General features: G+C 38.2%; 1 protein-coding gene across 2 annotated transcripts; it reads right to left on the bottom strand.

Annotated features, from left to right (window-relative positions):
- Positions 1 to 7,523: 7,523 nt before the first annotated feature.
- CDYL (chromodomain Y like) lies at positions 7,524 to 110,074 on the bottom strand. 2 transcript variants are annotated; one of them, XM_074899621.1, is made up of 8 exons: positions 109,530 to 110,074; positions 63,295 to 63,961; positions 28,625 to 28,669; positions 17,877 to 18,133; positions 17,097 to 17,269; positions 13,946 to 14,156; positions 9,109 to 9,252; positions 7,524 to 8,127 (listed from the first exon to the last, which is right to left on the bottom strand). In XM_074899621.1, the coding sequence occupies exons 1-8, from the start codon at positions 109,551 to 109,553 to the stop codon at positions 7,969 to 7,971; spliced, it is 1,680 nt and encodes a 559-aa protein (XP_074755722.1). In that variant the 5' UTR covers positions 109,554 to 110,074; the 3' UTR covers positions 7,524 to 7,968. The 2 variants fall into 2 exon arrangements, with proteins under 2 accessions (XP_074755722.1, XP_074755724.1); XM_074899623.1 differs by lacking the exon at positions 28,625 to 28,669.
- Positions 110,075 to 128,405: the final 18,331 nt, after the last annotated feature.

Genomic DNA, 128,405 nt, shown 5'->3' with positions numbered 1-128,405 from the left:
GGAATTGAAAAGGAGAGTTCTTAAGTGACATGCTGAGAATCAACAACAACTGATTCAGTGGCAAAATTGCAGTTTTAATGCTCTGTGTCAAGAACTGTCTAGAGGCAGATATGCCACTTCTCTTGTTCAGCAAGTTTTGCTCCCAAAGCATTAACTTGGTACATGAGCATTGGATGGGTCTATCCTACTATTAGGAAGTGTAGTGAGGAAACTGAATGGCATGTTAATACAGGTAACCAGAGATTTCCTGAAACTCCTCACATATTTTCAGGTTTCGAGGTATCTCATTAATATCATTCTTGTGTGCTTACCTTTTTTTTTTTTTTTCATTGAAAACTGTATTTTGAACCAATTTTGTTTAAACTGTTTAATGTCTGTGAAAAATCCATCTGCTGAACCACAATATCTGAATCTGTAGCAAAATGTAAAAGAACTGAGTGCATGTGAAAAACTACTGTTGCCCTCCTCTGAATGGTTGGTAGTGATGCTGGGGGTATCCACTGTAGGGGAACCTGAACTGTCGACCTTGAGGCTGCAGCTTATAAAGATTAAGTACGATAGTCTGTCTTCGTGTGCCAGGACCTTTCAGAAGTATTGGGGATCTGAATTATTTAAGTATTTATTCTACTTCAGAGCTGAGTTATGTAAGGTCTCTGAATTTCCTGCTTTACATCATTAGGACTAACAAATTGAAAAGATCTTCTATTGAAGGCATCAGAAATAATTCTGCTGCCCCACAGAGTAACAACAATAACTTCAGATGCTTATGATTCTAGGGGAAAATAAATCTGTTTTCATGAGCTGAAATAGATTGTCCAAAATGTCTAAAAGATTGTGGAGTTGTTGCCCCTGGTTCCTCCATCAGACTGGCTGTTGTGGTTTATTTTGCTTCAAGAAAATTGATGTCAAGACCTGACTTTTTTTTTCTTTCTCTTCCCTTGGATGCATGGACTTGTTTCATTTCTATCCAGAATACAAGTTTCTGTCAGCATGAATGAACAAGTAATTCCTTCAGAAACATTCAAAAAAGAAAGTGTGACTTCAGTTATTCCTAGACACAATGTAATGCTGACTTCAGAAATACTTCTGTGGATGTTACAGCCCAGCTCTTGAGATCACAAAGTTAAGTTTGCAGACTCCTATTCTGACGTGACTGGTCTCGAGAAGCCTACCAAGAAGCAAGCAGAAAAACTTCTAGTGGACAAGGTGGCTTCCCTTCGCTTTCTTATTTTGATCTTCTTGATCCAAGGGGTCATCCAGTTTAAAAATTCTCAGCTTTGCATTGGTTTAATTTTGTTAAATGTTATTTAGCATCCAAAATAATTCTTCCAGCACATAAGTTCAGAGTTTATCAGTTTCCAGCTTAAATACTCACCACTCCTTCTGAGCATAAAGCCTGTGAGGGGGGGGATGTGGTGGAGAGAAGAAAGGGAAGAAATATGGGGATGTGTCTGTCTTGACATTTGAACATGGAAAGAAAACAATGTTATTTTTGTCATTTTTACTGTGCATCACATAGTGTAAGCATGATTTCTGTAGAAGTGTGTATATCGATTATTCCTGGCTTAGCAGGTAGTTTTAGGTTTGTTTTGTTTTAATAATACTGTCTGATTAAAGATCCCTATCCAACTTGACAAGCTCAGTGAATTCCAAAAACATTGTATTTGTAAGGAGTAGCATCTGCGTTTCACAAAAGTTGCTACTGGCAGCAGCGAGTTTACCTAGCACATGATTGGGGTGACTTTGAGGGTGGCCTCAGTTAGTGCTTTTCCTACTGAGACAGATGGTACTGTGAATTTAGTGAAAATTAATAAGGGGGGAGGCAGGGGAGACAAGCAGGACTTTGAAGATTGTTTATATTCTAGGTTTTGCCTAGCAATCAGAATATTTTGCAGGAGATGGAAGTGTAAAGGGTTATAATGAATAAGTCTTGGAAAGCAGCAGCTAGGAAATACTGTGTTTCTACAGCATTATGAGTTGACTTCTCACCCTTCAGTTACGTAGTTGCTCTATGCTGTGTGTTATATTAAGTTGTATCTGGAGGACATAGTAAATTTGGACCTAATGGATCACACTATATGCTATATTCTTAAGCAGTCCATGTGTTACATTTCAATATGACTGCCAGATTACTGTTCAGATTGATTGATTGAGGCAGATCTTGGAAAAAAAATGCAAAATTTCAAGGAGCTGCTGAGGCCAAAGCAATGTTTCAGGTGCTGTAAAAGCCATGTATTTGTTTTGCTTTCAGTATTGCAGTCCTGTTTATCCTTGAAGAAACAAATGCATTTTTTTCTTTATGCTTTTTAACAGACAGGTAAAGGATGATCCTTTATCCTATCCCAAAACATGCAAGTTGGTTTGTATTTATCTTTGTTCTGGCTGATTTGGTATTATCCAGCACAAGATGTTGGGTTCTCAAAGACTAAAGCATGCAGTGTTGCTGAGCCTGCAGTTCTAGCCATAGAGGTTGTTTGGTGATGACTGGATAGTTGGAAAATGAATGCAAGTAGGGTTGTTTTGGTTTTTTTTTTCACAGAATGGTAGAGGTTGGAAGGGACCTCTGGAGGCTATCTGGTCCCTGCTTGAGCAGGGCCCCCCAGAACCGTGTGTGGACCCCTTGTGAGTATCTCCAAGGATGGAGACTTTAGTACCTCCCTGGGCAACCTGGGCCAACGCTCGGTTACCCACACAGTATGAAAGTGTTTCCTTTTGTTCAGAGGGAATCTCCTGTGTTCCAATTTGTGCCATGGCCTCTGACCCTGTCACTGGGCACCAATGGAAAGAGCCTGGTTCTGTCTTCTTTGCACCTCCCTCCAGGTATTGATGTGCATTGATGAGATCGCCCCCAGCCTGCTGTTCTCTCTGTTGTCCCTCCAGGAGATATCAGGGTGGTTGAAGTCCCCAACGAGGACCAGGGCCTGCGAACGTGAGGCCCGTAGCCAGCATGAGTTTAGGCATAGGTACTGGTCACGGGCTCTACACTTCTGTATGGAACAGGCATATTACCCCTGGTGTTCTTGTCAATTGTATCTCTTCCAGCATTGAGGGTGATGAGTACTTTAAGGGAGGAAAAACTGCCATTCCTTTATTTCTTCCTGCAGCTCCTTTGATTTCTTACCTGCTGTTTCCTGGTTGTTTCTAATTCCCTTTATTTGTTGTATTTTTCCCTGTGTAGGAGGGATGAGGAGGAAAAAAAGAACTCCATCACCATTTTCTTTTTGTATGGCACTTCAAAATCTTTGCGCAACAAACCATTCTTCATCCTGTGAGTACCTCACGAGGTAATTCTATGTGAGTTTCGTTTGTTAGTGAAGTCTGGTGCATGACTTAATCTGCCAGTCATGTCTCTCATGAGTAAGGAAAAAAAAAACCGCAGAGACCTGTGAGTGACGTATTTTCTAGAGAAGTCTCAGGGGCTGTATGAAACAGGACCCTGGTGATCTTGTTATACAGGGGCTCTCCTCTTGATACTTCCCTTGGAAAGGAAAATTCACCTGTGTACCATCTTCAGTATAACTGAGCTCCCATGCTGCATGACTTAAGGCTGCCAACTCTGCCTCTGCTACAGCTCTGTAAGACAGCTTGTGTGTTGACAGCTGCTGGCAGTTCCTTAGGATGGAAAAATCATACGGCAAACTAATTGAGTTGAGGTATCTCCTCCCTCCTGCTCTCTTCAGAAGCATACTTGTCATGTCCCAGATGCATGTGAAGTGCCTCAGCTTCCACCAGCAAATCTCAGTAGAGTATAGGCTCCATTTGTTGAAGGAAGTCTCTCTTGTCCATTTGGCCAGAAATGTTTTGTTTGCTGCCTCATTCCCTAGGTGTTTGCAGTCCTATTTTATCCACTGTTGAGGTAAAGTATGAAATTTATCAGTGTAAAGAAGTTAAGCAGTTTATAGCTCAGCATGATGTGTTTTCTTACTAAGTATGCCTAACTTTAAGAAATGAATCTCACCTAAAATGATGACTTAATTCCCCTGAACCTTGTTTTCAGAGGATAGTGGTGGTGTTCCTGAAGCAGAGAAGTGTCTTTCAGCAATGTCAGGACTCACTGAAGGAAACTGCTTTAAATGCAGGATTCATGCAAATTAGGAAGTTTGAACACGGAAAAGACCTATAGGTGAGTTTAGATCTTCAGATTACCCCAAAGCACCTTTTGTTGTAGGTTACAAAGAGCTAAAACCTTGCCCTGCTTTCTATTTTTACTCAAACTAGCCTATCAAGAAGGTGTGGTTAAGTGTACACAGGTGGCTTTCAGACAGTTCCAAGTACATTCAACCCATGGTGCTCTGGCACTGTTTCCTGACCCAGAGAAAAGTTCTCTTATTTTTGTCCAAAAATGAATGTGATGGAACTTCTGTGGGGAAATTATACCCTGTGGTCTGGCTGCAGTCCAGTTACCAATGCTTGTGATTTGTGGTTTGCTAGTTACCTATTTCCAGAGGAAAACTAGAACCTCAGAAAGACTCCTACACTGCATTATCAAGGCTCCTGCGCTACTTTTATGTGTTGGCACCAACACTGACAGTTGCCTTTCAGTGTGTCTCTGCTCCATAAGGAATTGCACAGATTGTGTAGTACAGTGATGTGATCAAGATAGCAGACAGATTTGACAGGAGACCTCAGGGCCAAGACTGAGCAAGGCTAAAGCTAGCCAAATTTTATATTCCAGTACCATTATTCCTAATTCTACTAGCCACTGACTAAACTTCTGACACACAATGACGTTACAATTTGCTTTCATGTGTGAAGGAAGAAAAAAACAAGCACAATTTCTTCCTTTTTTTAAAAAAAAAAAAAACAAAAGCCATCTGGAAGTTCTCTCAAGCTCAGAGAGATACTGTTTCTGTTATTACATTGCATCGGGGTCCAATAATTCCTGATGCTCCAAAATTGTCCAGGTGAAAGTTGTTCACACATTAGTATTAGAATGAATGTTGAAAAGCAATTTTAAAGTACCAACTGCTTCTGTGAGGCTGCCACTCCAAACAAGGTGCCTTAGAAGTAATGCTGCTCCTTGGGCCCAGCCAAACCTTTGTGGCTACAGTTGCATGCAATCAGCAGAGGTTTAAAGCTGGTGCTTCAGGTTAGTTTATCTATGCAGTACTGCACGTTTGTGTAGAACAATACAGGAATCAACAGTGAACCAGGATAGACAAAAACCTGTGTCTTCTGTGAAGAAAAGCCTTGAAAACACAATTTTAAAATGTCTTGTCAGTTTTTTATGATCTCTCAGACCTTCTTGCTTGCTATTAGAAGTCTGTAATTTTTCTGTCTTTGTTCTGTTATGGTTTTGCAAATACTAGACTAGACTTGACTGTAATTTTCACACACAGTAAATATCAGAGGATATTTACTGACCTATACAGAAAAGAACTGGACAGTATTTTCCTGAAGAATCCGTATCCCTGTAGTCCAGTATATTGACAAAATATTTACATTATTTATGAATGAGAGCATAGTTTGTGAAAAGCTTTTACTGTAAAGGTAGGGCAATGGCACAGTGACACTGACAGTGTATATGAATTGGTCTGAACTAAGGACTTTCCCATCAAGACAGAAATTTACATGGTCACCAACTTATTCGTATCTTAATATGCAAATTGTAGGCAACACAAAAAATTGAGTTATTTTTCCACTTGAAGTGCTTGCACCTTCAACTGATTTAATTCTTCTAAACACCTCTAGATCCAGTCCTGTCACAGTGAAGTTTTCATGTTTGACAAGCATAAATAATCCTCCAGCTGAAATAAATGTAATCTATAGCCAAATGCTTCTTACAGATGCCAGAAAAGGGACCTTCATATGAATTCAAGCTGAATTCCAAAAGGTTTAACATTACAGAACAGTAGGTAAGGTTATTTTTCCTTCTCCCTTTCAAGAAAATAAAATTCAGCTAAGGCATTCACACTTTACCACAGCACTGTAGGGAAAAATGACCTATTTTTAAGAGATTGCAATGAAACATTTACTTGAACGTTCTTTTAGAATTGTTAACAAAATAATTAAGAGTAGAATGACTTCCTATATGTCATTTTCCCAATCGACCTCCTCTAAGAGAAAACTTCTATACAGTTTACAATAAATTAATTTCAGCTTTTCACTTGAAAGAAATTAAGATCTTATATTTTGAAGAAAATAAAACATAAATGTTGGAGTCTTTAATTTGCAAGATTTGTTTAAGCAACCCTTCCTTTAAAATCAGACCTGAAATGTCTCTGAAAAAGACAACTACATGAGAGCCACATTTAAAATGTGTTAAGAAATATTAGTTTTATTTAACCAGTTTTCACAGCTGAATATTTATTCTATAAAAACTTTACAGATTGTACAGTTTATATATAGTTCAAACTACTAGAACAAAAAAGTAGGTCCCACAGATGCAAAAATACTGTACCAATCCAAGGTAAAGGCAGATTTACACACTGTACAGCTCTCCACTGGGAAGGGGAGGTGGGTCAGTTCCAAGTAAAAACTTCAAAACTGTACAAAAATAAGGTTTGATTTCTTTTTCATTCTTCATAATACATTCAATAAGATTGCAAGCACAGATACCCAAGTATTAATAGGGATCTGCAGTCAGGAATCAATAACCACTCCTGAAAGGAATGCAAAATAGGTCTATTTACACAGGGCACTCTTTTACACCATACTGTATATAGTGTATATTTAAAATAATAAAAAAGCATAGACAAAGAACATTAAACATCTAATATAAGGTAGTTTTTTTTTTTAAAGGAGTTTTTTTTACTTAAGTGTGCCAGAAGAATTTTAACTTATTAAATAATATATTCTAAGTGAACCTAAAATTTATGAACATAAAATGCATTTTTGGTGTAATACATCAATTAAACCAGCAAATAGGAAAAAAAAAAGAACCAAAACCCAAACTGTGTATAAAGTAGTATTCTCACCCAGCAACAGAAGCACTTATGTAGTTATTTAAAAAAAAAAAAAACAAAAAAAAAAACCCAAACCAACAAAAAAACCAAACCCAGAGAGACTATTTTAAAACCCACTAAAACTAACTTATAACTTAGGATACTCATACATAAGATATTCAGTGATTCACTAATACTGCAAAACAAGCTCTTTTTTTTCTCCTTTTTTTTACCTTCCGTTCTTTCCCCTTCCATTTCCCTCCCACTTTCCCTCATTCCCCTTCCCCAAGAGACAGTGGTTTCTTCATGGTATCTGGGTAAGAATTAAACATCTTCCTGCCCCCTTCTTCCCACCCCTCTATACCTCCCCCCAAAAAGGGACAGAGTGTTTTCTTAGCATTAAACCTGAGCACACTCTCTTTTGGGGGATGTGTGATTTAATCTCAGTAGGGTTTAGTTCCTCAAAATTCTAGAATGTTCCATTATACTTGAGGTATTTCAACCTTCTTCTGAGACAATGCCTTGTATCTTAGCTGACTCATTGGGCAGTGAAAGTAAGGGCTGGCTAATACCCGTTTCAATTCTGTATTCTAATGAAAAAGAAAAGCATTATTCCAGACTTCCCTGCCACACAGAAAATAATGCAACACCATTCACTTTTTAATCCATTCTCTATTTGATACAGTACTAGCCAAAGATAACAAAACCTAGAGCCTTTAAAGAGATGTTTGGTAGTGCACTCTATCATATTTTTTTTAGCTAGTGTGTGTGTGTGTGTCTACGTACACACTGACACACATATTACATTATATATATATATATATAAAAAAGACATATATATGCACACACACACACTTGCGTATGTGTATATATATCTATAAGTAACAATCAGGGAGAAAGGAGTTTTGTTCAAATTTAAGTGATACAGTACTTTCAAACCCCTTGTCAATAAAAGGGGAGGGGGAGGGTCCACTCCTGTTCCCAAGCTGAGCAAGGGGTGAGTTTCTATAGGTTTTTTTAAATGGGCGTATTTTTTTCGCCCTGATGTCCAAGAAATACAATTCCAGTGTCAATGGGCATCTCATCAGAACTCATCAATTTTCTTCTGCAGATATTTTAACATTGAGTCCATCCCTTGTGCTGAGCCCCAGATTTTCTTCAAAACTTCACACTCCTTTTCATTCGCTTGTTCCAAGTCCACCTTCATGATGTTACGTACTAAAGCTTTAGATTCTTCAAGTACCTAGGCCCAAAACCAAATGTGTTGGGTTAATATTACATGAGAAGGGAGCAGCACGTGCACTTGCCGGTTTATATGGATGCATCCCAAAGTTGATTATGAACTAAAGCTTATCAGTTCATGGACCTATTATGACCCTGAGAAACATTTCTCAGAGTCTCTCTTGTAGCATCACACAGAACTTCCTTTACCTTATACAGTGCAAGTGCACAAATATGTGGAAATAATGAAAAATCATAACTATGAATATATATCTCTATATATCTCTGTGGTTTTATACTGGTAACTAGAGAAAACTCCAACTCCATTTTGGTGAAGGCTAATCATAACACTGTTATCCAGATCTGCTCTCATAAGTAGGCAGACCTTGAATTTCTTGAGCATTTAAAATACTGAAAAATCTTGTTTGCTTTTCCATTTAGAAAACTATTAATCTGTTTCAAAATCCAAAATTTCTAATGCACAGAGCAGTTACTTTGTACTGCATCTCCTCTCATAAGAAAGCATCAAATACTGGTACTTTTAGCCATCTTGGGCAACTGCCAATAGTGCCCACAACCACAAATGCACTAGGTGTTACTCATAAAACTGTGAGTACAAAGGCAAAGACTGCACTTATTTCCTTGCTAATTTAAATTAGATTTCTGTGTTTCTGTGGATTTCTTAGGGCAGCTGTTTACACTGTTGCCTAGAAGTCAGACTTCTGCAACTATGTTAAAACAAAAAACTACTGTGGAGTCTAATGCTATCTTAATGTTCTTAACCACAACCTACTATGGCATATGATAAAGAAGAGTCAGATACAAACTTAAAAAAACATCCTCAAAACCCCAGAAAACAGAGATACACATGACTGTGTTAAAAGACATTGCAACCCTAGAATGTGGTATTTCTTTCATGAAAATGGTCTTTTTTAGAAGGGCATAATGATGTAGTCTAATCTAAATCATAAAAATGTATTGTAAGAAAATAAAGGAAACTTACAACTGAATTACATGTGACAAGTTCCTTAATTCGAACCATTACTTCTTGTGTGAATGTTCCCGGCCAAAACACTTGAGAGACGAGTCCTTTGGCACAAGCTTCCTGCGCAGTCAATTTCCTTCCACTGAACAACATTTCATTGGCCTGAAGGGATAAAAAGTTACTTCTGGTATGAAATGTAATGAGACAAAACTCATTAAAGGAAAAATGTTCAAAACAAATAAGGAAAATGCCTGCACTATTTGAAATAGTTTTACTATAGCTCTTTCTTTTATTAGTTAAAAGTTGGAAAAGACTTGTTTGCAGATAGCTGGTCAGTGTTGTAGACTATGTTATGTCAGCAGTTATAAAAAGAGGGAGGTCTATGAAGAAGGGTTAAACATGAAAATGTCTTTTGTCATTTCCCATTCATGAATGTTCATTAGCTCTCCCTTTCTTGCAGTATTGCTGACTTGATTAACTGTGTATGTGGTAATACGTAATAATGCCTGGCAGATCTGTAAGCCAGCAACAAATACATCAGTTTGCCCCTTTATAACAGTGTTAGCTGCAGCAATGAAGTCTTTGCTAAAAAGCTAAATTATCTGTAAATTATAAAGATAACCCAGTTTTGGCAGTAGATCTCCTGGGAACTGCCAGTCTTGGTAGAAAAGAACAGTTAAATATTTTCAATACTGAAAAACATTTTAGTTACAAAACATTTGAACCCTAAATCTATGGTTTATTTTCAGCACTTTTCAAAAGCCTTCAGCAGTATTTCATTTTTGATGCAACACTTAGAATAGCTGGATCATCTTAGAATTTGACCTCCAAAACCCACTGAAGCGAGCAGGATATATTGCAATTTCTGATCAAATTCACAGAAAAGAAACATTCCCATTTTATTGAGGAGTTCAGTATTGAACTGATAAATCCTTTCAAAAGCTGATTTAGCAATCTTTTAAAAAAAACCCAGTATCTAAAATATTTCATACATAGTTTAATGGTATTATCAATACTACATTCTATGCAATAAGGTGATCTCCGGTTCTGTAAATCTTTTTGATTTGTAGTTATCATATACTTCACTATTTATCAGCTTTCCCATTAAAGCTTCATCCTACAACCATTTACACTTATGCTTTAATTCTACCTTTAGTGATATTTCTTATATAGTTAAAACTTTTTGTCTGCAGTAACATCTGCATGGAAACAGCCAGTGAAGACAAAGAAATCAGAGTAATAGTCGACCTCAAAAAAACCCCAGCCCACAGCTTTACTGTTTCTTAATGGCTAACTTACATTAAAAATATGACAAAAGTGATAACTGGACTCTTGAACTATGGAAAATACAGCTGTTACAAAAACCCCAAACCTGACAGGTGTAGCATTTCTGAGGTTTTTAATGTTGTCTAATACTGAAAATTTTGGTAATTATTACAGCAACTTTCAGTCAAGAATCTGAAGTTATGTAATTACCGTAGACAATGTTCCTAGTGTTGCCATTTTACACATGAAGAAATTTGAAAACTCTGAGGTCTGTTATTTACTCCTTTGTAATGAAATACAAAGTCTGGGTTCTGCTGGCACTTGGTTGCTGACTCCCAGTCCATTAGGCATGTAAAAAGAGATGTTTCCTAGGATCTTTTACATAAAATTTATCACCAGCACATCTCTCAAATTACTATGGAAAGTTGTGATTCGCAAATATTAGATTTTAAAAAAAGCCTCAGACTGAAGGTACAGATTATATACCCCTACAGTTCTACCTTCTGTGAAAGCAAAATCAAATACACAAGGTTCATTAACCATCACAACTCCACCTTCTAATTTTCCAGATTATGTGTGAATAATACTAACCTGAAATGCTAGTCAAAACCAGTGATAATACACAACTTTGTCTAACACCAGGAATGATTTTCCTAAGGAGATATGGAAAAAAAATTCTTCCCAAATAATTGTAAAAGATACTTATTATTTATATCAAAGATCAAAACATGAAGTCAATCTAACTGGGAGTTAGGAAAATCAGCAATTTAAGTCAGCTGGTCAGGTCTACATATTCTTCACATGTATTTTTGGTAACAAGTATAAAAATGAGTGCTGGAAAGCCTTCTGTTTTTTTCTAAAACTCAGTAGACACTGCTGAGTTCTGAACAAGAAAAACCACAAATGCTAACAGTGCAGTTATCTTATTTCTGCCAGCTGTAACACAGCATTAGCAGAAAACCTCACGTGAAGCAAGCACTCCCATCAATGTTCTCAGCTGACAGGTTTTGAAGGGAAATGTTTCACTCTGACATCTTCACTTTAAGTCTATACACACTGTATACGCTGGAGACCCACTGCTAAACAAGTTTTAATCATATAACCATGCTTTGTATCTGCTGGGAAAAATCAAACACACTTGGTGGTTACTTTCCAAGAGCTATAATACAGCAATAGAAATGAAGAGGATAAAAGTATTTCCTTACTAGAAGAGTCTCATTAACAACTCATTTTCTACTCAGTCTTTCTCCTTCCACAGAGGAATGGCGCTGGGACATATCCTCTGCTCTCTCTTTCACAGGGAGTCCTTTGAGGCTCACGGGGGGCCTTTCTTGCCAGCCTCCAGGCATTAGCTGCCGTGGAGCCCTTCAGCTCTCTTGCACTGTGATCGGGGGGCAGCTGGTCTCTGTAACCCCCAAGACCCTGGCTGCGATGGGGACTGCAGGCACTAGGGAAATGGGAATCTATCGTGACTGACAGAACACTGCCCAGCATGCTGGAGCCTGTCAGGAAACCCTGTGTGTGGAGTTGATCACACAGCTCCTGTGCTTTATACCCAGGACCAGAAAAACCAGCCCAAGAACTCCACAGCAGACACACAGTAACAGATCTCCCCAAATAAATGTCACCTTAATCTTTATTACAGATTATTTTCAAAAGTCAAACACCAAGTTTAAGAATTCTTCTCAAATTCCTGACATTTCCAATACAGTATCAGTTTTGAATCCAAAGGTCTGGACTTCAGATTTCCGTCATTATTAACTGTTGAACACGTTCTGTGAAAACAGCCCCTCCGTGACAGACCTGCTCACCAGCCATGACTGACCCAGTAGGGAAGATATTTCCAACAATCTTACAATTGAAGATTTTTACATAACTGCTGATAATAAAAAGAATGCACTGAATCTGACTTACAGGAGTTAAGGGCAGGTCTAACATTGCTGAATTAATACATTTGTAGCAAATTTTACGATGCATACAGAGATCTTAATTCTTTCTTTTGTATGATATTGTAATGTTTTTCCCCTGAATGTTTCCCATCTCACTCATACCATCTTTTCTTTTTGCTGACTTCTCTCTCCCTTTTACAGATAGAAAGCATGCAAGCATGCTACTTTATCAAAATTTTCAATATAGATTCTGAATATATTTAATGTAATTTGCTGCTTAAAGTCCAACCTTGTCCCATACAGCACTAACACTGCTATACTGCAGAGTGTTGAAGATAGTATGAAAACAGTGGACTTCTCCACCCCCGCCTTACACTGAATATTATGGAATTGTTATCACCGAAAACTTTCATTTTAAATATTTATATTTAAAAATAACAGCATTCACAAACACACATGAAAAAGTATACTAGGGAAGAGCTGCTTGTGTTTTTTGTACAACTTCTAAAAAACCAAAAAGTAACAACCACAAGTCTCTAAAGGATGGGTATGGATGGAATGGATGGATGAATGGATGGATGGCCAAATAAAAAGGGAAAGGAACAATCAGTACTTTGGAACATGCTAAGATATTAAAGTTACTCTTATAACTGTTAATCTACATCAGTTACCTTTTCTTTTCTCTTCTAATAACTAAATCCAGACATCACACAATTAGACATTAGATCTATTCAAACTGATGCTTTAAATGTACAGAAATCTGTATTTTTAAAATCAATAAATACCTACAGGGAAAAATTTGCTTTTATAGTAAACAGTAATTTAGGAAAAACAGGTGTAGCTATAAGCCCTTGTTTCATACTGTTAATGTTCAAATTGGAGTGGGACGTAGGTCTAACAGTTTTCAAAGAACAGCATAAAAATAGTAAGCAACATGAAAATAATGTAGGTAAGAGATTTTTAAATAGCTTCTTGTTACCTTTCTTTCATCTAATTGGAAAGCAAGAAAAGGGATACTAAGTAACATGTGGCTTACGCTTTCACAACAATGCAAAGTGTTACCATTGTTTTTTTTCAATCCAGCAATACTGTAAATCAAGTGCAAGACTGAAAAAAAAAAATCCTTCACAAAGTTGATTTGCACAGTCTTTCTTGGATAACACACTAGCATTAAACATCAGAGATCTGCAGAGTAAGGAAGTTTGACACGACTTCTCAAGAACGAGTGCATGGAAGCTGAATTACTTATTTTGCACGCTAGGACAAGACTGCTCCTAGCTGGTGATCCAACACTCTTCGATGTAACGACACCGAGTGCAGACCAGCCCGTTCTCTGCTGCGCTCCGATGCTGTGTTGAGCGCAAGACACAGGTGGCTGGTCCTCACGAGGCATCAGCAGGAAAGGTGCGTCCTGGAACACAGGACATAACCCTTCTGCCACCGTCAGGGTTAAGGGTTCCCGTGATGTGGGATTAGGTCCCGTGCCTGCTTTCTGTTCTGTGCATGCAGGTGAAGACTAGGTTGTAACAGCACAGAGCAGAGAAGCTATAAATACTGATTTCTCATGAAAGGTTTTCATGAGATTAAGAATAAATAAAGAAGAGACAACACGGCAAAGGTAAGGAGTCTTGAAATCACTCTGGATAAGTTATCACAGCTGCATTGTGAAGCTGTCAGCCCCTACCCTGCAAGCTACTTACAGAAGCCAGGCCCATTATCCGGGGGAATGTAAGGGATGAACATCCATCTGGACTTTGTCCAAAAGTAGTGTATGGTGTCTGAAACCAAGCCTTCTCGTTAGCCCAAACCACGTCACACAGAGGCAATATAGATGCTCCAAGTCCAATGGCTGGGCCATTTACTGCTACAATGATAGGCTTCTTAAACTGAATAAAAGTATTCACAAAATTCCTGAAGAGAAACAGAAACATGCACTCACTACATATAGAGAAAAAGAGTAAAATTACCAGCCCTTGAAAACTCAGTAATAAATCATCACTTTTCAAAACCAACCTGATAACCTGCTACCATGAGGTGGTTAGCTTGGTGGGTGAGGGGAGAGCAGTGGATATTGTCTGCCTGGATTTCAGAGTGAGACTTTCAGCACTGTCTCCCATAAGACCCAGAGACAAGCTGTTGATGTATGAGCTGGATGAGCAGACAGTGAGGTGGACTGAAAAATGTCTGAATGGCTGGCCCAGAGGGTGGTGGCACGAAGTCTAGTTGGAGGCCAGTAATTGGCGTTGCACCCCAGGGGACAGCGCTGGATGGTTCAACAGCTTCATTCATGATCTGGGTGATGGGGCAGAGCATACCCTCAGCAAGTTTGCTGATGATACAAAACTGGGCTGATAGGCCAGAAGGTCGTGCTGCCATCCAAAGGGACCTCGACAGGCTGGAGAAATGGGCTTACAGGAACCTCATGAAGTTCAACAAGGGGAAGTGCGAAGTCCTGCACACAGGGAAGGCCAACCCCAGGCACCAGTGTATGGCCAGGCTCCTCTTAGTGGTGCCCAGAGGCAGGGGCATAAACTGAAACACAGGAGGTTCCCTCTGAACATCAGGAAACACTTTCTTACTGTCAGGGTGACTGAACAGGCAGCTGGCAAGGTGGTGGACTCTCCGTCCTTGGAGATATTGAAAAACCCTGCCTGGACATGGTCCCAGGCAACCTGCTCTAGGTGACCCTGCTTGAGCAGGGGCAGGTTGCACAAGATGAGCTCCGAAGGTCCCTTCCAACCTCAATCCTTCTCTGATTCTATGAAATCTGAGCATTTCTCCCAGCCTAACAAACCACAGTAGTTGGGCAGGTGCAAATTTAACATCCCACCTACAAGCACCAGTTGATACAGCGCTTGTGGTATATTCACATGCCTCACAGCCCCCTCAGATGAGGCTGTGGTCATACCTCACCTATGGGCAACAACGTGGTTACAGCCCTGCTTGGTCTTCACTGTGTTTACATGATACTGATATAAGGTATCTATCTATATTTTTAAGTGAAGGTATAAGATATATAAGTGAAGATGGGCAAAGGCATTAATGAGCTTCCTTAAGGAGTACTTCTGGATTTCTGGGAGACAGCTTTTCTTAATATATCAATCTGCCTTTTTAAATTACGAACAAAACATAAATAGTAGAGCTCTACTATCACATACCACACACCTGTAAACCTCCCCTCCTCATCTCCCTCTCCAGGTTGGGCATAATACTATGGGTGCTATGATATTAACTTAGAAATGCATATTGTCAGCCTCATTATCAACAGAAAATGACGATTCATTCCAGTACCCACAAAGCATGAATGCATGCTTCTCTGTTCTCAAACAATAAATGTCTTCAAGAGCTTCTTAGGAAGTAAACATGTGTATATGTGCATGTGTGTGTACGCACGCGTTAAACCAAGTAGAGACTTCTAAAACCTCAAAGTTGAGGTATGGACATTTCTCAGGTAATAGCTACACCTACAATGAAGAAGTTGTCTGTATTTACCTCAAGTACATGACAAATTCTGATAAGAACACAACGTACAACATACAGTTGTCAGCACGTGTAAAGCACTCCTTTCCTCTGAATGACAGACGATTTCTCATTTCAGTATTAGATGCTGAAATATGGGAATTTTTATAAAAATTTTTGAAAAGGGGGATTTAGGGAAAATTTTAAAGTTTGTTCTTTATCTGCGTTACATGTTTTTGTATTTGTGCAAAACAGGACATTTTTACTGTATTGCATCCATCACTAAAGGTTATCCTGCTGCTTCTTAACTTCTTCTAATGAACTGAAATAGATGAATACAAAAAAAATTCCTGGAACTATCTTATGCAAGTTGTCATACAAACATCCCATCCAGAGGCTTAAGATAATTTTAATCATGTCTGAATATTCCAGAGAGGACCATCTCTAGCATATATATGAAAAATACCACTATTATATTTGAAGGGGGTGCTCATAGGTGTTTTAAGTTACCTTCATCCATTTTATTAACCATGAATAATGGGGGGGAAAAAAAAAAATCAGGCTTCTGGAAGGGCCTGAATTAAACTCGTGACAGAAGTTCAGCATTAAGAGCCTTCGTTCCCTGGCCATGCCTAAAAAGCAATTCTTAAATGGAATGATTGAAAAATTGTCTTTGAAAAAAAACCTATTATCATCTCTACGAGCCAACTGTGCCTCTAATGAAACAGGCTTTACATGTTACAAGGCGTTTTTTTAGGGACATGAATATTGATGATGACAACAGAACCTAGGTCGCTGAAAGAATATAGATACTCTGGAAGCATACAAGAGGTGTAATCCAAGAGCCCAGGCCCTCAAAACAAGTGTTCAAATTATAAGATACTTGTTTGTATTGTTAAAACATGTCTTTTAAGTTCTATACTTTTTTCCATATATATTCTAGTTTGCAGTAGTTCAGCTCATTTTGTTTAAACGTTAGAGGTTTGGTACCTAGCATTGGGATGATGTTCACTAGTATCAATCTACTTCTCTAAAATATCCATCGTTCCACTGCTCTGAATGTAGTAAGTTACTTCTTCAATGCATATCTTGTATTTGTGTGTGTTAAATTTTGTTTCCTGAAACCCTACGGTTGTTCAAATTTTTTAAAGTTGGTTTTGACTGGAGGAGTATTAGCATACCACCAGTTTTCATGGTTAAATTTTAGCAGTAAAAATAGTGATGCATAGAAAAGGAGAGGAGTATAAAGAAGCGCTGCACACTATATCACATAACAGGTGAATGTCTGAGATCGTGCTGGATTAGAAGCTTTTGAAATAAAAAAAAGATAAAACAAGCCAGACTACATGATGAAGAATACCTACTCAGATGACTGAAGATAATCTTACATACCTAATAGCTTCTGCCATCTTAGTGCTTTCCTTTTTTCTATCATCTGTTAAACGTCGTATAAAATAAATAAAATCAAGACCACAGCAGAAAATGCTACCAACTGCACTGAACAGCACAAGTTTACTGTCATCTGCAGCTGCTGTGTTCAGTGCACTTTGGACTTCCTTCATTACCTGAAAAAATAAAAAATTCATTAGAATCTTTTTATTCCATCATTAAAAAGTAGCATACTGCTCTCTTCCCCTCCTCCCCACAGGAGATCTTTACCATCTTTAATTCTTCCTTAGGATCCACTCAACCATCACATTAGAAGAGGTACTTTTTTTCATTATGCAATGAAAATTCTAAAGTATTAAAGGCTTTGCATTTCAAAACTGTAACTAGACTAAGATAATTAAATCATTAAGAAAAGATCTATCAGATGTTATCTGCAACTAAAGCACTCCCTCAGCATTTCTGTAATTTGGACAGCAGATGGCACATGCAACCAGTTCAGAAAAAAAGAACCTTAATTCAGGCTAAAGCTTGTTTCAAGTTGCACTTCATAAATCGCCACATCTTATCTACATCTCCATGTTCAGATAACATAGTTCTTAAGCTCAACTGAACTACACTTGAAGTCAGCTGTATGTGTAACATCTTGCAAGCAACAACCTGAATCTTGTTTTGCATATGTTTGTGCCTGAATAACAGGCATAAATGAGGCAAGAACTTAGAATTCCTCCAGCAGCCTTCCCTGCCACCCACCCCCACCCCACCCCCAATCAGAAGGGTTCTGACCTCTGGATTTAGTGAATTATTTTCAGATGATTTTGTTGATAGCAAAATGTGTGTGAATCCATCTTGTTTCCTGACAACAATGTCTCTGTACCGGTATGCACTCTCCGTTTGTCTCACGCTGAAACGTAGCCTTTTATCAAAAGGCTGATCTCTCCTGTCATCAATAAACCTTCGTTTGCTGGCTGTCACTCCTGTTACAGATGTCTGTATGTTGGTTGTACCATTGGCTGCTAATGCTTCCATAAAGGTGGATGTACCTGGAAATATTTTAAACAATAACATTCTATTAATTACATTTTATTAGCTCAGCAGTTTCAAAAATCCCTATTAGCATGAAAACATGCTAGTCATATTAAGAACACACAGTAAACAGGAAATTCAGTCCCCTGGAAGTTACTGAAACGTTACACAAATAGACACTGTGCACAGAACAAAATTAAAGTGACAAAGGGATCCAAGAAATTCATTTTACAGTTGTGAGAAGATACATTTTAAACAAGCCAAACTGACCAATCATCATATAGTTTTAGGAGGGAAAGGTTTATTTAACTTTCCTAATGGCAATGCACTTCAGTAAGTTAATGCTCTTTCTCCCTTTCCAAGATCTTAAAGTTGTCTAACAGCATCAAGATTGCAAAGAGAAAGCAGAAGCCTTTTGTTTCAAACGCCACGAGAAATTAATATACTGAAGAAAACAACACTTAGAATAAGCCAAATAAAGAATTTGAATTGACAAGATCATATAAAGCATAACAGTCTTTAAGGGAAAATGGAAATGAAGAAATACAGACTATACTTCTGTGAGAGGGAAACAAGACCCATGCAGTGATGGATATTTTAATGAATTCATAGACAATGAGATATTTCTCAAGTCTAAACAATTTTTGCTATTAGAACTGGCAAATAGAGCATTATGTGTTTCTGGTCTTGTTCCCAGTCACTTAAATGGACAGAATTTGAAGGCATGCAAGTAAACAGCCATTCCTCATGACATGGAAGGGACAGGTTTTTCTGTACTCCACATTAGAAACACAATGCCAAATAACCAGAATTCATCAGAGGAGAATCAGAGAACATCTTTGATCTATAATCCATCTTTATGTTAAAGTCTGCATTTAAAATCTCCACAAAGTCTGTCAGATTAAAGTAATGGAGTATGTTTAAGGGAGGGGACAGTAGGGTTACACATTGGAATAATGTGTTACAGGCTGAGAGAGGAAAGTTTTGAAAGCCTTTTCCTGAAAACTGAGGTCTAAGACTTTGTTAAAATCTAATGGAAACCCACAGCCCTTATCTCACAAACTTCAGAACATCACGCATATGTCTTAAAAAGTACAGTTAAATAATGTACAAATTGTTAATTAAATGCCATCGATGGATCTTGCTTAATTTGTCATTATCTTTCTGAAGAAGCTAAATTTTTAAAGTTCTAATAATAGGTAATGCTATGCTTGTAAATTTATTTTATTTACAAGATACTTCAAACACACATGGGTCCAATGAAGACATTAAACAGTCTCACCTAAATAAGTGGAATATCCTATATCTCCACATTTTAACTTCATTCAGGTGTTGCTTACTATGAACCATATGAAGTATGAGAGAGATATTAGGACTAATGAAATTAAAATTTATAACATTATACATTTTCCTGTGTTTCAGAGACTGCCTTCAGATATAAATTAAGTCTTTATACCAAATATTTTAACATATTTGATTATAAATCTGTTATTATTAATTAGGCAAGTTGTCTGACAAGCCATAAACCAATAAGGTTTTATTTTACTTTTTAAAAGTCTTTCTTGATGTATTAGTGACTTAATCCTCTTACCGTATCACTTTTTGTGAAGTTAAAGACAACTCAAGATTTTTTAAACTGTTTAAAGTGAAGAGTAAGAAACTGAATTCAGTTTGTGATTACTCTCAGAGACAGAGGTGAACAAAAATGAAATGGAAAATTAATATTTTACATAGTCACAGAAGTTCTACATTTATTCCTAAATTTTTCACGGCAGAATAAATAAAAATTTGATGCATAACAAACATGAAATAGATGAGGGATGCTTTTGATACTTTTCCCTTGTAAACCACACTATGTTGATTCCTCTCCTTCAAAAGAATTCCCTGCAAAGGGAACTTGCAGGAACACCACTGCTGCCCCATATTTCATTAGCAATACAAGACGAAATGGTATCACTGGCCAGAATGGTTTGTTTTTCCATAGGTAAGGTAAATTAAAACAACGGAAGTCACCTCTGATTTCTAAACCCTGATGTAAGATTCTGTCCTAGCCAATAGTGACAAAAGTGGAGAACCAGGAGAGTACAATAGACTAGACTAAGCCAAAAGAGAGTCAGTAAACTTGTGTAAGAGCTTTGAGCAGATCTTTTCCCATGACCTGTACTTCCAAAGGCATACTCAAATACCAGAAAATTACTATTGAGATTGAAGAGGCAATGATTATATGCTTTGAGAGACAAAACATTTGGCAAGAGAGACCAAGATGTAAACACCACACGCTACTTTTCATGTTTATTGAATTGGCAAGAGACCTTCTGAGTTTTTATGTAAACTCTGTCTGCACTTGTCAATAGTTGCAATTTCAAACCACAAACAAGGGACAGCTGCAGTTCAGTGGAAGAAGTCTCCTACATCCAATCTTGTAAATATGCTTTTAGGATACTTAGACTGGAATCAAAAACCTGTTGGCTCTAGAAACTGTACCTCTGTGCAGGGAGATTCGGCCAGCTGGTACAGATTAGTAAACGGCACAAACAATTAAAATACATTCATTAGTAATGTTTATCATTGTCACTGTAAATTTGTGACCTTCTACACCTTAAAGCATAGGGGGCTCTTTCTTTTAGCATTTGGTCCACAAAAGTGAAGAGACAGTCTTGGCCATGTGTTGCAGCAAATGAGGATGAAAATAAAAAAATAAAGTGCCAGAGAGGATTAACTGTATAGCTATAGATTTCCTCACATGAAGATTTTGCACTGAGGTTACTTTTTTTCAGGTTAATTACAACTGTATTTTACAATTTTGAAATACAGATTTTCATAACAAACAAAAGCAGTTTAATACATTAATGGACACAGCATAGCAAAGACACAAAACACCACAGCCTTCTCCTTTCAAACTGAGCCTTCCAAAAACAATAAGGGCTTGGAAAAAAGACAATTTACCCTGGATATTGTCAACTAATGCAGAAATTGGTTTAAGAGGTAAACATCTCTTCTAGTCAAAAAAAACCCCAACTGTAAACTGTTAACGCAACGTGATCTTCTCAAAGGTGAAGACATACTACTGCTGCGCAAAGCTTCACCATACAGATGCAAAATAAAATTAAGAGAACTGCTTGGTTTTGCAGCTGCTGATCAAAACTTGGTAATAAGTCACCATTTTCATGCAGCTGCTCTTAGAGGAAAAAAAAAAAACAACCTACGGGCAACGAAAGGAGCTGGTCTTATTCAAAAGGAAAACAGATGCAAAATACATAAGTTGGAAAAGGGGCAGAACAGCAAAGGTATCATCATCCCCATTCCGCTGGCAAAAGACAGAAGAAAGCCACCTCTCCAAAATCTGAGGGGGATAACAGTTAAAACACACAATGCCAGACATCTAAATAAACAGAGTTAAAATCAAAACAAGTAACACACAACTTCACAACAATCAAAAAGTTAATATACCAAGCTCCTCTCCAAGCTATTCATGCCTCACTGTTACTGTCTCCAAAATTCTTGAGAAGTTCTGTTTAGCTTACATAGCGAGCCTTGAATACAAACACTCCCCTCCCTGCAACAATACTGGGGACACATCCAAAAAGGTGCTGTAGAAGCAGCCAAGCCTCTTTTTGCGTGCTTCTTTTTGAGTACACATGCACTAGCAGTGGTGGTCTGAATTCAAAGGTTTGTCTGACAGAGTATGCTGTTTCTGAAAGGCTTAGCACAGGTGTCTAAGGAACAAGCATAAGAAGATATGAGATGTGAAGGATGTTATCTGAGTATATTCCTCAACTCCAGGCACCAGAAATTTAGTGAATCCTAAAATTGGCATGCCCAGAACCATAGGCTGCACCCAAACCCATGTAATTAAAACTTTATCCCCCACAGGATTATTCCATTTACTTTTGAAACCACTATGGTCTTCCAAAGTATCTTTTGGCAGTAAATTCTGCAACATATATCTTTACTTTCTTCATCCTTTTCATCACATCCCTTCTCCAGATTGATTAGTCCCAATCTTCTTTACCCTTTCGTCTTCCAGAAGCCAGCCCAAGGCTGTCATTCTTCTCCATGCCTCTTCCTCTTCTACTAAATCTTGGAACAGGGTCCAAAATGGCACACAATGTTTAAAATGGGGATTTATAACGTGGCATATTCAAATCCTCTTTTGTCCTCTACTCCTTTTCCATAATATTTTCTAAAAATTTTTGTTGAATTTTTCTTTTTTCTTTTTTTTTGAAACTAGCACTGAGCAGGTGTTTGCAGAAAACTACCCAGAACAAACGCAATGCCCTTTTCCTGAGCAGTAACACGTAGTCAGGAACCAGTCATTGTCCAGGCATGGTTTTATGTTTTGCTATAGGCATAGTTTTGCATAAAAGTCCATTTTGTCCCTTCCTCATTGCTTGGCATTCATCTGTGCTGAAAGTAATCTCATTTTAATCACAAAATCACTCAGTATTTTCAGATAAGCCTGTGGTGCTCACAAGGAGCTTCAGAAACCCTCATGCCTTTCCTGTACACTCACGCACCAACCATGTCCTCTCCTACACCGGGAGAAGCATCCCACTTGAATAAGCAAATGAACAAACACCAGCAGCAACAATTTTTTAAAGTGTTAACTGCAACAATAACATTGTAACTGGTTACAACTCAAGTACTGCAGAGGGGAAAAAAATCTGATCTGCAAAACTGATTGGGAAAAAATCTAAATATAAAATAAAATAAAAAAAATCAGTGCTAGAAGGAAGTTTTTCCAAAGTCCGTCCTATGCTTTTCCTGTTTTAGTCCCCTGTATATATATAATCCTCAAGACTTCACATCAGTTTTCCAGTGCAGTTGCCTCATGTTCCCTTTTTGCCTACAAACAGTGGTGTTTTGTTACATGTTCATATTACTAGCAAGCTTTAACTCTAAATACTGTTAAGCTTTTCCAGTCTTAACTCTGCACTACATCAAATATTCTACACAATGAGACACCAACCCCAGACAGTGATACCACAAAGCAAACACAATATATGTCTCCAATATTTTTTCCACCTCTGCCTCAGCAATTACACAGCAAATATTTCTTAGAATTGTAGTGTATTGGCACAGATTATAGAAATTCAAAATAAGGGTTCTAAAAAACCTACATATGTGCTCATTTTTTGTCTGAGTATATGTATTTATGGCACTTACATTCTGGAATCAAAATTTCCAGCTTCCTTTGAAATGTCACTATAAAGATTTGTAAGAAGAAAAATTCTTAAGTCATAAAGTGGAAATAAAAGAAAGTTTTCATACTTCAAAAAGATGGGAATAAAAAAAATAGTAGACCTAACAACTACTTGAAAGGAAGCTGCAGAGAGCTGGGTTTGAGCCTCTTTAGCCTAGTAGAAAGCGACAGGCCAAGAGGGAATGGCCTGAAGTTGCACCAGAGAAAGTTCAGACTAGATATTAGGAAGCATTTCTTTCCAGAAGGGGTTGTTAGGCATTGGAAGGGGCTGCCCAGGGAGGTGGTGGAGTCCCCATCCCTGGAGGTGTTCAAGAGTAGGGTCGATTTAGAGCTTAAGGATATGCTGTAGTTGGGAACTGTGCTAGGCGAACGGTTGGACTAGATGATCTCCAGGGTCCTTTCCAACCTAGATGATTCTGTGATTCTGTAACACTTGTTAAGACCATACCCATAAAACAGACAAGGACAACATTAATAACAGGTAATTTGGAAACAAATCTCTTAAAAGTCTGATTAAGTTTTACTACCTTCAAAAATGAACTGTGCATTTTTATGCATAAGGTTATCGAGTAAACTTTCCGCAGTCTTACCATGGAAAAAAAAACAACCCTCTCCTAACAATTGCAAAAGGCTTTCCAAATACATCTCTGTTCTTATTATTTCACCAGAAATATATAAAACAAACACTGCTCAGGTAAGCAAATTCTTTTTCTCCTTTATCATGGCATCAAGATAAAATAGGATTGATTGCTCTGTCTCCCCTTCCACTGTCATCTTAGACTCATTTTAGAGATTTTTCTTCCATTGAATCTATAGTTGGGATACTACTGACAAATAGAAAACAATGCACATGATAATTCTCACCATTTTAGCTGTTATTCAAGGTGGCAGTAAGGAAAAAATGTATGTAAAAATTCCTAAGTGCCTCTGATACTACTCCAGTCAAGAAATCCCAGCCATATTTCACAGTAGCATGTACCAAAGTATCTGACGGGGGAAGCAAAGAGTTAATTGTATTTCTTTTTCTCACAAATAAGAAAAACCTTCCCCAGGTTACAGACTCCTTTTTGAGTACTGGGAACATTTCATAAGGAAAAACCCTCATATACTGATATCCTCAGAGCTGCACGTTATGATACGCAGTGTTCATTTGAAATGCTCTGAAATTTGAGAGTTAAGTAAGGACATCTCTTGGGGCTCATCTATAGAGGAAAGCTATCGCAAAATAGGCTAAGGTTTAAACTTGAAGTATACCCAGCTATTTCACACTAACTCCTAAGGTGAACACATTCTATATTAAGAGCACTTCATTGCAATTTAGTCCAATCCCCAAAGTGATCTAAAAAATGTCTCTCTTCCTGTGGAATAAGAGTGCCCTAATGTAAGGCTAGCCTAGAACAGATACAGCCAACAGACATCCCAGGCAGTTTTCAGTATAGACACAAACATATACGTGCCACATACACATGACATAATTCTTGTAAGGACGTGAAAGCTTTCTAAAATATGTTAGCTAAAAATTATTAGTGAGATTTAGATAGATGGGCTCAGAATAGTTTAATTTACCTTTTTTTTTAAAATAAGATGTCAATAAGTATTCACATTTCATTTTTATCACATAGATGAGGCTTAATACCACAGTTTGCTAGAGCTCCATTCACAACTGCTCACAAAAATATTTGGCATTTCAATGCAGAAAAGTATTAGACGAAGAGGACTAGAGGACTTTCAGAAGTTCAGGACACTGACGTATATGTATTAAGCTTTACAGGAGACTCCAAGCTCTGAGTGGTACAAGTGTCTTTCCAGACACTGTCTAATGTCTGCTATTAATAGAAGATGTCTCAACCTCCAGGTTGTGTTCACCAACAGGCTCACTAAGAGATGGTCAAAGAATAAATTACCTGAAGCCCTACTAGCTTGCAGCAGAGAGGCCATCTTCCAGCACACAAGTACATGGCCAGCTATATACTCTGTACTTGGGTAACCTGCAATATTTAATGTAGCTGGCTGCTACTAACATGGGCAAGCTGTTCTGCCGCAGCACTCTCTTAACAAAAATTACTGACCTTGACAGAAATAACTGGCTGGGGTGCAAAGGAGAAGAACAAAGGAGTCTCCTCTTGAGTCTTCACTCAAGGCTTCTGGGTACCTCTTAGAAAAAAACCTGAATATTGCAGCGCTGGGTATTTAGTCCCGAGTGTTGCACCTAAGCAAGAGGGCTGGTTAGCTCCCTGGCCACTTCTGCTGCCTGAAGAGTTGCAGAGCAAAAATCAGCAGAGCTGGGCAGACACCAGAGGGAGAACGTATGAGTGAAAAGAAGTCTAGGGGTCTCAGAGAATCACAAACACAGCTCTAGAGTCCTCTGATGAATGGCACATTCAGAAATGCATGGTTCTTACTTTTGATTCAGAGGTACTCAAAGGAAAGTAGTCTCCACTGGAGAGTAAAGGATTTGAACCAAGAAGATTTCTGAAAGACCCTGCTTTTAGGCAAAGCACAGCACTGCTATGTACACCACATCTAAAGAAGCATTCACAAATTGTTCTACAGGCAATCTCTCCACCAGGTTTCCCAGTATTCTGGGAAAAGAAGCTCACATTAAAAGCAGGATGATGAAAGGTATCTTTGGGTATCCCATGCGACAGGTGCTGGATAGTTAGATGCTCTGAACTGGAAAAGTAATTCAGAACAGTATCACCTTGCCAAATTTGTCCTTTTATATTGTTGAAGAGGAATAAATCCCAAATATGATCTACTGACAACAGCTAAAATGAGGTATGATGGAAAGGAGTAAGTAAATACAATCTGTGCTCTGAAGCTGAATATGATCTCTCCTGTTTGTTTTTTGGCAATACTAACTAGGATCAGCAAGTATGCGAGGACATGCCTGAATTCAAGAACTCATGGAGAATACCCAGAATTATTTATTTTCCTATATTAAATAATAAACATTTAAAAAATCCAAACAACCAAATACCACCACCACACACCCCCACCCCACATCCTAAAGTCAACAGTAGGATACCACTTGGATCGGTTGCTTTCCATGAGGAAAGCTTACATGATATCCCCCATCAATCAGGCTTTGTCCTGTATCACTGCAGGCAACTACTAGAAAACACAGGAGTTGTTTGTCTTTGCATCATTTTGCCCCACAGCTTGACCCCAGTACAAATGGTATAGCTCTCCACCTTGGGGGATTTGCAGAGATAGCACAGATCTTGAAGATGGTTATGAGTCTTGGGAAAATGCCCAACATAAGAACACATTTTCATTAAATTTTAAAGTCAAGAATATAATGGTAAACAAGCAAAAACATGCCCAGGATAAATCACAAGAAAATAACCACAGCTGAAAGCAGTGAACAGAGAAGGCAATGCTCCAAATCTCAGCCAGCAGCTGGGAGGAACTGGAGTGAGCTGCCTTTACACAGCAGGATGGATCACACATGCATGGTAGTGTGTTTGGGTGCATGTTCTTCATACTGCTGAGGAAAGCAATCAACTTCTCTTTAAGACCTTAGGCTTAATACTTCATTGACTGTTGTCATATTTATGAACTGTCTATCAAAGGGAAAATCTCACAGACAAAAAGCCTAAACTGATAACTCCATAAAGCACTAATTAAGTAGTTAACACATGCTGCCATACATAGAAAATGGTGCAGAGCTGCAAAACTGGCTTCCCTCAGGCTACAGAATGAGTCAGTATAGAAGCCAGGATTATTAGTTACAGGTGGTCCCAATCCCCCAAAAGCTACTTTCCCCTGTAAAAATCTGCTTTTATGAAGTACTGGATTTTTTTCTTTACAGAAATTATATGTATCTAAATTAAAGTACAATTAGCAATATTGATAGTATTGCTGGACAGAAGAGACAGCTAATTAAGCAATGGAATAAGCACTATGATATTTAAGTGGGGCATTGTTTCAGTAGCACCAATATATTAATATGAAACCACAGCCTCTAAGAGATTATGAAGACTAGTAGTAGGAGGCTGAAATTTTGAAGGGAAAAAAAAATAATCAAGAAATTGGGAAGTTACAGATGTGACAGAGTAAAAAAAAAAACACCAACACAACAGAAAAACCAATGTGGTTTAAGGCAAATTTCAGAACAAGTTTAAGAAAGACAAACCCGTCAAGATCTAACTCAGAGTGTATGATTTCGCAACTTCTACCAACCGTACCAAAGCCAAGAGAGGCTTAGTTAGGTATCATAATGCCTACTGCTACTCAAAACCAAGAACAAAGTATATCACATCTGATGCTTTAAATCAAAGTGTGCAGTGGCCTCAGAATTTTATAGCTTGTGTAGCTGGCAATAGGAAAGTAAGATTTATTTGACTATTTGGAGGTGGACATAGGAGCATATCTTTTCACAGAAGTCATACTGGTATGATCATAGTTCCATAGTCAATTTGTATATTTTTTTAAAAATACTATCACTGCAGGTGCATGGAAGGACTTCAGTCCACGACCTGGTAATTTGAGAAAACATGGCGGGGGGGGGGGGGGGGGGGGAAATCTCCATTTGAATTTTGGGCTTGGGAATTGTTGCAACTCCAATTGCTGCAATTCCAAAGTCCTCCACTGGAGACTCGGATGTTCAGTGGTAAGCTCATAAAGCTGTGCTTGGACTTATATTTACTAAGACATGGTTCATGGGTGATGGGCTCTGAAAATCTTTAGATACAGCAGATGCCTAAAATGCTGAATCTTGCCTTAGGAAACAATCCATTAAGAATGCACAGAAAAACCAAAATTATCAGAGGATGTCACTACATGAAAGACAGAAGAATTACTATTAAGGAAAGCAAAGATTGTGTACACAAAAATAATGGGACTAGTACATAACTAGTCACAATTGTGAACTCAATTTTAATTAAGAAACCATTTAAAACATGTCATGGATGAGACAAAATGATTGATTAATTACTTGACTGGTTGTTTCCTGAAACCTGCCAGGGACCCACCTGTTCAAGTCAGATTCCAACCACTAAACAAAACGAATAAAGAAAATAGAAACAGGACAGTATCAGCAAATGGAATTGAAATTTAATTTCTACCAGGATGAATGCTGTGCAATTTTAGACAGATGTGTTATGTAAAAAGATATTGCATTAAATACTTTTTAGACAAATAGCAAGATACCCCAGTCGTAAGGAGAGGGTGTATAAATGGAATTAAACTTATACAGTAATTGAATTAATTTCTTCAGGAGTGAGATGTAGCTTCAATTAAGTCCACATGGTTAAACAGGTCAATAGGAACTGAGGGGAAAAATAGAATATGCTATACTTACAAGAAAATAGGAAGTAAAGAACACTGGGAAGAATACAGGGAGATGCTAAAACAGATAAAGAACGGGTATTAGAAATGCAAAGTAAAACTCTAAAGTTCTTACAGTTACAGATCCTAAACACAAATTATTTTTCCAGTGATAAAAAAAAATAAGAGGAGATTTAGACCAAAAATAAGAGTGAAATGTAGTGTAAGTTACAAAGTCAATTAAAATATTAGTGGGGAAGCCAGCATGCCATAAGAAACCAGAGATTTATAACGAGTATGAATATTTTGTACATATAGCAAATGGCAGACTAAAAGGCTTAAACATGGCAAGATTGCTGACTGACAGTAAAAAAAAAGAGAAACAGACAAATGTGATAGTCTATATGGGAAATGTATCACAATGTGAAATACCTCCAAGACTTGCTTGATCAAAGACTAACAAATTTGGAAGGTACCTTGAGTAGTAAAATTTGTATTGATGTAGTTTCAGATAGAGTTGGAAAAAAAGCTTTAAAAAACCCCTTAAACTTCGGTAGTTTATTTCTATTTATAAACAAGACTGCTCTCAGTCATGTTTCAAAAGTGTCCTTCCAATTAAAAGCTACCAAGGATCCAAAGCAATACTCAGAGCCATACTGGATACTGCAGAGAAATTTCATTTTCTTACAAGAGTTCACTCATTACTTGACATATATTTTACCAATATTTTGCAGTTTCATACCATCACAAAACATCCATCAGAAGCCTCACTATCATATATACTTACATCTAACAAAATCTAGGATTTTAAAATAATATCTCAACACAGGAGCAACCCTATTTTGCTCAGCAAAGGCGTATACATAGAATTATTCTTAGAGATATGAAGTTGGAAATACATTGAAAAGTAAAAGTTTTCTACATGAAATTAATGCCACTTTAAGATCCTAAAACATGGAAGTTTCTATTGATGCCAAAAAGTAGAAGTTAGTAACAATAAAGATTTCAGGGTTATTGTATGATAAGAATGGTAGCATTCTTCATCATTGGGAGTTTGATATACAGAGTTATAATAAACTCTGCATCTCCATTTGATCCCAGAATATGTTGCCATATCACTAGTACATTGCCATAAATTCAATAGTTAACTGAAACAAAGATATCACAATTTTCTATTGGTTTTATCTATATGTCAATATATTGGTGATTTACAAACCCAAACACCTTATCCATTTTTAATTACTACAGTAGATGACTTTTCCAATATAGCTACATCACAGAAGATACCACACCATCAGGTATTTCCCCTCCCCACTGAGTCACTCAGTTAAAATACTATCAATATCTCAAAGGAATTAATCTTCAAGCTATTTTTTTGAATCATTATAATTAACAAAAATACTGTAGTGGGATTATCTTACTTTTCATTAATTCTTAAACTAAATTATATGCTTACTGAAATTTCTAAAAAAATTAATGTGGTGTGGGTTGTGGGTTTTTTAAAAAAAGAGGATTACTTTTTCCTCACCCCACCCCCCCATTCCTTTCCTTTCTTTCAAACCAGGTAACAGACTATGAACAAGAAGCAGCACGATTATATGCTGGCTCAGATCAGACCAACTTGCAAACGTATTAACCAAGTTCACCCCTGCTACAAAGGAGAAGGAGATCTGTCACATGTCATTCCTTGGGCGTGACTGTTCTTGCTAGCAGACCGGCACTCCACTTAGCTGGCAAGTTCAGGAAAATCAGCCAAGGACCTTCCATGAGCCTTGCCATACCCCTGTGATCTGGGCAAGCAGCACATACTGAATTATTTCCCAATACTTAAGAACCAATCTAATTTACCTAACGTGAAAATTGATTTGTTTCCCTTCACTGCTGTTTCTTCCCTGTATATTCTGCCAGACCAGAAACAAGTCACTCATCGCAGGTGTTTCTGGGTTCAACAGCAATAAGGCAGCTGGGTTCCTTAATACCTTCCTTCCCTCCAATGATGCATCTGCCGAGCAATTTCATGAGACTTTCCAAAGTTAAATCAAATTCCAGTCTAAAACTATTTACCATCATCAGTGTTTTCACCCCCTTTGAGTTTCTTTTTCCTAGTTTTTTTGACAGACAACAGGAATCCTAAACCAACTTTACAAAAACCATTAAATATAGTTCAACTGCAGCAGAATATCCGGCAAACGTATTACTGTTTTCCTACTCCAGGCTCATTATTTGGACAGAAATATCAACTTATGACTAAGTAGCAAGAAATGAGTAATCAACTGACATAAACAAATGAAGACATGCCAAAAAACCCCACAAAAACTGACAAAAGTAATTGAACAGCAGGAACAAGCCAAACATTTTTCCAGGGTGCATCGGGTTAGCTTTCAGCTTGATCAGTTCTTGAGTGCTGCTGCTGACCAAGCAGGGAGCAAGAATGTGCAGGGAGGGGGTGGTACAAAGAGGACAAGGTAACTGAGTAACATGAAAAGCATGTCCAAAGAGAACAGCAACACATTTCTCTCCAGTTTAAATAATATACTGACTAGCAGATAACAATTATAGAAAAGAGTGGGTATTTCCTCATGCAAACCATTTAATTATGAGATTGAGTCCCAGTATTGCAAAATAAATGCCAACACCACTGATTTATCTGCACAGGAAAATAGCAGAAATGAAATCAGAGACCAGGTATCATTGTGGGGCTACATACCCCTTCATGCTCCACAAGCTAAAGCATTAAAAAAACCTCCCGCCTTTCATGAATCTATCTTCTAATATTTCAATTACATGGCTGCAATAAACAATGAGGTTATGAACTACTTTTGCAAGCATAAAGCAAATTGTAGTTTAGAACAGATCTGTGGACTAGTTTGTGTATACTGTAGAAAACAGCCTGTGATGTAAACTCTTTAAACTTTCCCAGACAGAAAAATCATTAATAAAACTGTTGCAGGTATCTGCAAGGAAAATACAGCACACTTGATTGCTGCCATCAATTTGTAGTTTATCAGTGCTCACCACCTAAAGAGCAAAAAAATGAGAAATGTTGTCACAGAAAAGGAAATGGCATCAGAATTGGATAGGATGCCCTACTGAAACGTGAGCTAGTAAGGTGGGAGTTAAAGCCATGCATACGCTGAGGCTGCCAGGGTCTGCATTGGGATGAAGCAGGAGCAGGGACAGTCAGAGAAGCATGACTATTCATCACCTCCTCTCTTCACAAGCAAGAATTCTCTGCCTGCTAGGTCTAGGACTGTCCTGGCAGCATGAGCTTTGACTATAACAAATTCTAGAGTAAACTGCATGGAATAGGAAAAGAAACAAACATTCAAGCTGAGGCTCCACAAATGAGCCTAACAAATGTTCCAGTAAGCCCCTGGAAAATGTTGTTAGAGAATGCCCTGACATGTCTGAGAATTATATTAGCGCAATATGTACTCAAAAAAGCCGATTTGGTATTGTTTAGTTGCTGACTTTGTCAGCCTTTTGAAGGACACTTAAAACAGTGCAACTGATACAGCCTGTAAATCTGTTGGGAAAGTTGTTTTTTCTAAACTGAAAGCTATGGTAAATAATAGATTTCATGTTAAAACACACCCCTTCTACATGCCATGCCATGTTGCCCATCATTTAAAAGACATGAAGATGTGGTGCTTAAGAACAAAGTTTAGTGGTGGATTTGGCAGTGTTGGGTTAAGAGTTGGACTCAATGACCTTAAAGGTCCTTTCCAACCTAAATGATTTAATGATTACAAGCCCATGAAACAGCTTTGTTTTCAGGGACACTCACACCATGCCACTCTGGGTGGTTCTCATCTGCTCCTTCCATAGACAAGTCTTTCAACGTGCACCACTCTGCATATACCAGCCAGCAAGCAAAGCCTTTCCTTTTCTTTTAGGCTGGTTAAGGTTTGAAGTTAAAATTTCCCCCCCTCCTTTTCATCTATCTTATATATATATTCCCTGTAACATATGAAAAACTAACATGATAATGACCACAAAATAGGAAGCAATCAAGAGCAGAAGTGGGCAAATCATGGAATTTGACTCAGTTGGTGAACTGGAGACACAAAACCAAAATCTTAAACATGTGATTCTTTTATTTTCAAATTTACTCCTTCTATGTAACACCTTTAAAACTGTTCTGAACCAAAATAAAAATGCTGCTTCAAAACAAGGTCAGGCATATATTTAATAAACTAGACTCATTTGTAAATAGATTCTACTCTTTCCTTTTCTAAGCTCTGTTTTTTTACAATTTCTATTGTTAAAAAAATGTTGACCATATCCATTCAGGAGTAATATAATTAGAGCATTTACTACTGGAGTTAATGCAGTATTTTTAATTCTTTTGCTAAACGAACCTGAGTATATATTATTCATGTTACTTGTAGCAAAGATAAATAAGAAATATAATAAGGTTTGCAAACACTAATACAGCATTTAATTCACTAGATTCTCCTTCAGGAAGGTTAAAGTTGAAGCAGAACAAACCCAGCAATATATCCTACAGGTCAAGCTGAAATTAATCGTAACTTTAGTCCCACGTGTGTTTAGCTAAAAGCCAGAAATTATATAATCTTAAATTCTAAGATTGAAAAGATGTTTCCCTTATGTGGTAAAGGGAAACCAGTGGCTTGAATTCAGGCCTGTGCTGTTTCAAGACCACTCACTGAAAGGGTCTGTCAGTGACTTCATTCTGCTTTGTTAACTTAAAAAACTACACGTGTCAGCGGTCACAAGGCAATTGGAAACAACAACTTCTCACAATTATTTTCCTTCCAAAAGTATTGGAGAACAACCCCTCTCCAGTCAGGATTCCTCTATAAAACCCAAAGCATTTGTCCCACACAGGCTCACTAGTGAGCTAGTGTTGATTGCTCTCAACAGTCACACTACACAATCAGACAAATAACTGGGACTCATAAGCAAAAAGGTGAAGTACGGTCCATTTAAAATAGCATACATCCACTGCCCTGTGTTACAATTCCACCTCAGCATATGCCCCAGAGGTGCCTTTTAATGTTCTTATGCAACTAAATACTTCAGTGACAAGTAAATTCCCTTTAGGAGGGATAGACAAGGAAGGAGAGGTGGTGGGGTGGCGCTGTATGTCACGGACTGTTATGATTGCTTTGAGTATAACTGTAGTGAAGACAGGGTGGAATGTCTTTGCATTGGAATCAGGGGGAAGGCCAACAGGGCAGATGTTGTAATAGGAGTCTACTATAGGCCACCCAATCAGGACAGACAGATGGACGAGATATTTTATAGGCACTTAGATGAAATCTCACAATCGCTTGCCCTTGTTCTTGTGGGCTACTTTAACTTCCCAGACATCTGCTGGAAATACAACACAGCAGAACGAGACCAGTCCCAGAGATTCCTAGAATGTGTGGGACATAACTTCCTGATGCAGCTGGAGTGAACTGACCAGAGAAGGTGCCCTGCTGGACATCCTCTTTGTAAACAGAGGACTGGTGGATGATGTGGTGGTTGAAGGCCAACTAGGGTACAGCAATCATGAAATAATAGAGTTCTCTATTCTTAGGCAGATCAGAAGAGGGGGCAGCACAACTGACATCCTGGCCTTTCAAAGAGCTGACTTGGTCTTGTTTGGGCACCTGCTTGACAGAATCCGTTGGGAGACGGTCCTGAAGGGTATAAAGGTACAGGAATGCTGGATACTCTTTAAGAAGGAAGTGTTGATGGCTCAGGAGCAGGCTGTCCCCAGGTGCTCTAAGAGAAGCCGACGCCAGAGAAGACCACCCTGGCTGAACAGAGAGCTTTGGCTGCAACTCAGGGAGAAAAGGAGAGCTTACAGCCTTTGGAAGAAGGGGCTAGCCACTCACAGTGATTACAAAGATGCTGTGAGGCTACAGAGGGCAGAAATCAGGAGGTCTAAAGCCCAGCTGGAAATTAATCTGGTTTCAGCAATCAAGGACAACAAGAAATGTTTCTATGTCAGTAGCAAAAGACAGAGCAGGGAGAGCCTCCATCCCCTCCTAGATGCAGGATGAAACATGGTAACAAGTGATGAGGAAAAGGCTGAGGTGCTTAATGCCTTCTTTGCTTCAGTCTTTAATAGCAAGACCAGTTGTACTGAGGGAATCCAGCCTCCTCAGCCAGAAGACAGAGACTGGGAGAACGAACTCCCCACATTCCAGGAGGAGACAGTCAGTGACCTACTGCATCACATACACCCACTCAAGTCTATATGGGACTGATGGGATACACCCGAGGGTGCTGAAGGAGCTGGCTGGGGTTCTCGCCAGGCCACTTTCCATCATTTACCAGCAGTCCTGGCTGACCAGGGAGGTCCTGACAGACTGGAAATTGGCCAGTGTGACACCCATCTATAAGAAGGGTCAGAAGGATGATCCAGGAAATTACAGGCCTGTCAGCTTGACTTCGGTGCCCGGGAAGCTGATGGGGCTGCTCATCCTCAGTGCCATCATACAACACATGAGGGACAACCAGATGCTCAGGCCCAGTCAGCACGGGTTTATGAAAGACAGGTCCTGCCTGACAAACCTGATCTTCTACGACAGGACGACCTGCTTATTGGATGAGGGAAAGGCTGTGGATGTAATTTACCTTGACTTCAGTAAGGCCTCTGATACCCTTTCCCACAGCATCCTCCTGGCAAAACTGGCTGCTCGTGGCTTGGATGGGCACATGCTTTGCTGGGTAAAAAACTGGCTGGATGGCCGGGCCCAAAGAGTTGTGGTGAACGGAGTTAAATCTGGTTGGCGGCCGGTCACGAGTGGTGTCCCCCAGGGCTCAGTTTTGGGGCCACTCCTGTTTAACATCTTTATTGATGATCGAGACGAGGGGATCGAGTGCACCCTCAGTCAGTTTGCAGATGACCCCAAGTTGGGTGGGAGCGTTGATCTGCTCAAGGGTAGGGAGGCTCTGCAGAGAGACCTGGACAGGCTGGAGCCATGGGCTGAGGCCAACTGCATGAGCTTCAGTAAGGCCAAATGCCGGGGGCTGCACTTGGGCCACAACAACCCCCAGCAGCGCTACAGGCTTGGGGAGGAGTGGCTGGAGAGCTGCCAGTCAGAGAGGGACCGGGGGGGGGGGGGGGTTGATTGGCAGCTGGCTGAACATAAGCCAGCAGTGTGCCCAGGTGGCCAAGAATGCCAATGGCATCCTGGCTTGTGTCAGCAATAGCGTGGCCAGCAGGGACAGGGAAGGGATCTGACCCCTGTACTCGGCACTGGTGAGGCCGCACCTCGATTCCTGTGTTCAGTTTTGGGCCCCTCACTACAAAAAGGACATTGAATGACTTGAGCGTGTCCAGAGAAGGGGAACAAAGCTGGTGCAGGGTCTGGAACACAGGTCGTAGGAGGAGCGGCTGAGGGAACTGGGGGTGTTTAGTCTGGAGAAGAGGAGGCTGAGGGGAGACCTCATCGCCCTCTACAGCTACCTGAAAGGAGGTTGCAGAGAGCTGGGGATGAGTCTCCTTAACCAAGTAGTAAGCAATAGGACAAGAGGGAATGGCCTCAAGTTGCGCCAGGGAAGGTTTAGACTGGATATTAGGAAGCATTTATTTCCAGAGTGGGTTGTTAGGCATTGGAATGGGCTGCCCAGGGAGGTGTTGGAATCCCCATCCCTGAAGGTGTTTAAGAGTCAGGTCGACATGGTGCTGAGGGGTATGGTGTAGTTGGGAACTGTCAGTGTTAGGTTAATGATTGGACTGGATGGACTTCGAGGTCTTTTCCAACCTAGACAATTCTGGGATTCTGTGACATCCAACCAGACTCTGAAAACAAAACAAGATTCCCCAATTTTGTAGTCCTCGAAGGAAAAATAGCTCAACAGAAAACCAAGCATCTCCAGAGACATGTGAATTATTTTCACCAAAATTTTCCCTCATTAAAACTCTTTTCCCCTGCATCCTTGACTAGCTAGACTTACCAATATTTCTCATGTCCCAAGGGCATCTACAAAAGCAGTTGGCATTCTGACTATTGCACTACCTAAAATACCTTCTGCTTCATCAATTAACCCTCAGAGAGAATTCACCTCCATTTTGCAGTTCCTTGGTTTTATTTCTGCAGTGACACAACAGCTACTAACCTTTCTACTAACTGACACATTCTTTAACCACAGAGCTAAGGGTGTTTCCCAGGGATCCTGATGGATTCCCCTACACATGAAAACCACTTGACTGAATCAACAACAGTATCTGCAGAGCAGTCTGGGGGGAGAAGGAGGATGGATGAGATGACAAAGGTCTCTTCCAGCCCTATTTCCTAGTATTCTATGATGCATATGCAATCACACCATGTAGCTTTTATGCCTTTTTGTCCTGACCTGAAGGCAGTTGCTTTTCAACAAGTTGGAATACAAAGACAGGTACCTAGAACAATGGTAGCAGGTGTAGATTAGCAAACTGTGGACAATGACAGTGGGATTCTTAGCTAACTGCTGCTTTCAGTCCTGATGGGGAGCTCTCTGCCTGTATCCTTGAATGAACCTTGGGGGGAAAAGTCTTCTCCTGTGGACATGCCTGAATATTTGTCTGGGAAGCCACAACCACAGCTCCAGTACCTTTGCCATAAAGCTTAGGGTCTCATGTTATGTAAGGTCTTTGTAAGAATGTTCCTATGGATTGCAGTCTCTACTCTGAACTGATCATCTCTGCAGTGACCTCACTAATGTGAAAACTACTCCTGTTTTATAAACGATTTGTAAAATACCTTCAAAGTAGGAGACTGGACTCTATGACTGGGTACAGAAATGATAGCCTTCTAACAGTTTCAAAATAACGATGAGAAAAATAGCCTGTGGTAAGAAGAAAGTTCTAAGTGATCAGATTGAAAATGACAATTCTTTTTCTCCAAGGGTAAGGAACATGAACAGTCATTCATTGGCGGAAATTGCTAAACTCCTTGGTTTCAGCAGAACCAAAATACTGTCTAAATTAAATACGGGTGCTATTATTGGATAAACTTTGTGCAATACCTTTTGGACTGCCCAAGAGAGTTTATGGCCCACTCCAGGAGTCATTCTCTGAGATGACCTTCTGCAATCCTTGGTGTTATGCTGGAGTTTGGCAGGGTTGCAGCAAGAGAAAAACCATTCTGATTCCTCTGATATTATTGGCATTTAAGGGCAGATCATAGTAAAACCCCCTGATGTGGGGGAGCCTGGAATATCTGATAAAACAAGACCACGAGTGGACATAAACAGTTCAGGACCACAGTGTTTCCCTGGCTTACTGTATTTATTGAGGGGGGATGACAAGTTACTTTTTGAATGTATTTTTTCTCTTTCTTGGACTTAGAGTGGTTTTGCAACTGCCTGTTTTGTCCAGCATTGCCTACTGTTACTATATTACTTCTGAATGCTGAGAATTACTTGATCATCCAAAGCATACTGGGGAAGGGAAGGGGAAAAAGTCTCAGCCAAAGCAGAGCCAGTTCCCCCTTGAGGGTCCTCCAGGTTCCTCCTTCCCCTTGTCGTCCCGTCCCCCCCCCCCTTCCTCCTTCCCCTGCCCCCCCCCCCCCCAATACTTTTGTCAGGGAAATATCACCATGAGCCAAAAGAGCATTCAGGAGCTGAACAAGAGTTGCAGGAGGGTCTTCCACCCTGGAGGTGCTTCTGGCCCTCTGCCAGTCTGCAGCTGCTGTCCCAGGCTGGCAGGCAGGAGGAGGAGCTGGGCTCTTGGCACAGAGTCACTCTTCTACAGTGAAGCACAGAATTACATTGTAGAAAGATAGAAAAGCCTGATGTAATTTGTCAAGAAGGAAGGGGACGGGGGGAAAAGAAGTTGAAGTAGAAAATCTTTAGCTGCGTTCCAGCAGAAGCGGCCACAGCTGGCTGTGATTTGGTGAGCAGCCCCTTCCCCATCTGGCCTGCTCAGAGAGCGCCTCAGCTGTACCTGCTCCAGCCAGCACAGCTCCCCCTGCACTGAAGGAGACAGTTACAAAACTCACTCCCCTCAAACAAACAAACAAGTCTTCTTAAAGTAGTCTAACTACCAGTGCAGTATTTCTATGCTGAGGAAATCTATTCACTTAAAAGGAGACTGCTTCCTCTGCTGTTAGTGTGATGTTAGCAGGAAACATTTGCAGGCGCTGTTACCTTCATTTCCAAGCCAGACTATGTTCAGTGTAGGCGATCTTCAGGCAATTGTAATGGATAAAAAATGAAGAGAGTTTTTGCTGAGTGTGTACACAGTCCAACATTTTTAGAAAGACTTAAAAGGTGGCCAAGTCTGAATGGATTTTAACACGATAGCAAAAGCACATCCCTGACTCAAATGCCAAAGCTGTGTTAAACTGCAAATCATTGCACAAAGGCTTGTGTGAGGAGCAGGGGATCGCTCGCCTCCTTTGACAGTTAAGATATTCAGAAAGTAAACTCCTGAGCAACGTCTGACATTCTCAGGATATGGAAATTCCTCACATCCCATACATTTTTTCCATATAATTTCTTCTGATACAAGCCAAATATTCACAGAAATTTCTGCTGTAGACTTTTTTCTTCCCTTTTCCTTTATCCTTCTGGTAAAGTGTTTAAGTTTGGATGATAGGTGAATAGTCTGAGTTTTTTGCCCCTCCTTTTCCCAAATGGCTAAAATCTCAAGCCAATTAAAGTTTCATCATTGTCCCAAAGCTTAACTACTGCAAGTAAGATGACTAAAACCAAATCCAACCCCCACAAACATGACACGTAACAGTGAATTGTTGTTACATTTTCAATGGAAGTCTACCCATTAGATATTGCTGTCCAGGTAGCCTATGTGAACACATGTATACTAAAATTCCATGTAAACTTTTCTTTTGATTTAAAACTTCTTCCTGGAAAGGATGTTCTTCTATTTATCATGGTAAAAGAGATAAATTTGTGCTGAAAATTGTTCTTTATCACCTACTTAGCAAAGTTCCATTTATGATTCAAGAGAATCAATTATTAATTCAGTTTTTATAATTTTTGACAGTGTAACTGATTCGTTTGCTATGTAGATTTTAGTAAACGTCATTAAAATAATTTAACATTGGCATATCTAATTTACATCTATAACCTACATTTCAAAACTCGCTTTTGTTACCTCTTGGCAAAGACTGTTTCTTGGTTAATTTAACAATGTAACTGTATGACGACATATTTTTTACAAAATATGACAAAGTATATACTCTTAAGTATTACTATAAAATAGTAACAGTGAAATATAATCAGATGTACACAATCAGAAACACATAGACATTTCTCTGCATATGTACATTTATCCCAAACTTGATATATTGTGAAAATCAGTCAAAGTAAGTATTCACATCCCTATTGAAAGTTCCAAGGGCTGAAGTTTCATAAATAAATAAAATGATAGTTAAAAGATAATAAATTATAATAAAAAGATTAAAAGAGTAGTCCATGAACATCAGTGTGATATTTAAAGAAAAAACAGAGGCCAGTGCAACTTGGGACACACTAGACAGACTAACCTTATGGATGAGAGAGGAAGACTACCAATGTTATGGCAGCATCAATGTTACAGCAGTTCTAACCACTACAACAGTGGAGAATAAATGGAATACTACTTCTGTTGTGCTTGCAACAACTGCAATAAAATTAATGTAACAGAATCCTGGGTATTTCAGGAAAACACATTTGGTCAGAGTGTTTGTCTATGGAATTCCTTTGGTTTATAGCAATGTAAAATGTTTTGAGAGAAAGATACACAGACAAAGAAATACCCTTTAAACTTTAAAATATTTGTCTTTTAGCTGTTAATGTTTCACAATTTAAGATATCTAACAGTTGTAACAAGAAAAATACAAATATAGTACCTAAGTCAACCACAAATATGGACATCCTAGAAAAACCTAAATATTTTTAAGATGAAACCAAGATCAAACAAGCAAAGTAGAGAACATCTTTCTGTAGGACTTCACCCTAAAATTAATTGGAATAAAAAAGGTGGCTGTGGAACAGCAACAATCAGGTGAAGCCCAAGTATCTTCTGCTCAGAAAAGCTGTGTAGATTTGTAGATAAGCTTTCAAAGCAGGAGATATTTTACTGAATTTCTACTCACTGAAGCCTGTGGCAATCTCATTAAATGTTCTTTGTCATCTTACAGATTTTTGCTGTTTAAGTCCTTTCAAGTAAGCTAGAAATTAGAGTAACCTGTTTTCTGCAGGCTTCATTTCTATCCCGCTACTGTTCCCTATGCCTTTTCACCTCACAGCAACTGAAAAACTGTTACACAGAGAGGGCAAAAACCAACCAACCACCAAGTTAAGAAACCTATTGGTATCAAAAAACCAAAGCCTTACTGTGGGGATTGTACTGAAAAGGTAAAACAAGAGGACAGAATGTGTGAAGATTACAGAGAAATAAAAAGTACAAATCTTAGCTTAGTGTTAAGGCATCAGGTAAGGTTTGTTTGAGTAGCAATAGCATAGGACAGTATCATAGTATCTGCCTCTACTGTAAACAAATAAGCTACTTTAGAGAAAAAAAAAATTCCAAAAAGCCCCTAGCACACATATGCATGTCTTCACAAGTGAAATACAACTTTTTATTAAAAACACAAAATAGAGCTTTGAAGATATATTAGCTGCTTTATGGAAAGATCAAGAGTATGGTAAACTATCCAAACAATTATAAAGCAATTAATGACCAGAGGTATGCCAACTTTAATTATGAAAAAGTCAAACACCAAACACCTGCCAATGAATTTAATGAATGCTCATACTGAAATGAGAAAAAACTCTGTAAGAAAGAACAAATCCATATGTCGCCATAACAAAAAATGTGCTATGTGATACTGAGAGTACTATGTCCTTGGCAGTTGCTTACTTTAAACCAAAAATCTAAATTTCTGCAATGCTACAAATAATTACCCATTATTGCAGGTTACTGGAATAAGTTTATAAAATTACTCATGTTGTATTGTGTAATGCAAACAAGACAAGCTCTACCTTCCAGCTGGAACCCCTATTTTATTTATATTATGTGCTGAAACTAGGTCCACAAAAGTAATTTCAGATGTGTCATGGTAAAGCATTGATGAGATGCCCTCAAAAAATAGTTGTCAGAATCCCTTTTTAACACACTCTATATTTGTAGGCCACAAATCATTCAATGCTTTTTACTGAGCCTTTCTCCTACTGGACTGAATTTTGAAAGAATCACATGAGAAAACCATGAGATGACTAAAAGAAATGGAAGAGGCAGCAAGAACCCTTGATGTTCACAAATGTAATGGCTCTTCAACAAACATAACTGTCTTCATAAAATTTAAGGATTTAGATCAACTTGATACTTTTGCAGCTCTTCTTACCAGCCTAAAGAGCTGTTGTCTTGAAGACTTCACACTGAGCTTAGGTCTCTGGCATGACCAGACAGCAGAACAGTTGAGATTATGAGATTTTTCCTTGTACTTACAGATGAAGTGTTAGGGAAATCTTATTAACCTGACCTTTAATAACACACAAAAGAAAAGTAAAATAACAAATTTATCAAATTCTGTAGAAGTCTTAAATTTAAGGTAGAGATACAGAGATTATTATGTCTTAGATTTAACTATATTATTCATTCAGAGCAGCAGACTTGGGCAGTGAAATTTGAATTCTCCCTAATTTAGGAAAAAAAAGAAAATATTTGATCTTAAGAGTCTGATCAATACATTTTGTGAGCAGAAGCCTGTTACACTGACAGTAAAAACCAAAGAATGTGGCTTAAAGAGGATTTAATCTAACACAGATATAACACCCCCCCCCCCCCCGCCCCCCCCAATTATTAATTGCCTAGAGACCACAGAAACTCCCAACTAGTTTGGATATGCATTACATCAGTAGCAACGCCGATCTGTGAATTTACAAGGCAAGAGACTCTGAAGCACAGGAGCGATTACAGAACTGGGCATCAGTGTTGGGAGTTTTATGGGACAGGTAATATTACACATACTAACTGTTAGACACACTTAAGTGCATTCTCTGCATCATCCATAGTGCACCTCTAGCTCTATGTGTACACATCACAACAAATTACACTATCTGATAAACGTACAAAGACTTCTCTTTAGAAAATCCACATTTGAGAATTTACTGTGCCACTTCCCTCACAGGTGCACTAGAAGGAAGCTATCCCACTACAGCCTTCACACAGCAGTAGTTATGATTTGCCGCTGACAAAAGCAAAAGTAAAGCTGTAATTGCATGCAACCACAAAAGGCCCTAAATTAAGTATTTCTGGCCAGCCTGAAAACAAAGACAAGTTTCTTGTTTGCACAGTGAGCCAGGATACCTTTTCTGTCACTATCTGATATCTAAAGTGTTAATCTACACTCCAGACTTCCCAGACTATAGCTAGGAACTACAGATAGATAGCTGGAACTATCTATCTACTATCTACCAACTTAACTACTATTCCTTAGAAAGATATATTGTTCTTGAAGGTATATTGCCTCTTTCTTCTGGCAAAACGTTACCTCTTACAGAATTGTAAAGATCTTTGTAAACGTACTGTGATAACCCGTGAACTGAAATTTGGACACGTGCATTTTTGTTTGTCACACTGTTGCACGAACATTTGAGATCAGGTGCACTTCATTGCTATCTTGATAAAAAGAAAAAAGTACAGGACAAAACCTACTAATCATTTTCCTTAAACACTGCTAATTTGTCATTAATTTAGCTGTAAAATACTCTAATCCTTCTGAGTGGTGACCCTGTGAAGTTGGCTCTTAAAAAGCTTGAGGTCATATTTACCTTTCAAACAAGAAAAACCCAATATGAGCTATATTTGTCAACTTTCTAGAATGTTTAAAATTACTAAGAGTCAAAGGTTTTCAAGAAAGTCTCAAGGCAAATGCTTCATTGCTTACAGCAAAAATCATTGTGTCTTAAGTCTTAAAGTGAAAAGCATGCAGGACAAAAAGACAAGTGGGTTTTTAGGATACACATGCTGTTTCTTTAACCTGCAACAGAAAGCTAGAGCCTCGACAGGAAAACTTCTAAGCAGAAATTCACTTAATTGAAGCTCTGCCAATTTATAATTAGTGACTTCACCCCTTATGTGCTTTTTTAAAAATCCTAACCAGGTATTTTGTTTGAACACCTAAAAAATCCCATAATTCTGTACAGTTAGCAAGTAATACAGAACTAGATGCTATCTTCCTTGTATTATTTCAAGCTAGGAGTGATAAAAGAAATGCTGAAAGTCATTCTTTCAGTACATATTCTAGTATTATATAAATTTATGAGATATTTTGAGAATTAGTATTTCCCCCTACTCTCTGAATCACAAACCTTTACTTAAATGAGCTGAATCCCCCCAAAGTTACTAATTCATGCACTTTAAGTAATTCATAAATAATTTACCTTCACAGAGAAGGAGAATAAAATAACTATGGCACTGTTTTAAACAAAGAATGAGGATCACTACCTGAAATAAATACAAAACAAACTACCTGTTTTTTCCTACAAGTAGTCACAACCCGAAGAGTGGGAAATATGTGGGAAAATAAAGCATTGTGATTGTGCTATGAGCAGAAACAAGCATGAACCCAAATTATTCAAATGAGTAGTGCATAACTTGTTGGAAGGGCTGGAGCTAAAAATGAAAGTGCAACTGATTCAGCAGTGTCAACTACTGAAACTGCAAGTCACTGTGCAATAAAAGAGCTGGTGCACTATGAACACTGGGAAGGATTCTCATGGAAACGAGATGCACTGCAAATCACTCCTCCTCCAAAATCAATATTTAAAGTAACTATAATTACTGAGTTCTCCTTGGTCAAAACATGTAGTTAATGCTACCAAAAGGAAATCGGACCAATAAAGACCAACAGTTAAAAAAAAAAAAAAAAGTGTTTAGAAAAGACATTTTTAAAAAGGAAGGTTGAAGTGAATTTGCTGTGTTCAAAATATATGCAAATGACATTACCTGAGCAGACTGAACTAACAATCCATTGTAAAGACAACAGCTACACACATACTTGGGGTGCTAATCTCCAGAGTGATCTATAAAATCTGATAGGCAAACCAGTTCAAATTTGTAAGTGAACCAGGAACAGCACACACTCTGATTTACAAAACCTGATGAAAACACAACACAAATTAAAGCAGCCCTCGGTCAAGCTTTATAGTGGGACGGAAAGCCTTACCTGGGGCCATCCAGAAGCTGCAATCATGCCCAGCCCATCTAAAGGACATGGGAAGATCTCTTCTGGGAGAGGGGGCCACAACACCACAGCTCACAGGGACTACTCACTCCCTGCTACAGAAAAGGAAGGTAGGACAGCGAGTGCAGCCCAGTCTTGCACGGAGGCAGGGAAATGCTGGGCCTTTCTGATGCCAGTCAGAAAAACCAAAACCACAATCTAGCAGTCTCACTGCACCTTTCTAGCTTCAAGAGGATAAAATGAGGAAGTCTGCAGAATCGAGAAAGTCCCACAGGTGCTAACATCACTCCTAAGTTTGAAAAACAGTAAAACAAGGTTAGAAACTCTTGGACAGTAATCACAGGTGCTGGACTAGACAAGCAAGAAAAGGGATGCTGTGACAGATCATGAGGGTTACTGGGGCAGCGATTGTATGCATAGACAGAGGGGTCTGAAGCAAAAACCCCAATTAGGTATTACATTTCCACCTGTAAATACACTCAGACCACTGCTGCTATTTTTTCAATAAAATTTTGATTCCTGCTCTCAGCCACCCAATTCTGAACACCCACCTAGCCCTCAAAAAACCCCACGAGACCACTACCACAACCACCCCCCCACACCTGCAACCAACCTCTAGATAGACATTGCTTGAAATCAAGTAAATGACTTAATAAGGGGGAAAAAAAAAAAAGGAAGAAAAAGATGCAGTAGATACTTTTGGCATCTAAGGGTAATAACCATTGAGAGGTGAAAGAGCAAGGTATATGAATAGTTGGAAAAAAAACCAACCAAACCTACAGAAACATTATTAATACACTATCAAACTAAGAATATTTTTCAAGTACAATGGTCTGTCCTGGGCCCAAGTCTAGTTCATATTTTTTATTCCAGACTTGGATAATGGAAGAAAAATTATATTTATTAAATTAACAGATTACATCAAACTAAAAGGACTCCAAGCTCTCGGAAGGGGAGACTCACATTTCTAAAATACGTTGCTGAATTTGGAAGACAGCTTGAAAAGTGAATTTTTACTTGTAATGGAAGAAAAATAAACCATGCACTAAAAATGTGGAATAACAGACTATGAAGCAGGATACAGAAAAAATTATTGGTTTACAATCAAAGTATACAACAATGTAATGTAATATTAAGTACTTGTAAAGTATCTGCTGAAACAATACCATTTCGGATTGATCAATGACAAGACATTTAAAACCAAGACATATGAAGAAAGATGAAAGGAATAGCGTCTTCTTAGTCACTAAGAAGTACAGAGATCTGACAGCTGTTCTACAGCATGTGCAAGTCAAATATGAATTGTTCATTGGAACCCACAAAAAGACCAAAACAAAACAACCCCAACTCCTTTTTGTTAAAAAGGGAAATGACAAAAAGATATCTCTGTACTTCTCTTGTATTCACAAAGCCCTTTATGCCAACTCGACTTTCACATGCAAGAGAAAGTCCAGAGTTTATGCTGTAGAGGTTTAGCAAGGAATCATCTAAACCCACCTCTATTCTCTTCCTCATCAGAGACGGACACTTAAAGGAAGAAATTGCTAGAGTGAAAGCAAGCCCTTTAGCAGGATGACCTCAACAGAAGTTTTGATAACCAGCCTACACAGTTTTTCATTGTCAGCACACTCAGTTATTCAGGGAGGCATAACAATCTGCATGGTTCTCGGTGGGAAGAGCAGAGGTTGCCAGAAGGAAGTGTTTGGAGGGCACATTACCAGTACACAGGCTATGTGTACATGGCTGAAACATAAGCTGCTTTTCTGCAAGCAAGCTCTTTTAATAGGAATCCATTTATTTATTTATTCAGAAGCAGATGGCATCCTCTCAAGATGTTATGCAGAACATGACACACAAAACAAGTATTTTCATCTGAGCATATTTTTACTAATCAACTGCCTGCTATTCAGCATTAAATGACAAACAAAAATTTAGTCTCCAGAGTCTGGTAATACTCTAGGCTAACTCAGGATACAGCAATAAGTGATGAAACGTAATGACTGGTAATACACTGGAGCACAGACTAGATGACCTCAGTGTCTTTTGACTTAAATGTTAAATTAAAAAAAGCATTCCAACTGTGGGGAAAAAAAATTTACAAATTGCAGCCTCCATGCTGATGAGCACATTTGATGGACAAACCTCATGGCCTAAGGTTAGTCAGAAGTGCCTGATGCAACTTTTTGTACTTATACAAAGGAAAACAGGAGGCAAGAAATCCTATCGTAAAGTACGTTAGTAATACTGCCATGCAATCACTGTATTGTAGGATTCTATATGACATTGCTGATAGCGTTCATACCATGTTTTTATGCAATTCATCCTGACTCATGACCTTTAATCTCCATTCACTCCAAAGCAACCACTACAAAGACCTGCGGATGAATATCATGTTAAAGAAAACATTATCACTACATACAGACAAAACATAATTTAGAAGGCAGCCAAATACTACCAAATGCTCCCCTCCACTGACCTTTCCTACTCCAAACCTCAATTCTGAGATCACTGTGTGCCAGTCTTAGTAGACACTGCATGGCTTCCTTTTAATAGGGTCATATATATGATATATATAATATACATCCAAGTGCATGGATGTACAGTAATTCATTCACCACACAATAGTACAAAGCAGTACCCCAAAACTGAGTCCTCCTCTCATTACAGACTCATACAACACTGTGCTGGTTTTGGCTGGGATAGAGTTAATTTTCTTCATAGTAGCTAGTATGGAGCTGTTTTGGATTGTGCTGGAAAGTGTTGACAATTCAGGAATGTTTTAGTTATTGCTGAGCAGTGATTACACAGAGTCAAGGCCTTTTCTGCTTCTTACCCCATCAGGGAGTAGGCTGAGGATGCACAAGAAGTTGGGAGGTGATACAACTGTGACAGTTGACCCCAGCTGACCAAAGGGATATTCACAGAATCATCTAGGTTGGAAAAGACCTTGAAGATCATCCAGTCCAACCACTGACAGTTCCCAACTACACCACATCCCTCAGCACCATGTCGACCTGACTCCGAAACATCTCCAGGGATGGGGACTCCACCACCTCCCTGGGCAGCCCATTCCAACGCCTAACAACCCACTCTGTAAAAAAAAATGCTTCCTAATACCTAGTCTAAACCTTCCCTGGCTCAACTTGAGGCCATTCCCTCTTGTCCTATTGCTTATTACTTGGTTAAAGAGACTCATCCCCAGCTCTCTGCAACCTCCTTTCAGGTAGCTGTAGAGGGCGATGAGGTCTCCCCTCAGCCTCCTCTTCTCCAGACTAAACACCCCCAGTTCCCTCAGCCGCTCCTCCTACGACCTGTGTTCCAGACCCTGCACCAGCTTTGTTCCCCTTCTCTGGACACGCTCAAGTCATTCAATGTCCTTTTTGTAGTGAGGGGCCCAAAACTGAACACAGGAATCGAGGTGCGGCCTCACCAGTGCCGAGTACAGGGGTCAGATCCCTTCCCTGTCCCTGCTGGCCACGCTACTGCTGACACAAGCCAGGATGCCATTGGCCTTCTTGGCCACCTGGGCACACTGCTGGCTTATGTTCAGCCAGCTGCCAATCAACCCCCCCCCCCCCAGGTCCCTCTCTGACTGGCAGCTCTCCAGCCACTCCTCCCCAAGCCTGTAGCGCTGCTGGGGGTTGTTGTGGCCCAAGGGCAGCCCCCGGCATTTGGCCTTATGGAAACTCCTCCAGTTGGCCTCAGCCCATGGCTCCAGCCTGTCCAGGTCTCTCTGCAGAGCCTCCCTACCCTCGAGCAGATCAACACTCCCACCCAACTTGGGGTCATCTGCAAACTGACTGAGGGTGCACTTGATCCCCTCATCTTGATCATCAATAAAGATGTTAAACAGGAGTGGCCCCAAAACCAAGCCCTGGGGGACACCACTTGTTCCATAGCATATGGTGTCATGCTCAGCATATAAAGCTGGGGGAAGAAGGAAGGGGGGGACATTTGGTATGATAGTGTTTCTCTTGCCAGGGAGCCATTACACACATGATAGAGCCCTACTTTCCTAGAGATGGATGAGCACCTGCCTGCTGATGGGAAGTGGTGAATGAATTCCTTCTGCTTTGCTTGCATATGCAGCTTTTACTTATTAAACTGTCTTTATCTCAACCCACGAGTTTTAGCACTTTTATTCATCTGATTCTCTCCCTCATCTTGTTTGTGGGGGGAGTGAGTGAACGGTTGCGTGGTGCTTATTTGATGGCTGGCGTTAAAACAGGACAAACACATAATTAAAACTTAAGGAACTCCCACAAACTAAAGTGATTTTAGGATTTTCTGAATGAAGAATGTGGATGGTCCTAATATTTTCCAACAATTTACTGGTTTTATTTTTAAATAAGAGCATGATGAAAGAATGCTAGTACTAAACTCAAGGAATTTGTTATGCACTGTACCAGTGTGGTCAAAATTCAGCAGTCATTATCCAACTTTTAAGGTCCTTTTCCCTTCCTACTACTAATTCCAGATTCTTTTCAATGCTTCCCCTTGCATGCCCACCCAAGAGCATCACCTTCCGCTCTGTGTGAGGAGGTCCTTCCCCCTCCTCTCCCTCTCCCATACAAACAGCCCTGCCTTCCATTTCCTCCATCAGCTGCACGGCATCCCAGGACTGCTAAACCATTGCTCGACAGGGGACAGGCCTGGGATTGCTGCTGCTACCAGGCAGGGCACACAGCTGCTGCAAGAGGGATGGGTCAGCTGCTGCGGCAGCTAGCTGCAGGAGCTGCAAGCCTGGATCCCCTGGATGCAGGGGCAGGGAAGGGCTTCAGGACTTGGACTGCACTTGCAGTTTAAATGGTTCTCCATCTCCTTTGCGAAAGGGCAGCAGACTCCAAAGATGGAGCTTCTGGCACAGCTCCACCCACAACCTGCCTGTTAGGATCAACTACTCTGTGCAAAAGGAAATTTATCTGGAAGCAAAAAGAAATTTATCTTTTGCCAAGTTAACTGCATCTCAAGGACACTTTTACTCAAAGTTCTCATGATCAAGAATAACAGAAGTATACAAAATCAGTTATATCAGTAAGAAATTTTGATATCCTCTTTCTCTTATTTATAAAGATGAATTGGGTAAATATAAATGTTTTAGTGTGAATACTACATTTCTTACCAGTGACTTACACTCACTTTATTTTGTTGTGCCTGAACATGGGTAAGAGTAAAAAGGCAAAACTTAGGTTTTGTTTAAACATGTAATTCTTATTTGTAGAAGAGTCTGGGTATTATTATAATATTTGGATTATTTTGCCTAACTCAAGTGCCCTTGAGAAGATAAGCCTGTGTCACTACTTTTCCCCTCTCTGCTACATCCAGAATGCTGAAAAGACTTAACAGGTATGCAAATATCATTGGAGGTTGCTGAGTAAAGTTGAAACCTCAATTTTTCATGTTTGTGTAGTTTTTCCTGTTGCACTGCAGTCTGATTTTGTGTTCTCTCTCTCCTTTTGGGTATGTATAGCTGAGACAACGACTGAGAAACCTGTGTTCTAATAGCTCCATATGAAGGAGCTGCCAAGCTTCAATCTCCCTCCTTCCTTTGGCTCAGCCACAACAAACCCTATGGAAATCCAGCCATCTAGGAGCTCAACACCAGGTGAAAACCTGGCAAACTAGCTAGTAAGAACTATTCAGACCTGTCTGCACCTATCTTACCTTTTTCATAAAACCCCCCAAACCCTGAATGTGCATCTCATGAGATACTAAGATTTTTTAAAATCTTTTACTCCTTTACCCCCTTACCTACTATGTCTGAGAGATACTGAAATGAAGATAGTAGCTTTTTAGCATTAGTCTTTTAGTTGCTCCCTGATGAGAATAAAAGCTAGTTGGTATCCCTGTGCAAACTGAGGAGCTTACAATTGACCACGGCTATGAAAATTCAGAAGTGGAGGAAGGCCTTGTTTACTTTCCCCCTTAAGAGAAGAACAGAGCACACTCCCATTCTCACCCCTTGCTCTGATGGGCTTTACCCTAACTACATCTAGATAAGATTTTTCCACAAAAGTAGATATACTGTGAACAAGTTCAAATTGTATATTTTTTCTTCATAAATCTTCAGCTTGTTACACCACACTTTTGAAATATATGAATTCATTCTAAACCAATCAACTAAATGCCTATGCATTACCAACTTTCACTGCAATGGTACTGTATTTAATTTGTTGATTTGATCAAAACAGTCATTCCACAGTATCTAACTAATATAAATGAGACTGACTTGGGGTACAACATTGGACAGAGCAATTCTAGGATCTCATAGCAATTTCTGCAAGACAACTAAATGTAAAAAACTGAACACCAAACCAATTTAGCTACCTAACTTCACCCCCTACAAGAAGTTTTTACTCCTTCTGAGTGAAGCCACAGTACAACTAGAGCAGAATTACAAGAGTATCTGTGAAAACTGGACATATACCAAGGAACATATCGACCTATAAACAAGGTCTGTAAAAGCACATAACTATCACATAAATACCACTCTACACCCAACAGCAATCCTCTTCAACTGCTGAGGGTTGCCAGGGATGCTGGAGTATCTCAATTTTCATCCAAAGGCACCAACAGTCTCCTCAAGGGACTTCCCTAACAGCACTGCCAAACGCACTCCTGTGCAGATCCCTTGTCCCTGAGCAGGTGTGTAGGGGTGTACAGTGCCTTTAGCAAGGGTGCTGGGGTCATGGCCAGGCTCAGCCAGGGAGAAGAGAAACCAATAAGCACATACAACTGCAGGGAGGGTAGGGAGGTAGGAAAAGTGCTTTAGAAATACATAGCCAAACTGTAATTAAAACCCATCAAAAATTGCCTCAGTATAATAGATTTTTCTTTTTGCAGCCTTCAAAGAATGAGGCCTATCCAAAGAACATCAGAAGTACTTATAGTAGGAAGGCAGGCTAATATTTAAGTATATTAAAAATATATATTTAAAAATAATCAACACAAAAAAGACAAACATTTTGAGATGTGATCGAGTTTAACTAAGTTGTTAGAAGATTATAGCATAGCTAATTCTTGTGCTGGCTAAATATTAAAACATTAGACAAAATTACAGCTAAAGTATAGAGATGTTAATGCCAGGTCAACTACAGACCTACTGAGTGACTTTTATACAGTTTTGTCCTGAAATAAATTTAGTATTACCTCCCACCCTTTTTAACCTGAACATATGCACATATATGCCCTATTTGTATTGTATTACCCTACTAGGTTTGCAATTTAGAATACACAACAGTGCAGTAATAATTTATTCATGTTATAGTTTAACTAAAAAGAATCTAGAGATCTATTACTTTTACTGGGGCCTAAATTTCACCTGACATAATTTAGAACAAATATGATATAAATTAATTTGGTATCAGATTTCATACAAGGCATTTGAAAATAGAAAACAAAATAATTTTAAAGAGAGATGTAATAGTTGCAACTCTTGTAAGAATTCACCATCTTTTCAAAAAGAAAGCTCACACAACTGCAATTATTCTTTTTTTTTTAAAGTGTTATTTTAAATTATTTGAAAAATTTGTATTATTGATACGCAGAAAACATTTAATAGAGCATGGAGTGCTCCTTAACATTTCATGCATCAGCCACTAGTCTACTAATATATCTGATTCAATTGTAAGATGACATTTCAAACTGGTCTATGCCAACAAAACTGTAACAAGGAAGCCTTAACTATGACAAGATATAACAAGAGGAAAAATTGTTTCTTAGGATGACCACTGTGCCAGGTGGCACAGTGTAAAACTTAAAACTAGAAAAGAAAGGACTTAAGAGCAAAATATCTTAACATGCTATTGCAACAAGTTCATTTTATTCAAAGTTTCACAGCAAGCCAAAAAATAAAGAGCAGTAAGGGATACATTGTTTTGGCTTATATTACTTAGAGCTCAACTTTTAGTGTTAGCTGGCTACAACTGTATTTGGAAATGCAAATCAAACGGAATCTGATTTCCAAAAATGCAAAGCATCTAGCACTTCCCCATTAGGTAAATAAACACAGTAAGTATCTAAACTGTCAATTGGAAAAAAAGGCATACCATTGACTTGTCATGTGTCTTAAAGGCACTCATACTTGTATTTTACCCATTGCTTTCAAAGCTGATTAAGCATAATACACTTGTTACTTTACAGCATCTAAAGGGTTGTTGGTTCTAACATTCTAGAAACAAAAAGAAAACCTTTGAAATAAACATTTCCTGATTCTTAAAAGCAGAAACATCAAGTAGAACTAAATGAAGTTCAGAAAAATCCTTATTTCAGAGTACTTATTCCAGAATAGGTCCTGAATCCTGACACACAGTTTGGGCAGACACTCTATTTACTGTCTTATACTACATGATCATTTGAGAAAATCCATTCTCTCACTGTATAGTTATTACAAAATACGTATTTTTTTACTAATGATAAGATCATTTTTTAATTTATTACCTTTTTTAAAATGGAGAACTTTCCACTTCCTACAAGGACATGAGATAAGCAATATGTCTAAATTTTTTTTCTCCCTCTCACAGATTTAAAAAGGGTTTTTTGCTGCTCCATTGTTTGTGCTCAGAACTGTCATTTCTAAAAACACCCACCCCAACTTAACTGACTATACAGGACCCAATAAAGCTAACAGAATAAAAAGCATTCTCAATATGAAAAGCAAAGATCCAAGAAAAAGTGTATCACTAGCTTTTAGTAATAGTAATCAAAAATGTAACTTGTGTTTTGTATAAACCTTTAAATATTTAAAACAGGTTTTCAAGCTAATTGCCTACATATGCACAGAAAGTAAAAATAGATGGTATTCTAAAGAACCAAGAATAACATGTCATCTTTTGTTTCCAGAAAGAAAAAAAATAAATCACTAAACACACAGTAAATTGTTTGAAATATCATTACCATGTTAAGCTTTCCTGCTTGTACTAATATAAGAAGAAAACCTATCTTTGAATTCCTCAATGAAAAGGTGCCACCCTGCACTGCCACAAATATGTATTATCATAATCATCAACTTTAAGAGAAGCCCTAGCAGGATATTGATATGCTATTGATACCATATGCTGAAAAACATTAAGTTATCTGTCAATAAGTTTCTTATGCCTGGTAAAATGAGAATTAGCTTTGTATTTACAGTTGGTTTCAACTAATTCCTGTACTTCTCAGAAGTGCCCACTGAGTTTGAAAGCTGTCCAGAAAACCAAAGGATGAAGGGAGAACGCAACATAACAAATCTATTTACAGTGGAAGGGTTTTTAAGCTGACTATCTCAAAACAAAAAGTATGAATGAAAAAAATCAGTATTCTTTACTTAAAAGCATCTCAAGTTTTTGTTGTGGGTTGTTTTGGTTTTTTTAAATTGTTTTATACAGTTCTCTAAGCATTTTTTAACAGATGTCATATATGGATCTAGAGTAGAGAAAGGTGCTTCAAAGTAAGGACCTCAGCAGGAACCAGACCAGAGTTCAACCTACTTAGCTTTTCCAATGCCTAATGCTGATATCCTAACAGTGCAAGGGTTCAAGTCTGTCTGCACAGTATAAAAGTAATTCCATAAATAATAGTTGAGTGAATTATTCCATAAATAATAATGGCTAACACTGCAGAAAGAAGTATAAAAATCCCTGAATGACAATTGCCCTTACTTCTAAAGCAAGGGAACTTACATTCTTTGTAAAAATTATACCATTCCTATAGATACAGTTTATTCCCATTATCCTTACAAATGCCCTCAGTTCTTTTAAATGGTCATTATCTCTTTATATCTTGGACTCAAATATGTTTTAGCAAACAGTTCTCAGGACTAAATGGAAGCTATATCAAAAGCTATTATCTTTCTGGTTTGAGTTTGACACCCTTTGTTTTCTTTACATTTCCCCTTGTCTTATTCATTCAACTCCAGAATATAAATTTCTAACTACATCAGTCATTATTTCATTGTGTCTATAACTTGTTTCTTCTCTAAAGTCTTTTAAGTATTCCCATCGGATACATGATTTTTTTTTTAATACATCATTATTTTATATCCTCTTTGTTCCTGTTGTTACAGCTTTCATCAATGGCTTGACCTAAATTCTGGAACTGTGTATACACTGGAAGTCCACTTGGACACCTCTCACATGGAACGAGTCTGAGAAGGCAGGCAGCCAGTTTCTCCAGTCCCTCTCATTCTAGCCTTTCTTAAAAACAATGTAGCAATCCAATGTGAAATCTGAGGGACAGCACTGCTAAGGCATGGAAGACACTGTGCCAGCCAACACCTTATCTACAGATTCATTATGCACCAAACTTGATTGCAGAATGATGACAAACATGTGTGACAGAAACCTTGAAAACTTCTTCAGTCCAATGTTAGACCAAGTCTTCTTGGAGTTGCCCTTAGCAGTGTTTAGGTATTCCTATCTGCATCCCAGGCTAAAAACTCTGTTTAGGAGCCAGCAAGGAAAGTGATAGTTCAAGTTGTCTTCCTGATGTTCATCACTTTGCTTAGCCTCTCACTTTACATGTCCCTCTGAAGTTTCTACTTTCTTATATCTTAAGGAACAAATAACTGTTTCTCTGCAAGTTTTGTACCTTTGTTGCTTGCTGTATTTTTTTTTTTAAGATCACTAATAAATATAAATAAGCCCAGATCCTATTACAGAACCTTGTGACAACCTACTGTTAACCTTCTGACACAACTACAGTGAACCATTAAGCCTACTGTTTTCCATCTTCCCAGCCAGTTTCTTAGCAGCCTTTTGAAGCACAACTTACGTTCCTTTAGTTGCCTCCTTCAAGGAATATTTTCAAAGAAAATAAATGACAATCTGTACTTCTTTATCCATCTTTCACTGAGATGTTCAAAGAACTCTCAATACAGTACTAAGATGCTCTCTTTCCTACTCTTCTTCCAGATTAAATCCCAGAACCTCCCATTTTTCAGATGTGTTCAAATATAGAACAGTCTAGTTCAAAGCATTAGTGTTTATGATTTGCCTTTGTTTCTTAAAGGCATCTAAAAATATAACAAACTTTAAAGCATTTTAAATTAAAAATACTTAATAAAAAAGCTTTATGCACTCCAAGATTGCAAAATTAAAAGTTAGAGCAGAATGAACTGTTTGCATTAGATCACAAATTACCATTTTACTGTGCGTTCTTAAATACATTTACAATGTGATTTGTACAGCACATAATTTAGATTTTTTTTTAATTTGAAAAAATGCATGCAGTATCACAAATGCATGGCTTCTGTATTTATTTTCTTTTAAATAATAGTAGTTTGCTGTGTTATTATAATCAATAACTCACAGCAGCAGTTCTGGATCATGGTTATGCCAGTTGGAGTACTGCAACTTCTCTGGCTGGGTAGGAAGTACAGCTATCCCGGGGCAATAGAGGATCTGACTATTTCATTAGTTCTCAACATAAAAACTATATTTTTGCAATCACCTGTGAAATGAAAAGATGTCTCCAGCTGTTATCCAAGCATCTAGCTTTAAAAAAAATTTTAAATCTCAGTTCTGCATCTCCTTGAATCTAACAATTTTCTCTTTCACAAGCATTGATAGAAAAAACCTTAAGTATTTTGTTCACTAAGTCCATATTTTATCCTATCTGTAACAGTGTCCCTCGGAGGATGTTTTGTTGACTTTTTATTTTAAGTAGATAACGTGATCCGAGCAAACCTTCCCTGAACCATATTACAATTGTTTTGGTCTGGTTTTTTATTGATTTTTGTATCAACCTATTAAGATAGCATTCTTTTCAAGAAAACAGATTCAGAATTACAGTTTCCTTAGCGAGCATGCATTCCATCCACCTCATAGCCTTAGCAGAGATGGGAGATGCAGTTTTTTAAAAAACTGAAACAGCAAGAGACAAAGTTACGCTTTCAGGAACAACTGCAAAAGGTACCACATGAGTATTTCCAGTTGTGCTTCACATTTCTGCTGTATTATCAAAAGCTGTTCTGAAGTTCTACAATTTTGACAATGGTGGAAGAAAAAAAAAAGTTCTAGCTCAACACTTCTGATCAATCTGATCTTCAACACAATTTCTTTGTGTAGACATATGCAAAATAGGTTGAAAGCAAGTCTTGAAAATAGAGGCTTCGCTTCATCTTTCCTAAGTTTTAACACAGCAGATACATCCTCAGAAATTACTTGTGTCTCATGTTGGTACAAGTACTGTAGGAGGACGTAATGGCTGATCATTATTGACCCTATCTGAGTAGTCAAGAGAGATTTAGACTCCAGATACTCAGTCTGTGTAAACTGATGCAATGTCACAAGAACTGCACATCTAAGAGCTTTATGTTCGCCAGTGGGCCTGCAAGTGTAATACCAGTTTTGGTGAAAATAGGAGTTTTTCTTTTAACTTAGGTTGAAAATTTTATGTCCAAACTGAGTATTTCTCCCTGTCCCCCCCCTTTTTTTTTTAAAAAAAAAAAAAAAACCACATTTTATGCATCATTTCTATTAAAGATTTTTCAGGGACAGAACTACACCAAGGAAAAATCATGTCTCTCTCCCTTGCTGTCACTTTCAGAAGGCTGATAAAAATAAACCCATCCCTTAAGAATTAGTTGATTAGGCCATCTTATAACCTGGGATTATGGAAGCGGGGGAAAGGAATGGGACCACTCTTTTCACAGTAGCTACCTTTTACACCAGTTTAGCTGTATCAGAAGTCTACTCCAACATACCATCCAACTGAGGCATCTCTGTTCTAAGTAGTGGAGGACAGCAGAAGGCAGAAAAAGGAAGAAACCAGTCACTCGTGCCTTATGTTCTCAGGAAAACAGCTTTGAAATTCAAGCAAACCCTGCACTTAAATCCGAATTTGTTATTATGATAATCTATGGACATAAACCAATATGGCCCTGAAGATGAAAGATTTTCACAAGTTCTCAATCCTGGAACACCACAAATTAAGAATATTATGTTACCAGAAACTGCACAAGCAATGGGGTTGGGGGGTGGTGAGACATACAGAAACCAAAACCGTACAGAATAGCAGATCAATTTTCCACATAATACAGGCCATCCAGTCTACTGTATTACTTAACACTTTGACATTTATATTAAGCCAGAAAATACAGATAACCAAGAAATTGGCAACAATTCAGAATGTTAGAGTAAAGAAGCTAAAGAACTTGAAAGTGACTTAGTATTAGATGGAAATTTTGATGGTAGGTTAAAAGGTTGCAATACAGTGCATAAGGGAAGTTTTTACTCTTACTAATTTGCTAAATACATATAGCATAGAAGATAAAAAACTACACGCTGCAGCATTTAGCCAAGAAGTTTAACAGGTAATTTCAGAAGTTAGTCCGGCTTTACAAAGGACTTTAACCCATGTCATAGGCTTCTGCTTGCACTAATAAAATACTTGGTTGCTTTCCAGATCACTCAGAGATCAAGCCACCATCCAAGTGCAATATACAAATACACTGAAAAAGGAAGTTCCTGTCTTAGGGCTTTTTCTGGAATAACATTTTACTGTTTAACCAAAACAAAACCAAGAGAACAGCTCAAAGCTGCTTCTGTCCTTCCAGGGTGGTAAAAACGAAATCTGAAAAACTGTAACACATCATCCCAACTTTCCTTTAGTTGTACTGTCCACTCTAATTCACACAGCAATGAACTTTGGCAACTCTCCTCTTAATTTTGCTTTTTGACAGGGTTATGTGCATAGCTTGTGGTCTACCTGGACAATTACTGTGGTTCACACCCAACACACCTTTGTCAATGCTATGTTCTTCCCATAGGATGCTTGAGGACAGCCTAATGAGTTATGCTGGTGACAGTGGATGTAAAGCCCAACATCCAGGCACACATAGGGAGAGGGAAGAAAGTAATGGAGAATTTTGGAGGGAACTCTCCCTAAAGAACAGGGAGCAGCTGAACACTTTTCAGCTTGTCTTGGTATTGTGTTGAAAATGTTCGTTTCTCCCTGGTTCCAGTTGCCTCCAGAAGCACATTTACACTTGCTTGGTTCCTGTTGAGACTAAAGCTATCAGACACTTCACCAAACAACAGACATTATTTTCCTTGAGTTTTAGAGTGGATTTTTTGGTTTTCCGAATCTGTGGTTTTTAATCCCTTAAACTGCTTTGAGTAAGGGAGAGAACAGGTAACAAAGAGACCTTAAGTTCAGTCATTTTTTTCTGATGTCTGGCTTTTCTTTTGGCGCTAATACTATTGTTTTGAGATAAAAACAGCACCATTATCCAACTGAAAAATCAGCAGACACCCTTGCTCCTTGTAGGGTGATACAGTGCAATCATCTTTGTGTTGTCAAATACAAAGCAGAGCCTGCTGCTCCTGCAAGTTATTCATCTGAACTAATACGTGCAAGGAGGGAGATGCTAATGCCACTGTGCACACTGGTGGTGCTTGTCTGCCTAACAAGTGATGTAATTCACTGCATTTTTTGTATTTCTTCTCTTCCCATACACCAGCCAGCCTTATTCTAATTATAACAATATATGCAGCTAGACATGCTTTTCTTGCTCATTTTATACTTTGAGCTTTGCATGCCTTTCTGTCCCAAATCTCCCTTCTTGTGGCATTTTTTCTCAATTACATCCACATGTTGGACATTATCTGAGTAAAAACTGTAGCAACTATAGGGTGACCCAGAAAAAAACCAAAATCTGCCAAACAGTGGTATTCACATGGTTTATGGTCAAGTTTTGAAGAAGGTGAACAATCAAATTCAGTCTTAGTCCTTTCTAAAATTGCCAAACAGCTCTCTAGTCTTGAGTGTACTATGTCTAAAACATTTGCAATAAAATTTCAAAGGTTTTCTTTTAATTCTATTTTGATGAAGGAAGATTTTAAAAACTTTAAAGGTATCAGAACTTACCGTTAGACATGAGGCCACTTTATGTCTTACCTAGTTTTGAGTAATATGCATTGCTTGTAAGTGCTATTAGCATATTTTCCACAATTCAGTTCTTTGGTGGTGTTTTTCCATTTCATTAATCCATTTCAGAATTGCTTCTATTAACTTTTAGTAACAGCTGATGGTCACCACATATTTCAAAAAGCCAGAACCACAGCAGCATTCATTCAGTGACATATTCACACTTCTTCCATATATCACCCTTCTCATATGTAGCATATTACTCCAATTGACTGTTTACAAGGCCAAGCCTTTAAAATGTGAACATTCAATACAATTGTTTTCTTTGTTTAAAAAAAATATACTCTGGATAGCAGCTAGATTTTAGTGTCTGAAACCACCAAACTCCAGAGCGAACATTACTGTTATTTTACTCCCCTGGTACCCCTACATATTTGTATAAATATTTGCTAGTTGCTTTTTCTTGAGACCATAGGAACTCTGGAACAAGAACTGCATCATGGCAGTTTGTCTCATGAAAAGCAAGACTCTAGGTGCTACAATACTACTAATATTTCCTAGCAATTTCAGTCATGGGATTTTTCTATACATACAGGTTTTCTTTACTGGTTTGTAATTTTATTACAAGTGACAAAAAAAAAAAAAAAGCCTGGGGAAAACAAACAAATAATAGACAAAACACTGAAGAGTTTCACCATCCTTAACTAGGACTAAAAAAGAAAATCAGCAGGAATCACTTGTTCAAAAACAGTCATACCAATAATCTCAAAATTGGAAACACTGCTCTTATTGAAATTATAAAATAATTTTTCCAATATTACTTTTTAAAAAACAAAAAAAATCTTGACAGCATTTTTAATTAAATCTGATTTAGATGTGTAATATGTATTTTTCTAGAATCTTTCAAAATTATGCTTTCCAATTAGTGATTTCTGTTTTGACTCACTGGGTTCTTCCAATGAATGTTTTGATAAAAAATTCCTAAGCTCAAGTAAAAGATTATTTTTCAAAACATGCTTTTGTCTTCCTGACAGCATCCTCCATGTGGAAGTAGGAACTCTTAAAATTAACAGAAGGTGTATGTGTGCGGAGGAGGTGGGAAGTTTAGGAAGAGTGCTCCAAATGCCAGATCTATCATCTGTATTATTAATATGTCAGATCTGGTGCACATGAAGATGAGGGTATGAATTTGATGGCATTTCTGTGCAACGAATACCTCTCATGATGTATGATTCTGAGGTGGTGTTGAAAATGTGATGAGGTGTTCATTTAAGACAGAAGAAATGTCCTGAGTAAGAAGAGAAATGGGATCCTGAACTGTGACAGCCCCATGCAGGGGAGGGAGGAAAGCATTGATTTACTACATTTTTAATGAATAGCAGTGTGAAGCTAAAAATAAAAACAGCAAGGAGAAGAGTGCAGCTTTAATGAAGAGACTGAGAATGTGTCAGCTCAGGAAGCTCCAAGGCCAAGCTAGCTCTAGGAGACAGGGCTGCCTGTCTTGGCTTCTCTCTAAGTAAAGGTCCACTCTGGCCATGCACAATGGCTGAGTTGGAGCCTGGCCTTCCATGAGAAAGATATCTGTCCAAGAAATCCTAAAAAGACCAGGAAAAGAGACTGATGTCAGATATAAATTCAAAGTATTTTTCTTTTGTAATTTGGTTTCCCAGTTCTGTAACCAGAGAATTACTGCATGATTTGGATGTTACCCCCAAAATGCAGATGAACATAACTGCCTGCAAAGTCATAATAAATCTGGCTATTTAGCACCCATTTCCCAGCACACTGTACAGCTCACTTTGGAGATTGGCCATGGTGTGTTAGGACAGAAAAGGAATGCCTCAGTTAATGCACTTGAACTAATATCCCTCCAGGAGCAAACAGAACATATTATGACTATCTCCTTGGCTCTCATTTTTTTGATCTACACATTAAGGTCTCATGAAAACCTAAGTGTGAGAAAAAGTCCTTTATTGCCATCCTAGGGTCAGTTGATAGTTTTCACTGTTAGCTGCCCAGACAAATGCCCAAGAGCAGCTGAATGAGGTGGTGGCAGTTGAGGGAATTGTAGCATCTCAGTGAAACGGATAAATGCATCTCATCTAATATTTTATGTGTCACTACCGCTCCTTTGTGGGTCTTTCCATGTCCACTTGATGCCCTGTAACTGGGCCCTCGCTGTACTGCTATTAGCAGAGCGAAAGGTTGGTGGGAATGACTTATTCATCTGTGGCTACTGATCTACCCAAGAAGGGCCTTTGTGTCCTAATTTTTTTTTCCTTGAGTGGCACGAGGCAAAAAACCAGCACACCAAAGGCAGTGCTTATCAATCACTTCACTAGGAACATGACCATACTCCAAAACACATATCAATTATTACAAAACCATCACATGCACGAACACACTCCTCTACCTCACCTACTCCAGAAAAACCTCACATACTGGCATCTCTTGCCTTTTCCCCTCCAGCTTTGTTTACATCCTCTGAGATTTACATTCCTTCTTTAGTCCATGCAAAGAAAAAGATATTCCTGGCATCTTGTGTGCATTACCATGGTTACCTAGTTCATCTGCAGCGAAATAGGTTGGTCCATGACCTGACACGGCAGCTCCAGAAGCACACTCCTCCCTTGTCCACTGCTTTTCAACCTCTCCCACTGCAGCTTTTTTTTCCCTCCAGAAAATCTGATTGCAAGCAACAGCGAGGCACCAAACAAACTCTCCCAAAGTCTTCACCACATTTCTTTGCCTGTATAGTTTGTGTCTAAGAGGGTTTTTTGGCAGGCCTGGTCCATGGTTTTCAAGCAATTTTTCCAGGAAGCCGTCATCAATAGCATACCTGCAGATTTTACCCACTACATTTTGAGGACACAGTATTACACTTAAATTCAGTCCTAAAAGCATGCCAACAAGAACACCTGTGATTACACAACAATCTGGGTCTGTCAAGGAAGAACAAAGGTTTGGGGCACAAAGAAAAGGACCATGAATTCTTAAACGACAGTCTCAGGTGGGTAGGGAACACAAGCAGCTTGGCTTTCTTTGGTATCACAAATTTTTTCAGTACAAGTTGAATAAACTGTCATCTACTGAGATATTAGCAAGCCAGGCATCAAACCTAAATCAGGTCTCAATATCAAATTAGGTATAAACGACAAAATATTGATAAAATATAATGAAGACATAATTGAATCAAGGCAGAAGGCGTATGTATCTCCACAACTGGCTCAAATTCTCACTGAAACAAAACTTATCAACCTCATTTTTTTAAGCAACATCACTCAGTTTTTTTTCCAGGCAATATTTATGACAAAATAGATACATAAGCGGCTATGAAGAATCCCATCTCACATCATTTATCTATTCCCATAGTTTATGTTTCTAATATTCATACCAAATTTGACTTAAATAAACTTAAAGCAATGATGTAATCTCTGGAAATGGTACACTGAATATGTGTACCACACAATATCAAGGCAAACACAGATGTATCTTGTGGTGATTCTGAAAACACAAATACCAATGAATCTCTGCAAAGAAAGCTAAAGCTGGCAAAATTCAAAATGGCTTTGTAGTCATACAGTTATGCAAAATAAAGTTGTGAAGTTCTCTAGACTTAACACAACTGAAATAAGAGTAAGCAATTTGTTTGCATCTGAACGGCAAAAAAGATCAAATAAAAAAAATCTACACGAAAATGACCAACTCGTACACTTACCTTTTCCATTAATTGTTAATGCTGATGCAATGGTGGCTGTTACTGGCACTGGCAATTGTGGCACTAATGGATGTATCCTTGGTCGGCTCCCCATCCTAGCACGCTCTGCACCAGGTCCTAATAAAGCTCCCACTGGTTTTTCTGCTGCTACTTCTGGTGCTACAGAGTCTTCTTGATCCTGCTCTATATGGTCCATTTTATCTGGGCTTTCATTCTGGAAGCCATCAACTGTTGTCCGGCTCTTAATTGGACTTTTGGGCACTAGGATTTTAATACCTGATTTTGCAAGGTCCATATTTTTCCTTCCAGAAAGAGATGGTGAATTGTTTTTCCGGAACTTCTGGGTGGCAGAAAAGAGTTGATTATTTTTTGATTCGTGGTCTTTACCCATAACTAAAGATTTAGTAGATGTCTTTGAAAAAGAACTATTGGTAGATCTAGAAATTTGTTTTCTGGCATTATTTGGAGAGGTCCTGTTTGTCCTCGTTAATGTGCTTTCTTTCTGCTTTTCATTGTGGCGTCTGTTAAATTCATGTATATATTCCTCACAATTTACAAGGTGCTGTTCTGGCTCCCAGGTATCATCTTCACTGTCGTATCCTTTCCATCGCACCAAATACTCTGTTTTTCCCTTCTTGTTTTTCCTCTTGTCAACAATTCTCTCTACCTGTTAAAAAGGAAAATTAAACATTAGAAATGGGCAGATATACAGCTCAAGTGAGCAATGCACATGCAAATAATTTATTAAGTGTAGGTAGGATTTTAAAACACTCTTGCAGTTTAGTAATTCTGTATTGTAGCTCTATGGTTTACAGTCTTTTGCTGCCGGCTAGAAAATCTTCTCTTTAAATTTCAAATTGATACCTCCATCTCATAAAAGATTTTCTAAAAGATCAAAATTGTTCTTCAGTAAGTATTTTGCATACACAAGTATCTGAATATAAGACATTACAGCTGACAATCAGCACTGGCCCTAGCAAAGTTTTGACACCAACTACAACATGGATAGGATTTCCCTCTCTGAAAATAGAGAACATATTTAAATATGCTGTATAAACACAGTATGTTTACCTTGCAAAACTTATCAACTTAATATTGTTTGAGTAATTTGCTTGTTTAGCATAAAGCATATGCAAGAACCTCTTACTTACAGTGAGCTATCTTTTAGCTACCAGGGACAGTATGGTACAGCTCAGAAATTGGGTCAAATAGAGAAGCTGCCTTTTTTTTTTTTTAAGAGGCTGTTCTTCTTGTGAAAACAGAGAACCTGTTTTGGCCAGAGTTGTTGATACACATACTTGAACAAATTACCATGCCTCACTTATCTGCAAATAGAGATGATATTTATGTCACAAGTATTGAGCATGCACATGCTACAACTGCACGTGGGACCCACAGGCTGGAGGAATTCAGGCACTGGGGTAAGGCAGACAGGGCAGACAGCAGCAGCTGCAAGCACAGAGGCTCATGCCTCGTACCAAAATTCATGCCAGTCATGCTAATCCTGCAGAAAGGGAATTCTTTTACAGAAAGAGATATAAATGCAAGGCTAGTCTTAGGATTTCCCCTTTTTATTTAATTTTTCCTATCCAGGCTGATCCTTCTGGTAAATCCTTCAGCCCACTTCAGTTATGGGACCAATACAGCTTTCTTTGCCAATCTCTAGCTTCCTTTTGGTTATTTAACAAAAAAAAAAAAAAAAAAAAAAGGATGGAGAGACAGATTGGACTATCACTTATTATTTAACTCCTAGCCCCCCATGAAGAAAGACCATGCATGTAAACTAAGATTATATGTACCTAGGAGAACTTCTGAAGACCAGTGACATTTACTGGAGTTGCATTAACCAAATAGAACATCTGCAAAACAGCTTGGAAGGATGGAAGGAAAATATGGGTATGTATGGTGTACATATATGGTGTACAAAATATGGCATATGATTCATTACCGATTCATATGACTGTTGACAACAGATTCTCTTAAGAGTGCACCTCAGTTTTATATGGCATGTTATCATAATGTACCGCCTGGTTTTCAACAGTGAGATTAAATGATTCCTATTATTATAATCTCAGCAGCAATATAACTACATATCCTACAACTTCATGTGATACCCTGCAGGTATTGTACTATGCTGTCCTGTCATAAGAATGTTGCACAGCTGTTTGAATAGGTCTTAAAAAACCCAACTAAAACAACACACAAACTAACTCCACCTTTAGCTTGTTACTCAGTCATACAAGGCATTTTTTTGTAGAGTAATACAATATGAATTGTCCAAATACCATCTAAAGTGTTAAAATACATTACAACTATTTTTATTCTATTTCACTTCTTAGTTTCATTTTCTAGCTGCATGTTTAAGTCCAGTAACTTTACTATTGTTTTTCCATGAAATTGTATTTAATAACATCATAACACAAATGCTATCCCAAGTAAGAAAGTAATTACAGAGAAATATGCCTTCAATTTTTTTTAATAGAGACTGATTAACAAGGCCCTCAAGTATTAAGCCAGAAATGTTAAATTAAAAAATAAAAAACAAACTCATGAACCAACCTTGATATATTGTCAAAAAAGAGTTATTACTGTAGTCTTGCTTATCCTCTCTCAACCTTCTAAAATAGATTTTAAAAACACGATTCTCAGAAAAAGATCTCTACTACTAGCAGAGTATTTTTATTTTCTATCAGGAAATCTTTATAACAAACAGCATCGATTACTGGGCACAAAGTTCTACTAGCGTCTTTCAATATTGAAAGGCCACCCATTAAGGACATGCCCTTTTCAAGTAGGAAGCCATCCCTCTCATCCAAAAAACCAGACACCTTGCAGAGATAACAGATGAACTCTAGAACAGGAGATGCAAAAATCCATTCCCAACCCGATGATTTATAGAGCAAACAGAAATGCATAAAGAAAACCGTTATATTTAGCTGTATGGTCCAAGTCAGCAACAAAGCCTACTTTGACATTGCTCTTTTTGATTAAAAGGAGACTTTTTTCCTAATCCTTTAATTCTTTTTGAAGATATTTCAATTTTATTTACTGCACAAAAATTATAGCAATTAACCTGTGATACCAGTTTATCATGTGCCTTCAGAGCTTTAGTGAGGGACTTTTTGGACTGCTTCAGCTTGATTAATCTAACTCCTCTAGGACCACTTGAAAAACTGCTCGGGAATTTTCTGCTTCAATACTTTTGATGGTGGTAACTACATACATTTTTCTTATCCAGATTTGGGAAGAGAAACTGGAGTTCATCCACAATGTACAAAGGGTTTGTGTATAGAACAGGAATAGGAATATTCATCCTGAACTAGTGGCATATTTAAACTTGATTTCATGGCAAAAACAGAGACCACAATCTTGTACTTTTCCTCTTTTGCAACTGAAAAAGAAAGCTTAGTCATCCATTTTTCTACTTTGATATACAGCACTCACAGAACATGAAGTATAACACAAGACATCTCAAAGTCTTATGTTAGAAGATAGTAACAACTTATATCCAACAAGAACATGACTGGGTGGGGAAAAAATGTCTACGTTCCTACTTCCTGACACATCAGTTACGGCTAAGTAACATCCACACAGGCAGCACTGCTTCTCCCCCTGTTATTGTTACTCTGGAGCTAAGCTGGTGCTTTTCTGATCTTATGCTCGAGTTATTTCAGAGGTAAAAACTGGCAGAGTACCCCTAGGCACCAGGGTAAGAGCTAGACCACATCCTTAGCCATGATCAGCCAGAAATGCTGGTGACAACTAGTTCGTGTCAACTACTGTTTCTACAGTGTCTACTGCCTTCTGCCACAGGGTAATATTTATTTTTAGTAATTAAAAGGTTCCATACTGCCAGGATTTGCTGCTAATTATTAGTTTAAGTGTTGTGAAAGAATCAAAACGGAAAATTATATAAAAAGGAAAGATAAAACAAGTGTGAGCAAAGTTATGAGGCAGACTATCTGGGTGGCAAGCATGTTAAAATAAACTGGGAGATATAATCACTTTCCCCACTTGGAGTACTGATCAATGACACTCAAAAACCCAGCCTGCAGAAAACCTGACATAAAAACAATGCACTGCTCAAATGCATAATCCAACAGTGGAGTGCCCAAATTACAGTCCCACACACCATAATTATATCTGAGATTTCTTGTCTGTAAAACAGTAAATATCCCTTCTTTCCATCAGTGTGGTGGGAATCAGTTGATGTTTGCTTTCTCTCCCTGAGGAAGCAGATACTTTGATTTTAATTGCTTTCATTAACAAAATATACCATATTTATACTTTTTTTTTAAATGGACAAGAACAAGGTATGGTTGCAGGCCGAAGTGCCATTTGGCTACAGCTGTGCCAGGTGAAAACAGCAACACTGCAACTGCTCCTCTGCATCCTTGTGCTCTGAGACAACAGCTCCTCCCCACCTGTCAGCACAACTTCTTGTTTAATTATTCCCTGATGTAGTTGTGTCAAAGTGACCTGGTTTAGTTATTAAGAATACCTCAGCTAATATAGGCATCCTGAAATAACTGGTTTGGAGAGCAGCCACATATGCAGTATTTTCTGACACATCTAAGAGGACTGCAACTTCCAGCAGAGGACAACAAACACCTATGGGCAGGACAGGTACAGTAACCTCTTCGTTCTTCTACGGCCAGAAAAAGGACATGCAATCTTAATCCACAGTGAAAGATCTTCAGTTCAGATCAATCAAAGCAAGGATGAAATTAAAGAGCATGTTCTCAGTCTAAAGCATTGTAATTAGAGCACATTCATAAACTCTATAAGGCATACTCACTCTGTGTGTATGTATATATGTTTCATATATATATAAAAAGATCATACTTTTAAAAGAAGATTTGATGAGAATAAACTAAAGGTACAGCTGTTGGAGGATTACAAAAAGCAGAATGAGCAAAACAAACATATAAGGAGAATTGCAAATATTCAGTGAGCACTGCCTCGTTTATCAAAATCCATTTTCCATTCCCATGATGTTCCTCTGTCCTCACATTCATGTCAGGCTAAATTAAAGTTAACACAATAGAATCTATCTGACTTCATATTCTATCTGTTGTCTATAAAATATAGGAGAAGGCCTTGTTCTGTTAGCTGAAGGCTATGTTTACAATATTGGTTTGGTTCAGAGCAATAGTGCAATGTAGAAGTAAATCCTTCTCCTCTCTGCACTATTCCCACTTACTGAGCAATGGTTTTGTTCATTGACCAGTTTTTGTATATGTGATGTGGATTCTTACGAAAAATATGAACTTGAAGTGGTGTTACCAATGCTATAGTGTTATCTGTCTTACTTCAACCCCTAAGGTGTCACACAGGTCCAAGTAAATAACAGCTCTGAACAGTTCCAACACATGTTGTGGCATGGATATTTGAACCTGAGGTTCCACTAAATCTAGTTTTTAAAAAAAGTGCTGCATAGCAGAATATGTATATATGGGGGTTGCAGCACCAATTGCTTCACTCTACTGATTTCCTTCAATTGAGCCAAATTACTATTGTAGACATTTCCCAATTCAGAGACTGAAGCCGGAATAGCATATGCTACATGCTGAACAGTCACCCTTGGTTAAATTGGAAACTGTTCCATGTACAAATGGGACCTAGATGATCATCCATAAGCAATCAGCAATGTTTATGAATGATATATTCTCTAGTTATTAAAATCTTGCAGAAGTCAATGATAAACAGCATTCAAATACTTATTGTAAATAAATGCATTCTACATTAAAAATGCAACTAATATATAGCAGCATACAACACATGAAAACAGCATGAAAAAGTGCCAAGTTTTGCTTAAAGTAAAAGAAGAAAGTAGTTTTGGGAAGACAGTCAAACCCTAATTTTATGTCAAAATGTACCTGAAGGTCTGCAAAATGCACACTAAATTCTTCAGCGTACACATTAGAAAATACATAATTTCCAATAGTATGACTTAACACCAGCTCAAAGCATTGCTCACCACAGTTAGCATCAGCAAGTAAATTTTAAAAACAACTTAACACACATGCATTCAGAATACCCAAACCATAGTATTGCATGGTTTAAGTTTGAATAACATCATTAAAAAGTTACACTAGGATATCATATAAATCACAGAGTTCATCTTCACTGCAGCTGCATATTACTCCATTCGCGTTAGCCTGGGAGCAAATGTAACCCTGCCACCACATGCTCCTGGAGCTGCCTGATTTGATTAGCAGAACAGAGTGATTGGATTAACAGTCGATGAACTATTGTAAACTGAGCCGCTGCATCCTTATGGCATGATTGGCCAGAACGTCTATATGGTACAGGACACTCCGGCTATGATGAGAGATTTCTATTACATATATATTGTTCTGGAAGCCAGAGCTGTACAAAATAAACACGGATCAGATGTGGGCAGATTATTGCCTTTTGGTCAAATGAGCTACAGCAGATGATACAGATTTTGTGCTACTTTTGTAACACCTCTGGGAAGAGGGATGATACCTGATCTGGTCCAAGGCCTGCCAATGCAGAGTTCACCCACTCAACTGTCTTCTGGCAATCAGGGACAAAAGGATGATTTCATGCAGGATCATCACTTTACAGCCTGCAGTCACTCCCAGCTTCCTTTTGAGGAAGCAGCATGTGCAACAAAGCTGGAACACACACAAAGGGCTAATGCACTTCTGGTTGTCCTTCATGCTAGCAGTGCAACACAGAACTGTTTATCTCAATCCTCCTTCCAAAAAACTTAACTGTGCTAAAACAAATATTAAGATTTCTCACTTTCTTAAGCTTTATTTCTATCAAATCCTGTCCATTATTTTAGATTTCCCAGCCACAAGTCACACAAGAGCTAACTTTGTGGCTATCTACACCATTCAATTAATACACTGGCCTACAGGTCATAATTAAAGTTTCAATTCACCCTCTGTATAAATTTCTAATCAAGTTGCCTATAAAAATACAATTGTCTCAGTCAAGCTCATAATTTATCATCAACTTTATGACTTATATCCTTCCATAGTCTTAACAAAGCCAATAGAAAAAACAATTTAATTACCACATTCTCATCAACATCAGTGGTTCCAGGGAATCACTGCTGTGGCACATGTCATACCTGGCTGCACAGCCACTTTAGGAAGTTTCATGCCTTGTACTTACATTCAACAAGCTGAATATCACTGTACTTGCAACTCCTTTATGATCCACTGAAAATACAGTATGCAATCATAAGAAACATCTTAGAAGCCTCTCCTATAGAGGACACCAGAAAAATGGGTGAGGACATAGTCACTTTGCTTTAGAGAATTAACTCACTGGAGAAACTGTTTGCCTGACATTTATTTCCTCACAAGTCACCAGTGATGACTGATACTAAAATGTCAGCATCACAGATCTCTCCAGATACAATTTACATAAAAATAATCACAGCAAGTTGTGATACAAGCTACACTATTGCAGAATTTATCAACTGCTTTACCCTAATTATCTAGCTATTGCAAAAGCAGTTAGGAAAATCTTACTCTTATCAACTCACTGTTCATAACTGCTCTAACCTTATTTATAAAAAGATACATACATACATTTTCTATTTTGCACAAAGCAGAATGAAAATACATGATAAGCTGTTAATATCTGTGCAAATACTGAATATAAACAAACATCTGCAACAACATATTCTTATGAATCATGCACTATTTTCCTCCTTTTGAAATACGAAAAACTAGCATCAGACAGGCTTATCTTCTTAAATGGAAATGGTCCTAATCAGAAAAAACTATTAAAACTGCTATAATTTAAGACACTAATTTTGGGCAGACAAAGCTATTACTCAAGTATTACTGTGTTATTAAGTTACTGAAAATTTTCTTACCACTAGTTATTAGATGTTCTCAGCATCATCCACACAGATTCCAAACGAAATGCTTCCCATCTTCAATTCATTTGTAAAAGCAATATCCCAGGAAGCAAATCCTGGATCCCCCCCACCCCCGAGGTAAACATTATGCCTGCACTTGTCAAATTCTGTTGCTGGTATCTCTCTCCACTGCAGTCATGAAAAGTATAGGTCCCAAACTAGGAATAAACAACATTATCCCAAAGGAAAAATACAGAAAACAAACTGAAATGTGTATTTATTATTGGCAACTCTGGCAACATGAAAGACAGACTTCTCACCCAAAAATCATCATGTTTTGGGATGTGATAATTTGGAAAAATGTAGTAATAAATTAAAGCTACCTCACAGTAAGAGCTTCAACAGCTTGACTACTGTTTACTTAAAGGATAAGGCCAATAGACATATTGTCACTTTATTCTTCAGCTAGAATAATGGAGAGTAGCAGATGAAGAATTTGTCAACATTAAGCATCAAGACTACAGACTTTTGCTTTCAAAGCAAGATAAACTGAACCTTCAACAGCACTCAACTACAAAGACTCTATAAAGACAAGTGACTGATAAAGATTCAAAATATTTTATCTAAAACAAGTGTCATAAGGGGAGAGTAGGTCACAGCAAGAGGGCACTCCAAATATGTTAGAACACTTTGGCTAAGCAAACTTCAGAAACAGGAACTACAACAAGAAAGAGTAGCAAGAAGAAAATACTGGACAGTTTAAGAGTAAACTTGATATGCTGTACTTCATTGATCAAATTCCACTTAATTCTACAATAACACTTCTATATACCAACACCGAGCAGGGCTTTTCAGCAGCCTACTGCTTGCAGAAGGGACAGTGACACAAGCCTGCTAATGTAGATCACTTGGCCAAACCTCAGCGAGAAGGGACACAGACATCACATAAGCTCTTAGAAGCTTATTAAGTAGCAGTATCTTCTTCCTTTTTTCTCTTAGAGATCCTGAGGTGCCTGTCCTAAATAAAGATAGTAGCAACAGCTTTGGAATCCCTGCATCCGAGAAGGCACAATACACAGTCTCCTGCCAGGCTCCTCTCACCCTTGCACCAAAAGCTTATTTCAGCAAGACATAATCCAAGCTTCTGGACACAAGACCATGACTACATTATTGTTTTCAAATACAGAAAAAAACACTAAACAATTCCAGATCATAGTTAAGAACAACATTATTTACTGACTCTTTCTGTATTCCTTACCTCAATTCCAACATGTCCTAGAAGAACATGCTGTATGAGGATGGGTCCCCCAGTCACTCCGCCTGCAATATGACTTCTCAATACTTGATCTAATCCCATTGAAAAAAGCTGGTGATATGGAAATGTCCCCTAATTAATCAGCCTCAATGCTGCACAGCTGCCTCTTAGTTCTAACATTCTATTTCTCCATGGGATTTATTAGTAGAGAAACTATTTTCCAGCTGGAAAAAGGCATTTCTCTGTTTTAGGTCTCAAGACCCCCTGTATCCCCAGCTTTTAGTCTGAACTCAAATGCTTGTTTCTTAATACCACTGCTGCTTCCATGACTCCACTTTCCCTCTTTCTTTTGGAACCATGCTGCAGGGTACAGATAAAGCTGTGGTATCACTGGTAACTCTGCTTGGCAAAGATCCTTTCAGCTTGCAAGGTTTTAAAGTTTATTATTAAAAACAGGGAAGTGTTATCATGTTATTTCACTGTGTACCTTTCGAACAAAAAAATATTCAGAGTATGTACAAATAAGTTTGATCTTCGGTACATAATTAACTTTTTACTAGGCCCACACATGGCACAGTAATAGTACAAGTTTTGCAATAAGGTATGTGTTCAAATTACTTTCTTATTTCACCAGTATTTGTAACTTCAAGGGTTTCCTAAGCCTCATCCTTTCTTCCTTCAAACATGTCAATCAGAAATAAAACTAGCCTACATTGTATCACTGCTTTTAACATACATACACCTTCTGCTGGCATAATTTCTATGAAAATGTATTTTTGATAATTACCATTTTTCCTAGATGCTTTAGGCATGATACATACTTTTTACCATCAAATCACTAGTTGTTCAACCTAACACATTACATCGATATTACAAGTCCTGAATCAAAGGGACTGATGCCTATAAAATTTTCTTCTATCGTCTTTTGAAAATATGCACTGTCTTAAGCTCCATTTTACCAATCCTATCCTAAAAGGAACCATGGTTGAAATCTTCATTTAGGCAGAAATGGCATGGCACTACAACTTGTTAAATCCATCCTCAAGAACAAAGGAACCAAGAGTTAGCTTCTACAAATCCTATTCAGTTCATACGTGCATACTAGAAATAAGACACTAAATATTAATCTGATTACCCTGATGTTGGTTGATAAAACACATCCCATCTCAAAATCCCCCACGCCTTGGCAATGACAACAAACAGCATGAAAAACAAAGCTGTTTAGGCTTGGAAAATAGCAGCTTCATTAACAGCAGTTTGTGTTGAGGTAAACTCCTTTTTCATTACTACAGATTTTTTTTTTTTTAAGAAAAAAGCTGGGAAGCAACAACTTCTCTGTTATATGGTTAACAAGAATTTCTGAAGTAATATAGATAAAAAATGTTTTTCAGAAGAATCTTCTATTCACTATGCTGTGGAATGAAGTAAGATAAGGAAAAATACATGCAGTTTTCAGAATCAGGTAATAAAATAATGTTATTTGTTACTCAAAACACATCTTGCCCATTATTTCTGTCCAGAAAACAGTCTGAAAATTGGCTGTAGCATGAAGTAGCCATTGCACTCTTGATAAAGCACTTAAAACCTGTGCCCTTTAAAGGTCACAATACAGATATTAAAGAAACCTAAACTACTTGTTCTGCAGATTTTGTCAATGCTCTTTTGAGTCTGTGGGAAGCCAGAGCTTTTTCCTAAAAAGAACCATGGCTGAAATCTTCATTTAGGAAGAAATGGCATGGCACTACAACTTGTTTTAGTCCATTCTCAATAACAAAGGAACCAAGAGTTACTTTCTACAAACACATATTTCCTTCACTACTTGTATTCATGTCTTTCCCTTTGCAGAGATGTCATAAAATAATCTGTCAACTTTCTATTATAACTACAGAAATACTTTAAGTAAACTACTGTGTGCTGTTTTGCAGAGAGGAAGAATATATTTTTCTGTATTTTCCACCAGATATGGATTGGCTTTTGGTGCATCCTCACCCACCCGCTATACTCACTTCTAAGATAACACTTCATCTATTTAAAAGATTAGTTCTTGGGGGGGGGGGGGGGGGGGGAAGTCTCTCATGCCATCTCTTTCAGTATCACTTGCTTTTTTTAAATTATTTTTTAATTCCTTTCCATGTGTTTGTCCCTGCCTCAATCTGATACTGCTATTTGTAGTGCTTTTCCTAATCCCACATCATAGTTTGCTCTCCAAATAATGCCTTGAAGATTATTTTCCTCATCATTTTATACTGTAATGGCATTTTGAACCCTTATTCATTTCTCTAGTTTCAACACTGAAGTAATTTGTAAAATACCCTGCAAAACAATACTTTTTTTTTAAAAAAAAAATAAAAATAATTTTAATCTATGAAGCTGTTTGTGGTAGTCACTGTTCACAGTTTTTATTCTAGAGAAAGTATTTTAAGTTAAACCCAAACCTTTCTTTTTGCCTTCGTTCTGTGTACCATTTCACTGACATCTCAAATTATTATTTCTATACCATATACACTGTAGAGAACAAATGACCATCTCACCTCTTGTTTATGAAACAGACAAATTCACTGACGTGCATGTAGAGTGTCATGCAATACACTGGCTTCTGTTTTCCCCTTCACTATATCTTTTCATATTTAAAGTCCTTTTAACAGTGTGTATTTAAGAGTGGTGGGGAGTTACCCTTCCGAAATAGCTACTGCCTCACAAGACACCTTTCCTGCAGAAGTAATGCCAATTGATCTCGTCGCACAAAAACGTTCTCAAACTCAGGAAATGCTCAGGAAAAGTCTAGCACATTGGTCTTCCAAACTTCTGGCTTTGGTAATCCCTGCCTACATAAAATAGGAATAATTTATTTAGAAGCAAGTCACCATATTTCAGGAATACAGCATTAGACATATTTTGTCATAGTAATATTGAAATATAGAAACATATTTCATTTCTTTCAAACTTAACCAGAAGGACAGGTGACAGTTCGTTTCTCCCTACACATGTCTTTATACCTAGCATTATTACTGCATACCCATACCATGTCCAAAGAATTTATGCTGCAAATTCCTTGTTGTCAAGAGTCCACCTGTTTCTAGAAGTAGACACATTTTTTAAAAAATCTTTTGAATTCAGGATCTTTAATTAGTGAGACTAGTCATGTTATAAATATGAGAAAGATTTTTTTTTAATCTGAAATCACACAAACAATGAATGGCTAAAATAAATAGCCTTTAATAATTCCTTCAATTTCCTTTTCTTTTTAAAAGTGCTTTCCTCTTGAAATGTTTTGGGGTTTTGTTGGTTTGTTTTATGTTTTTTGGTTTTCATTTTTTTAAAGGTATGTTATAATTCACGTACTACATTTTGGGGAGAATATAAGATTCTATTTAGGGTTTTGTTCCCCTCAACAGGCAAGGTCTTCAAGAAAAAAACCCCCCACCTTTCCTTGTTCTCATAATCCATAACAAACAGCTTTGTTTCATATTCTGTTGAATCTTGAACAACTTGGCTCTGTTACTGTAAAGAACATAACCAATTCCTTCCTCTTCCAGAAAGCAGCAATGTTATGAATTAAACTGGTGAATGGGTCTGCCTAATAATAAAAACATCCAAAAGTGTTTTGGTTTTCAGCTAGTTTACTGTGTAATCATACCTGATGGAAGTGGGACAGAGCAGGAAAAAAAAAAAGTGAAGAGACAAGAAGTGGTGAGTTTTTCTGGAATAATGAGAACGTGGAAGCATGGTTCATATGGGCTTGTCACAAACACAAAGGAAGTTTAACCCAGAGTCCCTCAACCAGGAAAAAAAAAAAAAAAATCAGATGAGGAAATTCCCTGTAGGAATGCACTGTTTTTGGAGATTGCTTTAAAGACTGAATACTGAGTTTATACGCATGAAAATAATTGCATATAGTATATGAATATTAAAGATAGTTAATTGCATAATCAAGAATTCTTAAAGACTAATTGATTACATTTTACAGAATACTGGAAAGCGTATGAATTAAAAACTTCCAATTTCTTGCTAGCATGTTTGTCTTTTGCTCCTTATTTTTGAAATGTCTTCAATTACATGAAGATGATATCACAATTTTGGTAAGTCTATCCCCTTCAAAAGTTTTTCTACTCAAAATCTTTGTTTAGTTTATGACATGAATGTTTTCACAGTAATCAAGTACAATGTAGTGTCAAAACAAAGGGTTAATACTTTGTCTCTTCTATGTATTCCTTACTCAGACTGCATGTTTAAAGAAGTTTTGCTTTCTAGAAGCTGAAACAGAGGATAAGTAGAAATGAAACCATCCCAATCCAGAAAACAAACAAAATTTTGCAAGAAACATATGTTAGTGCTCCCCATAAACACAAGAAGGGTGTAAAAGATTATTTTTGTTCTGTAGGCACAATGTCATTTTAACTTGTCATCTCACATTTAGAAATAATGATTCAAGGGCCAGATTGGAATGTTCATTCACAGAGCTCTGTTTAAAAAAAACCCAAACACACAGAACAATGCATGACTGCTTCCAAACTAGAAAAATCATCGAAGTCAAGCATTTTTTTTTTTTTAATTTTTTAAATCCAGCTATTCAAATGCCAATTCCTGAATGGAATCATTATTCTTGACACTTCTAGAACTCTGACATCTCACTGGAGCGAGGAGAAAGGGAACTGAAACAGACTCCTCTAATCCTAAAGGATAAAGATACTGATGAATGAGAAATTTCATTTCAGTTTCCACTATACACAAACAGCAAGTGTCACTTTCAAAAAGAAATCTGGAGGAAAAGGGTTTATTTCTTCTAAAGGATTTTGTATGCATCTGCACGTACATACCTTCGAGACATCCTGCTAACAGTAGTACCTTAACTTATAACTGGATGCTTTTTTCCCTACCTACTAGTCTGTGACAAAATGAGAGACACTTTTGCAGACCAACTACTGCTAGAGCACACATTTATTTTCCCTTTTTTTAATCTTAACATTACGAGAGCGACAGTCCTTTTGTTGAGTGTAGTGTGTGTATTAAAGAGTAAGCTTTCTTCTGCCATTATCCATGATAAAACTGTTTCAACCTGCATCCTTACACTCTAAAACACTGTTGCATAAGTTGTGCCGGTTCTCTCTTACACCTTCACAGCTTTCCAAGTGCCAGTATCCTGTCTAGACCAAGGCATCCAGTTGACAGTCTACATCATCATTCCCCCCACCCCCTCAAAAAAAAAAAAAAAAAAAAAAAAAAAAAAAAAATCAAATCAGTTTCACCACTGTTTCCTTTTCCCTCAGAGGATTTTTCCAAGGCAACATATGTTTACAGTGGAATGCTTACTACTACAGTTTTAGATGTGACCAACAGTTTTTAATAAGAGCACATTTGGATACCATGACGGATGGTCCATTCACATTATTAGCCTGACTTACTAATACTTACATTGCATCTAGCAACCATGAATATAATATATTTTGAGGAAGGGAGATATGTGTACTTATGTAAAAAGGGAGGGAAACAAAGAATTCAAAATACTGTCAGGGAAGTGAGAGTGGAGTAAGTTCTCACTCCAAAATTAAAGCGCAAAAAATAAAAATCCTATTAAAAGTTGCAACCACATTTAGATAAATTCAGTTTGACATACAAAATTAGGAGAAATAAGATGAAAATGAATGACCATGGAAGTATATTTTGCAGTACTGTCATTTTAATAATGTTAATTGAAAATACTTTTAATTGTTGGTGATTATTGGGGGAGAGGTTTTACTTTCTTTGTACTGCACAGCAGTAATAACAATATAAAATTAAATTGCTGTGATTCTCTTTATCAAAGAGTTTGGAGCCAGTTCTGAAGAATGAAGGTGTAACATCCAGAATTAAAGATAAATCCTTCAAGACTTTCCTAAACTAACAGCAAAAATTAAGATTCTACTGGTTGTATTTAAAATTATTTAAGTGTCTATGGGAAGGAAATGCTCGTGTTTTATATGGGTGGGTGTGGACAGACAATCATAGAATGGTTTGAGTTGGAAGGGACCTTACAGATCATCCAGTTCCAGCCCCCCTGCCATGGGCAGGGACACCTTCCACTAGACCAGGCTGCTCAAAGCCCCGTCCAATCTGGCCTTGAACACTGCCAGGGAGGGGGCAGCCACAGCTTCTCTGGGAAACCTGTTCCAGTGTCTCACCACCCTCACAGTGAAGAATTTCACAGAATCATCTAGGTTGGAAAAGACCTTAAGATCATCTAGTCCAACCATTAAGCTAACACTGACCATTTCTTTATTTTACAAAACAAAAAACTTTACAAACCAACTTCCTAGAACAGATGGTAGTCTGAAGGGCTTCTTTTTTGACTCCTGATATTTGCAAGGATTGGTAAGTTAACTCTAAACTGAATCCTCTGCAGAAACAGGCTTTAGATCTCAAAGCCTCTAGACAGAACTTTGATGACTGGTGGCCTTCCAAGTTTGTTTTTGTTTTTCCCTTTTTCCAACTATTTGAGCTCAGGCCACCTCCCCCCAAATAAATCTAAAGCATAATCTTTTTTTTTGTACTTCCCAGTGCCGCTGAATTCTTACACCAGAATTCACTCACTATTTTAAAGTAGAAATATGAAGACTAATACTTCACTGACAACAGGTTAATAAGGCTTTGTGGAAAAGCAAAGGCCACCAACAAATCAAGTGCCTGATAAGCCCTTATGTGCTGTTTCATTCAGACTAGTGACACTTTAGAGTCAGTTACAGAGGCAGTTTGGAAAGCATAGGCAACATAAAAATAACTTATTAAATTTAAACGTTGCCAGGAATTTTTCAAATTAAGTATTTTCTTATCAGTAAGGCAGTTTTCATTAAATCAATGTTTCCATGGAGAATTTCAACTCTTTTCAAAGTTTTATTTTCTCCAATCAACAAAATCATAAACCACTTTTTCATTCTTTGTCTGATCTGAGTTGGAACATCTGAACATGATATTTAAAGCAACTTAATGTACCCTGTTTAGTGTAATTCAAAACATATTTAACTTGCTTCTCCTACAAAAGTTGGCATGATGGCCTCTAAGCTCCTAAAGCCCTCACTCTTTTCAGAGGACCACAAGCCCTTCTTCAGAAGATGATGCAATTCCTCACATTATGCAGACATGCCTCCTACCTGCCTGTGCTGGAAATACAAGAGACATAACTCTCGGTGCATTCTGGGACAAATAACTTGGCCAAGCACCCTGTTTCATTCGGGTAAATAATATATTGAGGTTCCTAAATGACAACACCCTAAAGACAGTATGCCACAGCGGTGAAATACAGGTTGAACTATCAAAATTCAGTTCAACTTCAACATTCCCAAGACACGAATTTCTACTGTCAAAAAATTCATTTCAGTTGACTTCCACCAAGAAAAAGCCCTACTGTCCCCTGTTGTTCCCTTCAAATGCAAGCAAATCCTGTTTGTCAGAATTTCCCGGTGTTGGAAATTTTAAGTTCTAGCTAGCTCTTCACAGAAATGCTTTCAGTGAGCACCCTGGTGTTTGAAGGTTAATTAGCTGCCAAGAGAGCAAAGCAGAGGACACTTGAAAACATCTAACACTTTCAGAGCAGAAGGCCACCACACAGGTAAGATTCAGATTGCCCAGACACCAAAAGTGAGATGTTGCATACATATACAGCTTGCTACAGTCTCTGGATTTAACATTCTCAAAGGAATTCAACCATACCCTACAGCAAGGCAATATTCAGGCAATCGCATAGCTAGGATACCAATGCCGGAGATGTGTGGTAACACAAAAGCCTTGCCTTCTAAATTAAAATAAGACAAGCCACCCCCCCACCCCCCTCCGTTTCCATAAGAATACATTAAAAATACCAGCATAAACTGAGACAGTGGTGTGTAACTCAATGATGCGTTTCTTTTTGTATGGGCGCTGGTGCCCATATAAGCAGTTCCTGTTCTTTGGACCCTCCCCCCAGCATTAGCTACACCATGAACCAGTCTGGGAAACGGATCCATCTTTAAAATCTCCCAGTCAAGAAAAAAAAAAAATATTTTCAATTTAAATGGGTTTCCAGTATCATGTTGTGCCATTTTTGCTCAAAAGCTTTGCCATGCAGAGGAGCAGCCACGCACAGGAAAAGAACTTTTCTGCTCTTTGTGACACCAGTGCTAACTTATCCCAACATAACATTAATTTTAGCCGTGGTCTGATGGAGCAGAATGGAGGTCTACAGATGCTTACAGGTAAGGTGTTATGTTGCAGCCAAATTATAAATTATTACAGGAACAGGCAGTCATAATTTCAGTATTACTCTTCTCCACCCCTTATATCAATTATAGGGATATTGCAGCTCCTGAAAAATCCGTTTAGTTACTTTAATCAACTGAAAGCTAGTAATTCCAGGGAATAACTGGGTTATTTTTCCTTTTTTTTTTTTTTTTTGTTCTCTATTAGCAAACAGGTATCAGAAAAGCTTTGTGAATTATTTTGAAACAAAGAACTTTGACAGTAACTAGATGATGAAACCAAAACAGAGAATGGTCTGCTTCAAAGAGGATAGCTAGGTCCTGCTCAGAGACCTTGTTGTTGGCTTTGATGATCTTTGCAGGCATCAGATAGTTTCCACTGAACACAGGTCTTCCCTAGAATTGCAAGCTCTTGCTTCTGCTTGATATGATTTAACAAACGCAACGAATGCAAAAAGAAATGGCACTAGTCCGTGACAATCACAACCGTTCCTGTGCAGATCCCAGAATGTCCAGACTTCTTGTTGTGGGTAATGGAACATTTTGTCCCACTGTTACACATATTATGTCTTACAGCCTGTTTTCATCTTCCCTCTTCTCCTTTCCTCTCCTCCTCCCCACGACGAACTGCCTAATAACTAAGCCTATTGAAGACTAAGTAAGTTATTAAGTACTACAATGTTCCTACCCATTCAGCAAATAAAGCCAAAGCCTTAGAAAGGTTATTTCATCACAGCACCTAGCCATTTCTCCGCTTTCCTACGAGGGAAGTTTCACGACAACAACTAAAGTACCTCTGCCACGGACCCACTTTTTCTACTCCCAGGATGTCCTAGACCCTTCCATTAGGAATAGCAGTGGAGTTCATCTAATCTCAGAGGAAGAGGATTGAGGAACTTCTTACCCCCTGTACCCTCACCCAGTATAAAACTCACCAGCTTTCCGAATCGCCTCACCAATAGATCAGCTCCCCAGCAACGCTCATCTAAGGCAGGAAACTGTAGTTTGGGATAGGCCGACAGAAAAAGCACAGAATCCCCCCTCAGCTCAGCTTAAAAGCTGCAATGGAAAACCGCACCTTAAAGCTGTTTATCTGCATCTCCTGTTGTTTGAATACACTGGTCCAGCCCCCAGTAATTGAGGACCTTTTCAAACCAGGAGTCTCCTGACTCATGAGTCATCCTACACTTTGATGGGCAGTTAACTCCGCATTTGCTTTCTCAAATCAGTTGAATGAGTTTGGTGGGGGGTTGTTAGTGTTTGTTATCAGAAAAAATCTTAACAGCTGCATGGGGGAGTGAGAAATAAACTAAGCTACACCAAACAGAAAGCCAAATTTAAAGGAGAAAATAAAAGAATGTTTCATGTGCTACAAATGGGCTGGAACAAAGTTCAGCTAGCACTTGCTCAACCTGCTTTTAAAATTTACTTTTCCCACTCTATCCCTCTCTTCATCTAGCCACTAATCAAATTTACTTTATCTCAAATTTGTTCCCACCTTCTCTCCCACTCTTTTTAACTTCCCTGGAAACATGCACGAAATGGAAATGAATCAGATCAATTTAGTGAGAGTTGCTTTGTCCAGCTCAGTTCAAAAGTCTTTTCACTCTTTCTCTTCAATCCTATCTGCAGATTCTATAGATACAGGGTCCAGTTTAGTTTCTCTCTTTCATTGCATTTTGAGAACGAATCCTTTATGATTCAGTTTGTTCAGTTCTTCTTTCTGGATATACCCTTCCCTGTTGTGCCAGATAGGTGCTTTACCAAGAGTAAAACTTGGAGGCATGGGAGCAGTAGAATGAACTCATTGGAACTGAAAAAAGCCAACCAAACAAACTAAGACCACCACAGATTTTAATCCTAGTTTAAATCAAGGTTTTCCACTTGCTTGAATCTTACATTTTAACAGTAGCTGCATCCTACATTTTAAGGAAAGGCCCATTTTCATTGGTTGGTATTGTTAAGTCAAAATACCAACCTGTATTGTTAAGATAAACACCATCCTTTAACCAAAGTTGGTGGGTTTTGCTGAACAGGACAATACATCACTCATATTAATTAGTGTGATGATAAAGGTGTGAAAAGATTTAACAGATTTTTTATTCAGCCAAGAAATGCACCAATTTTAATCCCAAAAGAATTAAGGGAACTCTGAATATCCAGTTTAATTTACAATTTAAATGCATTTTTATTTGGATGTAAACTGAAATTTAACTACTGAGCATGAAGCTTTCTGATTGTTTAGTATTATTTAATTAAAAATAGGTTATGCACTTAAATAATTGGTAATTTCTTGTTTGGTATTACCTAACATGATTTTATTATTTAACTTTATTTTATTTAAATTGTTTTGAGAAAATAATCAGTAGCAAGGAGCTAAACTTGGTTTTGTGTTTATGCTTCAAGATTTTGGAAGTAAAATATCTTAACTCATAGCTATTCTTTTATTTAGACAGGAATATTGTGTTCTGAAATCCAAAACGTTTTCTTAGCTCTTAATAAGTTACTCAACTGAGACGGCTGAATAAGCTGAAATGAAGAAAGTATCTCTGTGCATCTATAAAAAGTTTGCTACTACCGCTAAAAATGGATTAAAACTCAAGTTTACTTAAGCTCAGCCCGTGACTGATTCAGTGATGTAATTCTCTGGCAGCAAAGTACACAGTATTTTATACTTTTCTGGACCTTGGCAGGTTATAGAAAACTCAGCCTTTAACACATGTACCATATTTTAAGTATGCTTTTCAATACAGTTAAATACTTATTTAAAAATACACCTAGCCATATCATCACATATTCAGAGTGTTATATTAATCTCTATCTTATTTGTTTATCTGGCATAATATTGTTATTTTTGTGTTCTGTCAAGAAGAGATTTTTTTTAATTCCTCAGATTCGGTTTTCTTACAGCTACCCCAGAGTCACTGTATCTGTTAAGTATTATTACTTCACTGCCTAAGCCTCTCTTTTCAGAGAAGAAGAGGTTATAGTAGTAAACACTGGCTAAATTAAACTCAGACCAAATTCTAAATTTAAAAAACTATTTCAGCCATTTTTTTAGACTAGCAGTGGGGATCTGCTAATGCACAACAGCTGGGGACAGTAATTTAAATGTAGGAAATGAACAGCTTAATTAGGGAAGTATGTTAAGGAACTTGAGGAGCCCTGAGTACAGTATATGATGATTTGTTCAGATAATGATTTTCAGATCTAGGAATTAACATATGCTCCTTTCACATATTATTATGAAGTGTATCTGATACATATACACCTCTGTAACTGCTTCTGGCCTAAAAAAAATCTACATACATGTCTAAGACATGAAAAAACAGACACATTTTTAAATATATGTTTAAATTGTTTGGGAAAAAGAAATTCAGTCTAAAGGACAGTTTGCCGAAGTGTTCATTTTCCACATCAAGTAAAAGTTGCAGGATTGACTTTGCATTCTTTTAGAAAACAGAAGTGGATATCCTACTACTTAGCAAGGCACTAGCATTTACTTTATTCTGAATTGTTTCCAGAAAACTTTCCTTAATGGTGGATCCAGGTACAATGGAACTAAAGACAACAGTATGTGCTTTCGTATTTAAAGATCAGAGTGAGAGCAAAGGGTCAAAGGTTAATATATTCAATTTTAACCACTGAGTTTTACAGTTAGTAGTGCGGTTCAATCATGCCAACACAGTTGGCAAGACATTTTGCTGACTACCAACTGCTAATACATCAAAATCAGCAGAAACAGATCTTACTGCGACACGAGAGGAAATCTGAAAAAATGATCAGCTTGGCACCTGACAAACAACTTGAAATCCTGCTGCTAAGCACTTGGTTACACAGTTGATCCAAAAAGATTTAAAATACAGTAAAAGAAGGAGAAAGGTAGAAAAGACAGAAGGTCAACAAAGAGGAACAATAAAGAGTACACTCTGAAAAAGAACATTATTTAAAAAGACAACTCTGCATCCCTCTTTGTGTTCAGTTCTTGGGGTGGAAGATAGATGGTATCTTTTTAATAAGGGCTTAAGGAAATAATGTTTGAGAATAAGGATTCAAGCAGAAGGGAAGAAGGAATGCTATCTGTGAAAGAAGCCAAGTAAAAAGGTGAGGATTAGGATAGAACAAAGGATACAAAAGTTGCATGTAGAAAGTACTGTATAACAGTAGTTTCATCAAAAAGACAAACAGGTGGCTTTTTAGCACTGTATGCCATTAACAAACTTGAAAGTCACTTGGAGTAGAAGGTGGGAGTAAAGTGGCCAAACTGAAAAGCAGGAAAAACACTGGGGATGAAGAAGTGGACTACAGCACTGGAAGCATAGCTGTTAAGACAGTTGTCTGGCTGATGCTCAGCAGTACTGCGGTTTGAGAATCTAGACACTAGCTCCTGGCTAAACTCAGTCAAGACTCATAAAGGATCAAGGATGTGTTTAAGCCCCAGTGAAGACTGTGGTCTAGTAGATATGCTCAGACTACAAGTAACACTCAGATTTCACTGAAATCTCTGCAAAACTCACATGCTCAAGATGTCTGTAAAAATAATTTAAGCAATTCTGAAAAAATTAAATTAGGAAAATGTCCATTTTGAGAAATAGCACAACATCCCTCACTTAGTTTTTCTCTCAGGCTAAACAAAAATTATTCCTACAGTGGAACTGAACGACACTGAAATGATCCTCTTCTTTAAGTACTGCCTTCCAGGAAGTTATTGTTTTTCCTCAAGAAAAGTGTTGGTATATTTTGAAGTATCTTTATGGTGGTGCAATATACCAATCCCAAACACCTCCTCCTCCCAGCAACAGGGCTAAGGTCTGAACTTGAGTTCTCAACTCACTATTTGCCATGCAGTTACAATCTTTACAGTGATTCCCATCTTAAGGATGTAGTGCATGTGTAAACAGGTAGATGGACAACTACATTTCATCAAGCTTTCCCGTAATCTGGCACTGACAGAGACTTAGGTACCTTCCAGTAATTTTTAGTGCCTTCTTTATTTTACTATGAAGATTATGAAGCCTTTTTGAACAATATTCCTCCACAGCACTGAGTGCATTTTGAGAACACAGTATTCTTGAGAGGGTTTCTCTGATTCCAAGACACTTTGGAAGATTATAAGCAAACAAGTTCTTAAAGACAAAACAACTACTCGAAGAAAGGAAGTTTCCTTGGGAAGGAAATGGAGGAGTGAGATTCAGAAGCCTTATAAAGTGTCTGACTGAGCCTCCGGGACAAAACAATTTTTTATAACACTGAAAAAATAAGAGCCTTACAAGCAATCTTTTGCCAACTCTCCATGTACATCTGTTACCACTGGGACCTAGAATGTCTGTCTTTGAGAGGATGTCTAAACTCAAGCACAGAATTTAAGGAGGTACTAAGTGCTAGCAGTGAAATAATAATTTTAGCACTCTGATTTGCTCTTGGAGGTCACTGACCTGTGGAAGAGCACCACAATTACAAAGCATTTAGAGGCCAATTTATTCCTTTTGAAAGCCAAATGTGAGAGTGTGAAAGAGCTTCTTCAACACTTTGTTTTGGTTTTGCTATGAAAAAATAAGAAAAATATGGGAGAAGAGGACAACACAAAGACCAGTTACAACCAGATGTTTAAACTGAGAATTCATCTTACTGAAAATGAACAGAAGCCCTTCAATGGCACCTTGCAGGAAAGCGTAACCCATTGGGTGACCTGCTCATCCTTGCTTCCTTCCTTTTAAGAATCTTTTTAAAAATTAAAAAAAATAAAGACACCTTTTTACTGAAGTTCCCTTCTGTTTCTTCCCCACTTCTTTACTGGCATAGTTGTTGTGAAGATGTATATTGTACCCATGCAGAGAACTAATTCTGCTGAGAAGCAGACCATGATAATATTTACATTTTAGCTGAATTTCTGGACCTGGTTCACATTCAGCCATAAAAACAGATGAGCCAGCACAATGGAAGAGAGCACACTGGAAAAAAATCCCCAAAATCCAAATGTTGCCTCCCCCCACACCACTCCTGCTGCAGTACTGACTTAATACATATGAAAACTACAGCCTAACACTCAGACGGGGAAAAACTAGCTTTATATCAAGGGACTAGAGAAATATAGGGAGACTAAAGGCCGACATCACCCTTGCCCCTATATAAACCCCCAAAGAACCTGATCATCATTGTCCTCTGCAGTTTTCCGAAGAGCAGTAAAGCACTAAGCAAGTCCACAGACCACCTGGCTTCTTTTCAGGGCTAGGCAGGTTGTTCGCCACATAGACTGCAATGAACATCCCAAGAAGATGAGAGTCCCCACAATGACCTACTGTTCCATACTGTTCCTTGTTCCTCTGCTTTACAACAAAGTATCCTAAAGCTCAGCTGAGCAGATTGTTGTGCTGGACATTGACCACAGAGATACCCCCAGACAAGCTTCAAATGCAGGACTAGACTGCTGTTCTGTAAGACTGCATCAAATAGGTAAACTGATGGGGGGGCTGCCTTCACCTTATCATTTCTAAGCATCAGCCCAACCTTGCTCATTCTGGGGCAGTCCAAATCAGTCCTTTATGTTGCTTTGTTTCTCATACCAGGGAAGTTTTTAGACATACGCTGGTTCACAACAAAGGATGAGAAAATCACGTGTCTGAAACATTAAGCAGTATTCCTCTAGAACTGTATTTCTAAACAATTGTTTTGGGCATTTTTAAAGTGGGCTTATTTCTGGAAATACCAATATGCAGGACTGAGTCACACACATCACTTGTGGTTGTTTGAGAATCGCCTCCTGATATCAGGAGTTGTCGAGGTATTCTCAAAGTCAGACAGGTACAACCAACAAGTCCAAAATGCATGGAGTTCTTTGTATGTATGGCATAACTGGGATATTTCTGACAAACTTTTGCACTGTGTGTTCTTGGGAATCAAATGGAAAAATTTACACATAGATAGCTATGAACAGTCGGACTAAGTATGTTAAGTGTGGTTCTCTGAAGGGGGCAGAGGTCCTGAGGTAGAAGGTGATTTAAATGAAAAATTCCTCCCTCAGTGATGACAACAGTTTTTAGCATTTTTTTGGGACATGTGTGGTAGTGTGCTCCTATCAATGTTCTCATGTCTAAGCCTTTCCATCAGTGAGGTAAGGGCTTTAAATTAGATCTTGATCATCACAATTTGAAATCCATCAAGGCAGAAAACTTCTAGTTGTCTAAGAAAGACCAATCTCTGTGTGGTCAAGTCATTTCCAAAATGAACAGCTAAAAGGAATTGGTAAGGAAGTGAAAAAGATTAGAAACTGACAGAAATCTTCTGGTTATATTTCCATATATCTACTAACAAATATACCTCCCAAATAGAAGATTTTACTGTGAGAAGAGGTGCAAAGGACAAGTACTGCTGGATCTGACAGTGAATACACAGTTCTGAATTTTTGTGTACATTAGCACTATGTACACCAAGAGAAAAAAAGTAGTCTCCTGTCTAATGTTACTATCAGCACTCTCAGAACTGTTACCACCAGGACAACAATGAGACCTTTCTCTTTTCATATAGTTGGTTTTCAATTACTCATCCCAATTATAAAATCTTGTGCTTTTACAAAGTAGGCACCAGAGGGAGACCTGCACTTTAGTTCAGTATGAAATAATGCTGGCTGGAGTCATTCAAAAGTGGACAATCAAAACCTCTTGGCCAATATACCCTAGATGGTTCCAGGTGAAATTGTGACTAACTCAGAGAGGGACTGGTGGTGGCAGTCTTCTCTTTTTTAATGGCCAAAAAAAGAGTGCTCCAGGAAGAAAAGCAGATTCCTGAATTTCAGGCTGCAGATGAACATACCTCAACCAGCTTGGGCATAGCTGTGAAAGACCTGCTCTTTGCCACCCATGCCCCCAGCTTATCATCACATGCTGCTGACGGTTACCACTTCTCAAATCTTCTGGCTGAGCTGCATATGTAAGAACTCCCTAAACATGTCAGTCAAAATAAGCTAGATCAGCTTAAGTAATTTAAATAACAAATCTTTTCTAACATGGCTCAATTTGACTGAATTGGATTAGGGAGAGCTCCCATGAGCAGCTCAGCTAGCAGACCAGAGAGGGCAGCAACCCCAAGTAGAGGGCAGTGATGAATGCTTTGGGGTGGTCTTGCTCTTCCATTGACAAAGTTACTGCTGAAGGAGGACTGTAAATATATATATTGTGGGCAGGTTGCTATCTTCTAAGCCTGATAAGGGACAGAAAGAGAAGCTATATGGACAGGAAATGTATTATACTCTTAAAAACAGTTATTCAAGTTCAGGTGGGGAAAGACAAGGGGCAATGGCTTCTAGGAAGTGGGCAAGAGCCCAGAAAATTGATCCCGAGCCAGGCACACTAACTGGAATTCATGCAGACAAAGAAAAAAAAATCATTATTATGAAAGATAGGTCTGTTGGTATGGAAAAAAACCACTGACTCCTTACCTATAAAGCTAGATACAAGGTTTATACTTACAATAATCAAAAGAGTTGATGGGAACATAGAAATGCTCATTAGAAGTACTCCCCCTACCCCATAATTTTTCTTACTATCCAAAGTGCAAAAAACATCAGCAAAATCATCAGTTCCATTCCAAGTTAAGGAAATTATTGAACAACAAAGAAGGAGAAAATTCTAGAAGAAAACCAAAATTTAACTCTACTCTCTTGTGATAAAACAACAGACAGACTCAGTCAATACATTTTTAGAAAGTTTGTTTTTAACTTCTAGATTGAGAATTTGGGCTTTGCATTTTTGTTTTAAGTAGATAAAATGCTTCCAACTACACATACAAAAATGTTGGTATTTCAACTACAAAGTTATTATACCTTTAATATAATTTCGCATGCTACTTTAAAGATATTTCATTATAGGGGAGTTGGAAGCGAAATAATGCCAAATTTAAAGTTTCCTTACAATGGCAGTGTCTTTCAGAAGTTATACCACCTCCAAAGTTGCCAGTAGCTTCTGAAACTCAGCAGATTGAACCAAGGATGGTTTTCCACATCTGCTTAAAGCAATACTCATGGGACTGCCAAAATTTAAACTGAACTTGCTCTTGGAGAAAATCCAGTCTCAAACTAACCCTATTAAGCAAAACAAGAGAAAAAAAAAAAGAAGAATTTTCAGATGGATAAACTCTCTAAACTGACTCTGTGTGAAATCCTGAGTGCCAGTGATGGTAGAGGGAACACCCGTCTGAGGAGGCAGTGGGAAGGCAAGATATCAACGTACATTGCCTTGGAAATAAATGGGAATCTCTATGCTTCTCTCTTGACAGCACCAAACGGGAAGTACACCTTCCCACTGAATTAACTGGAAATAGTAGATTAGCTGTGCACCTTCTAGTTCTCTTTTAATTACGACTGCAAACAGTTTTCTTCCCTGACCACAGGACCCATGATCCAGTCTGTGCATAAATTAGATATGCAAAGAAATAAAATTAAGAACTCACAGGACACCATAAATCTGGCATTTCCTCAATCTAGAGTGTTTGAATTTGTGACACAAATACCAGACTTTTTACTATGTGGTATAAAATCTACAAAGACAAACAAAAAAAAAAGAAAAGAAAAAGAAAAGATGCTCAGACATAGCTCTTGCCCTAGAGAGCTCACAATCCTCCTCCTTACAGGGGTGCAAGAGTTTTATCAGATTTATCAAGTATACATGAACAAGGGGCTAACCTAAATGTGGTTTGTTTATATGCACAAGTCTTTATTAGACAAGCAAAAGTAATTATCTCGTAATTTTGTGGGAACTGAACTTGAAATACCTTTTTTTTTTTTTTTTTTTGTGTGTGTGTGTGTGTGTGGTAACATTGGTAGCATTGCCAGTTAACAGTATCACAGAGAAGACTGGGTATAGTTTCAATTATATTGTATCACTTTTTTTTTTTTTTTAATCATCAGTCAAATAGTCTTTCTAAGAAGTGTCAACTTAGTTATTTAAAATTTATGGAGAACTACCAAAATGTGCCCTAACATAAGGAATGTTTGTGTGCAATGCTACACTTACTAGTTCATTTCCATCAATAATATTCAAAGCTAGTCTGGTCTATTCTCAGCCTGCTACCAAATCATCAAGCAAGTTATCATGAAATCTAGTACATCGTGCCTGCCTTCCTTTTCCCACAAACCCATTAGCATGGGCGCAGGGAACTCATGAAAAGAAGAAGATTAGGCTTGACCAAATTTCACCATTTAGATAGATACAGTGTCTATATTCACTAATTACAAAAGTAGAAAAGAAACCAAACTCACAGAGCTTTGCACTCTTTGCAATTCATAATTGTTTCTCCTATCTGGGTCATGTTTTCTTAAAAAGCATGAGAAGCTAAAGCCACATTAAAAGGAAGCGCACAGTAATTAAAGAGGAAAGATGCTTGTTTCCTTCCCAAAGGATGCAGTACACACTTCTGTACATACACAGAGTAAGCATAAACTCTATAGCATATCCCAAAGAAATCATACAGAATTTAGATACACAATGAACAATCTCAAGAGGCATATCACAAAATAACATTCAGATTGACAGAAAGATACATAAGCCTGCCTACTAAGTGATGCCCATTTTTAAAGGTGAAATAGATTTTCCTTGACATATCATTTTCCATCATACCATCTTTGAAAAAATTAGGTATTTTAAATCAGAGATAAGTGAAGGTCTTGAAAACAGCACTTCATTTCTTCAAATATTTTTCAGTAATATCTTAATTACATTACTAAAACATGTTGTGAACTGAAGAATCTTAACTTGCAAGACATAATTTAGACACAACTTTACTCTTAGAAAGCACTAAAGTAATTCAGAGACCTAGTAAAGAAAATCACCATTCAAACCAGAAAAACCTAGAATTCAGGAAACAGAATTAAAGATTTTCTGATAAAGATTTCAGATGCTCAAGTCAAACGTCTGAAAGAATCCGGACAAGCTAAAAAGCTACATATTGAACTCAAATTCTACTGTTAAACTGCCATTAAACTGGATTTTTTTTTTAACCACAGAAGTGCTCAAGAACAAACTTTTGGAAAACTGCATCTGTGTCATTTGCAGAAAGTAGGATTTTATATAGAGCCTTAACTTTTTTTTTTCCCCTTGATCATAACAACCTTCATTCCACATGCAACTCCAGCTTTTGCCCACAGTTACTCCGATGCAATAGTGCTTCTGGAGTTTAACAAAACAGAACGTGGCAGATAGTGACAACAGAAGACAAAAATTTACATCTGAACTGTTAAAACCAGTATAGAAATGGCACAAAACAAACAAAAACTGCAACAAAAAGGTATTCTGACATATTCACCTCCACATTCATCAAAGAGAAAGACCTACTTAGTCTTTTTTACACTGTTTATTAAGTAAGGTGAAGACTAAGCTCAATAGCTGTGACATGGTTAAAAATAGCTGTATGGCTTAAGCACAGCAACTCATACTGCTCCACAGGAAGAATTATTCTCCTGGTCAAAATATTTGCCTTTTCAATGAGCTGAACTTTCAGGTCATCTTTTAACAATGTGGATTCTTTCCTGTCTAGAAGAACTTTATTGTCTCTCCTTTAACAAATAGCAGGGTATTGTTCCCAGCTGGTTGCTAATTCACACAATTATCATGTAAAAATCTTTCAAAATGCTATATAGAAGATGTATGTATTGCTTGGATAATCGCATATTTTGATTTCATAAATATCATACTTAATTCCTCTGTACATGTAAAATAAAATTTAAACTCATCTCTATTATATCCTCTCCCCACATCCCCAACCCTCCCTTTCCCTTCCCTTTTCAGCCTTCCCTTCAAAAATACAAGCACACATTACAACTGAGTACAGGGTGCTTTTGATGCTGAAAACACTTTTGTCAGATTTTGTAGATGACCTGTGTGAGTGATGATCATCTAGTTTGCCTTCCTGTGTAACAGATAATTTCACTCCAAAATTCCAGCATCAGGCCATCATACGATGCTTGAACTACAGGCATCTTTTTGGAAAAATTCACAGCTTTTTATTGCTGACATCCAGAACATCCTTAAATAAACCGTTCTGATAAATAACTCCTTCAGTTTTAAATTTATTTTATTTCGAGAAGAAATACACCTGAGTTTAGCTTTCAGCTCCTGTATTTTGTCATACCATTGCCTACTATACCTAAACAACTGCTCTTTCTGAAATCTTTGCCCCATATAAGTATTTACAGGCCATCAGTCACTTCTCAGATTTCTAAATTTTGCTAAACCAAATAGACTGAGCTTCTCCAGGCTCTTATTATACATCAGGGTTTGTCCACTTGTTTTTAAGGTTTTTTAATTGTCTTTGACACGTTTTTCTGAATCTTTTTGAGTTCATCTAGGTTTTGGGCTTTTTTGCATCTTAAGCTGAAACAGAATGTAATTTTCTAACATTATCTCACTAGAGCTATAGAGCAAAATAAAAGCACACGTAATTCCACTTGATATCCCCTATATCCATACCAAGGGAATGCACTGTGCATTTTAGCTACTGTATCATATCATCAAATTACTCCTTTCCAAAGTACTACTCTCCATCATACGTGTATGATCTTACTCTCTAGACAGATATATTTAGCTATATCAACATATGTTGCAATGATCCCCATTAACTAAGTACATACCATCCTTCACACTTACTAATCCATCAGTTTTTTGCATGTATGCATTTTATCAGAGATTTTATTCTATTTTCTTTCAGATCATTATCCAAATCCTCAAAGCAACCAGCTATGAAAAACTTCTATAATATCCATCACGAACATCCTTCATCTATTACTGCTTTATGATCTGCCAATTAACCAGTTTGAAATGTATTTAACATGGGCCATGCTGACTTAGCAATGAGCTAGGTGTTAAAAATGCAGTACTGCATCAAGTGCCTTACGAAAGCTTACTATACCTACATGAGTATCTTTGTTAACCAAAAACTTTCAGCCTCAGAATAAAAAAGTAAATAGACAAGTTCTAATCATCACAAGCAGCTGGGCAAGCAGTGACTCTGCTTCCTTCAATTTTCTGCTAAGCAATTCTCATTTCAGCCTTTCCACAGTTCTTTCTGTGATCATTATCAACCTGTTCAGCCTAGTATTTATATTATATCCTGGCCTATCCTATTTCATTTACACTTCCACAGCAATTAAAATTACAATAAAACAAAATACAAACCCCAAAACCTTAGATATCTTTGGTTGGTTTGGGTTTTTTGCTTCTTTGTTTTAAATACTGACTCCTGTAGACTAAAGAAAAAATTACATGGTTGTTCCTATCAGAATAAAGAAATATTGTTTGTAAGTGACTGTAAATTGTGAACACAACATCTGGATTTTGGCCTGACAACAACAGTATTTTGACTCACAGCATGTTTTTTTAAAGAATCACAGAATAATATTTCAGTATTTCTGTCTCTTCTCAACTATTGCTGGTTCCTATCTAGTAGACACATCATTACTAGCATTTTTTTTCCTCTCAGTAAATAGGAGAATTTCACATTGTTCTTAACTGCATTGATAGCAGGTTTATGATTAGCATCTAAATAATCTACTATGAATGGTCTTTTTGATGTGACAGCTAATAGTTGCTACTGCTCATGGCATTTTCTCTGAATCTTCATTCATTTGAATCTTCACCTCTGCCTTACTACGCTATGATAGTTTCATACCTATCCCTAATGGCTTTTCATTACAAGAATTACAATTCTCTTGGGTAACTTTTCTTTTTAAAGAATATAACTTTGAGACAAAATTGTTTTCTCTATATTTTCAGTTAAAATTGTGTTACATTTTTTTTAGGAAATAATCATTTTAGAAAAAGTGATTATATATTATTGTCAAGGCTGTACGGGATAGAGCAGATTCACATAAGCAATGATAACTATCAGTGTTGATTGTTTTTGTGGAAGTGATCTTATATTTAATTTCATTTTTGTCAGAAGAGTAAAGTTGAACAGAACAGAATTTCTTATTCTCTGAAAAGTATGATGAATGACCACCACATACTAGAAACACCAGGAAAATTTTATTCATGATCACCTAATGTAATCACTCTGAAATAACAATGCATAGTTTCTTTGCATCTAGACATTTAAAGCAAGATTACTCAGTCACATAAATTCCAGGAAAATATGCCTTTATCCCTTTATCTCTATAAAACGAAAGTTACAGAACTTTGAGGCAACTTTCTATCCTTAAGTGTACGCTATGTTTAGTTGCTTTTATCTTGCAAATAAACAAAAATAGAATCCAATGTTTTAATCTTTGCTTTCTGGGTGGAAAAAAAAAACAAAAAACAAACAGTGCCTAGGCCAGGCTGGCTGTTAAAACAATGTCAGAATTGAATCACAGAGGAAAAATGGAAGGGGCAATAATAATGGCCTGATTTTATAATTTGATTCTGCCCTTAATAAAGCATGGCACTAAATAAAAACTGGCACAGTAGAAGTCTGTTTGTCTTAGTAATTTTCATATGAGTAGTTTAAAGTGTTCATTGCATGGTTTTGGTTTTGTCTTAAATACTTTGTTAGCAAGTAAATAAATTTGAATATATTGGAATGAGCTTCCAGACGATGATGAGTAGATTTTTTTTAAATGACTGTAATCTTGGTTTGTACTTTAAAATTATTTATTAATTTATATATATATATATTTTTTTTTTTTTTTTTTTAAATTAAATGAAGGATCAATGCCAATGACTGGCAATGACATTAAATCATACTGGTTTAGAAGCAAAGCATAGCTTTTAAACTTATTGCTACATGTATCTGTTAAAACAAGAGTCATCTGAATATACATTCATGCAGTCTTAATTTTTGTGTACTACACCCCTGAAATAGCCAATATTTTAATCTATTTTATGTTTTCAAACTGCATACAAATGCAGACTGCATTTGTAATAAGCATATTAAATCTTATTAATAAAAAAGTTGTCTTTAAAATGCTGAATACATACTCTAGTCTTTTTATCATAATATTTAACATTGTAAAATAATACATTTCTTAATTAAGTATTAGCTACACCTAAGTAATTGAGAAAATATTTTTGCTTAATATAAACAGAATTAGGGGCCTACACACACACAGAGAACTGAGAATATTGTATTTGGGGCACTTAAACAACTTTGCTGCTTTCTAAATTCCTACTCAATTACTATGTCTATGTTCCCAAATCCTTCCATAATACAGCACTAACCTTGTAGTCTCCGGTATTAGTAGATATTATTCCTTCCTAACCAGTTTTTATTTATATATTGGAAAGGGTTAAAGAGCAACACAGTTTACTTTCCTTATCAGTTTTCCCACCTTCACATAAACACAGTCAAAGTGAAAATAGTTTGTTCCTGCCCGTGAAACTGAAACCAAAAGTAATTAAAGCATAATTTTTTCTACTCAAAAGATATTGACAGCAGTTATACTTTGAACTTTAGTTCCATTGGAGGGACTAAAAATAATCTTTATGAATATCAGCATTTTGAGTGAAATACAGCTTAAAGTGAGCTCAACTATGAGGAGACATCCTGTCCCAATTCCACTCCCTACTCACTGCCCATTCAGTGAATATCCAGAATCCTTAGAAATAAATGATACTTTTAACTACACTTGTATGGCACCCCCATCTTCAGACTGGGTTTGCACATCATCATCGGAGTATGATTATGATGTAATAAAGGTGGACAAGGGAAAAGACAACTTTACATGGTTTCAGAATTTTCATTACTGGTGTGGCACACTTAAAAGTGACAAAAAGTTTCAGCAAGCTTTGTAACTGCTGTGCTTAAAGTAAAATTCAGGGAATTGTTAATAAGTAGCAGTTATGCACTGAGAAGTAAATGGAATCCCGAATTGTTGCAAGCACAAGTTTTCCATTTTCACATTAAAATGGAAGTGTAAGCAGCCACTGAAACTATACAACACAGCATCTTCTACTCTGGATGGGATCACTCCATCCCTCGGCACAGCCCCTTTCCCAGGGGTGCTGCTCCTCACCCTGTCCCTGCATGGAGCTGCATGACCTCAAGGTGCAGCCCAGGGACACGGGCTCTGTGAGTCAACACAAGCCAAGGGCAAAAAGCTGCGAAGCGTCACTGCAAGTCAGTCCAGCGAGCTGATCCAGCTGAAAATTAAACATGCATTTTGACGAATCCTTTTATTTATTTATTTTTTTTAAACAGAGAAGTCATTGCTACAACCATCTCCCCACATCTAGCCATTTTTTTCTCCTGTCTCCCTTCAACCATGCCATATAGTCCTGCTCCTTTACTTGAAGTTGGATTTCAACCTGAGTCAGTCAGAAAACTGTCAGAAAACTAGTTCTACAAAAGCAGTAAACAGCCTTCAGCTAAACAGGCTTCCTTAAACAGCAGTCACCTGGCCCAGCGACACAAATCGGTGTCAGTGCCAAGGAAGGGGGAAGAATGAGTGGCTTCATGGAGGAGGCAGTGGTGGCAAGCAAGGCCCACAGCACTTAAATTTGCTTAAGCTGCAGAGAACAGAGCCCTCAGACTGTCAGTTCAAAGTGGGCAAGGAACAGATAGTCTCCTTCCTTAATATTTAGTATGTTTCAAAACTAATTTTTAAACATCACACCACTCAAAGAAACATTAAAAGAAAGAGAGGAAAACTGGCATAAACACTGTCAGGACACACAAATTTCTTCCTCCACTCTCAGGACTCGCTCACTGAGGCTGTTATTCTGTGGACATCACTTGGTGGCTCAAAAGCTCCAATGACCTTCCACACCTGCTTTGTCATCCTGGCAAATATGTGTCTGGCCATCCACTGAACCAGACTGAAGAACTGATTCAACCAAATAAACATTTTTGGAGCCAGTGTTTTTTGTTTCATTGTTTTTAATTATGCCAGATCAATTTTCCAATCCTCTTAACACATGGCCAAGCTCCCACTGTGGCTCAACAGAAGGAACAACTGAGTGGTCAGAGGAAGAACCTGCTGAAGTCAATTATAAAGCACTGCCACCCAAACACCTTCTGAGATCTAATGTAAATGAAGTAAAATACAAAAATTATGGTTTAAAGCCATAACTTGATCAGTTACTGTCACTCAGACAACAAACCTTAACTTACATCATAGCAGCTCATTGCTGTGCCTAAACACTTTATACTTCAACAGCACAATCCCTTAAAAACATTCACCTACTAACACAGTTTACAGTCCCAAGGGAAGGCCTGTAATGAATGAAAGGTTGGATATTATCCTACATTAGACTCAGAAGACAGTAGAAAAAGGAAAAAAAACCCTCAGTGCTAAGGAGGTCACATTTAAGTATATTTAACTTATCTGACTGAATTAACCCACCTAGCTTTTCTGTACCTCTTTGTAGAGAAAAGAGTTGAAGTCTGATGATCTTCTAGAGGAATTTCACTTAGATAGTCTGAATGGCCTTCTGTATGACTCTCATCACTAATTACAGGGGATATCAAAGATAAAACTGCGTGCTAAATACCTCTCTGCAGTTAGCTCCACCAAAACCAAACCAAGACAAAAAACCAACATAAAAGGGAGAAAGGTTTTGCCTGTGGCTTGTACTTGTAGTATAGCTTCTAAGACCAAATCAGCTTGCTCTACTTTATTCTAAGATGTTCTGAAAATATTTGGGGATGGCGGGGTGGGGGTGAAGAAAAAAGGGTTTCTTCTGCTTGTGCTTTGGCTCAGGGATTGAAACTTTGTCAGGGAGATGAGCAAATGATTAACAGTCATCTCTGAAACATTTAGTCTGAGTGATACGCTCAATGCTAGACTAACTATGACAGGGGAAAGAGAGAATTACATTTTTCAAGACAGCATTCAGGTGGCCTAATGGTGAGATCCTCCATTTTTTCCCAACAGTCCCTGCCTAGCCATCTTTCTACAAAAGATAAGGCAGTTCTAGCAGGATATGCCTTTCTTCCACTACATAACAATGTTCCATTTTTTTGCTCTGAAAAAAAAAAAAAAATCATCCTTACTTTACAATCAATAGACAACTAATTCCACACTGAAATTGCCCTTTTCTGAACAAGTTGGATGGAAAAAGTTTTTTCTGGTGGTTTGACTGAAAACAAGAGACAGATATTGGGAAGACACTAGAAAAGTAGAGCTCAAACATTTGACAAAAGTGACAAATGAAAGGGGAGTATTCATTTAGTGAAAAGCAGAATATAAAATTATCACATGGTTCCACAGTCCGCTCACTACTTTCTTCTTCCCCTTCTCCTAATTTACTATGTCTCAGTACACTTTAAGACTTCAACATTTAAAGATCTAAAATCCCTTCCCTCAAATTTATCACTTTATTCACATCTTAGTTCAAGTTTCATAAATATAAAATAAATATGTACAGAAGATAAATAAAAAAGAACCAAGTAAAGCACTATTTTACTAATGGAAAGAATAAACCCATATATATATGTTAGAATAACGACTTATTAATTCCCATTATTTATGAAAACATCCATCATGAACAAGCAAAAAAGCCAAAGAACATTATTTTTACTTGACAATGACTGTCATAATAAAGCAAATTATTTTGTGTGTACGCAAGGAATAAGTTTTGTTATCTATAATAGTTTTAGAGATATAAAAGATTAGAGATATATATGTTCAAGTGCAGAAGATTAAATTCTTCATAATGAACTACATTGCAATTAGTTAAGTAAGGACTTCAATGTTGAATAATTCAACTAATATTGAATATATTCAAACAACACACAGCAATAAAGACAGGAACTTAGCATTTTACAGACTGATACCAGTAAAGAATGATTAACTAAGATCTTCAGTTGCACGGAAAAAAAAACCCACCTCATAATATTTTAACTGGAACTTAACCAACAGCTGTCCATCATTCATTGCTTTTCATGAGTATCCAAAAGTATGAAGAACTAGAGCATAACAAAAAATTTTACTTTTGTGAAGTAGTAATCCTTCATATCCATTGGGTTTGTGTAGTCATGGACATAAGCTGTCAGATCAACCACTGCTTGATGCACTGGCTTCCATGTTTTAACACTCCTACAATGTTATATCTCAGAGAAGCACCCTTAAATACAGTCATTTCCATCTTCTTGTTCAGAACCTAGTATTTTATTCTTGTACAGTTTAAATAAATAAGCACAGATCTCAGGAGATCTGATGACTACAATGTGGGAGAGAGGAAAAACAAATCAATTAAGGAGCTGCCCTGATACAAGAGATGCCTCTAACATGAATGAAATAGAATGTGAAATACTGGAGGATCTTTTGAAACATGACGCTACCTCTTATTTACCAGTGTCATCTGGGAAAATATTCTTTGTTGTTATTGATCATCATTCCTTGATGACCTGGGTAAAAATACAGCATTTTCCAATGTTAATTCTCTGGAAGTCATGCCTCTCAAAAGTCATATGATAATAAACTCATCCTAGACTTCTGTATTACATTGTCTTATGGATGTTTTTTCCAAATTAAAGCAAAATAGAGATCGAGTGTCCTTTATGCTCCTACTCAACACATACCCTTTTGTACAATCAAATCAAAACACAAAGTACATAACACTAAGCATATGAACCAGACAAAGGAAAGAACAAATTTGAAAACAATTTGCAAGCTGGGCTTTAACCTTCTCTAGCCACGTACATACACTATAAACAACCTGGTGTGCACTGACAGTTTAAATTTTAACTTTGAAACTTCTGACCTTACTATATCATAAGCAAAAATTGATTGACTCCTCTAAACTGCACTAATTTAAAACCTCCGTTGGCCTTGGGTATGTTTGGACGTCTAGTTATTCCTTCAGCTGCAAAGAACGGTGGTGAGCTGTTCCCACTGACGACTCCATCTTCCAGAGGAAGAAGCTCTACAGTGTCACTTTCAGGAAGCATTAGAAATTGTTTAGCTGGAAATGCTCACTCAACTGACTGTTGTTTTGAATACATCTATTTAGAATAACTGTATTTATGATCTAATTCCACAGAAAAGTATACCAAGAACAAAAGCTCAGGATTCTCACACTGATGTAAACATCATTGCTTTTAGTTTCTTTCTGTTTCTTTGTTCTTAGAAAGCACTGTTAATCAAAGATCAAGTTTGGTCCTTATCTGTGACCCAAACAAGCAAGAAAAAATGTGCCAGCCTTGAAAACAGGAGGGGCCATCTAAGAGTTACAATATAGAGTTACTGTATGGCAAACAGCCTACAGAGAAAAAGAATCTCTGGTTTTTTTCTCTTTCAGGAAAAGTTTTCCATCAATCTTCCTAATTTGAGAAACATTATACTCTAGTACAATCTACTATGGTTTATACTGACACTCAGAAATAGTGTTATTTTCAAATCATGAGTTTAATTCCTAGAATTACTATTAAAAGCACTATTACAATTTCATTTATTCTGTGGCCATACTCCTCTCTCTAAATTTTCTAGTATGAGTCTACAAAGCAGTTAGCTAGACTTTATTTTGGGATATAGACCTTAAGCATATGAAGTCTCCACAGAAGACTTTGCAGGTATCTAGAGTGTACACTGCTGATGAGTTTAGATTTTACTCAGAGTTGGTGTTTCTGTTTTGTTTGATCACATATGCTAACAGTCTCTTCTTGAAAATTAAAGTTCAAGTTAATGCAGTGTTCAGTAACAGCAATGTATTCAGTGGTTATGACTCAGAGAAGACTTGTACAAATGCCTCAAACTCTACCATTTCAACAAGACCCCGGCGAGTGTTTAGAAACGTCTGAAGACAAATGATGAAAGTTTAGCCTGACGAACAATTGTGCTAACAGGAACAGAGTGAGCGACCTGGCAATCACACCATACTCCTGATTACACCATGCCCTGCCAGGATCAACAGAAACACGCACAGCATCACTCTTCCCACAGATGTGCCTACCTTTGCCCAAGCCTGCAGTTGTGACCCTCCGACAGGGAATGAAGGTGGGCTCTGAACATCTGGGGAAGCTCAGGTCATGCTGATAGCATTTTATAACCATGGCTTGAAGTCTGCCTTGGTCCCAACAAAACCAACCATGAAAGCTTCCAATGATCATTGCTGTGCCACATTTCCCATTTTTTCCCCTCAACAGTAAGACATTACAGACCCATGACAGGAATCAAAATGCTGAACTGGATGGATCTTTTTTGTCAGCACATAGTCTTACAGTCTCATTATTTCTTAGAGACACAATCCCAGGTCTGTTAGCTTTAACCTTGGAAGCGACATAGCCACTGAAATATGATGGAAGAGTCACACAGTGCTAGCACGAGCTATATTTTATACATATAACTGGGGAAAATCAGGTGCTGAAATCAAAACACAACAAACAAATCTGATTTAGCAACTAGCCAAACTATAATACTGCTAACTTTCCCAAAGTTACTTTGAATTGTTTCGTACTCTTCATATATCTACATTGTTACCAGTAACAAAAATGTTATCAATATACAGATGATGTTTCATTGAAGAACTGCGTTTTATTGAAAGAACTTTAAAAACTATAGACTTCTGAATATCCACTGAATACAACATTCAACACGTCACAGTGCCAGAGAAGTATTTTGGAGTTAAGATATATTCATTTCAACACTCAAGAATGCACCTCAGTGGCTCCCCTACATACATATTTACAAAATGTACATCTGACATTTTTCTGTGATAAATACATCACAACATACTTCCCATAACTGTGGCATCTTCAAACTAAAGCCAATTTTTTTATTATTCTCTAAATAAAGAACATTTCCATAAACCAGTGTTTTACAGGAAATGGAGATGCTTAGAGAGGTATTTAAATGTCTTTGCAAAATGAAAATCACAAAGTCACTTTTTTAAAAAAACGAACAAGAATAAAGTACATCTCCTTCCTCCCCTGTTTATACAGGATACTGAAAAAAACCCTGGGTTTTGATTTTTCAGATGCTACTATGACAGTCAGCAAAGATCGAACATTAAGACTTAATTTACTTAAAAGCTGTGAACCTTTCAGAAACTGTGGGGGCAGAGGAGTTGGAGAGGTACAACTACAAATGTGGTTAGGCCACTTAAAACACATACCTTATCTTTCCCCACAAAAAAAAATGAAACAAACGATCAGACATAACATGGCCAAGAAGGAAGATTTGATCAGAGCTCTACTAACTTATTTCATGCAGTGCCATTATAAAATGTGAAGCATCACTGAAGAATCAAAACAAAACTGTTCCAGTAGCTACTTTGTTTTATTATTCAATAGAACATATATAGTTAAAAGATATTTAGTAAACAGTTGCTTTATTTCGAATTTTATGCTAAGAAAGTGGCTTCAAAGTCATTTAAAAATGCAAATGTATGGTTAAAAAATGGGGTTTTATCCATATCTATTCTGTGTGTTCATACATATTCATAGATTCCTTGAAAAATATCTACAGCAGGTCACCATTAGGGACACATGTAAATCTGAGGATGTTTATGAAAACAGTAAATATTCTTGCCTTTATAGTGTACTGAACCGGTAACATGCCAATTTTATTTTCCTCTAAGTAATATGGAGAGAAGTTCAAAGAAATTATTTCAAAGAAGAAAAAAATCTTGTGTGTAAATATTAAAACCCCATCAAAAATTAGAAAAATAAAAGCTCTTATTAGAGAGATACTATGGCTTTAGAGAATACATTTGATAATGAAATATACAGAACTTTCATTTTAAAGATATTTTCTGGACTAACAATATACTGTCTAAGAAAGCACACATTACATTTAACATGAAAATTATTAATGTTTTACTCAAAGATAAACAAAAAAACCAACAACCCTGTATTTATTGATGAATAAGGTTATCACATGCCATCCAGCCATAAAAAACCTCAGAGGCATAGAAAAAGTTAACAGGGAGAGACTTATGCATCCCTTTTCACCTTGCAAATACAGCCTGTGGAGCTCATGCATCCAACAGATACCCAAAAATAATACACTGCCCCATAACACCTGATCTGGAGTTTATTACAGAAGAGTAAGAGTGCCATTATAGGCCTGCATGTCAGTTATATCCAACAGATTTGCACATTCAGTTATCACCTACTGAAGAAGTCATTCTGCTGTCAAAGTTTTGTATCCAATACAGTCTTTGCAAGTGTGGAGTATTTATCAGAGGGAGATGAAACCCTAACAGTTAGTAACTTGTTTTTTCTACCACTTTGGCACAGGTCAGACACGCTGCAGCAGTCAGGAAGAAATGAAGCTGTACCTACTGAGAAGTCAAAGAGGGACACGACATTGCTGACGCTGTTCCAGCTATGCCAAGCTTCCTAAGGAACAAGGGGCTGTAGTGTGTCTCATTAAGTCCTTTGTGTCCAGCAATTTATCCTCATTCAAGAGGTACTGAGTATCAGCGTAGTGGAAGCAACCTTCTGAGATAGTACAATCTTGTAAGTTGGAAGTAATTATTATGTAACTCTAAACATGACTGGCACCCCATTAGCCAATCTCTGATTGACCAAAAAGCTCAAGAAATGAAATCACAGTCTGCTGTGAAACAGAGACTGTGAAGGTAAGAATTATCAGAGCCTCACATGCTTTATGGATGGGGCATCTCTCTCCCTCTCCCACTTCCTCTCCCTCCCATCCTTTTTTTCCCTGACAGACATGGTCAATTCAAAGCAAGTTACACAGAAAAAAACCAAAAAAACCCTTAAAACCAGGCTATTTTCTTAGGACACCTATGACACAAGCATCTATGTACAAAGGAGTTTTGTGCATAAAAACTGCTAAAACATCTCCTTATCTGTGAACCATTCATGATCCTACACAGGATCTGGGCAGAATTTAATTCCTTTGGCCATGGGTGTTTGAACTCGGGGAGCAGCCACTAGAGCCTTGCCAGGCCAGTGGCACCCCAGAGGGCAGAGCACACCCAAGGAGCCCCTGGGGGCCTGGGCACTCCCCCAGCGGCAGCAGCAGGCGAAGATGGGACACCAGATCTCCTCAGTTGTGTCTAGAGCTCTGTGACAGCAGATGAGAGATAACTCAAGCTGGTGAAAAGCAGCATGTCAAGGGACATGGAAAATAGTTGAGTTTCTTGCACTAAACACGGTGGGTCCATCTCTGCAGTGCTGTTGCATTCGCACTCTGGTTTAAAGAAGTGAAAGTCACCAAAGGGGGATGAACAGCTAATCCTCAACTCTATTTTTAAAGTCAGATGCACTGTTCCTAAGGGGTGGAAACGATGCGAACAGGTCTGATGTAAATTCCTAGTCTTGTTTAGTCAGCTAGGGTTAGTCGAGAAAGTCTCAATCTTTTACCACTTTTGAAACAAGCAAAATAACATTTGCACTGCTTGTTGTCAGAATAAAATTGGAAAGATTCAAGCATTACATCTCAATGACTGTACGACCCCCTTTATGAACAAGTGTCACTGATGTTTAAACAGGATCTTAGGAATCAGCACATCAGAAACAAGCAGCAGAAGATAGATGCCAAGATATTTTGGACTTCCTGCAAGACAGGTTGAATTAAACCAACCCATTTCAATGGGGGAAAAAATGGCTATTGCCCAAACAGACGATCCTAATTCACTGTTAATAGCAATTTTTCATCAAACAGCCGTAAGAAACTACATCAAACTCCAAGCAGCATACTGTAGATAATGGATTTACTCTTTCAGTCAACTTAAGCAAAACAAATGTTTAAACTTTCCAGTAAACACACACAAAACATGATGAAGATCTGACCTCTGCTGTGTCACTAGGGCTGTGAGACAAACTTTGGTTTTAAGTGGGTAATTCCCAAGCAGTATCCAATTTTCAACTAAATGACAGCATTTCTCCTTCAGTTTTCTATACTCTATCATTTAAAAAACTAGCACAGTAGCTGAAGAACAGCCCACAGGATCACTTTTTTTGACTTGTGGCCACTACTGTATACACAAAGTTTAAATTTTCATGGAATATGTGTCTTTAGGCCTTACTTATTAGGTGATCCAACTTGATGTACAGCCTAATGCAAGGCCACAGAACTTCAGCCAGTTGCTCCCAAAATTAGTTTCAGTTTGTAATTTCATTGTATCTGTATAATTTAATGTCAAAGGGTTTAGTTCTAAAAATAAAACAAAAAATAATAAATCATCATTGGAAGTGAAGTATCACCTTGAAAATACTAGATGAAAAAAATGCATATGTATTTCATAAGACTCTTGAAGAATTAAAAAAAAAAAAAAGGACACTTTTCATTCTGTAATACATACAAAAATGTATAATTTTGGACTACAGGACTTTGAATATGTTAACCTGTAATATTTTAATGGAAATCAATTAAGTTACCTTAAAATGCTAGGTTTTCGAGCAATGTTAAGGTGAAATACAGAGTGAGGAAAAGACACCGATACACAGGTGACCTTGCAAAGTTCACACAAACTATTTTGCTTACCTCTTGGTAAAACACACTAAAAATGTTTTTATATAAGTAGCAATCAAAGCCCAAGCCTAACTACAGTTACGCAAATAGATCCAGTGGGTCATGTGTACTGTCGGCTCTCAGAGGAAAGATGGAAACACTTGGTTGTTTGATTAGATAAAATCTCCAACAGGCAGAGAACTTCAATATATTTCCACTGCACTTAGCACAAAAAAAAAAGTTATTAAATTTTATAAGAGACTTTTCCGAACTCTGCACAGCTTTAGTAATTGTCTACCAACCACCATTTGGTACTTCTAACCTGCTGGCTAACACACAGTTGTCCTGAGGAGTATTTTTATGGGATCACTTCCACATTTCATCAAACAAATTTGTCATGCCAACCACAATTCAGCATGACTTCAATCCCAGACATCACTGCAAGAGTCTGCCAGAGGAGGTTGGGTGATTTGACTGCAGAAAGAGCAAACACAGTTTGCTTCCAAATGAACCTTCTAAATGAGGTGGGTACCCTACTTCTAATTATTCCAGTGAAGATGATGAGAATAAACAACGATGTTTCGGTGGGTGGAATCAGTCAGCAAAGCAAACCCGACTTGTCACAGTGTAAAAGAAAGTAGCCCTGCTATTTGCCCAAGCAGCTGTACAAAGGACTTCCCAAAGGCCCCAGTAATGGAGACAGTAGTAGGCACCCATGAGGAAAGATGCCATAAGATGTCAACACCTATTGAAACAAATTTGGAGGCAAAAAAACCTGACAGCACCTTTTCTTCTGTTTTACTTTACCCGTCTTGTTCACTAGTTTCTCCAGGTCTGTCCACCTTTCTAACATGTTGTCACTTCAAGAATCAAACTTACAAACAGAAAAACTACGTTGTTTGCCTCACCCATAGAGGTTGGCAACATGACTATCTGTTTCATTTTCCATCTAGAAAAAAGAGTGTCTTCAACATTTTACTTTTCAATAAAAGTTTCATATTTTGTTTCGATATTCTCCCCCCCCCCCAAAAAAAAAAAAAGAGTAGATAATCTTTACCACAACCTCTAAAATGCTCAGAAACAAATGACATAGAGAGATACAGCCAGCCCAACAAAGTCATCCTTCTAGCCTGCTAGTGTATTTCAAGGTTTCAATCTTTGTTTTCCAAATCACTGGGCTACAGTTCCAGAGGTGATATCCAGAGTAAAAACAAAAATATCCCACAAACAACAAGTGAATCCATAAAGATTTTTTTCTTGAAAAAAATAAATGACCTTACCTTCCATTATAAGAGGATTTCTCATTTGTAATTTTTAAGAATCATGACACATATCAGCAGGAGTAGCTGGCATTCGTACTTAGTCTAACAATCACAAATAGATTACACACTTTTTTCAATCAAGACACAAGATCAAGATTCAAAAGGAAAAATGGATATATAACAAATAGCACTGGATTTCAATCACCAGATTCAAAGAATACTGTATGTCATTAATTACAAAGAAATTATCCATGAAACAGAAGTAAATCCCCAGTCAGTAATGCGGACAGTTCACAGAAAGCTTTAAATTACCTGTTATTCAACATTTCAGGTCAACTTGGAGTTACGTACTTCCCAAATTAGTGTTCACTACATTTAAATTTTTTATGATTTTATAAATTTCTCTACAAGACCAAACTTGTCAAAACTGAACAGCAATTTAGAAAAAAAAAAAAAATTGCAAAAGAGACAGCTTGACCACATCTGAGTTCAAAAGCATTAATAATTTCGGCATATCAAATAAACTTCACACTTATACACACAGAATGTGTCTGATTTTTGAAATAAAAAAAGTAGTTTGTCACTTCAGGCATTTCGAGAAACAGGCTTTTGCCCAACAGACATCACACGTCACCTGCCCAGTAAGGATGGCCACGCCTAACAGACTACTGAGCCTTTCACACAAGTCAACATTTCAAGTACAACTTAAGACAACGAAGAAGAGTAATGAGCAGTCGTTACTCTTAACCTCAGTCCAGTGTCCAGCAAAGAGAATTTTTCTGGTCACTTTTTATGTCTGTTGAAACCAATATCCCATGGTTCGTCTTTGATCAAATACAGTGACACACAAAGAGAAAGTATTGGCCACAGCACAGTCTATGGGCCCAACTCCATAAACCGGAGAGAACTTCTTCCAAAGTCAAAGCAAGTTTTTGGCAACCCTTTCACATGCAGTGCTCCCTACATTTCCCTCCTACTTTCAGGGACGATCCCTCCAAGATTGGCTTAAGCCATGTTATGAGGATGTAATAAGAAATTAATCGTGATTTTTCTGGCTTGGGAATAGGGGCCTTCAGTCTTCTAGGCTATCAGTTCAGCACCTTCGCTTGGCACTCAACTTGCTTAAAACACAAGCCTACCAGGGGCACCCTTCCCTGGCTTCTACAGGTCTGTTCACCCATGGCAGCACAGATGTAACTCCATTAACACACGTGCACCAACAGTACAGTGAGACATCTTCTTCCATCAAGGTCTGTCTCCCTTTGACCTTAGCCTTTCAGCCTCTGGATATAAATATTTTTTTTTTTACAGAACACTGCCTGGATGCATACTAACTATGAGATAAAAGCATTTTTTTGGTTTGGGGATGCCACTTCTTTACCCAAAAGACAAGAATGGCTCCAAAACAACAACGGCTTTTCACTCCCAAGGATGACTTCTTGTAAAAATAAAAACAAGGAAGTTAAATCCAAGAGAACCACAATGCTTTTCAATTAAGGGCAAGGATGTGAAATTGCCACACATAAGACAGGAAATTCAAAGTTAGGCTGTCACCTCATACCCTTCTTCACCCCAAAACCTTCCTCTCCCGTCAGCACACCATTTGACCACCTCCCGAGCGACGAGTGAAGGATGGCGTGTGAGAGCCTTAACTTTGAATCTTTTTGGCTTTCCTCGCAACCTCAACCGTATCGTCAGAGCACGAAAAGCCGATGAGTTTAAATTTTAATATTTTGCATCACCGCAGCTTGCTGCATGGCTAAGGGACAGGATGGCAGCGCAGGACTTTGGTACAGACACAAAATCCAGGAGGAAAGCCCCTCTGCCGTGTCCGTCGTCGTCCGTGTCCGTCTCCTCCCCCCCCCCCCCCCCCCCCCCCCGCCGCCCCGGACACATGCAATAACTCGGCTTTGCACACATTTTTGCACATCGCCCGGCTCGCACTTCGGCGTGCTCACTCCCGGAACAAGTCGCGGCTGTCAGCGCTGCTCCCCACCATCCAGCACCCCCCTCCCTTCTCCTTCTGGAGTCAAAGTGTTGTGTGAACGTGGGGCGAGGGGGAAGCGCAGGCCACGGGTAACACTTTGCCGTCTCCTCCTTTCAGTCACATTTCCGTCCTCCAGCAAAACTGGGGAGGGAAGGGGGGGCGGGGGGCCAGGCTGGGCGGGGGGCGGGGGGGGTACACACGCAGGCGCTGGGCCCAGCGGGAAGGGGCAGCCGCAGCAAGTGTGGGTGACAAGACCGCCGGCTCTCCCGAGAGCAACAAAAAGGCGGGTGGGGTGGGGTGGGGTGGCCGGCGGGGCCGGGGGCAGGGCTGGCGCTCGGGGGCTGTTACCTCGTAGAGTTCCTCGGAAGCCATGCTGGGGAGCCTCACAAGGTGGAGTTGGGTGCTGGTTTGGAAATACTTTGTTTCAGTTGGTATCCGTGTGGCCTCCTCCTCCTCTTCTCCCTCCTCGTCTTCTTCTTCTTCTTCTTCTTGTTCTTCTTCTTCTTGTTCTTCTTCTTCTTGTCCTCCTCCTCCTCCTCCCTCTCCCTCCTCCTCCTCCTCCTCTTCCCCTCCTCCTTCTCCTTCTCCTCCTCCTCCTCCTCCTCCTCTTCTTCTTCTTCCTCCTCCCTGCGCGTCTCTCTCCAGCGCAACTAGCAGCTCCACTCGCCAAATGCCAGTGAGGTGCTGCCGCTGCTGCTGCTGCTGCTGCCGCTGCCGCTGCTGCTGCTGGTGGCGGCGGCGGCGGCGGGGCTGCGCGCACGGCAGCTGCGCAACTCGCTCGCTCCCCGCTCGCGCTCGCTCCCTCGCGCTGCCTCTCGCACACCCCGGCAGGCCGGCACGCACGCACGCACGCACACACTCACTCGCGCGCGCGCGCGCTCTCACACACACACACACACACACACACACAGCCCCGCGCGCGCGCGCGCGCACACACACGCACTCGCGCACGGCGGCGGCGGCGCCCCGCACCCCCCCACCCCTCCGTCCCCGGCTCGCTCGCTCGCTCCCTCCCCAGGAACACTAATCGAGCGCAGAGAGAGCGCCACACGCAACCACTCCGCCTCGGCTCCAGCCGCCCCCGGCACCATCACCCTCCTCCTCCTCCTCCTCCTCCTCCTCCTCCTCCTCCTCCTCCCCGCTCTCCTCCTCCTCTTCCTCCCGCCCCCCCGCTTTGATCTCCCATTGTCTGCTCAGCTGAGCCCGGCGACGCGCGGGGCCCGGGAGGGGCCGCGCCCGGGGGCTCGGGGCAACGGCGGGAGGGTGTCGGGCCGCGGGACGGCCGCGGAGTTCGGCGAGGCGCGCGTGGAGTGTAGGACACGGGGCCCACGCACGTGCGGAGCCCTCGTCGCTTCCCTGAGCGCCGACCCCCGCGCTCCCGGCCCCGCAGCCCCCGCCTTCGTCCCTCTCCTCGCCTCCCCACGCCTTGTCCGGAGCCCACGGCCCCCCCAGCCCCGCCAGCCCCGCTCCTTCCGTGGGCTCCGGCCGGTTCCCAGCCCCTCGCCCGACTCTACCACCACGGCGTGTGTCGGCAACAGCGTAACGCGTCCGCACAGATTTTTCCCAAACTTCCTTGGCTGAATGTCTTTGCCGTAAGGGAGTGAAGGACACGGGCGAACCCACGCGGGAACTCGGCAGCCCTCCATGACCGTTGCCAACGGCACAGATGTGGTTTACATCTCCCAGTCTTTGGGAAGAGCCCACCAAGCCTCCCTGGTGTGGTGGTTCAACAGAAAGTAGTTGAGTTGTTGACTTCCTTTCGATTCCAGCACTAGTTACACCATGAGACTAGTTCTGGTCACCTCATGGGTCATCTGGGGGTGCTTCACAGGAAGTTGTGCAAATAAGGTGACACGTAGCAAACCGTCAACTCGATGAATGGAAGGCATCGTTGCGCAAAGGTAGACGTGATGAGTTACTCCTTCAGGAGCAAATTCTGCAAGATAGTGTTTCTCATCTCAAAAGTGCTGGAAGGGTGGGACAAACCAGTGTCAAGACAGGAGTGCCTTACCGTGCGCTCTGTCATACCGAGGCATTTGTTCCAGTGAGTGCTTCGCATCCATACCACACCAGGAAGCCATACTCTGCCGCAGAACAGCAGAGTTCATCACATTTGTATAATCGGTAACTAATTTTTAACCAAGTTACCTTTTATTTTTATTTTTTGCCAAAGTCTTTCAAATATGTTTCTGGAAAGCCAAGAAACTCCTCAAAGTTCTACTTCAGTAAAAAAGTTTTGGACCACTGTCCAGCAGGTACCCATTCGGAAAACGCTGATCCGTTTGTGGGCTTTGGATGATTAATGTAGAAAGAGCTGGAGATTTCTTTCTCAGACTTGGTTAACCTGCCCATTCTTTTGACAAACACATCATGTCTCCCGAGTCTCCCATGTCTCCTTCTGGATAGCTGAAATTCTGGCTCTGGACTGCTAGACAGACATCATTTGTGCAGATAAAACATCTAAGAACTTTCATACTGTTCATATTTTCCTAATTTCCTAGCTAGCCTATGAAAAGGTTAGAACTGATCTGTATTGAAGCCACTTCTTGAGACCTTCAAGAGCTAGGCTTAATCTAAGTGGTGAAAAGGGGGGTCATTGAATGACAGGCACAGGATTATTGGCAGGAAGATAGGCCTATGTATGAAAGGGAGGCAGTTAAGATCTAGGAACTCTGTGACTGCCTTCTGGAGGTGAGCGTTTAATCACAGTTCCTAAGACATGGTCCGAGTCCATTTTGAACTGTACTGAGCATACCATCATTGTTGTAGCCACCCTTTAAGGACAATCTTTTGAAGTACTTACATTTTGGCAAAGAGATGGCAGCAGTGGTTGCTGAAGATGTTACTTTGCTTGCAAGACATAAGGATAAAACAGCTTAATTCGTACTAAGGGTCATACCATTGCAGTAAACCAAGTTTTAGGCATTTTGATCTTCTGGATGACTAAGAAAAAACACGTTTCATCAGTACTGCTCTATTTTTAGTACTTTAAAGAAACAACAAAAGCTCATAGTTATTACTAATTTTTAATGTTTCAACCACAGTCCACATTTCATCTTCAGTGAAAGAAGTTCTTATTTTGCACATATTCATTGCTTGCATTGCTATTAATTATTCTTTGCCTTCTACTCTAACCTTTTGTCCTTGTTGCTTTATAAGACTTTTCAGGAGAATCAACCATACTATTCAAAACTACAATGCGACAGTGCTATGGTTCAAGCATCTCATGGGTACCAGGTTTCATGACGGTGCCCAGTTTTGCAGTTGGATTTTGTTACAATAAGTGCCATGATAGCTTGCTCTCATCTTGCTTTTTCTAGAAAAAATCCAAGTTGTCTGACAGTTATATGGTGAATTGTCTAGATCACCATTTCCTTCTTATTTCTTAAGGTGTTTCACAATTTTCTCACTGAGAGAGGACCTCTCTTTCTTTTTTTTTTTTTTTTAACAATGTTTTGATTGTTGAAACCAATCTTCCTGCCAACTTCGTAAATGGCTTCACTAACATTGCATGTAAATGTTTCTGGTAGAGAAGGTGTATGAAATATAGTAATGGAGCAGCCTAGGAAGAATGGAAAGCCAGGACAGTTTGAGTTCTGATGGTGGCAGCAAATTTTTTTTGGTGCTTAAAACAGCCTCAGTTAATCCAGCTTTGGAAAGAATCAGACAATGTCAACCAGGCAGGGAGTTCTACCATAAGAATACAGTGCTTCCAGTTCAAAGTGAACAACTGCTTATAGTGGCAGACTTGGTAAAGTCAGGAGGACAATCGTTCTTCTGTTTAGCAAAATCAAGAATGTTCTAATTTATGGGCAAGGTACAGATCATGGAATCAAGTTAATTCGAAAGGTCAACTCCATTTTGACTTCACTATGTGCCATTGAATTTGAAATAGTTCTGGTGGTAGGCCACGGCTGGCTGAAAGTTTACAGTACTGAAAATATCATAGAGATCTGTATTAGATGGGAATGGGTCTACATCTCCAGGATTTGCTCTAATCAAGGGATTACAGCCATATTTGATATGCAGATATTTATCCACAAGTTCATAACTCTTGATAATAAAGAGACTATCTGTAACTTGTGATCGGTTATATTAAGGTGATTTTCTGCTTATAATATCTTAAAGTAGGGCATGGAAACGAAGCATTTAGTACTTGAGATACAGTCAGCGATTAGCTAAAGGATTTCAAAAGGTGGAATTGATATGGCTAAATGTGATGGTCTACGCTGTAGGCATTAACATCTGATCAAATCACCCTATGCTACTTTTTCACGGTCAACAAAAAGCTAGTCAGCGTAGTCAATGAAATTCATGGCATAATTCATCCCATCCTAAAGTAGATGCCTATGTCTGGTCAGATGAATTGAAGTCTAAATTTGATTTACTTTGTTGACTGGATTTTTACTGACTGGAGGTATGACACCTATTCTGCAACTGCCTAAAGAAAGGTGAGATTAATCCTACTTATGTTTCTGTGATCCAACCTTTCTTCATATAAGACAACTGGATAATTAAAAACTCCATACTAGCCAAACTATGTTGACAAACTAGATATGAAATAATATCCCTTTGCACCTAATATTTTTTCTTTCCTATTTTAAGCCTATGCTCATCTGTCCTCATCTGTGAGGCTGTGGGTCATCCTTGCACTCTGATATTCTCTGTAATTTCTGTCCTACTTCCTTTCCTCACTTCTTCCTCATCTCCATCTCAGTCTATTGTCTTCTAAGTGGTCTGAGATGCTTAAGTCAAAATGAAGAAATAAAAATGCTAGAAAAAAGCTTTTATTGCAATCTGTATCTGTACTTCTATCACAGAGCTGAGAACTGTGTTTTCCATTTTGTAGCAGGGTCAGTTTAAACAGAGGTCATTTCAGGCAGAAAAAAGTGTTTAGTTCTGTGACATACTGAGGAAAATGGGATCACCTGAAGGAATGACTGTTAAAGAAGATTCTTTACATGAACGTCTAGAAGAGAGAGCCTCCTAATACACTAAACTACTAAGACATCACTTTAGTTGATCTGCAAAACATTGACTTCTAGATTAGATTAAGACAGTAACGTAATCAGATTTAAATAACTGAAGAAAAGAATGGTAATTATGCTTACAATAATAGATTCTGGGTAATTTTGGTGGACTGACATCATCATATCTAGCTCTTTATTGGTAAGGACATAGTTTCTCTCCCCAAATACTTGCTTTCAAAGAGTGCTAGCAAATACTCCACTGTTTTCTTGTGGATTCAACGATAGACTCAATGTAATAATATTTTTTACCAACCACTATTTTTTTTTTCACAATCTGCCCATGAAATGAATTTGTATTGTTATCCATCCTCTACCCATGTGGAACTGAGACATGAAAGTAAATATTGTCAGAGATATCCACTGATTTCTGCTGTTTAATTGTAAGAGGCCTAGATTTAAGTAACTGAGTGAATATAGTACATTTTATTTTAAAAGTAGCATTCTTATTGATATTTGTTACAGATGTAAAGCTTCTGTAGTTCCAGCTGGGTACCCAGCATCTTGAATTGAGTTTCCAAAGACATATATAGAAGCCACCTATGACTACTATGTTTTAAATGATTTGGTTAGTATCAAAGTTCTGTGACAGAAGTAGGACTAAATTATAATCGCATGGGACAAAATCCATGTTTTATCTATAGGACCTGCTATTCTCTTCCTGCATTCTCCTTCCTCTTTCTTCACCCACCTTTCTAGTTCTGCAACATGTGAAACTGGAATCTTAAATACAACAGCTTCCATCAGTACATAAAAACAGACATAGATGTGGACAGCCTGGAGAAGGTCCAGAGAAGGGCCACAAAGATTATCAAAGAACTGGGAAGCCTGCCATGTGAGGAAAGGCTGAGAGAGCTGGGTTTGTTCAGCCTTGAGAAGAGGAGGTTTAGGGGAGACCTTATCACCATGTTCCCATATTTAAAAGGTGGCTACAAAGAAGATGGAGACTCCCTTTTTATAAGGAGTCACATGGAAAAGACGGGCACAAGTTACTCCTGAGGTCATTCCAATTGGACACACAAGGAAAATTTTTCACAGTGATACTAATCAGCCATTGGAATAGTCTCCCCAGGGAAGTGATGGATTTGCCAACATTGGACACTTAAAATTCAGCTGGACAGGGTGCTGGGCCATCTTGTCTAGACCGTGCTTTTGTCAAGAAAGGTTTGAAACAGATGACACTTGAGGTCCCTTCCAACCTGGTATTCTATGATTCTATGATAGCCCTGAGTATGGGAGCCATGCAGTCAACGGTAACAGAAATAAAATTAATGTCTCTTTATGTCCCTGATAAATCTGTCTCCTGTACACCCCTGATTTATTCCTAGAAGATGCTCTGTGCCTTGAATGAGACAAAAGTTTCATGGAAGAGGTAATGTGAATATCTGATTGGAGAACACACATGGACAGTGAACAAGTATTACCTAAGTTTTAAAAAAATTATTTTTAAAAGACCTAAACTGGAATCTAAAATAAAAGTAATCTTGTACAATCGTGTTGCTCGCCCTTTCAGCTCACCATATTCGTCACCAGAAGAGTTTAAATATTTACATCCACATCAGAAACAGAAAGTTTTTGCTACTTCCTTGAACTCCTTGGCTCTATTCAAAGCAACGCTGTCTTACCACTGGAATGTAGCCTCCCTTGCCTTGGTGAGGATGAAACCTGGTTTATTAAACAACTAAGAAAACAAAATCCTACTTTAATAGTTGGTTTGGCATGGGATTATGGAGTGAAGCTGAAGAATAGTTTCATCCTTTCAGAACACTTTAAATGGCTGATCAGCCATAACACTTTGCTCATTCTAATAGTCAATGTAATGATCATTATGAAGAGTGTATTACCTGAAAATTAAATTAGAGGAATGTCCTCTTCAATTTTTGAAAGGAGGTATCATAAGGCTAAGAAAGTAATAGGTTGAAAACTGATATAAATGTAGGTACCATGTTTGAAATATAGCCATTCTTTGATTTTCTCTGGAATCTGTAATTTACCTTCTCATTACTAAATACAGCTCTGGAGTAAGTACGTGGAGAAATTCTGTGTTTTTATGGAGAATGCTGAAATACTGTGTTTTTACAGAGAATACAGAGTCCTACAGATTCTTAATAAAGTAGATATTCCAATATAGCTCATGTTATTTGTTCATAAAGAATATGAAGAATAGAGATTTTTTTTTTTTTTTTTTTTCCTGGTTATGAGTATGGTATTTACAGGTTGACTTTTCCAGAGTTTAAAAATCTCCAGCATTTTTTTTCTCAACATGACATATCAAGTCTTTTCAAAATCCTGTAACCAGTGCTGTCAAGTGAAGAGAATGTTAGTGTTGGTGGTAAACTGTTAGCTGTTTTCCATGATAAGGATATTTGTAGATATTAAGAACAAGGTATTCCTTTGGATAATTGTAGAAAGACTAAAAACTGTAATTTTTTTCAATTCAGATGAGAAAAATAAAAAGCTTAAGTATCTTTTCTTCTTAAATAACTGAAAAAGGGAAAACTGAAAAATGCAGAGGAAAGCCATCTTCTAGAGCAATAGAAATTCCATATTATGAATAACGAATATGAACTTTTTGATATAACAGTTGAGTTTTTGCGGATCAGAAATGGGTCAAAGATCTGTTTTTCTTTCAGTTTCAACATTCAACCCTGTATTTTTCTGTGACTGAGAGAGTAATTTTAGTTTAACATGGTGATGTCAGAATATCAAATACTGTTGTGATGTTTCGACCAGGGTTGCTGGCAGGGTGTTACAGGTTGTGATCCTTTCTGTCTTCCAGTTCATAGGACTGCAACATATCTTCTGATGAAGATGATGAAGAAACAAACATCCGTGGGATGATCTGCTTAGGTCTGATCACCTAGTTCTGTGCTTGTCTCTTGGAATTCAACAGGTCCTGCAGCTTCTCCCCAGTACTGGGAATATAAATGTGGATATGTGGGATGCAGCGTTCAATTTTCCTTGACTGTTCAGAGGAAGATTTTCTCTATAGTGGATTAAATTTAGACTTCATATAATCATTATAAATAGGTTTATCCAGTCCACTGCAGTGTAGCCTAGTTCTACCAGGACCATGTACCAAAAGTTTTACTCCTATGTAAGAATATTATGCTAATCAGTTAGGCTTGGTGCTTGAAAAACTTTTCACAAAACTGTGTAAATTGACTTTCAGCATAGGGAAGGGAAAGCAAAATGTCTGCTTGTTTTATCATTAGACTCTAGATTTGACTGTGGATTCAGTATAGCCTGAGCAAAAATACTATTATCTTCTGTAAAGGAAGGAGTGCAAAAGCTAAGACATCTTCAGTGAGAAAATGAATGTCTTTTCTTGGAGGTGGCTTGTGAACAGTTCCTTTTTGGGGAAGCATGTTCATGTCAGTATATAGCTTAGTAAAAGTGTGACAAAGTGGAAGAGGAAGTGGTCTGATTGCCTTTCATTTTGTTTCCTCATCTTTCTCTGAAATTGTCCGTAGGCTTACTGATTCGACTGGTGTTCCATACATTAATTAATGACCTTTTCCAATAATTGTGGTGATATGAAAGACCAAAACTATGCTATGGCTTCTTGAGACTTATTCAGCACCACCACTGGAAATAAATTTATTTCCTAGGGGTAGATCATGACAATGTGATCCTTTAACATAGAAGATTAAGTCAAAATGACCACTCATCTTGCCTCAATTTATAGATGGATGTTTTGCAGCTGAGAATTAATGGATCTGAAATTGCTGATTCATGCAATTTTCACCTTTTCAGGTAACCCCCCCTAACAAAGTCTGGCATATGCAGTCAATACCCTTGTTGTTTAGGCTGGCAGCACTGGAACAAAAGGCCTTGTTCCATAAGTTTGCCTGTATTAGGATAGGCTGAATTCTACTGGATTTTCTCTGTTAAATTTTAGCAGCTGCTAGCTGGTGATCTTTTGGCATTGGTATTCAAGTGTTTCTGTCAATAGACAAGGGTAATTCACTAGTAAACACTTTACTAGGTTTTGCCATCAAGCCTCTATTTCATCTTGAACTGTGTTCATTGTTCTCACACAAGGAGATTGTGTTTTAGCAGGGCATGGGTATGTTTCTATCAGTCTTCCTACAGCAATGCAACGGGGAATGTCTTTTCCTCTAGAGATCAAGCATTAAGACAGACACAATGCCCATACTTTATTTTGACATTGGTAACTTTATGTTGCAGCATGATATTCATTATTCTTAGAAACAACCGAAAAAGTTAATAAAACAAAATGGTCTAAGTCATGTCTAATCAAACTGAAAAACCAACTAAATGCCAACCATGTTGGTGTGTTTATGTCAGCTTGGCTCACTGAAATTCCAGAAGTGATCACTGCTGTAGTTTGGAAGGAACGCTTGCCATTGAAAGTTCCTTATATTCACCTTATGTAATCTTACCCTTAGATCATCAAGCAGCCATAAGGAAAAGAAGTGAGCAAAGGAGGTATGAGGACACTCCAGTGAGTACTTCCTCAAGGAGTCAAGCAGCTGTCAAGTTGTATTGTTGGCACATCCCAATAATGAGAAACTACAAAAGCTATTCAAAGAAGAACATATTTTTCTTGAATGTTGTTCTGGAAAAAAAAAAACAAAAACAAAACCAAACCAACCGCAAACTGAATCTTTTCAGGTGAAACATGCTTTTAAAGAATTCATCAAGAGGCATATATTGAAAAGTTGTAATCTAAATGGTTTAAATTCAGCAAAGATAACAATGTAAAAGCGTCTTATACTAGAAGGTGTCGAGCAATGTTAACTGTAGGCATTATGATCTGCATTGGCTATAATAAAAACAGCTTAACATAGCATGTAATGCATTCCCCAAAGATACAATCTTAGATCAGCACAAGCATGCATAAACACTACATAGCATAAAGATTTTTGAAAATAAATATGGGATACTTCCATTACTCACAAATAGCATAGTTATGAATTAGTCATACAGGTCATCCCAAATGAGTGCAGAAGATAACATCTTTATACAGCACATCATAATGTTACTTTTTTTTCAATATAATACATATACCAGAAAAGAACTATTTGAAGAATATTTTTGAAAATTTGAAAAACAGTATTGCAATGGTTGTCTGTATCTTTTGAGACTATAAAGGCGGCTCTAATTAACCACAATAGTTCAAGGTTCAAACAAGATGAAGACTTAAGAGTAATGTCTCCAAAAGACCTCAGAACTACTTAAAACTCTTTCTGTACATGGAAGCAGTTTTAAAGTGCAATAGAGGATTTTCTACACCTATAAAGGCTGGAACACTAGCATTTCCCAAGGGAGAAGACTTTTTACTCAAAGATCTGCAGAATGGTGAGGAAAAAACGCTGTCAACCATTAAAAATATGTCAGAAATCTGTTATATTTCTATTAAAAGTATCTAAGTTCAGAGCAGAGAACAGTGACTGTTCATCTTCCTGGCTCTGTTCAGAGAATCTGTCATGTGGAACATGTCAAGGAAACTGGAGATGGTGTCAGAGAAGAAACTTCCCTGCTTCTGCATGAAACAGGAGAAGCCAAGGGCTCAGGGCCTAGTTCAAATCCTATTCTTTACCTTTGTTGTTCTTGAGTATACTTGAAACATACCAAAGAAAGTCATCAGTAAGTTACATATTATAAGACAAAACAGATTTTTGTGCTTTAGGACATGCTCCATTAGTCAAGTGATAAAACTCTCATTGACTTGAAAGGGTCGAAGCCTTATAAAGCAACTTTTAAGAGTCAGCGAACTAGTTTTGCTGAAGTATTCATTTTGAGGCAGAGAATGTATATGTATTCAAGGGGTAATAAACTCAAAAGGTGATTTTTGTTTGTTTGTTTGTTTTGCAGAGAGTTGTAAGTGTAAGAGTAGATAGCAGAGTCAGTATCAGCTTTTACCAGAATCCTAACATGTCATTTTCAATATTACAGGATTGACTTCACCTCTGGCTCCTCTCTGACTTGTCTGACTCTGGGCCTGTGTTAGTGTGCAATCTTGCTTTTCTTTTATTTTCATTCAGGAGGCAAGCGCTATCTTGTATATTCTAGTGCCTGTCATCCTGCAGATCTGACTGGTTTCAGGCACCTGTTTTTTGATATTGACAAACAGCTCTCTTTAAAGAAGGCATCTTTATTTAGCAGTTGGAATAAAGCATGAGAGAAAAGGGGATTTTAGAAAAACCAAAGAGCCTAAGCACATATTTAGTTCCATTTTGGTTAAGGTCCAGCTGGAACCAATCCACTTCATAGGGATATGCAGGAATAACATAGTCATGCTGATAGTCATCAAATAGCTTCTCACAGTCTTCACCCCACCCCCAAGGATGAACAACCTCTACCAACTGACACAATCAACTCTGAAAGAGTATCTTAGCTCAAATAACCTGATTTACAGGAGTGAGCTGAAAAACCAATGGGGATATTAATGGAAGTACTGGAAGTACTACTCCATTGTGGGAATACTCTCATCAACAGAAGGTTAACCCAGGTGTTCAGATGTATGTGTCTGTCACCGGGCTGGAAGTGAAGATGCACTTCAAGACCTGAAAGTCACGTGTCCAGTGCCTTATGTATAGCACAGAAACTTCCTATAAAGGACAGATACAAATACAGCATTAAAAATTATTCAAAGGCACACCCGCATGTGTCACAGTCACATTCCTATTACACTGTGTAAGAAAAAACAATATCTGGCAAAAATAAAATAAACAGATGCACATGAATGAAAGAGAACTGGTCACAGTACTTTCACATTTATCTGATATTCTAAGGTCAATTAAAATATGTGTTCAGTGTTATCATGGAAATGTCACATAAGGAAATACAATACTAGTTTACTTACAGAAAGTTGAAGAGGAGAACAGCTGTAAGTATGTCCTCAGCAGAGATGAAACAATGCGATAGGTACTGAGGTTAAAAATATATTTTTTCAAAGTCTGCTTTCCACCTTATTTATTCTGTTCCATAGAATTATTTACTAGATTTCATCATGGATACTTTCTCAGTAAAATGAAATACAGTTACATTCCTGATGATGAAAATGTAGCAGTGAACAAAGTAAGTAGGTTTATTTTCTGTCCAGCTAGTTGAGGAGAATTTTCAAACCTGTCAGCTAATTTGGAATCTCAGGGGATGGAGGGAATGTATGAAGGTGAAGATTAATAACTATCCTCTATGCTATTCCTGACACACAGAAAAATACTTAAACCAGTGTTCGCATAGCTGTTAGGATCCTTGGGTTTTGAAGAGCTGCCCAAGGTAAGAATTTATTTCACATTTTAGGATGTAAGGAAAATAATTTTTGTTTTCAGCAGAACATAAACCTTAAAGCAAAACAGCTATGCACATACACAGATTCTCCTCTCCACTATAAATAGTCTTCAACATGTAAACTAATGCCCTGATGATTCAAACTTTGCCCTGATGATTCAAACTTGTTGAAAAAATGCAATTTCTATCTTGTTAGGAAATTATAAAAGTTTTTTTTCGGAAATAAAAACAAAAATAAAAAGTTCCCTCATAAATATTTTTTCAGAAAACAAACCCATGACTGAAAAGAGGGAAAACAATTCTATTCCTCTGGGGAATTTCAAGTTATGGCTGTTAAATGTCCACTAAGATAAAGGTTGGTAAGAAATTTATATTTTTGGATTATTGTCAATTGGTAATCAATGAACAACATAATTTATTTCTGAGTATTCAACTAACATGAAATCTGAAAGATCAGCAACTGTGCTTAACAATAATTCTTGTCATTTCTTAGGGTGTTTTTGTTGTTGTTGTTGTTTGTGGGGGTTTTTTTATCACCTTGTCTTCTTTGGTACTAATACTGAATTCCTGCCATTTGTGAAACAAATCCTGTAATCTAGATTCATGTCAGATTTGTTTAAATTTGTTCTCATCTCTTTTCTCCTACATGCAACAGGATCAAATAAATGGATCCCTACAGTTTTTCCATTAGTGACAGTAGTAGTTAGAGATATAAAAAAGACTAAGATTGGTCAGCTTTGACTTCCATTCAGAGGTGAAGTCCTAGTCAGATTTCATTGTGAATAGAGTTTTCAGGCATTTCTAAATTTTGAGCACCTCATTGGTTCCTTAAGGCTCCATTTTTGTTTCTTGGCTTTTGCAAATGCCTGTTAGTCTCCTTTAAATTGCATGAAATTCACTTTATCTTTTCAATCCAAAGAGAAATTGTTAGTATTAGTATGAGTATCCCTATTAGTATTCTACACAGAACAGAAGATAATTTCTTCCAACTGTCATTGGAGGGATACAAGTTCCAGATACTTTCTTCCCATTCACTTTAGACCGTGGTATCTTAAATAGGAGGTGATAGTTGTTCTGATCTCAGGAACATAGTCCGTTAAATTCTAGAGCAACTCAGTTACACTTCAAGATTCACTAACAATGCCATGGAAGCCCGCACTGCTACTACATTACATGATTTTGCTCAGAAAACATATTTTAATTTAGCTTAAGTTATAACTGCAAGTGGGTTAGAGGACATATTTGTTGTTCTCTTTACGAATCTAGCCAAATAATTAGTTTTTTAAAAATCCCTTTTAAATCCAGCCTGGTATAGTTCATTTGTTACTAAGATTCCTTTCACAGTGGATTTTTTTATACTTCTGCTATGTATAGAATGACTTGAGAAATATGTAGTAGAGATTCCCATCACTGTCCATACTACTATGTTGCCAAATACCCTTGGCATTTCTGGTTTTCAAAGTGTGAATAATGTCAAATTTGCTCTTTAGAGATCTTCTGTTGATCTTTTCAGACATAATCTCCAAGTGCAGGTGGGCATGACATGTTTGGTGACACATTCAAACTATTTTACCAGACAAAGCAATGCATTCATAGAACATAATGACACTTGGCAAAAAAGCCTGTACAGTTTTTTCTGATACTTTCCCTGGGGCCTTTGCTAACTCATTCTGTGATATGGTATTACCCACAGAATGTGCTCTTGAGTTACAGCTCAGCAAGCCTTTCAAATGTGTCAAAGTCAAGTTTTTTCTTCTAATTAAGTGAGCATTTAATCACTTGGAGCAACTACTCTAGCAGGGGAATCCGCTTCTAAAACTTATTAATATTCACAGGGCCTTCAGTAAGGCTGACAATCTGTGCAGATTGGTGTAAATATTATCCTCCTTATCCACAGGTAAGTCTATACCTTGCTCAAGCACTTTACAACTTGCACAAAATTATTTTGGCTGTGGGTTTTTTGTAAGCTTCTGTAATAAAGATTTAGAGACTGTTCTTCTGATCAATACACATTCAGTTGCAGTGATCCTCCAATGTGTAGTCTGCCTCAAGATAAACATATTAAGTCTGTATCACATAAATTGTATGTATCACATATAACAGTTTCAAAACCACAACAAAATGAGCATCTTCCCAGATTAACACACTAGCGCAAGGTTCTGATGTAAAGGGATGCTAACCCAGAATCCTGACTAAGTCCTCTTCTGACTATGAATCCTGATTATGCCTCTTCTGCTAGATGCCAGTGCTAGCAACAAAGGCTGAAGTATCAATCCCATTGTTCTGTCTTAAAACCAAAATAACACTAAGGCCTAAAGCCTCCCACTTGCAGTTCATGCAGTTAATTTTTGGCTCTAGAAATTGAAACTAAACCATCTTAGTTATCACTACAAATTCCTTTTTTCCATCTGCAATATCCTTTGTGAACTTGTACAACTATGTTTCATTTGGAGAAAATTGTACAAACAGCTCAAAACCAATCCATCATACATATGATCAACCTCACAAGTGCAAATAGAAGCCATCCTACTCATCAATCTGCTTGGCTTTGGTGATATCAAGATGTTGTGGTTTAAACCCAGCCAGCAGCCAAACACCACGCAGCCGCTCATTCACCCTTCCTTGCCTGGGGGATGTGGGAAAAGATTGGAGGGGTAAAAGGAGACTCATAGGCTGAGATAAAAACAGTTAATAATTGAAATAGTATAAAAGAATAACAATAATAGAAAGTACAAATGGGTAATGCACAATGTGATTTCTCACCACCCGCCGACTGATACCCAGCCCATTCCAGGCTAGTGATCCCGAAATACTAAGATCTCGCAATCACAATCCTGGAAGCGAGAAAGAACCTCCTCCTTCCCGGCCACCCCTCTTTTATATACTGAGCATGATGTCACATGATATGGAATTCACTGGTCAATTTGGGTCCGGTGCTCTGGCTAGGCCCCCTCCCAGCTTCTTGTGCACCTGCACACTAGCAGGACATGGAAAGTTGAAAAATTTTTGATTTCTTAGCAACAACTAAAACCATCAACATTCTTCCCATACCTAAGACCATACTGAATCCAAAACGCAGTAGTATTCTAGCTACTAAGAAGAAAAATTCACTCTAACCCAGTCAAAACCAGGATACAAGTAGCAAAGGGAGAGCCTTCTGTTGTCTGTTCTAGTCTAAAGAGAATCACTTATGTTGGGACAAACTTATTTGTGCAACTATACTGGTCAATATTCTGTTGTGAGCCAGGCTGTGACCAATATGACACTGCCATCACCTATCAGATTTTGGTGAAATCAGGTCTGGTCTACCAATGTTACTAGCCTGATAAGATAGTTCTCAGAAGTTGACTCTGCAAATACAGCTGCCAGTCTACTCCAGTCAAACTCACTTTATGCAGGTACACAATCTCCAAGTAGATATGCCTGTACAAAGGAAATGTTTCCTCTCTGAGTTTGTTGATTTTTAATTTAATTACCAAATCAAAGTCCACCTCCTATAAAGGCAGTGACTCTGTGACTTGGGGTAATCTTTTGCAAGCCTTACGCATTTTTCATTGTCAACTATTAAAAACTTACTAACATTTATACAATTCAGACAAATTCTAAGCACAGCAGCGTGAACTCTGTATATGGAATCTCAGGTAATTAATATTATAGTTATTTAAATAAGCTGGCTAGTACTGACTTTTTCCCTTCTTCCTCAGAGTGAGAAAAAAAGTACTATTGCATTACTCGTAGTGGTGCAGAGACATTAATACAATACAAAGAGTTCTTTTTGCTTTGCAGGTGCCAATAAGCAACCTCACGGGAATATGCAAGAATCCTTGGTGTGTTTTGAATTTTACTGCAGGAAAACTGTATGATGTAAGTGCCTTTCGTTTCACTCTCTTTCAGCTATAGTGCCTTTAGTTGGCCTGCTTATACATAGAAAACACACATGCCTCTTTCTCCTCTTAACTCAGCCTTTCTAAAATACTTAAACAGAGTTTCAAACCAGCTTATATACTACTTCACATGCACAGAAAAAATTAAAAGAACATTATGAAAGTTGCAAAGTCAAAAACTCTAAGTTGCCTTACTGGAACTCTATTTTTATAGGCATTATGATACTGCCTTTAGTTAGACAATTACGTACTTTTTGGTTTTCCACAAGGCAACTTTAATTCCTTATCTCAGAATGCTTATTTTACAAGTTTCATAGTCTGTTAACATAGATTTTTTTCTTTTTCATTTTTATATAGAATTAAAGAAGTGAACAAAACTCCAGGATCTCCTTGTGTGGCATCATACAGATTGCTCATTATTGTTCACTAGCAGGCTTAAATTTTTTCGTTACACAAAGGACATTCCTACCATTTCAGTTAAAGAGTAGCAGTAAGCTATCCACCGCCATATGGTCCACCAATAGAGAGGAAAGAGGGCATTATTTCAGGGTTGGTGTAAGTGGATGTAGGACCAGATAGTAAAAAAATATTTGGGAGCGTAACTGTTCCCTGCATTCTCATCTGTCTCTGCTGGAGCTTCCACCATTTTAATTTTTGTTGGCATGAGTAATCATGTAGCAACACAGTAAACTGGACCAGCTTGCTGATCTTACTGAAAGCTATCTCTGCAAAATAGTATGTAATGTCTGATTAGATCTGTGAGCTGCATCAGCTCTTACTGTGGGTCCATACTTGTTAGTGCTGAAGTAAGACTAGGGCAGCCAGAGGCAGGAGAGAATGCATGTTCATCCTTTTCAGTGGCTTAAATCCACTTGAAAGCACATACTGAGTGTCCTGGTTCAGCTAGGATAGGGTTAAGTTTCCCCAGCAGGGGGAAGGGATCTCCAGGCGGGTTATTCATACCATGCTGATGTCAGGTCCAGGCGTGGGAGCGCGGGAACTTTTTCCTTTGTGGCTTTGGTGACGGGGAGCATGGGGCTGTCTGTAACCATTGCGGTATTTCTCTGTATATCTTTTGTTCACTGTTATTGCTGTTTATTGTTGTCATTATTGCTACTGTTGTTGTTCAGATCACTTATTACACTGTTGTATTAAATTCCTTCTTATTTTAACCCAGGTTTGTGCCTCACTGCCAGCCTGACCGGCTGAGGGTGGGGGAGGGGAAACGGCAACGTGGTCTCCGGTCCCGGCAGGGCCTAAACCAACACACTGAGTTACCCAAATGTTAGTGAGTTTTGCAACTACTTGCTGACAGCAGAAGAATGTTAACAGTCAGGAAACCTGGGTTCAGGATTAAGTGCTGCCAGGGTGTGCTCTAGTAGGCAGAGGACTTTGTTCACCACAGCTGGATGTTTACCATCCCCATCTACTCAAATCTGTCTTGCTGGTCCTCTTTCTTTTCTGTATAATCTTAGTAGAGTCTCTCTGTCGTTGACTTTTTGCAAAACTAATATATGTCTTCAGTTGCAGTATTCTTTTTGCAGCTCCAGGCCCCCTCTTCCATTCTGTTTTTGGCTGTGGCTAGGAACCAGTTTCCTGCTCTGGTCAGCATGCTTAGCCATTCCCAGACTGCCACTGTTCCCCAATTCCGGTTCTGTTTAATTCTTTTCAAACACACATAATCACAGTCTCTTCTCCCATTCCCACTATCGATTTCCATCACCTTTCTGCCTGCTTCTTTGTCATCCTTGCCAGTTCCCATCTCCTAGTCTTTCATTCCTCCAACCCAAACTTCTTGCTCCAGTTTCTTCATTTAGTTAGTCTCAGAATGCCCTTCAATTTCCCATTCTGTCTCAGCCTTCCCACTTTCTAGCTGTCTTAATCCCGATTTGCCTTTCCTGAAGCTGATTTCCTTTTCTCAATTTGCCAATAACAACAAGCAGTTGCCTGGTCCCCAAAGTCCACCCAAACTCCCCCAGTCCAAGCTTTTGTTACGTTTTGGCATTTCAGACAGATTGCTTTCCCTTCTTTCTGTATTTCATTCAGATTCTTTCTCTAGTACTGACTTGGCAGGATAAGAACGCCAAGACCGCAGAGAAGTGTCTTCCCATTTTCACCTCCAATGCCTGTTCCTGCAGTGCTCTACAGCAACTTGGAGTGGCAGTGACAGGAGTTGTCCAGCTCAGCACCTCAGTGCAGAAAGACTCTTAAGACTGTAGCTGTCAAATTGTGGCAGGGCACTGCTGAGCATGTGCAAAGTGTGGTTCTCATAAAAGGCTTATCATTGTCATGGTTCATCAGGGAGATTACAAAAGGCTCATCCCTGACACAGAAGCTATTTTGCTGCCAAATTTTGAGTCCCTCACCCACATTAAAAATACATATGAGCATCTCAATAAAATATTTTTAATATTTTAAGCAGGATCACAACAATTTAAAATAAATACATTGAAAAGAAGACATCACTTTACAACTAGTAATCTATTTATTGGGTCCTTCAGAGCAAAGTTAAGAAAATAATACATAATATGCTTTTTCAAGTGAGGTTTAGAAAAAAAGATGCTTTGTAGTCATCTAACATTTGTCGCTATAATGGTGCAAAGGAGACATTCCATTAGTCACTAATAAATAGTTATTTTACTTTGGAAATATTGTATAACTGTTTTTCACAACATCCTTATTTGTATTTTAAGAGCATTACGTGCTGATTTCTTTTATTTACATTTGCATAGCTGAGAATACACAGATTGTCAGTTACTACATTTTATTTGAGAGATGGTTTCTTAAGAAGCATTCTGAATTCCTAAGTTCTTGTCAACTTGATTCTTGTTACCTGATTGTATCCTAAGTGTCTACATGGAAGAAAATTGCCCTTTATATGAATTATACCAGTTGTATAGCTATGTATTATAAGGTACTGTCTTATAAAGAAATTCTTTGTTTTGGAAATGAAAGAGTGCTTATATTTGGGAGCTTGATAAATTATAGCTTATGTGATATCTCTTATTGGAGTCTCTCTAATGACCTATAAACCTGTTAAATAATTTCAAGCA

The sequence above is a fragment of the Athene noctua genome, chromosome 2, assembly GCF_965140245.1.
Source record: "Athene noctua chromosome 2, bAthNoc1.hap1.1, whole genome shotgun sequence".
NCBI lineage: Eukaryota > Metazoa > Chordata > Aves > Strigiformes > Strigidae > Athene > Athene noctua.
Note: the sequence above shows the minus strand (reverse complement) of the source record. Positions and strands in the feature narration are given on the sequence as shown.

Bases quoted from the DNA above. Each gene is read 5' to 3' on its own strand.
- CDYL (XM_074899621.1), bottom strand. From the start codon at position 109,553: ATGGCTTCCGAGGAACTCTACGAG. The intron at 17,270-17,876 runs GTCAGAACCCTT...TTATTTTTTCAG, and splicing joins ATAATTCACTAAATCCAGAG to GTAATGAAGGAAGTCCAAAG. The intron at 9,253-13,945 runs GTAAGTAGCTTG...TTATCCCTTCAG, and splicing joins GGATAATGGGCCTGGCTTCT to GCCAATGAAATGTTGTTCAG.